The sequence below is a fragment of the Scyliorhinus torazame genome, chromosome 14 (assembly GCF_047496885.1).
Source record: "Scyliorhinus torazame isolate Kashiwa2021f chromosome 14, sScyTor2.1, whole genome shotgun sequence".
Lineage (NCBI taxonomy): Eukaryota > Metazoa > Chordata > Chondrichthyes > Carcharhiniformes > Scyliorhinidae > Scyliorhinus > Scyliorhinus torazame.
In genome coordinates, this window is record NC_092720.1 from 121,655,211 (window position 1) to 121,767,030 (window position 111,820).

The 111,820-nt window shown below is 50.4% G+C and overlaps 1 protein-coding gene across 1 annotated transcript; it reads left to right on the forward strand.

Moving 5' to 3' along the window:
- Positions 1-34,720: 34,720 nt before the first annotated feature.
- On the forward strand, positions 34,721-94,577 carry klhl30 (kelch-like family member 30). Its single transcript, XM_072474740.1, has 8 exons — positions 34,721-34,880; positions 42,717-43,560; positions 69,156-69,318; positions 72,551-72,637; positions 73,823-73,978; positions 74,930-75,118; positions 76,443-76,588; positions 89,645-94,577. The coding sequence occupies exons 2-8, from the start codon at positions 42,787-42,789 to the stop codon at positions 89,891-89,893; spliced, it is 1,764 nt and encodes a 587-aa protein (XP_072330841.1). The 5' UTR covers positions 34,721-34,880; positions 42,717-42,786; the 3' UTR covers positions 89,894-94,577.
- The last annotated feature ends 17,243 nt before the right edge of the window (positions 94,578-111,820 follow it).

A 111,820-nucleotide genomic window follows, 5' to 3' on the forward strand; every position in this document is an offset into this window, starting at 1 on the left:
GTCGGCCATCTTGCTAAAGGGTCTGCACTTGCACAGTTGCGCGAGAAGCGCACAGAACGGGAAGGTCCGTTTGCGCATGCCCCCAGCCCGGTTTGACCCTGGATCCTACCACCCTCGGCACGGTCCTTGCTACGCCCTTCCAAAATTCCTCCAGCGCTGGGCATGCCCAGAACATCTGGGTGTGGTTTGCTGGGCTCCCTGAGCACCTAACACACCTGTCCTCACCCCCAAAAAACCGGCTCATCCTTGTCCCGGTCATGTGTGCCCTGTGCAGCACCTTAAACTGTATGAAGCTGAGCCTCGCGCATGAAGAGGAAGAGTTCACCCTCCCTAGGGCATCGGCCCACATCCCCTCCTCGATCTCCTCCCCCAACCCCTCCTCCCAATTACCTTTCAGCTCCTCCAGCGAGGCCTCCTCCTCCTCCTGCATCACCTGGTATGTTGCCGAAATTTTCCCCTCTCCAAACCACACCCCCGAGAGCACCCTGTCCTGTACTGTGCGTGGCGGCAGCAGCCGCGGGAATTCCACCACCTGCCATCTGGCAAACGCCCTTACCTGTAGATACCTAAAGGTGTTCCCCGGGGGTAGCTCGTACGTCTCCTCCACCTCACCCAGGCTCACGAACTTCGCATCCACAAACAGGTCCCCAACCTTCTTATCCCTGCCCTGTGCCACCCCGAAAACCCTCCATCTATTCTCCCTGGGACAAACCAGTGGTTCCCCCGTATCGGGGTCCACACTGAGGCCCCCACTTCCCCCCTATGCCGCCTCCATTGCCCCCAAATTTTGAGGGTAGCCGCCACCACCGGGCTCGTGGTATACCTCCTTGGAGGGAGCGGCAGCGGCGCCGTTGCCAGCACCTCCAGACTCGTACCCACACAAGACGCCGTCTCCAGCCTCTTCCATGCCACCCCCTCCCCCTCCATCACCCACATGCGCACCATCGCCGCATTGGCGGCCCAGTAGTACCCACAGAGGTTGGGCAGCACCAGTCCCCCCCCACCCCTACTCCGCTCCAGGAACACCCTTCTCACCCTCGGAGTCCCTTGCGCCCACACAAACCCCGTTATGCTCCTGTTGACCAGCCTAAAGAAGGCCTTCGGGATAAGAATGGGGAGGCACTGGAACAGGAACAAAAACCTTGGGAGCACCGTCATCTTGACTGACTGCACCCTACGCGCGTCACACCTCTTAAACACCTCCTCCATTTGCTCCACCAGCCTCATGAAATTAAGTCTATGCAGGGCCCCCAGCTCCTGGACCCCCAAATACCTGAAGCTCCTCTCTGCCCTTTTTAATGGGAGCTCACCAATCCCCCTCTCCTGGTCCCCTGGGTGAACCACGAACAACTCGCTCTTCCCAATGTTGAGCTTGTACCCTGAGAAATCCCCGAATTCCCTGAGGATCCTCATTACCCCCGGCATTCCCCCCACCGGGTCCGCCACGTATAGCAGCAAGTCGTCCGCATAGAGCGACACCCTATGCTCCTCCCCACCCCACACCAACACCCTCCAGTTCCTCGACTCCCTCAGTGCCATAGCCAGGGTTCAATCGCCAGTGCGAAGAGCAGGGGGGACAGGGGACACCCCTGCCTTGTCCCTCAATACAACCAAAAGTACTCAGACCTCTTGTTCGTGGCCACACTCGCCATCAGGACCTCATAACAGCCTAACCCACCTGATGAACCCCTCCCCAAACCCGAACCTCTTCAGCACCTCCCACACGTGCCCCCACTCTACCCTATCGAAGGCCATCTCAGCGTCCATCGCCACCACTATCTCCGCCTCCCCCTCCCTCGCCGGCATCATCATAACGTTCAAGAGCCTCCGCACATTCGCGTTCAACTGTCTCCCCTTCACAAGTCTGGTCTTCGTGGATGACCTGCGGCACCCAATCCTCAATTCTCGCAGCTAAGACCTTCGCCAGCATCTTGGCATCTACATTTAACAATGAAATTGGCCTGTAAGACCCACACTGCAGGGGATCCTTGACCCGCTTCAGGATCAAAGAGATCAGTGCCGGGACATCGTCGGGGGCAAGGCCCCCCCCTCCCTTGCCTCATTGAAGGTCCTAACCAGCAACGGGCCCAACAGGTCCACATATTGTTTTGTAAAATTCGACCGGGAAACCATCCGGCCCCGGTGCCTTCTCCGCCTGCATGCTCCCTATCCCTTTGGCCAGTTCTTCCAGCCCAACCGGGGCCCCTAGTCCCGCCCCCAGTCCCTCCTCCACCTTCGGAAACCTCAATTGGTCCAGAAAGCGGCCTATCCCTCCTTCCAGTGGGGGCTCGGACCAATACAGTTCCTCATAAAAGTCCCTGAAGCCCCAATTGATGCCAACCCCACTCCGCACCACACTCCCTCCCCTATCCTTAACTCCCCCGATCTCCCTAGCTGCGTACCGCTTCCGAAGCTGATGCGCCATCATCCGTCTTGCCTTTTCCCCATATTCATAAACCATCCCCATGGCCTTCCTCCACTGCGCCTCCGCCTTCTTGGTGGTCACCAGGTCGAATTCGGCCTGGAGGCTACGCCTCTCCCTCAACAGTCCCTCCTCCGGCACCTCCGCATACCTCCTGTCTACCCTCACCATCTCCCCCACCAGCCTCTCACTCTCCCTCTGCTCTCTCCTCTCGGGCCCTAATGGAGATCAGCTCTCCCCTAACCACCGCCTCCAGCGCCTCCCAGACCATCCCCACTCGGACCTCCCCGTTATCGTTGGCCTCCAGGTATCTCTCTATACTTCCTCGGATCCGCTCGCTCACCTCCTCGTCCACCAACAGCCGCACATCCAAGCGCCATAATGGGCGCTGGTCCCTCTCCTGCCCCAGCTCTAGGTCTACCCAATGCGGGGCGTGATCCGAAATGGCTATCGCCGAGTACTCGGTATCCTCTACTCTCGCAATCAGCGCCCTGCTCACGACAAAAAAGTCGATCCGGGAATAGGCCTTATGAACGTGCGAGAAGAATGAAAATTCCCTAGCCCCCGGCCTTGCAAATCTCCAAGGGTCCACCACTTCCATCTGGTCCATAAATCCCCTCAGTACTTTAGCCGCCGCCGACCTCCTACCCGTCCTAGACCTGGGACGATCCAGTGCCGAATCCAACACCGTGTTAAAGTCCCCGCCCATTATCAGGCCCCTCACTTCCAAGTCCAGGATCCGACCCAACATGCGCCGCATAAAACCCGCATCATCCCAGTTCGGGGCGTACACGTTGACCAGCACCACCCTCTCCCCTTGCAGCTTACCACTTACCATTACATACCTGCCGCCATTGTCTGTCACAATGCTCGACGCCTCGAATGACACCCTCTTTCCCACCAAGATCGCCACCCCCCGATTTTTGGCATCCAGCCCCGAATGGAACACCTGACCTACCCACCCCTTCCTCAATCTCACCTGGTCTGCAACCTTCAGGTGTGTCTCCTGGAGCATGACCACATCCGCCTTCAGCCCCTTCAGGTGCGCGAACATCCGGGCCCGCTTAACTGGCCCGTTCAGCTCCCTTACGTTCCAGGTTATCAGCCGGATCAGGGGGCTACCTGCCCCCTCCCCCGCCGACTAGCCATAACCCCTCCTCAGCCAACCACGTGCCCGTTCCCCACGCCCAGCCCGTTCCCCACGGTGGCAGACCCCTGTCCCAACCACCTCTACTACTCGCTCCAGCTCCCCCTTGACCATACCAGCAGCAACCCGGTTCTCCGCCCCCCCACCCCAAAACCCCCCGCCTCAGCTAGGACCCCTCCTAGCTGCATTGCTCCCCCCATTGCACTCCTGCAAGTCAGCTGACTCCTGCTGACCACGGCCGCTGTCCTTCGACTCCTCTGATTGTGGGACTTCCCCTCCCCCTCCATTACCCTCCAGCAGACTCTCTGACTCCCCCTTCCATCCCAAGCGCGGGAAAAAACTTGCGCTTCCCCGCCCCGCCCCCGCCCCCTCCAGCCTTCAGCCCGGGAAAAAGCCCACGCCTTCCACCTGCCTGGCCCCGCCTCCTGTGGCGCAGCTCCTTTTACAGGCCCAGCCCCCTTACCCTCGACTCGGGCCTCACCCTCCCCCGCGGGGCCCCATTCCCCCTACCGGCCATCCACCCACTACTCCGTTTACTTGCCCACCTACAAGAGCCCACCCGACAGACCCAACCAAAACAGTGCCCAGCCCACCCTAACCACCCACACCGAACCAAAAATAAACAAGAACAAAGAACCCCCCCTCAAAATGTAACACAACAACTACAATCCCCGACCATCCCCACGCCCGACCCCCCATCCCGACCCTCAGTTTGTGTCCAGCTTCTCGGCCGGAACAAAGGCCCATGTCTCCTCCGGGGACTCATAATAATGGTGCCGGTCCTTGTAGGTGACCCACCGACGCGCCGGCTGCAGCATGCCAAACCTCACCCCCTTCCTGTGCAGCACTGCCTTCGCCCGGTTGCACCCGGCCCTCTTCTTCGCCACCTTCGCACTCCAGTCCTGATATATTCGAACCACCGCATTCTCCCACCTGCTGCTCCTCTCCTTCTTGGCCCACCTGAGTACGCACTCCCGATCAGCGAACCGATGAAACCGCACCAGCACCGCCCGCGGCGGCTCGTTAGCCCAGGGCCTCCTCGCCAGCACTCTATGGGCCCCTTCCAGCTCCAGGGGCCCCTGGAAGGACCCCGCTCCCATCAGCGAGTTTAACATGGTGACCACATAGGCCCCCATGTCCAACCCCTCCAGCCCCTCCGGGAGGCCCAGGATCCGTAGATTCTTCCTCCTCGACCGATTCTCCATCTCCTCGATCCGTTCCTGCCATTTCTTGTGGAGCGCCTCGTGCGTCTCCACCTTTACCGCAAGGCCCAAGATCTCATCATCGTTATCTGAGATCTTTTGTCGGACCTCGCGGATCGCCACCCCCTGGGCCGTCTGGGTCTCCAGCAGCTTATCAATAGAAGCCTTCTTCGGCTCCAGCAGGTCCGCTTTGAGCTCCCTGAAGCAGCGTTGGATAACCTCCTGAAGCTCCTGCGCCCACTGCATCCACGCTGCCTGGTCCCCACCCGCCGCCATCTTGCTCTTCTTCCCTCGCACTTTCTTTGGCTTCACCACCACTTTTTTAGTCGCCCCGCTCCTGGTCCAAGCCATACACTGTCGGGGGAATGTTGCAGTCTTCTTCCCACACCAGAAAATGTCAAAAAAATTCCGTTGGGAGCCCTGAAAAGAGCCCAAAAAGTCAGTTCCAAGCGGGAACTGCTGAACGTGCGATTTAGCTCTGCATAGCCGCAACCGGAAGTCGTCATTATATTTTAGTTAAGGGCTGGAGTTTACCCTCTCAAGTTATCTTGCCCTCATCTCCTGACCCACAATATCAATTCTCTATCCCCGACTTCTGTGAAATTCGATGCTCCAAACTGGTCAGTTGGGTCAGTGCTTCTTCAATAGGGAGAGATAAATCAGAGCCATACCCACTCAGGACAAGCTTGGCAGTCCACTGTTTTGACCCAGCTAATTGTCTCACAGCTCTGAGCGTCAGGAAGGATTTCTGCGCAGCCGCTTAAAGGTCGGCCATTGGCGTCATTCAAACTCAACCCCAAGGATTCCGGACATGGTGCTGAAGAAGGAACCCCAAAAGCTCATAAGCTTAGAACAAGACCAGAACGTGTGCGTATGATTCATCGGACCCTTAGAACACTGCTCACACCTATTATCTACTTCCGAGAAGAACCCACTCATCCTGGCCCTGGTCAGATGTTCCCTATGAACCACTTTAAACTGAATCAGGCTAGGCCTAGTGTATGAGGAGGTGGAGTTGACTGTGTAGAGCCTTGCTCCACACCCACCCTCAAACACCTGGCCCAGCTCCCTCTCCCACTTCTTCATGACCTAATCCAGTGGAATCAGTTTCATCGACACAAGCCGACTATAAATATCCTACATCTTCCCTTCCCCTACAACACCCACCACAAAATAACCCTATTCATCAATGAGAACAATGGTATCAAGGGGAAGGAAGAAGTCTCCTTGCGTACAAAGTCAAGCACCTGCTAATACCGAAACAGATTATCTGGTATTTGTCCAAACACTCCTCAAAATGAGCAACCTTCCCATCTATAAACAAATCCCAGAACCGCTCCAGCCCCTCATCCCTACATGCCCCAAATGACAAATCCAAGTTAAAAAATTATGATTTTCGTAGATTGGGGCCAACAATGACATAGCACCCAGCTTAAAATGCTGCCCAAACTGTCTCCATATTCTCACCGTGGCCACCACCACCGGACCGAATCAGAGTCGGCATTTGGTTGCTCCCCATCTGGAGTCTGGTCTGCTTTTTGTTGATGCTCCCCGTCCGGAGTCTTAGCAGGTTCACTGGAGTCAGATGAGATTTCTTGAAGCTGCACGTCTGGAGTCGGAACATGCAGGAATGCATTGACTTGTGGAGAGGTTCGAGTGAATGAGGGTGGAAGTATCACGGTGTCACCGGAGTCACCAGTGGTCTCACAGTGATTGTCGAGTGTCTCTGTACACACTAGCTGAGGTCTGTCACTTTGCACATCTTGCATAGGAAGTGTGATGCTGCCGTCACTCATCTCACATACCGCGGGTAGAGCCTCAGAAGCTGCTTGTTGTTCACTTGGGTTGGGCAAATTGTCAGAGTCTTCAACTGGTGGCGCAAACAATGTGGGTGGACTGTCATTGTCTTGCTGTTGTCCTTCATTTGGGCTTGGACCGTCATCGTCGCTTTGTTCTTCACTGTTGCATTATAGACCGCCATGGTCGTCCTGCTGTGCACTGGAACGTGATAGACTGTTATAGTCTTCTTGCTTTTTACTTGAGCATGGCAGACTTGCATCTTCTGCGCTAGTTGGTCAGAGGAGGTTGCTAGACCCTCATGGTCTAGTTCCTGCAAGGACTGCGCATCGGAGTCTTGCATTGCTTCTATTGTGGAGTCTGTCCACGAGCTCGCTGTGGAGGCTTGTGACACTGGAGTCACTTCTTGTTCATGCAAGGATTGCGGTGTGGAGTCTTCCGTGTCTTCTTTCGTAGAGTCGGGAACCCTGAACGGTGCGTGGACCACGCTCTGTGTGGCAGCAGGCCGCTCTCTGTGGGCTTGTACCACTCTCTGTCTCTTGGTTTCAGGCTGCAGCATCATCCTGCACTCACGAGTTGGGATGTCATGTCTGCTGGGCTGAAGATCCTCAAATCCGAAGAACGAATCCGCGTCTGCGTCGGATTCAATATGGGGATCTCCAATGTGCAACACGTCTAGTTGCGGTTCGGATTTGGTACTGGGGTAGCCTCCCAAGGTGAAAGGTTCATCCGAGTCGTAGTCTTCTAGGACCATATCATCAATATTTGCGTCGGAGCTGGCATTGGGCTTGCGAGGTCCAGAGAAAATGTAACGGTCAGTATCGAAGTATTCAAGGTCGGAATCATCGGTTTGGGCGTAGGTAACTGCTTGTTGCAGGGTTCTTCAGAGGTCTATTTCATTTCCTGCTTCAATTTGAGGCATTGTGCTGTCATTCCAGGTGAAGGAAGGTTGTTTTATGGCTTTACAAGATTTTTTTCTTTTATTTGGGATGTTTCCCCTTTAAAGGGCGTGGTCCGGGGCCTCTGACGTCATGACACATGTGACGTACTGCTTTAAAGTTACAAAGGGCTATTAAAAGACAGGACTCTTTAGATTGTGAAGAGAAATGGCTTCACAGCAATTCGCCTTTCGCTTCCTGGTGGTGCCACCATCTTGGCTGCTCGCTGCCAATCTTTCCAACAAGCTTGAGCCAAGTTTGGGGGAGGCGGTGGCATAGTGGTACTGTCACTGGACTGGTAAACCAGAGACCCAGGATAATGGTTTGGGAGCCCGGATTCGAATCCCACCACTGTAGATGGTGAAATCTGGAATTAAAAGTCTAATGATGATCATTGTCGATTGTCGGAAAACCCCATCTGGTTCATTAATGCCCTTTAGGGAAGGAAATCTGCCGTCCTTATCTGGTTTGGCCTACACGTGACTCCAGACCCACAACAATGTGGTTGACGTTTAACTGCACCCTCAAAGGAAATTATGGACGGGCAATAAATGCTGGCACAGCCTGCGACGCCCACATCCAATGACCGAATTTTTTTAAAAATCATAAGTACATGACTTTCATTATGGGATTAGCCTAATATGAACATTAGGGATCATGCATTTTTGAAGTTCAAAACGTGCAGTATCATTTTAACCACTCTAACTCGAACATGAATTTATGATATTACTTGAACTCCAGTGTCAATTTTCCAATGGATTAATAGTGAAATTATTGTTTTCTCTATGAAATGGCATGGTGGCACAGTGGTTAGCACTGCTGCCTCACAGCGCCAGCGATCTGGGATCGGGTGACTGTGTGGAGTTTGCACTTTCTTCGCATGTCTGCGTGAGTTTCCTTTGAGTGCTCCGGTTTCATTCCACAGTCCAAAGATGTGCACGTTAGGTGGACTGGCCATGCTACATTGCCCCTTAGCGTGAGGTTCCAGGAATAGGGCGGGCGATGGGGCTAGGTAGGGTGGTCTTTCGAAGGATCGGTGCAGACTTGGTGGGCTGAATGGCCTCCTTCGGCACTGTAGGGATTCTGTGATTCTATGAAACCATGGTCTGTGAAGGAGAGACTATTCAGTTAAAAATGGAATTAGATCATTCGGAGATAAATAGGTAATTCTGAAAATTAAAGTGTAAAATCAATTTGCACCTTTTTGCAGAAATGGCTGTTGGAATGTGAAGCTTGACGACAATCTTCTTTTTGACAATATTCGATACATTCTTTGGCTGATACCAATCATTGTGTCTACCCTTTGGCCTTAAAGTGAGCCAAGGTGTGTTCCAGCAGAAAGTAAATGGGACATACAAAAGATGTAATGAGCAATCGGCGTAGCTGATGGATATCCGGATCGATGCTACATGAAGCCCTGGAGAGAGCCAGACAAGCTGGGATCCGACTAAATGCAGACAAATGAGACTTCCGGGTGCGGCGATGACCAGCTGAGTCGCACGTTTCGGCAGCTCCCGGTGGAATGGACTTTTGGGCTCTGAATAAGAGCCCCAACGGCAATTTTAATGGCTAAAAGTACTGTGCGGTGAACCAGAAGGGAATCCCCCCTGGATACGGATGAAAAAAGGAGAGGAAGGTGGCCGGATTGCGGTGGATCCTTTAGAGCAGCGGCAAGGAAGGCAAGCAAAAACCAAGATGGCGTCGGAAGGTGGCAGTTTAATATGGGGCCCTGAGCAACACGAGTTTTTGAAACGCTGCGTGGAAGAACTCAAAAAGGAAATGAAGAAGGAGCTGTTGGCCTCGATATTACAGGCGACCGAAGGGCTAAAGGAGGAGCAAAAGACCCAGGAGCGAGAGCTTCGGGTCGTGAAGGCAAAGGCTGCCGAGAATAAGGACGACATACAGGGCCTGGTGGTGAAGACGGAGATGCACGAGGCACACCATAAACGATGTGTGGAAAGGCTGGAGGCGCTGGAGAACAACGCGAGGAGGAACAACCTAAGGATTCTTGGTCTTCCTGAAGGTGCGGAGGGAGCGGACGTCGGGGCATATGTGAGCACGATGCTGCACTCGTTAATGGGAGCGGAGGCCCCGGCGGGTCCGCTGGAGGTGGAGGGAGCATACCGAGTGATGGCGCGAGGACCGAGAGCAGGAGAAATTCCGAGAGCCATAGTGGTGAGATTCCTCCGTTTTAAGGACAAAGAGATGGTCCTTAGATGGGCAAAGAAAACTCGGAGCAGTAAGTGGGAGAACGCGGTGATCCGCGTATACCAAGACTGGAGTGCGGAGGTGGCGAGAAGGAGGGCGAGCTTTAATCGGGCCAAGGCGGTGCTTCACAAAAAGAAGATAAAATTCGGAATGCTGCAACCGGCAAGACTGTGGGTCACATATCAAGGGAGGCACCACTACTTTGAGACGGCGGATGAGGCGTGGACTTTTATCGTGGAAGAAAAATTGGAATGAGCGGGTTATTAAAAAAAGGAACGTTTGAAACAAAGTGGTGGGGCGAGTATGGGGGGCGAAGAGGGGGGTAAAAAGGGGGGAAAGAGGAGCTTTATGTTATTAATCCTGCGATGTGGTAACTTTTCTCTCTTCCACAGGAGGTGGTGGGGGGAGGAAAGGAGGTGAAGGAGATGGGGCGTTGGCCATTGGGGGCGGGGCCAAGGGGGAAGCGCGGGCTCGGTTCCCGCGCTATGATAATCATGGCGGGAATAGGGAAGCAGGAAGGAGGGGGCGTCGCACGGTGCGAGCCGAGGTCACGGGGGGAAGCCGAGGTCGGCCAGAGTTTGCTGACTTCTGGGAGCAACATGGGGGGTGTAACTACGCTAGTGGGGGATCTAGCGGGGGGGATGGGAGGAGGGAACTATTGGGCTGCTGCTGCTGGGGAGAGGGGGGAGCTGGTATGGGGTGGGATGGGCGGGGGGGGCACCACCTGGGGGGGACACAGCTGCGTGGGAACCGGGTGAGGAGCTGGAAAAAGGGGATGGCTAATCGACAAGGGGGGGGGGGTAAAAAGCCCCCCAACCCGGCTGATCACGTGGAACGTGAGAGGGCTGAACGGGCCGATAAAGAGGGCACGGGTACTCGCACACCTTAAGAAACTTAAGGCAGACGTGGTTATGTTACAGGAAACGCACTTGAAACTGATAGACCAGGTGAGACTACGCAAAGGTTGGGTGGGGCAGGTGTTCCATTCGGGGCTAGATGCGAAAAACAGGGGGGTGGCTATATTAGTGGGGAAGCGGGTAATGTTTGAGGCAAAGACTATAGTGGCGGATAGCGGGGGCAGATATGTGATGGTGAGTGGCAAACTACAGGGGGAGACGGTGGTTTTGGTAAACGTATATGCCCCGAACTGGGATGATGCCAATTTTATGAGGGGTATGCTAGGACGCATCCCGGACCTAGAGGTGGGAAAGTTGGTAATGGAGGGAGATTTCAATACGGTGTTGGAACCAGGGCTGGACAGGTCGAGGTCCAGGACTGGAAGGAGGCCGGCAGCAGCCAAGGTGCTTAAAGATTTTATGGAGCAGATGGGAGGAGTAGACCCGTGGAGATTTAGCAGACCTAGGAGTAAGGAGTTTTCGTTTTTCTCCTATGTCCACAAAGTATATTCGCGAATAGACTTTTTTGTTTTGGGAAGGGCGTTGATCCCGAAGGTGAGGGGAACGGATATACGGCTATAGCCATTTCGGATCACGCTCCACATTGGGTGGACTTGGAGATAGGGGAGGAAACAGAAGGGCGCCCACCCTGGAGAATGGACATGGGACTAATGGCAGATGAGGGTGTGTGTCTAAGGGTGAGGGGGTGCATTGAAAAGTACTTGGAACTCAATGATAATGGGGAGGTCCAGGTGGGAGTGGTCTGGGAGGCGCTGATGGCGGTGGTTAGAGGGGAGCTGATATCAATAAGGGCACATAAAGGAAAGCAGGAGAGTAGGGAACGGGAGCGGTTGCTGCAAGAACTTCTGAGGGTGGACAGGCACTATGCGGAGGCACCGGAGGAGGGACTGTACAGGGAAAGGCAAAGGCTACATGTAGAATTTGACTTGCTGACAACGGGTACTGCAGAGGCACAGTGGAGGAAGGCACAGGGTGTACAGTACGAATATGGGGAGAAGGCGAGCAGGTTGCTGGCCCACCAATTGAGGAAAAGGGGAGCAGTGAGGGAAATAGGGGGAGTGAGGGATGAGGAAGGAGAGATGGGGCGGGGAGCGGAGAGAGTGAATGGAGTGTTCAAGGCATTTTATTAAAAAATTATACGAAGCTCAACCCCTGGATGGGAGGGAGAGAATGATGGGCTTTCTGGACCGGCTGGAATTTCCCAAGGTGGAGGAGCAGGAAAGGGTGGGATTGGGAGCACAGATTGAAACAGAGGAAGTAGTGAAAGGAATTAGGAGCATGCAGGCGGGGAAGGCTCCGGGACCGGATGGATTCCCAGTTGAATTTTACAGGAAATATGTGGACTTGCTCGCCCCGCTACTGATGAGGACCTTTAATGAGGCAAAGGAAAGGGGACAGCTGCCCCCGACTATGTCTGAGGCAACGATATCGCTTCTCCTAAAGAAGGAAAAGGACCCGCTGCAATGCGGGTCCTATAGACCTATTTCCCTCCTAAATGTAGACGCTAAGATTCTGGCCAAGGTAATGGCAATGAGGATAGAGGATTGTGTCCCGAGGGTGGTCCATGAGGACCAAACTGGGTTCGTGAAGGGGAGACAGCTGAATACGAATATACGGAGGCTGCTAGGGGTAATGATGATGTCCCCACCAGAGGGGGAAGCGGAGATAGTGGTGGCGATGGATGCCGAGAAAGCATTTGATAGAGTGGAGTGGGACTATCTGTGAGAGGTGCTGAGGAGATTTGGTTTTGGAGATGAGTATGTTGGATGGGTGCAGCTGTTGTATAGGGCCCCAGTGGCGAGTGTGGTCACGAATGGACGGGGATCTGCATACTTTCGGCTCCATAGAGGGACAAGGCAGGGATGCCCTCTGTCCCCATCACTGTTTGCACTGGCGATTGAGCCCCTGGCAATAGCATTGAGGGGTTCCAAGAAGTGGAGGGGAGTACTTAGAGGAGGAGAAGAACACCGGGTATCTCTGTATGCGGATGATTTGTTGTTATATATAGCGGACCCGGCGGAGGGGATGCCAGAGATAATGCGGACACTTCGGGAGTTTGGAGAATTCTCAGGATATAAACTGAACATGGGGAAAAGTGAGTTGTTTGTGGTGCATCCAGGGGAGCAGAGCAGAGAAATAGAGGACTTTCCGCTGAGGAAGGTAACAAGGGACTTTCGTTACTTGGGGATCCAGATAGCCAAGAATTGGGGTACATTGCATAGGTTAAATTTAACGCGATTGGTGGAACAAATGGAGGAGGACTTCAAGAGATGGGACATGGTATCCCTGTCACTGGCAGGGAGGGTGCAGGCGGTTAAAATGGTAGTCCTCCCGAGATTCCTATTTGTGTTTCAGTGCCTCCCGGTGGTGATCACGAAGGCTTTTTTCAAAAGGATCGAAAAGAGCATCATGAGTTTTGTGTGGGCCGGGAAGACCCCGAGAGTGAGGAAGGGATTCTTACAGCGTAGTAGGGATAGGGGGGGGGGCTGGCACTACCGAGCCTAAGTGAGTACTACTGGGCCGCCAATATCTCAATGGTGAGTAAGTGGATGGGAGAAGAGGAGGGAGCGGCGTGGAAGAGATTGGAGAGGGCGTCCTGTAGGGGGACTAGCCTACAAGCTATGGTGACAGCCCCATTGCCGTTCTCACCGAAGAAATACACCACAAGCCCGGTGGTGGTGGCGACTTTGAAAATTTGGGGTCAGTGGAGACGGCATAGGGGAAAGACGGGAGCCTTGGTGGGGTCCCCGATAAGAAATAACCATAGGTTTGCCCCGGGGAGAATGGATGGGGGATTTGGAATATGGCAAAGAGCAGGAGTAATGCAACTGAAAGATCTGTTTGTGGATGGGAAGTTCGCAAGTCTGGGAGCGCTGACCGAGAAATATGGGTTGCCCCAAGGGAATGCATTCCGGTATATGCAACTGAGGGCTTTTGCGAGGCAACAGGTGAGGGAATTCCCGCAGTTCCCGACGCATGAGGTGCAGGACAGAGTGATCTCAAAGACATGGGTGGGGGACGGTAAGGTGTCAGATATATATAGGGAAATGAGGGACGAGGGGGAGATTATGGTAGATGAGCTGAAAGGGAAATGGGAAGAAGAGCTGGGGGAGGAGATTGAGGAGGGGCTGTGGGCGGATGCCCTAAGTAGGGTAAACTCATCGTTCTCGTGTGCCAGGCTAAGCCTGATTCAATTTAAGGTGTTACACAGGGCGCATATGACTGGAGCACGGCTCAGTAAATTTTTTGGGGTAGAGGATAGGTGTGCGAGATGCTCGAGAAGCCCAGCGAATCACACCCACATGTTCTGGTCATGTCCGGCACTACAGGGGTTTTGGGTTGGGGTGACAAAGGTGCTTTCGAAAGTAGTGGGGGTCCAGGTCGAACCAAGCTGGGGGTTGGCTATATTTGGGGTTGCACAAGAGCCGGGAGTACAGGAGGCGAGAGAGGCCGATGTTTTGGCCTTTGCGTCCCTAGTAGCCCGGCGCAGGATACTGTTGATGTGGAAGGAAGCCAAGCCCCCGGGGGTGGAGACCTGGATAAATGACATGGCAGGGTTTATAAAGCTGGAACGAATTAAGTTCGTCCTAAGGGGATCGGCTCAAGGGTTCACCAGGCGGTGGCAACCGTTCGTCGAATACCTCACAGAAAGATAGAGGGAATGGAAAAGAAGAAGGTAGCAGCAGCAGCCCGGGGGGGGGGGGGGGGCGGGGGGGGGGGGGAGGAGGAACCAGAAGGACTCTCAGGGTTGTTAATATATATGTATAATATGTATAGGTCGTTGCTATAAATAATTGTATATTGGACTGTTAAATCATATTTTTAGAGAGTGTTTATCTGAGACAAGGCAGTTGCCATTTAGTTTTAGTTTTTCGTTTTTGTTATATATTATTTATTCTTTGTTTATAAAACAGGTCATTGTTATTTATACGGTTATATTAGTGTGTACAGGATACATAATGTACTGTAATGGTTGACCAAAAATTTTCAATAAAATATTTTTAAAAAAATAAATAAATGCAGGCAAATACATTGGGCTAGGTTCTCCAGCCCCCAGCTGCGTGTATCACGATGGCGTGCCGTTCGCTCATGGTGGGATTCTGTTTTCTGCCGCTTGTCAATGGGATTTCCCATTGTAGCCACCCCATGCCCCTGGGAAACCTTTGCCGGGGTGCACTGTGGTAACAGAGAATCCCGCTGGCAGAGAATTCCTGCCATTATGAAGGTGGCAAAATGCCAGTTCTTCAGAATGCTGCCGGAGTCAAGCTGAGGCATATGAACATACAAATTAAGGACATTCTACCCCGTGAGCCTGCCCCGCCATTCGGTAAGATCGTGGCTGATCTTAAACGGTCACACCACCATCTCCGGGATGGAGCTCCAAGAGACAAAAGCGTTGAGAGGTCTCCTTGGTTTGATCAAGTACTTGAGTTCTTTCATACACTGGGAGATGGGTTTCTCGGTGGTCGACCATTTGCTGGCAGCGGGATTCTCTCCTCCTGCCATTTGTCAATGAGATTTCCATTGAAGCCAACCCAGGCCGCCGGTGTAAACTGTAGGTGGGGGTACACTGCCAGCGGGAGCAGAGAATCCCAACAACCAGAGAATTCTGGCCCACATGTCAAAACGCACAGCATATAACTCTAATAGAACTCTGTGTATAACTCTAATAGAAGTATTCTAGTAGAAGTTACTCTTGAGGCTACAGAGTTATAATTTTACTCTGAAACACAATCCAGGAAGAGAAATGGTCCCTAATTGCCCTTGAGGGGGTAGCATTGCTGTGGGTCTGGAATCACATGTAGGCCAAATGACAGATTTCCTTCCCTAAAGAACTTTACTGAACCAGATGGATTTATATGTCAATCAATAATGGTTTCATAGTCATCATTAGACTTTTAGTTCCAGATATTTTATTGAATTCAGATTTCACCATCTACGCCACCACCTCCCCTTCCACAGGAGAACATGAAAGAGAACATCAAGGTAGAAAGATCCACCACCAAGTGAATATAGCACCATTCAAAACTGGTCAAATTAGAGATGGGACCAGCAAAGATGTGAAGGTACAGATTATATGAAAGGGGCTGGTTTAGCACAGTGGGCTAAATAGCTGACTTGTAATGCAGAACAAGGCCAGCAGCACAGGTTCAATTCCTGTACCGGCCTCCCCAAACAGGCGCTGGAATGTGGCGACTAGGGACTTTTCACAGTAATTTCATTGAAGCCTACTTGTGACAATAAGCGATTATTATTATTAATATGTGATCCAGTTATGGCCTGATAAGATACAGCAAACACAGCCAGCATACGGCAGTCCTGGTCCACCAGAGATGCCATCTCATCAGAAGATGTTCTGTCAGCAGGATCTAGAATAATAATTCCCAAAATGATGCAGGGCGAACTTCTTCAGAAGGTACATGAAGGCCGCATGGAAATGAAGAAGTGTAAGCTCAGAGCCAGATCAGCTGTGTACTGGATAGACATTGACAAAGACATTGAAAGAATGGTGTCCATGTGCAACATATGCCAAAAGTACAGAAATTCACCACAGAAAGAGGAGGTGATAGCGACTGAAGTACCCCCCGCCCTCCCCCCGACTGTGGCAACTGTGGGAGCTGTTTTATTCTCACACAATCAAGAATGGTATCCTATTGTTACAAGCGACTACTCAAAGTTGCCTTTTGTCCAAAAGGTGAAGGATTTGAGTGCTACACAAACGACTCAGCACTATGAGTTCTGTTCGCTGAGCAAGGGAATCCTGAAAGAAGAATGCACAATGGAACCCAATTCATCTCCAGAGGATCTAAGGAATTTGTTAAACAGTAATGCTTCATCATCATCACCTGAGCACTACATTCCCCAAAGGGACACAGGTTCATAGAAAAGCAAATCGGATGGTCAACAGAACACCCATGAAATGCTGAGAGACAAAGGCAGACCCAAGGTTTGTCATATTGTCACTTCAGTCTACACCTCTCAAAGCTGATGGGAAATCGCGTGCAGGCCTGTTGAATGGAAGAAAGTACGAAACAACTCTGCCAAGCAAGATATACCAGAAGGAAGTGACCAGAAAGGAAGAATAACTCACTGATACACAAGTGAGAGGCTCAGTTTAGAGGCACATCATTCTACACAAGGATACGGACCAAGTGCCAGAAAATGGAATTAGAGCATTTAGATGCTTGATGGCAGGCCCAAACCCAATGGGTCGAAGGACCTTGTTTTGTGCTGTGAAACTCTATGACTATTCTGCTACCCAAGCAATGAAGTAAACAATATTTTTATAGAAGAAAACAAGCTACAAAGGGCACTGAGGTTGTACAGTTTAAATATAAAAGTCATCAGCACGGTGGTGTAGTGATCTGTACATCTGTACATACATCTGCACATACACCAGGGACTGCAGCACAGCACAGATGTAACAGCCACAGCATCACTAGAGAGCAGCATCATAGATGGGTATAAAGGGTCGAGCCCAAGGCAGGATCAGCCTCTTTCAGAAGCACAGGGCTAGGGAGCAGCAGCACACAGAGACAGCTCAGCATAGGCAGTTTACCTTAGCTTCACTGGTCGTACCTCTTGACTGTATTATATCTAGTTAAGCTCTGGAAACAGAACAAACCCATTGAATAAAGTATTTGTGTTAACTAGAAGTCTACAATCGTTATTCAGACTTAGAGAATAACATAGGTGGCACAGTAGTTAGCACTGTTGCCTGACAGGGAGCCTGGACCGATTCTGGCCTTGGGTCACTGTCTGCGGTTTTTGCATATTCTCCCAGTGCCTGTGTGGGTTTCCTCCAGGGGCTCCAGTTTTCTCCCACTGCCCAAAGATGTGCATGTTATGTGGATTGGTCATGATCAATGCGTGAGGTTACGGGGATAGGGTAGGCATTGGGCCTTGGGGTGCTCTTTCGGAAGGTCAGTGCAGACTCGATGGCCCGAATAGCCTCCTTCTGCACTGAGGGATGCTATGGGTTCTAGATTTTAAAGGAAGAGGGAGGTTATATTGTTATGTTGTTTGTAAAGAGCTAGGAACTACTGGTTATGTGAATAGATATCCCGATAAGTGACATTTTATCGCTGCACTGGACTAATGTGCCAAGCAACAATTTATCAGTCTATCCATCCACCAGCCACATGGAGAGTAAACACACTCAATGAAGCTCCAGCATTTTGAGACTAAAAGTGTGATTATTTTGAACTCTGGGAACCAAAAGACGTAACAATTACATTGAATGGGGCAGGGTCTAGTTGCCATGGCAGGCTGACACTCTGAACTTTCATCTCCGGAGCATGCAGGTATTTTCATGCTATTTTTGTGCCTGCCCCATTAAAAATACACTGGCCGTTAGGATCCTGAAGGGTATTTTCACCTCTTGGCTCTGCCCGCAACCTCAGCTGACCATTATCCATGTCTGTCTGCAGGCTATGTAAGCAGGTGGCCATTACAGTGAAACCTGACCCTGTGCTCTGTCAGCATCCTCACTGACACATCTTCCCTCAAGAGCCACTGATTACTGGACAGGATTGTAAACCTTAGTTGACTTTTAACCCTTCAAAGCCCAGTGGAGGCTGAGACAATTGCAATGTCCATATCAGCAGCTGAGTTACTCGCAAACCTGGGACTTCTACTGACTGATTTGACCCAAGGCAGGGATGGACCCCCTAGCATTGGCCGACGGTGGAGCTGGCTTCAAGGAGGACACTGACTGTCAGTTTGACAGTCCACGCGTTGAATCTGGAGGATGTGGCAGAGACATCGCTGATGGAATTTCTCACACAAAAGTTTAGTAAACAAAATTAGAGCAATTGGGATGAGGGGAATATACTGGCATGGATTGAGGATTGGCTAACTGACAGAAAACTGAGAGTAGGAATAAATGGGTCATTTTGAGTTTGGCAGGCTAATGGGGTCCTGCAAGGATCTTGTCCTGCAGCTATTCACAATCTACAAACTATTTGGCAAAGAAAATTCAATTAGGTTTGGAGAGGTTAAGTGGGCATAACCTTGGCAAATGGAATACAATGTGGAGAGATGCAAAGTTATCCACTTTGGTAGGAAAAACAGAAATAGAATATTTCTTAAATGGGGAGAGGCTAGACAATGTTGAACTGTTTCTTATGTTCTTATGAAGCTGTCCTCGAAGTGCGGAAGCATTGATGTCTGTGAGGAACTTGTCACCAGTTGTTCAGAAAGGGGACAATTTACCCATCAAGCTGCATCATGCCCTGAATCACAACATTTTAATGGTGAGGCAGCGTGACGGCAGAGAAGGGAAGAGGAGATCCCACTGCCTCGTGGGATATCCTGCCCCATGTGTCCAAAGATCTGTGGATCAGGAATCAGTCTGTTCAGTTACATGAAGATCCACAGCAGATGCCCGTGACCATGAGTAGATATTAATGTTGAATTGAGGGACAGCTGACAATGCTAGATTAGTCCAGCTGGGTCCTTACCCAGCATCCACATGCTTCTAATTTGTAGTAGGAGTCACATTGAGGGCGGCATGGTGGCACAGTGGTTAGAACTGTTGCTTCACAGTGCCAGGGACCCGGGTTCGATTCCTGGCTTGCGTCACTGTCTGTGCGGAGTCTGCACGTTCTCCCCGTGTCTGCGTGGGTTTCCTCCGGGTGCTCCCACAAGCCCCAAAAGATGTGCTTGCTAGGTGAATTGGACGTTCTGGCCGCGCTCTTCCAATCTCGTTACACTCGCTCTCAAGCGTAACGAGGCCGGTGAATAGTGATAGATGCCAAAAACGAGATCCACACTGGGCGCCAAACAGTTTGCGTCGCAACCGGCCCACTCCCGTAGGCGAAATCGGGATCTCACAGTGGCGTGGCGAGGAAGCATTATCACCACTTAAGCCCCATTTCCATACAATGAACGATAGCGAACCCATATCCACCGGCCTCCCATCATTCATCGGCCTCCCCAGCAAGTGCTCACGCAAACGCCGATTAATAATCCTTTTGAAAAACATGAACGTGGCGGAAGAGCTTCTGTGGGGAGCCGAGGAGGTGGGTAGCTGTCTTTGCTCACAGGCAAAGAGCCTGGGTGTGCTGGGCTTTCAACCGCAGTGCACGGTGGGGGATGGGGGACCCTCTGCAGGGGTAGGCTGCCATGGGAGAGTGGGGAGGAGGTGCTTGGGGAGCAGTTGTGGGGGAGGGGGCAATCGTTCGCGGCACCACCATGCCAACCCCTGGATCTCAGCCCCATTCCGGGGGCAACCCTTGTCCCTACTCGCCTGCCCCATGATCACCCATAACCCCCACCGACCACTGAGGACTCTGGCTGCACGGCTGAAGGCTATCGCTAATAGGGAATTGGCAATCGTGGTTAAGTGAGCACTTGACACATGCCAAGTGGATTCCTGTGGGTAGGCGGGCCATGCAGCATGTGGAAGACATTGTCTAGCATTCCAATCACACCTAGATGCCTGGACATTGTCCCTGAACACTGCGGGAGGCAACACCACACACGCAACAACCGAACATCCAGGGGACATGTCACCTCCCCAGGTCAGCATCCCCGAATCTTGGGGCCGGTCTCCTCGGCGCCATTGTTGCGAGCTGGTTGGGGTTGGCTGAGCAAGTGCAGTTTAAGTGCTTTGCGACCTTGTTAGCGGAGGGCTGGCGAGAGCGATCCCGGCGAATCAGCTGGTGAGGAGTTATTTGTGGCGAGAAGCCCGTGAGGCCTCGTGTAGTGGACCAATTAACATTGAATTGCATTGCTGGTTTCGCTGGCGGAGCGCCGGGAATTCCCACTCGCTCCAACACTTGGAAATGTTTCAAGAAGATCCCACCCTCTGAATTCTCCCTCTGTGTACCCGAACAGGCACTGGAGTGTGGAGACTAGGGGATTTTCACAATACCTTCATTGCAGTGTGAATGTGAGCCTACTTGTGACACTAATAAAGATTATTATTATTGTTAGATCGTGATTCAAACACTGGATTATGGGCGTGATTCAACTCAATATTTTCTATGTCCGGTTTTGGGTGTGTTTGGCAGTGTGTTTCTTGGCGGTTGCAGTGTCGAGATTGACCCGGCTATTCAATGGCACTTTGCCATTTTGTTTGGGTCTTGGGGAGTTTCTCCCTGATGAGGCCACATTTAGCCAGTTTTCCTGCACTGGGGAACTGAGCTCGCCAGCAGGACCGGCTCCTCACAGATCGGGGCGCCATTTTGAACGGCTACCCCATCTCTTCAACACCTCCTTTCAGGATCCCCCCTCCACACTTTCAGGATCCCCCCTTCGCCCCCAACTTTTGTTTGTCCCCTCAAACCCCCCGAGGTGTCATCACACTTGCTCCATGTTTGTGGAAACCAGTGCTAACTGGCGCCAGGTTGAGGCCTTCTAGGCGCGGCCATTGAATCCCGGGCACCTGCCGCAAATGGCATCCGGGTTTTTAAATGATTATCTGGATCACTCACAGTGGTGTGATCTAGACCGCACCGGGCATAACGAGTCGGGTGACTTGCAGTCAGCCCAGCACGAAGCGCAATCTGGGTCTGTCTCAGGATTCACCTGCTCGCTGAACCGTGCCCGATGTTTCTGTAGCACAGGAGCACTAAGTCACATTTTAACCTCTTTCATTATCCCGACTAAGCTCAACTTACTCAGTGCAGGCCAGGGATTGCTGCTGCGATGTCAGAACCAAACTGAGGGAGTGAGGGGAATCTACCGATTGAAGGACTTGCCAGTTAAAGCAGGGTTTTGCAAACGGGGGGTCGCGACCTGTGGGTGGGTCGCAGGTGGCTGTTGGTAAAGTCGCGGAATGATCGATTTTAAGAATGCCGGCCGTGGGCAGTTCCCGATTGGCTGAACAATTCATTAAGAAGAAACTAGGACAAAATCAGGAATAAAGCAGGGTAAAGATGATTTCTTGAGGGATGGCTTTGTTAATTGTGTCAATGCAGATCAGGATGCAAAGCCCTAGTGTGTTATTTGCAGGGAAGTACTGGCAAGTGAAAGTTTAAAACTCTCAAAACTTCAAAGGCATTTGAAGACTAAGCATGGCAAGTTTGAGGACAAACCTCTTGATTTTTTTCAATGGACGCAGCGAGAACTTAAATTGTCAGCTTAAGTCCTTAGCAGAAATGGAACATTGAATAACAAAGCAAGTAAGATTGTGAGGACCAACCAGGCTCATCTGTCGCATTAAAGGTAAGCAATATGGTGTGTCTCAATGGTCAGCCAACATTGGGCGGGAAGGTCGGTGGCGTGGGTAGCGAAGGTCAGCCAGCATGAGTCGCAAAGGTCAGCCGGCATGGTTCCCGTGTGGTTGGTAAAAGTGCGTCCCGGGAAAGAAAGTTTGAAAAACATTGGTTTAATGTACCTGCTTCTCATCTCCCTCTTGGCCTATTGCTAGCAAGAACAATGGGTTAAACATTCCCTTGTGTGGAACCACTGGCAGCATTACAGAAGCTTATTGTTACTTTCCAGAGGCCCACAGCACCACTAACGGTTTAATAATAATCCTTTATTGTCACAAGTATGAAGTTACTGTGAAAAGCCCCGAGTCGCCACATTCCGGCACTTGTTCGGGGAGGCTAGTACGGGAATTGAACCCACGCTGCTGGCCTTGTTCTGCATTGCATACCAGCTGTCTAGCCCGCTGAACTAAACCAGCCCGGTTTCCAGCAAGACCTGCACAGCCTCACCGGCTGATACGATACTAGGATCCCTAATTTAAGCAATGCTGCTCCAGGCCTCAAATTAGTAGATCGCTCAGTAACAACCAACATTTTGCTGCTGGTTAGACCCTTTGAAAGGCCAGGCCCCTCCAGGAAAGATGATTTTTTTACAGAACAAAAAGTTCTTTGTTGTAAATGGTCTTTGTTGCAAAATGTCTGCAAGCACTATGGAGTGCCTTTGTGACGTGTTCTGGTGCCCTCCAGAGATGTTCTCAGGGATGCTACAGATGCTTTTGCAGGTGGCCCCATGATATGGGAAACCAGCTCCTCCATAAGATTCAGTGCAAAGTGGCAGATTTGGAGCATGGTCATAGGCGGAGAGGGGGGCCATCTTGGATGGGCCCGGTTCAGAGTGGGATTGGACGAGGCAGAACTGAAGGGGGATGATGGCATGTATTTCCCTTGGGGTTTGATTTGATGTCGAAGGGGGTGTGGCCAATTTTCTGAGCAAGAAAACAGGATTTGATGAGACCAGAGAGGTGCGAGTTCCAGGGGGGAGGTTTGTGATAGTGAGTGGGGTGTTAAAGGGGACGCTGGTAGTGTTAGTCAACGTGTACATGCGGACAATGTGCGGTTTGTAAAGAGGTTACTGGGGGCAAATCCGGACTTCGATATGCACCAGCTGATCATGGGAGGGGATTTAAACTATGTAAAGGAGCCAAAGGTGGACAGGCCGAGCACCAAGCCAATGGAAAGGTCGGGAATGGCGAAGGAGCTGGGAGGGTTTATGAAGCACATGGGGATGGTGGATCCATGAGTTTTAGGACCCCGGGAGGGAGGATTCCTTCTTTTCGCACATGTATAAAGTGTGCTCCAGAGTGGTGAGTCTGGCGGTGCTGATGGGTGTGGTAGCAGCGGAATATGCGGGAATTGCGATTTCGGGCAACGTGACACATTGGCTAAATGTTAGGCTTAGTTCGGGGCGGGTGCAGAGGCCGTGGTGGAGGTTGGATTCAGGGCTTCTGGCGGATAAAGCATTTTGTGAGGAGGTGTGACTGGCAATTATGAATTATATGGAGCTTAATCAGAATGGGGAGATGCCGGCTGCCAGGTTTTGGAAAGCTTTGAAGGCGGTTGTTCGAGATGAGATTATTTTGTTGAAGGCTCATAGGGAGAGGAGCAGGGGGGAGGAGCACAGGCTGTGGACGAGATTGTTGAGGTGGGTAGGAGATACTCGGGGACCCCCACGAAGGAGTTGCTGGCGAAGAGGAAGAGGTTGCAGGGGCAGTTTGACAGGTTGACGACGAGCAAGGCGGTGGGGCAGCTGCGGAGGGCGAGGGGAGTGCAGTATGAGTCTGGAGAGAAGGCGAGTCGAATGTTGGTCTACCAATTGCAGCGGCAGATGGCTTCTAGGGAGATTTTTTTAAGGTGAGGGCGGCAAAGGGGGAGGTGGTGTCTGAGACGGAAAAGATAAATGAGGTGTTCAAGGGGTATTAGGAGAAGTTGTATATGGCCGAGCCAGGTGGAGAGGTGGGGGGGGTGGGACAGTTCCTGGATGGGTTGGAGTTCCCAGAGCTGGAGGAGGGGAAGAGGCAGGTATCAGAGGAGCCACTGGGGCTGAGAGAGGTGATGGATAGTATCAGGGAAATACAGTCAGGGAAGGCCCCGGGGCCAGACGGATTTCCAGCTGAGTTTTATAAGAAGTTTGTGACAGAGTTGCCCCCACCCCACTTTTGGGGCTATTCAGTGAGGTGCTGGAGAGGGGGAAGTTCCCAGCAACATTAATACTGGCGTCGATTTTGTTGATCCGGCCCATCTCTTTATTAAACATGGATGTAAAAGTGCTGCCGTTGGTGTGTAGCTTGGAGGGGTGTGTGCTAGAGGTGGTCTCCAAGAATCAAACAGGTTTTGTGAAGGGCAGGCAGTTCTCCAGCAACATTCGGAGTCTGTTGAATGTAGTTATGACTCCGTCAGGGGGGTGGGCACCGGAGGCCATTGTATCCATGGATGTGGAGAAGGGATTTGATCGGGTAGAATGAAGGTACCTGTGAAATTCTGAGCCGAAGTTACTGGTGTGGGTGTGTCTTTTGTTGCGTCCCCAGTGGCAAAAGTGCTTACGAACGAGATGAGTTCAGCGTATTTCGGGAAAGAGGCAGGGATGCCTGCTATCGCCATATTATTTGCGCTGGCAATCAAGCCCTTGGCAGTGACCCTTCGGGATCGGCCAAGTGGTGAGGGATTGTGAGGGGGGGGGGGGGGGGGGGGGGCAGGGAGCACCAGATGTTGTTGTACACATACGAGCTGCTGTTGTTTGTGTCGGATCCACTGGAGAGTATGGGCAGAATCATGAGCCTACTGGAAAGGTTCAGGGCCTTCTCCAGGTATAAGCTGAATGTAGGGAAGAGCGAGTTGTTTCCAGTGAATGCGGCGGAGGGGCCAGTTTGGGGGCAATACCGTTTAAGGTGGCAAGAGAGCGGTTTAGGTATTTGGGGATTCAGGTGACGCATGAGTGGGCCAAGATGCAGAGGTGGAACTTGACAGTGTTAGTAGAGGAGATGAAGAGGTGGGACACTTTCCACTTGGTGTTGGCAGGGAGGATGCAGGTGATAAAGATGAATGTATAGCCAAGGTTCCTGTTTGTATTTCAGGCCCTCCCGATCTTTCTCCCTAAGGCTTTCTTCCAGAGGGTGGAGGCACTGATCTCAGAGTTTATATGGGCGGGGAAGGCGCCGAGGGTGAAGAGGGCTATGTTGCAAAGGCAGAGACAGAAAGGGGGGTTGGCGCTCCCGAACCTGATGTATTATTACTGGGCAGCAAACATGAAGAAAGTGAGGTGTGGTGGGGCAGAGAGGGTGGATTGGATCAGGTTGGAGGAGGAGTCCTGTATGCGGTCTAGTCTGAAGGTCCTGATGATAGCCCAATTTGCTGTTAGCCTTGGGCAAGTATACGGGGAGTGGGGTGGTGCAGTCGACGATCAGGATATGAAACTAGTTGAGGAAGCATTTCAAGCTGGATAGAATGGCGGTGTTGACACCACTGTATGGGAAGCAGAGGTTTAAGCCAGGGGGAATGGATGGAATGTATGAGAAGTGGAGGGAGGCGGGGATGGAGCAGCTCAATGATATGTTCTCGGAGGGGAAGTTTGCGAGGCTGGATGAGTTGCGGAAGAGGTTTGAGCAGCTAAGAGGCAGTGAGTTTAGGTACATGCAGATGCGGGACTTTGCGCAAAATAAATGGCAGACATTCCTCAAGTTACCAAAGCACACATTGTTGGAGCAACGCTGTTCCCTGACGATTTGGGGAAGGGTGGGATTGGGGACATATACAGGTGGTTGGGTAGAGCAGGGAAAGGCACAGGTGGTGAGGATAAAGTGTAAGTGGGAGGAGGAGTTGAGGAGGGAAAAAGGTTAGGGACTATGGAGTGAGGCAATGCGGTGGATGAACTCAACCTCCTCCTGCGCGAGGATGAGCTTGATTCAGTTCAAGGTGGTGCATCGGATATACATGACTCGGGCGAGGATGAGTGGGTTCTTCCAGGGGGTAACTGACGAGTGTGAGAAGTGCGGGCCCTATTGTGGTGACCTTTGGTGTCTTGGAGGAGTCGGAGCTGCTGGAGGGGAAGGGGACCAATGTCAGTGCAGCTCCCCTTTAAGGCTGGGTTGTGAGCAATGCGGAGCACAACCCCTGCTGAGCACAGAGGCAGCCGGTACTGATAAGGAGGAATTGGCAGCGCCCGGAATCCACTCAGCCCAACACCACGCTCATACAAATAAGGTGCGTGTTATATTACTCTTTGTGGTAATATGTTGTGTTCTTTGTCTTTTCTTCCAGAATGATCCGATGTGTTGTCGACAAAGAATCTACCAATCAAAAGATTGAAACAAAACTAATTTATTATAAAACTATTGATTAAATGAAGTTCACACACTCTACAGTTAATAATGAAGTAATATTGAATCTGTCAAGCAGTACTCAATAATCTAAATAGTCACTAATTACATTATGACCTAACTTCGTGTTAACTCTGTCTCATCTAAACTCCTAATTGCTGTCACCATGCTTTCTCCTTCAGTTACTCCTTACACTATACCCAGAATTCCCTCAGCATCTGACTTATATACAGAGAAGTGGTGGTGCCTTTAATGTTTGAATCACACAGAGATGTAATAATCAACCCTTCATTAATCTGACTATATACATATCATTACAGTGCGTGCATCAAATTTACATGCTGCCCACCTAAATCTGAATGGGCATGGGCAGATCACAAATTGTGACCCTGTGCCCAGAAATTGGGGTAACCTACTTTCTAGCCTAATGAATCCTTTGAAGGCTAATCATCAGGGAAACAGCAGTTTTAGATTATACTGCTGAAATCTGACCCCATATTTTCTCTGCAGCGTCTCTGCCCCTGCCTCAGCCTATGCTGCATGGTTAAACTCCTGTTCACACCTTTGTCATCTCCAGGCCTGACTAATCCAATTCCCTCCAGGCTGGTTGCCCATCCCTGCCCTGAGTACATTTCATATCATCCTAAATCTGCTGCCCTTTATCTTATCCCAAATCAAAAACCCCTTGCCCATCAACCTGATTTTTACACTCAGCTCCTTATGATGCCCCCGGTTCTTCCAACTTAAAATTCTCAGCTTCATGATTAATTCTCTTGCCTCTTCCTCCTTCTGTAACCTCCTCCAGCCCGACACCTTGCAATGCACCGCGCCCGCCCCCGCCACCACCGCCACCCCAGCACATTGGATTTGGTACTGGGTAATGAACCGGGCCAAGTGTTTCATAGAATTTACAGTGCAGAAGGAGGCCATTCGGCCAATCAAGGCTTTTTACTCCTATGTGAGAAATAAAAGAATGACCAGGGTGAGGGTAGGGTCAGTGAAGGACAGTAGTGGGAACTTATGCATGGAGTCAGAAGAAATAGGAGAGGCATTGAATTAATACTTTTCTTCAGTGTTCACAAAGGAGAGGGGCCATGTTTTTGAGGATGAGATGATTTTGAGGTGATTCAGGCGGTTAGGCTGGAGGAAGTAGATGTTCTGAGGCAGGATGTATTAACAATTTTGAAAAACTTGAGGGTCGACAAGACCCCTGGGCCAGATGGGATATACCCAAGGATTCTTTGGGAGGCAAGAGATGAGATTGCAGAGCCTTTGGCTTTGATCTTTGGGTCCTCACTGTCCACGGGGATAGTGCCAGAGGACTGGAGAGTGGCGAATGTTGTTCCTCTGTTCAAGAAAGGGAATAGGAATGACCCTGGTAATTATAGGCCAGTTAGTCTTACTTCGGTGGTCGGGAAGATAATGGAAAAGGTCCTGAAGGATAGGATTTATGACCATTTGGAAAGATGCAGCTTAATCCAGGATAGTCAACACGGGTTCGAGAAGGGTAGGTCTTGCCTCACAAATTTGATTGAATTCTTTGAGGAGGTAACTAAGTGTGGAGATGAAGGTAGAGCAGTTGATGTCATATGCATGGATTTTAGTAAGGCGTTTGATAAGGTTCCCCATGGTTGGCTCATGAAGAAATTACGGAGGTTTCTTCGGATTACGGATACAGGGAAGTTTAGCCAATTGGATAAGTAACTGGCTATCACATAGAAGACAGAGGGTGGTGGTGGATGGAAAATTTTCAGACAGGAGACCAGTTACCAGCGGTGTACCACAGGGATCAGTGCTGGGTCCTCTGCTATTTGTGATTTTTATCAATGACTTGGAGGAGGGGGCTGAAGGGTGGGTCAGTAAATTTGCTGATGACACCAAGATTGGTGGAGTAGTGGATGAGGTGGAGGGCTGTTGTAGGCTGCAAAGAGACATTGATAGGATGCAGAGCTGGGCCAAAATATGGCAGATGGAGTTTAACCCTGATAAGTGCGAGGTGATTCATTTTGGTAGAAAAAAATTTGAATGCGGATTACAGGGTCAACTGCAGGATTCTGAGGAATGTGGAGGAACAGAGAGATCTTGGGGTTCATGTCCACAGATCTCTGAAGGTTGCCACTCAAGTGAATAGAGCCATGAAGAAAGCTTATAGTGTATTAGCGTTTATTAACAGGGGGCTTGAGTTTAAGAGCCGTGGGGTTTTGCTGCAACTATACATGACCCTGGTGAGACCACAATTGGAGTATTGTGTGCAGTTCTGGTCACCTCACTATAGGAAGGATGTGGAAGCATTGGAAAGGGTGCAAAGGAGATTTACCCGGATGCTGCCTGGTTTGCAGGATAGGTCTTATGACGAAAGGTTGAGGGAGCTAGGGCTTTTCTCATTGGAGTGGAGGAGGATGAGAGGCGACTTAATAGAGGTTTATAAGATAATGAGGGGGATAGATAGAGTGGATGTTCAGAGACTATTTCCTCGGGTGGATGTAGCTGTTACAAGGGGGCATAACTATAAGATTCAGGGTGGGAGATATAGGAGGGATGTCTGAGGTAGGTTCTTTACTCAGAGAGTAGTTAGGGTGTGGAATGAACTGCCTGCTGTGATAGTGAAGTCAGATACTTTACGAACTTTCAAGCGGTTATTGGATAGGGACATGGAGCACACCAGAATGACAGGGAGTGGGATAGCTTGATCTTGGTTTCGGACAATGCTCGGCACAACATCGAGGGCCGAAGGGCCTGTTCTGTGCTATACTGTTCTATGTTCTATGTTCTTTGAACAAGCCTTTGATTGTCCCACCTAACATCTCCTCCTTTGGTTGGGCGCCGTATGTTTCTGTATAGTGCCTGCACATTAAAGGTAACAGAAAAATGTTGGCTTATTGATGGTAGTCTGTCCTGCTTGTAGCGCACAAAGACTCCGAGACGAATAGAGTGAAGTCGATGAGGCTTTATTAAGCGTGACTGTTCCCCCGCAGTTCAGTAGTAGACTGCCTACGGGGGAGGACTTCTGATTCTTATACTCCGCCTAGAGGTCAACGGCCAACCAGGACCCGGGATCTGTCAGCCAATGACATCATGGCTTCACAGTCCCACATGACCCCTAATGCATACTACCACATTCACCCCTTGTTAAAAATGAACCCAGCGGGGTGATGCTTCGCATGGTGGTAAGGGTTTACAAGGCTGGTCCTGGGAGGAAAACTTTCGCATGTTATTACAGTATGTACAAGGTTTTGTTTTTTTCGAACTATTTACAGTAATCGTCAGGAGAAAAAGCCAAAATGTTCTCGTTAAAAGTCCACTTATTGTAGTGTTAGATCGACCCCACGAGTCGGTCGGGCGGTCTGGTCGTCCGTGTCGATCGCCTCGGCCCCAGTGGTGGTGGTGGTGCTTGTTTTGGTGTTGTCGTCTCCGGGAGCCTTACGGTTTCAGCTTGGGCTTCACTCCTGGTCGGGCCTGGGAGGAGGGCCGATCCTCCTGGGAAGGGGGCGGTCGCGGGGTGCGGCGGTGGCAGGAAGGGGGTGATTGGTGTCGGGGGGTGTGTGTGTTGCCGGCGGGCGCCAGATCTCGCAGGGAGACCGTGTCCTGTCGGCCGTCGGGGTACTCCACGTAAGCGTACTGCGGGTTCGCGTGAAGGAGGTGAACCCTTTCGACCAACGGGTCCGACTTGTGCGCCCGCACATGTTTTCGGAGCAAGATGGGTCCTGGGGCCGCCAGCCAGGTCGGCAGCGACGTTCCAGAGGAGGACTTCCAGGGGAAGACAAGGAGGCGCTCATGAGGCGTTTGGTTAGTGCTAGTACACGGTAGTGACCGGATGGAGTGGAGGGCGTCCGGGAGGACCTCCTGCCACCGTGAAACCGGGAGGTCCCTGGACCGTAGGGCCAGTAGGACGGTCTTCCAGACCGTGCCGTTCTCCCTCTCTACTTGCCCGTTCCCCCGGGGGTTGTAGCTGGCCGTCCTGCTCGAGGCTATACCGTTGCTGAGCAGGAACTGGCACAGCTCGTCACTCATGAAGGAGGACCCCCTGTCGCTGTGGACGTATGCGGGGCAACCGAACAGTGTGAATATGGTGTTCAGGGCTTTAATGACTGTGGCCGCGGTCATGTCAGGGCAGGGGATGGCGAATGGGAAGCGGGAGTACTCGTCCACCACATTAAGGAATTATGTGTTGCGGTCGGTGGAGGGGAGGGGTCCTTTGAAATCCAGACTAAGGCGTTCAAAGGGGCGGGAAGCCTTAATCACCATCCGGCCTGAAAAAATGCGGTTTGCACTCTGCGCAGATGTGGCAGTTCCTTGTGACTGTACGGACCTCCTCCAAAGAGTATGGGAGGTTGCGGGACTTAATAAAGTGGTAGAACCGAGTGACCCCCGGGTGGCAGAGGTCCTCGTGGAGGGTTTGGAGGCGGTTAATTTGTGCGTTGGCACATGTGCCGCGGGATAGGGCATCGGACGGCTCGTTCAGCTTTCCGGGACGATACAAGGTCTCGTAGTTGAAGGTGGAGAGCTCGATCCTCCATCTTAAGATCTTGTCGTTTTTGATTTTGCCCCGCTGTGCATTATCAAACATGAAGGCTACCGACCGTTGGTCCATGAGGAGAGTGAACCTCCTGCCGGCCAGGTAATGCCTCCAATGTCGCACCGCTTCCACTATGGCTTGGGCTTCCTTTTCCACTGAGGAGTGGTGGATTTCTGAAGCGTGGAGGGTTCGGGAGAAAAAGGCCACGGGTCTGCCCGCTTGGTTAAGGGTGGCCGCTAGAGCTACGTCGGAGGCGTCGCTCTCGACCTGGAAGGGGAGGGACTCGTCGATGGCGCGCATCGTGGCCTTTGCGATATCCGCTTTGATGCGGCTGAAGGCCTGGCAAGCCTCTGTCGACAGAGGGAATGTCGTGGTCTGTATTAGGGGGAGGGCCTTGTCTGCATACTGGGGGACCCACTGGGCGTAGTATGAAAAGAACCCCAGGCAGCGTTTTAGGGCTTTTGAGCAGTGCGGGAGGGGAAATTCCATGAGGGAGCGCATACGTTCGGGGTCGGGGCCTATTATCCCATTGCGCACTACGTAGCCCAGGATGGCTAGCCGGTTGGTGCTAAAAACGCACTTGTCCTCGTTGTACGTGAGGTTCAAGGCTTTAGCGGTCTGGAGGAATTTTTGGAGGTTGGCGTCGTGGTCCTGCTGATCGTGGCCGCAGATGGTTACATTGTCGAGATACGGGAACGTGGCCCGCAACCCGTGTTGATCAACCATTCGGTCCATCTCTCGTTGGAAGACCGAGACCCCGTTTGTGACGCCAAATGGGACCCTTAGGAAATGGTATAATCGCCCGTCTGCCTCGAAGGCTGTGTACTTGCGGTCACTTGGGCGGATGGGGAGCTGATGGTAGGTGGACTTGAGGTCCACGGTGGAGAAGACCTTATATTGGGCAATCCGATTGACCATGTCGGATATGCGGGGGAGAGGGTACGCGTCTAGTTGTGTGTACCTGTTGATGGTCTGGCTATAGTCTATGACCATCCTTTGCTTCTCCCCTGTCTTTACTACTACCACCTGTGCTCTCCAGGGACTATTGCTGGCCTGGATTATGCCTTCCTTCAGTAGCCGCTGGACTTCGGACCGAATGAAGGTCCGGTCCTGGGCGCTGTACCGTCTGCTCCTAGTGGCGACGGGTTTGCAATCCGGGGTGAGGTTTGCAAACAAGGATGGGGGCTGAACCTTGAGGGTTGCGAGGCCGCAGATAGTGAGTGGGGGTATTGGGCCGCCGAATTTGAAGGTTAGGCTCTGTAGATTGCACTGGAAGTCTAATCCCAGTAATGTGGGGGCGCAGAGTTGGGGAAGGACGTAGAGTCTGTAGTTTTTGAATTCCCTCCCTTGCACCGTTAGTGTAACTATGCAGAAGCCTTTGATCTGTACGGAGCGGGATCCTGCAGCTAGGGAAATCTTTTGTGCGCTGGGACGGATGGTCAAAGAACAGCGTCTTACCGTGTCGGGGTGGATAAAGCTCTCCGTGCTCCCGGAGTCGACCAGGCATGGTGTCTCGTGCCCGTTTATCAGCACCGTTGTCGTCGTCGTCTGGAGCGTCCGGGGCCGTGCTTGGTCCAGCGTCATTGAAGCCAGCCGTGGTTGTAATGGTTGAGCGTCTTCTTCGAACCCCGTGGAGCCGTCGATGCTGGGGTCCGTTGTTGCCGTCCAAGATGGCGTCGGGGGTGAACAAGATGGCTGCCCCCATGCATCGCACATGGCTGGGGGGTCACAAGATGGCGGCGTGGGTGGACAAAATGGCCACCCCCATGCGTCGTACAGGTCTGGGGTGGTCCAAGATGGCGGCGCCCCTCCTCCCCTCGTGGTGGCCGGGACCCAAAATGGCGGCACCTGCGGGTCGCACATGGGGTGCTGGGGGGGTTGGGGAGCGTTAGGAACACGCAGGACTCCCTCTTCTCTGGGGACAGCGGTGGCCGGGACCCAAAGTGGTAGTGCCGGCGGGTCATACATGGGGCGCGGGGGGGGTGGGGGGGGTTGGGGAGCGTAAAAGGCGTGCAGGGCTCCCTGTTCCCCTGGGACCGCGGCGACCTCCCGGGACCGGCACACAGCCGCGAAATGGCCCTTTTTCCCGCAGCTCTTACAGATCGCTGCGCGGGCCGGGCAGCGCTGCATGGGGTGTTTCGCCTGGCCGCAGAAATAGCAGCGGGCTCCCCCGGTGCGACTTGGCGTTTGAACCGCGCAAGCCTGTGGGGTGTCCGGGGGGGGGGGGGGTGGATTTGTCGCGACGGGTGCGTACGGAGCCCAATGGGCTGCAGCGCGGTCGGGGCCGCAGGTGAGGGTGTTTCGCGCGGCCACGTCTAGGGAGGCTGCTAGGGCCCGTGCCTCTGAGAGTCCTAGCGACTCTTTTTCTAAAAGTCTTTGGCGGATTTGGGAGGAGTTCATACCTGCCACAAAAGCATCGCGCATTAACATGTCCGTGTGTTCATTTGCGTTCACCGGCGGGCAGCTGCAGGCCCGTCCCAAAATTAGTAGCGCGGCGTAGAATTCACCTATCGATTCTCCGGGACTTTGCCGTCTCGTTGCGAGTTGATAGCGAGCGTAGATCTGGTTTACTGGGCAAACATAGAGACTTTTTAGTGCTGCGAACGCCGTCTGGAAATCCTCTGCGTCTTCGATGAGAGAGAAAATCTCCGTGCTTAACCTCGAGTGCAGGACCTGTAGTTTTTGGTCTTCTGTGACCCGTCCGGGGGCCGTTCTAAGGTAGGCCTCGAAACAACTCTGCCAGTGCTTGAAAGCTGCTGCTGCGTTCACTGCATGGGGGCTGATCCTCAGGCATTCCGGGATGATCCTGAGCTCCATAGTCCTTTAGTCACGCTTAATAAATTGTAGCGCACAAAGACTCCGAGAGACGAATAGAGTGAAGTCGATGAGGCTTTATTAAGCGTGACTGTTCCCCCGCAGTTCAGTAGTAGACTGCCTGCGGGGGAGGACTCCTGGTTCTTATACTCCGCCTTCAGGGCGGAGCTAGAGGTCAACGGCCAACCAGGACCCGGGATCTGTCAGCCAATGACATCACGGCTTCACAGTCCCACATGACCCCTAATGCATACTACCACACTGCATCAGTTTGTTTTCCAGGGCTCCTGCTCCTTATTGTCGTGTTAGGTACACTGGTCTAACACTGGCTGCAACTGAATGCAGCTTAGATCAGAAAGATGCTCCAGACCTTGAAGTTAGTTCAATCGAGTATATTGAATTAAAAGCACAGTTAGCACAGTTCTCTGTGAGTTCGACTCTCTGCTAACTTAAGTGTGGTTTCTCTGTCTGACTGAACCAGACTAGCTCTTAGCCACGTGGTGGAGGTGTGAGATTGTAACAACACCCTTGACTGACTCTCCAGATGTTCATCAGTGGAAAGAGGCGGAGTGTGAGTGCCTCGTGCCTTTATAGTGAGATACCACCCCTCTGTGTTCATTAGCTGCCTGTCTGTGCCTGTCTGTATCTCATTATCTGCATGTCTGCATATCATGATACTTATTGCTATCCAGTGGCATATATGTGGGTGTGAACTACACAGAGAATTAAGATTGACTGATTGTGATGAACGGTTATTGTATTACTGTACCCTTATCATCATGTAAGGTGATGTCCCCTTTAAGACCGAGCTTGGAACCCTGGGGGACTCTGCCTCTGGCTCCGCCCACCTGGGAGTCGTATATAAGGGGTCGCCTTGCAGGCGGCACCCAGTAAGCACCCGTCTCGGCACCAGACTAGTTTTTAGCTTATTAAAGCTTTCTTTACCATTTTACTCTCTAGCGTCGTTATTGAGGGTACAACACTGATTTCCCCAAACATTGAGTGGAATGAAGGGCAGTCAGTAGCCTACAGGACAAGAGGCGAATCTGGCAACGTAAGACTCCATTTGCCTCTATTTGCCACAGTATATGTCACAATAAGTGGCTCGAGGCTATCTGCCGGGGTTAAATGATATTCCTTGACTGCAGTGTTGCTTTAATAACAGGTGGCTGGACAAGAAGGCAGATAGCCAGGGCAGTGCTGTGTTCCCAGAGTGGATAAATATAGCTCCACGCAGGAGTATAACAGCTTATGTGAAGACACAAAACCCACACTAGAGCCCCGAGCTCTGTTCCTGTACCAGTCTTCTGCGTTATTTTAATTCAAGTCTTTAATTCGTTGGTGAATTGTGGTTTTTAAGATTAAAAGGAGCAAATTGAAGTGCTGGGTAAGTTTGAAGCTTGTGTTCAAATGGAGACAGGAAGATTTAGAAGGTTAAAGAGTCACCCTGGCCTCTGCCAACCGTGAGAGATAGCAAACTAAAATACAGCTGCTTGTTTATACAGCAGAATATTTCAGAAGTGTTGTTAGCCTTAACCATTGAGTGACTGAAGGTACTGAGTATGAGTATGACTTAGTTGGTCAAATACCAACTAGGCCTCAATGTTACGTTGGTATTTCCCCTCCCCCTGCCCTTCAGGATCTTGTTTCCATTGACTCTGTTCTCTTTGTGATTTGCTTTGAATCACATGCATATATGAAATTGGCTGCTGTGAGAGGGGCTGGGACAGGGCATACTATGTGTCAGGGCGCTCTGTGCTTTAGGACACTCTGTGTGTGACAGGGAACATGCTCTGTGTGTCAGGGAACATGCTCTGTGTGTCAGGGATCACGCTCTGTGTGTCAGGAATGCTGTGTGTGTGTCAGGATGCTCTGTGTGTCAGGGCACTCTGTATGTGTGAGGACACTGAGCGTGAGGACACTGTGCGTGAGGACACTCTGTATGTCAGGGGTCTCTGCATGTGAGTAAACTGTGTGTGTAAGGACACTGTGTGTGAGGACATTGTGCGTGTGAGGACACTGCGTGAGGACACTGTGTGTGGGGACGCTGTGTGTGAGGACACTGTGCATGAGGAAACTCTCTGTGAGTCAGGACACTGCGTGAGGAAACTATCTGTGTGTGAGGACACTGTGTGTGTAAGGACACTGTGTGTGAGGACATTGTGCGTGTGAGGACACTGCGTGAGGACACTCTGTGTGTGGGGACACTGTGCATGAGGAAACTCTCTGTGAGTCAGGACACTGCGTGAGGAAACTCTCTGTGTGTGAGGACACTGTGTGTGTGAGGACACTGTGCGTGAAGACACTGTGTGTGTCAGGGCACTCTGTGTGTCAGGACACTGCATGAGGACACTCTGTGTGTGTCAGGGCACTCTGTGTGTGAGGACATTGTGTGAGGACACTGTGCGTGAAGACACCCTGTGTGTGAGGACACTCTGTGTGTGAGGACATTCTGTGTGTGAGGATACTCTCTGCGTGAGGGGACTCTATATGTCAGGGCACTGTGTGTGTCAGGACATTCTGTGTGTCAGCACATTGTGTGAGGGAACTCTGTGTGTGAGGACACTCCATGTGTGAGGGAACTATGTGTGTGAGGGAACTCTGTGTGTGAGGACATAGTGTGTGAGGACACTGTGTGGGAGGACACTCTGTATGTGTCAGGGCACTCTCTGTGAGTCAGGACACTGTGTGTGACGACACTCTGTGTGTGAAGACACTGTGTGTGAAGACACTCTGTGTGTGAGGACACTGTGTGTGCGAGGACACTCTGTATGTGAGGACACTGTGTGTGAGGACACTGTGTATGAAGACATTGTGTGTGTGAGGACATTGTGTGAGGACACTGTGTGTGAGAACACTCTGTGTGAAGGCACTGTGTGTGTGAGGACACTGTGTGAAGACACTGTATGTGTGAGGACACTGTGTGTGAAGTCACTGTGTGTGTGAGGACACTGTGTGTGAAGACACTGTGTGTGTGAAGACACTGTGTGTGAGGACACTGTGTGTGAGGACACAGTGCATGAGGACATTGGGTGAGGACACTGTGTGTGAGGACACTGTGTGTGAAGACACTGTGTGTGTGAGGACACTGTGTGTGTGAGGACACTCTGTGTGAAGACACTGTGTGTGTGAAGACACTGTGTGAGGACACTGTGTGTGAGGACACTCTGTGTGTGAAGACACTGTGTGTGAGGACACTGTGCGTGAGGACATTGTGTGAGGACACTGTGCGTGAGGGCACTGTGTGTGAGGACACTGTGTGTGAAGACACTGTGTGTGAGGACACTGTGTGTGTGAGGACACTGTGTATGTGAGGACACTATGTATGAAGACACTGTGTGTGTGAAGACACTGTGTGTGACGACACTGTGTGTGAGGACACTGTGTGTGTGAGGACACTGTGTGTGTGAGGACACTCTGTGTGAGGACACTGTGTGTGAGGACACTGTGTGTGTGAGGACACTCTGTGTGAAGACACTGTGTGTGAGGACACTGTGTGTGAAGACACTGTGTGTGTGAGTACACTCTGTGTGAGGACACTGTGCATGAGGACACTGTGTGTGTCAGGACATTCTGTGTGTGTCAGGACACTGTGTGTGAGGGAACTCTGCGTGTGAGGACACTGTACGAAGTCTTACAACACCAGGTTAAAGTCCAACAGGTTTGTTTCGATGTCACTAGCTTTCGGAGCGCTGCTCCTTCCTCAGGTGAATGAAGAGGTCTGTTCCAGGACACTCTGTGTGAGGACACTGTGTGTGAGGACACTGTGTGTGAGGACACTGTGTGTGAAGTCACTGTGTGTGTGAAGTCACTGTGTGTGTGAGGACACTGTGCGTGAGGACATTGTGTGAGGACACTGTGTGTGAGGACACTGTGTGTGAAGTCACTGTGTGTGTGAGGACACTGTGTGTGAAGACACTGTGTGTGAAGTCACTGTGTGTGTGAGGACACTGTGTGTGAGGACACTGTGCGTGAGGACATTGTGTGAGGACACTGTGCACTGTGAGGACACTGAGGACACAGCGAAGTCACTGTGTGTGTGAAGTCACTGTGTGTGTGAGGACACTGTGTGTGAAGACACTGTGTGTGAGGACACTGTGTGTGAAGACACGGTGTGTGAAGACACTGTGTGTGAGGACACTATGTGTGACGTCACTGTGTGTGTGAGGACACTGTGTGTGAAGTCACTGTGTGTGTGAGGACACAGTGTGTGAAGACACTGTGTGTGTGAGGACACTGTGTGTGAAGACACTGTGTGTGTGAGGACACTGTGTGTGAAGACACTGTGTGTGAGGACACTGTGTGAAGACACTGTGTGTGAAGTCACTGTGTGTGTGAGGACACTGTGTGTGAAGTCACCGTGTGTGTGAAGTCACTGTGTGTGTGAGGACACTGTGTGTGAAGACACTGTGTGTGTGTGAGGACACTGTGTGTGAAGACACTGTGTGTGAGGACACTATGTGTGAGGACACTGTGCGTGAGGACATTGTGTGAGGACTCTGTGCGTGAGGACTCTGTGTGTGAGGACACTGTGTGTGAAGACACTCTGTGTGTGAGGACACTATGTGTGTGAGGACACTGTGTGTGTGAGGACACTGTGTATGAAGACACTGTGTGTGTGAAGACACTGTGTGTGTGAAGACACTGTGTGTGAGGACACTGTGTGTGAAGACACTGTGTGTGAAGACAATGTGTGTGTGAGGACACTGTGTGTGAAGACACTGTGTGTGTGAGGACACTGCGTGTGAAGACACTGTGTGTGAGGACACTCTGTGTGAGGACACTCTGTGTGAGGACACTGTGTGTGAGGACACTGTGTGTGAGGACACTGTGTGTGAGGACACTCTGTGTGAGGACACTGTGTGTGAAGACACTGTGTGTGTGTCAGGACATTCTGTGTGTGTCAGGACACTGTGTGTGTGAGGACATTGTGTGAGGACACTCTGTGTGTGAGGACACTCTGTGTGTGTCAGGACAATCTGTGTGTGTCAGGACACTGTCTGTGTGAGGACACTGTGTGTGAAGTCACCGTGTGTGAGGACACTGTGTGTGAAGTCACTGTGTGTGTGAGGACACTGTGTGTGAAGACACTGTGTGTGTGTGAGGACACTGTGTGTGAAGACACTGTGTGTGAGGACACTATGTGTGAGGACACTATGTGTGAGGACACTGTGCGTGAGGACATTGTGTGAGGACTCTGTGCGTGAGGACTCTGTGTGTGAGGACACTGTGTGTGAAGACACTCTGTGTGTGAGGACACTATGTGTGTGAGGACACTGTGTGTGTGAGGACACTGTGTATGAAGACACTGTGTGTGTGAAGACACTGTGTGTGTGAAGACACTGTGTGTGAGGACACTGTGTGTGAAGACACTGTGTGTGTGAGGACACTGTGTGTGAAGACACTGTGTGTGTGAGGACACTGCGTGTGAAGACACTGTGTGTGAGGACACTCTGTGTGAGGACACTCTGTGTGAGGACACTGTGTGTGAGGACACTGTGTGTGAGGACACTCTGTGTGTGTCAGGACAATCTGTGTGTGTCAGGACACTGTCTGTGTGAGGACACTGTGTGTGAAAACACTGTGTGTGAGGACATTGTGTGAGGACACTGTGTGTGAGGACACTCTGTGTGAAGACACTGTGTGTGTGTGAGGACATTGTGTGAGGACACTGTGCGTGAGGACACTCTGTGTATGTCAGGACATTCTGTGTGTGTCAGGACACTGTGTGTGTGAGGACACTGTGTGAAGACATTGTGTGTGTGAGGACACTGTGTGTGAGGACACTGTGTGAAGTCACTGTGTGTGTGAGGACACTGTGTGTGAAGACACTGTGCGTAAGGACACTGTGTGAGGACACTGCGTGAGGGCACTGTGTGTGAGGACACTGTGTGTGAGGGCACTGTGCGTGAGGACACTGTGTGTGTGAGGACACTGTGTGTGTGAGGACACTGTGTGTGTGAGGACACTGTGTGAGGACACTGTGTGTGAGGACACTGTGTGAAGACACTCTGTGTGTGTCAGGGCACTCTCTGTGTGCCAGGACACTGTGTGAGGGAACTGCGTGTGAGGACACTGTGTGATGACACTGTGTGTGTGAGGACACTGTGAAGACACTCTGTGTGCGTCAGGGCACTCTCTGTATGTCAGGACACTGTGTGATGACACTGTGTGTGTGAGGACACTGTGAAGACACTGTGTGCGTCAGGGCACTCTCTGTATGTCAGGACACTGTGAGGAAACTCTGTGTGTGAGGACTCTGTGTGTGAGAACACTGTGTGTGTGAGGACACTGTGTGTGAGGACACTGTGTGTGAGGATACTCTCTGCGTGAGGGGACTCTATATGTCAGGGCACTGTGTGTGTGAGGACACTGTGTGTGAGAACACTGTGTGTGTGAGGACACTGTGTGTGAGGACACTGTGTGTGAGGACACTCTGTGTGTGTGAGGACACTGTGTGTGAGGACACTGTGTGTGTGTGAGGACACTGTGTGTGAGGACACTGTGTGTGTCAGGGCACTCTCTGTGTGTGAGGACACTGTGTGTGAGAACACTGTGTGTGTGAGGACACTGTGTGTGAGAACACTGTGTGTGTGAGGACACTGTGTGTGAGGACACTCTGTGTGTGTGAGGACACTGTGTGTGAGGACACTGTGTGTGTCAGGGCACTCTCTGTGAGTGAGGACACTGTGTGATAGGGAACTCTGTATGTGAGGACACTCTGTGTGAGGACACTGTGTGTGTGAGGACACTCTGTGTGAGGACACTGTGTGTGAAGACACTGTGTGTGTGTCAGGACATTCTGTGTGTGTCAGGACACTGTGTGTGTGAGGACATTGTGTGAGGACACTCTGTGTGTGAGGACACTCTGTGTGTGTCAGGACATTCTGTGTGTGTCAGGACACTGTCTGTGTGAGGACACTGTGTGTGAAAACACTGTGTGTGAGGACATTGTGTGAGGACACTGTGTGTGAGGACACTCTGTGTGTGTCAGGGCACTCTCTGTGTGTCAGGACACTGTGTGATGACATTGTGTGTGTGAGGACACTGTGAAGACACTCTGTGTGTGTCAGGGCACTCTCTGTGTGCCAGGACACTGTGTGAGGGAACTGCGTGTGTGAGGACACTGTGAAGACACTCTGTGTGCGTCAGGGCACTCTCTGTATGTCAGGACACTGTGTGATGACACTGTGTGTGTGAGGACACTGTGAAGACACTCTTGTGCGTCAGGGCACTCTCTGTATGTCAGGACACTGTGAGGAAACTCTGCGTGTGAGGACACTGTGTGTGTGAGAACACTGTGTGTGTGAGGACACTGTGTGTGAGGACACTCTGTGTGTGTGAGGACACTGTGTGTGAGGACACTGTGTGTGTCAGGGCACTCTCTGTGAGTGAGGACACTGTGTGATAGGGAACTCTGTATGTGAGGACACTCTGTGTGAGGACACTCTGTGTGAGGACACTGTGTGTGTGAGGACACTGTGTGTGTGAGGACACTGTGCGTGTGAGGGAACTCTGTGTGTGAGGACACTGTGTGAGTACACTGTTTATGAGGACACTCTGTGTGAGGACATTGTGTGTGTGAGGACACTGTGTGCGAAGACACTGTGTGTGAGGGAACTCTGTGTGTCAGGGCACTCTGTGTGTGTCAGGACACTGTGTGTGAGGGAACTCTGCGTGTGAGGACACTGCGTGTGACGACTGTGTGTCAGGATGCTCTGTGTGTCAGGGAATACTCTCTGTGAGTCAGGACAGTCTCTGTGAGTCAGAACACTGGGTGTGAGTGAGGACTGTCATAATATCCACTCATGTACATAATGAGATGCAGACAGGCAGTGATTGACACACAGGATAACCAATGAACACACACGACACAGAATAACCAATCACCAGACAGGACACCACCACTATAAAGCCCACAGGGCATTAAGACTCTCCCTCTCTCTCACAGGACACAGCTACTGAGATAGTAAGAGTGCACAAGCCAGTGTGCACTATCACCATGTGGTAGAGAGTTAGTCTGGTCAAGCCAGTAGGAGGTTATCAGTTAGATTAATAGAGTGTCAACTCACAGCAGACTATGTACAGCAATCAGCAAGTTCAATAAAACAGTGTTGGACCATCTCCTGTGTCAGAAGCCTGTTTCTCGTCTTACTGCATCCAGTTGCAGTCAACGTTGAACCAACTCACTTAACACATCAAGGACACTCTCTGTGAGTCAGGACACTCTCTGTGAGTCAGGACAGTCTCTGTGCCAGGGAACATTCTCTGTGTGACTGGACACTCTCTGTGACGGGACACTCTGTGTGTGATAGGCCACTCTGTGTGCCTGAACACTGTTAGTTTATAATAGGCAATTTCTGAAGCAGCGTTCTGAAATTTGTCACTGTAACTGATCACCGTTGTGCCATCAGCCCTCTAGTGCATCATGTACATGCCCATTCTTTCGATGTGAACTCACACAGTGTGTTATTGCAGTTATTTAACCGTGAGAAGCATCAGAGTTGAGCCTGAATCTGTACTCACCCAACATGCCTTGTCTAATTGGGGCGACTTGACACTTATAAACAGGAACTCTGGCTGTTTTGTCGCTCTCTGGTCTGGGTCTAAATATAAAAGAAAAACTTGCAGTTATGCAGTACCTTTCATGACCAGTGGAGATCCTCAAACTACTTTACAGCCAATTAAGTATTTTTGAGGGGTAAGTCACTGTTATAATGGAGCATTGCCAGTTAAGTTGCCCACAGCCCGCACTCAAAAATACCAATGTGATAATGAGCAGGTAACTGTTCTATGTTGGTCAACGGATAAATATTGATGAGCACCCTGTGGACAACTCGTCTGCTGTTAGAAACATGGAAAATAGGAGTAGGCCACGTGAGCCTGTTCTACCATTCTCTATGATCATGGTTGATCATTAATTTAGTGCGATAGAATCTTTTAAATTCACCTGGGAGGGCAGGTGGGGCCTTGGTTTAAATGTCTCAACTGAAAGACAGCACCATCAGTATTGAAATCCCTGGAGTGGGACTCAAACCCAAATCCCTCTGACTCAGAGTAAAGAGTGCTTCCTGCTGAGCCATAGCTGTAGTGTCCTAAATGCTGCCCCGGCTGAAATTTAACTGAGTGCAGACAGAACTTGGGAGCTCTGCTCAGCTACCCAACAAATAGACAAAACTTGAGAAATTCAATCCGTAAAATCCACTTCTCTGCTTCTGTCCAGGGTCAACTTTGCAATCGATTGCTCCCATGAGCCTCTGAAAGGCAGCGGACTTCCCAAAACAGCCCGCACAATGGTGCGGAATGTGGATGACTTTGACTTCTGCCTCCCATCTCACCCTCAGAGTCTGCTGGAGGGTCTCCGAACCCTCCGCTCCATTCCCAAACTCTCCGATGTCACCCTGTTGGTGGACGGCCAGGAGTTTCCCTGTCACCGGAGCGTCCTGGCACTTTGCAGCGTCTACTTCCATGCCATGTTCACGGGGGACTTTGTCGAGAGCATCTCGGCGCGGGTGGAGGTGAAGGAGGTTGATCCTGCGGTGATGGAGACGCTGATTGACTTTGCCTACACGGGGAAGCTGACCATCAACCAGCAGAACGTGGAGATCCTCACTCAGACCGCCACCCTGCTGCAGTTCAGCACTGTCCAGAAGGTGTGCAGCCGCTATCTGCAGCAGCAGATTGACCCCACAAACTGCCTGGGGATCTACGAGTTCGGGGAGCTCCACGGCTGTCCAGAGGTCATAGCCAAAGCACGTTCCTTTCTCCTGGAAAATTTTGAGGCAGTGTCCCAAAGTGAAGAGTTCCTGTTGCTGGACAATGAGCGGCTCCTGGGCTACCTTGGTGCAGAGCTGCTGCAGGTCCAAGAGGAGCAGAGCCTGGTCCAGGCTCTCCTCAGGTGGATACGATACGATGAGGCGGAGAGGAGCTGCTTCCTTCCTGAGCTCTTTGAGCTGGTTCACCTTCCACTGTTGTCCGTGGAGTATCTGAGGGATCAGCTCTTGCCTGACAAACTCATTCAAGGATGTGAACACTGCAGAAAACAGATCGAGGGATTCCACAGCAAGGTATGGGATAGTGAGAACTGTGCTTATCCATCCAATTATCTGTTTAATGCTGATACTTCCTAATAAAGCCAGGAGGGCCAATAGTTTGAAGACATGCTGGTTTATATGTAGAATACTGGACTATTCCAAAGCTTTGATGCTTGAAATCCCGGCTTCCACCCCCCATAAATTCTAGCTTATCCAAAAGCCTGCTGCGCGAACCCTAACTCGCACCAAGTCCTGTGCACCGCTGTGCTGACTGACCTACATTGGCTCCCTGTCTAGGAGCACCTCGATCTTGAAACTCTCATTCTTGTTTCCGTAGCCCTCCATGGCCTGGCCCCTCCACATCTCTGCAAACACCCCCAGCTTTACCACCCTCTCAACATTCATCCAATTCTGGTCTGTTGACATCTCCGATTTTAATTGCTCCATCGTCGTTGGCTGCGCCGTCAGCTGCCAGAGTCGTAAACTCATGGATTCCTTCAGTTTATAAGGCCACGAAGGAGTCCACACCGAGTAATTCAAAGAAATGTAGTTTATTTACAATCACCATGACAGACATCACATGGTAGATCATAACTGGGTCTGCCTTGCCTAACAGGCCGACTTTATATACCCTACAACTGTACATTCTGTAGAAGTCCTCTGCCCCTTTACGCGGGAGCACGTATTCTGCAAGGCTCATGGGGAAGTTAATTGTTCCCACCCTGTAAGATACTTGCAGGTTGCAACACCTCACTCAACCTGTCTGACTCTCTTTTGTCCCCTAGTTTGCTGTTTAAAATATAGCCCCCTGACCAAGCTGTTGGCCACCTGCCTGACATCTCCTTTCACGACTTTGCATCAAGTTTTAATTCTGATAACACTCCCTCTGTACCACTGCTTTGCAAATGCAAGTTCTTAATGCATTGTCTCAAGAGAATGGCAAATTAAAATCTAATCGAGAGATTCGGATGATTTATAGAATAATGGATGCTCAGCAGTGTGTTATAGGCATTGTAATCAAACAGAGTGGTTCGGATGGTTTATATATGAATAAGGGATAACTGGGAATGAATTCCACACTGGAATCTGGATGGTTTTTGTGAGAAGAATGCACACCTGGGAATCTAATCAAGCTGCCTTGATAGGATTTACACCTGAGCATACGAATTAGCAGAAGTAGACCTCTCAGCCCCGCCCACTTTCTCCGCCATTCAATAAGATCAAAACTGATCCAATTTTAACATCTATTTCACATTCTTGCTTTCCCCCGATAGCCTTTCACCCTTTGCTTATAAAGAATCTATCTACCTCGGCCTGAAAATGTTTTAACATATTTTGAGAAAGACAATTCCAAAGTCTCACAGCCCTCTGGGAGAAAATTGTTTCCCTCAGCTCTGACCTAAATGGGCAACCCCCTATTTTGAAAACAGCGCCCCCCCCTAGTTTTAGATTCTCCGACAAGAGGAAACATTGGGGTGAATTCCTCATCCAGTCAAGTCTCCTTGGGATTTTAAATGTTGCAATCAAGTCGCCTCTTACTCTTCTAAACTCCAGTGTCTCTTACCCTAGCATGTTCAGCCTTTCCTCATAAGACAACCCACCCATCCCAGGTATTAGTCTGGTAAATCTTCATTGAACTGCTTTTAATGCATTTACATCCTTCCGCAAATAAGGAGACACAGCAGTCCAGATGTGGTCTCACAATGTATGTCCTGTACAACTGAAGCATAACCTCCCTACTGTTGGACGGGATTCTCCGTTGCGAACCCACCCCTCTGCTGTTGCTAGTGAGGGCAGATAGTTTGATGCTCAGCCTAATCTCTTATTCACTGCAGCAATACCGGAGAATCCCCCCATTGTATTCAATTCTTCGCAATAAATGATGATATTCTATTAGCTTTGCTAATTACTTGTTGCAACTTTTGCAATTCATGCACGAGGACACCCAGATCCCTTTGCATCTCAGAGCTCTGCAATCTCTCACCGTTTAGCTAATATGCCTCTTACTTTATTGTCACACATTACCACATGTTACTCCATTTGCCAAATCTTTGCCCAGTCACCTAACCTACTCTTGTAGCCTTCAATGTCCTTGTCACAACTTTCTTTCCTACCTAGCTTTGTGTCATCAGCAAATTTAGCAACCATACCTTCAGCCCCTTCATCCACCAAAACGTTTATGTATGTTGTAAGAGTTGACGCCCCAGCACGGAGCCATGTGACATCCTGCCAACCAGTAAATGAGAAATCTATGCCTACTCTCTGTTTCCTGTTCGCTGGCCAATATGTTACCCCATTTGATTTTCTGAAATAACCTTTAATAAGACACCTTATCAAATGCTTTCTGGAAATTTGGAGGGGGGGGGGTGATGGGAAGCGGCATGCCATCAATGCAAGGAGTTGGGGGGGGGGGAGTGTCCTAATGCCCCTGAGTTGGGGGAGGGGTCTTTAATTTTAATCTCTGTGAAGCCGGCCGCGCCGGTGTGTTTAGGCCCCGCCCCTCACAATGATGGTGCAAGACATGCCCTCCTGCAAAGAAATGGCAACGTATGGGAAGATCTTGTTGAGATACCTACCTGTTTCTCTGAAACAAGCCGGTTTTCCAACTGAACCTGACACATAGCCACTTTTTGGGACAATCCCACCCAGCGTCTTTAATAATAGTTTTTTACATTTTCCCTGTGGCAGATGTTCAGCTAGTTTCTTGCTTTCTGTCTCCCTCCCGTTTTGAATAAAGGAGTAACACTCACTATTTTCCAATCTAATGGAACCTTCCTTGAATCTAGGGAAGTTTGGAAAATTAAAACCAACGCATCAATTGTCTCACTAGCCACTTCTTTTAACACCCTCGGATGAAGTCCCATCAGGATCCAGGGATTAGTCAGCCCACACGCCGCTCCAGAAATTTTCTAAGTACCACTCCCCTGGTGACTGAAATTTTCCTGAGTTCCTCCCTCCCTTCCAGTTCCTGATTTACTGCTATTTCTGGGGCGTTACTTGTATCCTCTATAGTGAAAACCAATTCAAAATAAATTAATTCAATTTATCTGCTACTTGATTACCATTATTAATACCCCAGATCCACTTTCTCTAGGAGATTGAAATTTTGTTCTGAGAGCTTTGGATGACACCTTAACTGCAACATTTGATTTCTTCCTGTAGTTACTGTCTGCTTTTCAAAAAATATCATTATAGTGCTCTAGCTGGTGAGTAACCTTATACTGTGCTCAGTGAGAGGCAGGACAGAACAGTGTGTGCTATTAAAATACTGGGAATATTACATAACATGCTGGAAGTATCTTGAAATCATATATGTGCATTGACAACACATGACTAGTTGGATGTTTATATGGAAAATCATTAGGCTAAGAACAAAACTAAGAGAACAAGCAGAACACACATTTAACCAGCAGCCAGAGCAGATCTATGCAAAGACAGAAGTGTTTCTCTGTGTAAGATGGATTTACTACGACTATCACATTTTGGATAGGATACTGGAGGAAAAGAGACAAGATTGTGTGATGAGGCTCCCAACCACCTCACCCACATGACCTAAGATTTCCTTCACCAACTCCTGCTGGCTTCACCTACCTGCTAAATGCACATGTCTAGGGATGGGGACCAGTTACGGCTACAACTTTCACCTCTCTGCCATTGATTCCTTGTGCCTGGGACTGCTGTTTGGGCCCTGACAATAGACCTGGTGGAAATGGACCCACGAGTATCAATTGGAGGTAGAAGGTCCAGTGGAGGCCTCCTTACCTCTGATTGTTTATCTACTGAAGGCCTCAGTCTTGGCTGAGACCTCATTCATTGTCATGGGTCAATATTTAGGAGGCCTTGATGCGGATTATAATCCTCGTCCCTTGCTGGGACTATATCAGACCAGGCGTACTCCTTGGATGATCGCTCTCACTGAAGGTTGAGAAAGACAAGCCTCACAGATGCTTAAATAGCTCTGAAGAACTGATCTAACTTTTCTTTAATTTAAAATATTTTTATTCTCCTTTTTCACATTTTCTCCCAAATTTACACCCAACAATAAACAATAACCAGTAACAAATGCAATGTCAATCCCCATGTCAATAACAACAATCCCATCCTCCCACCAAACCCCAAACATTAGCCGGCATGGTAACATAAACAAATGACAAAAAGGAATCAGGAATCACCCATAGTCACCATTAACACATACAGTCCCCCTCCCCACAACCCTCCCAGCCCCCAACCCCCCTAATGTTCGATGTGATCCAATTCTCAAAAGTGAATAATGAATAACGCACATGAATTGTACAACCCCCCCCCCCATCCTTCCCTCAGTTCAAATTTGACCTTTCCAAGCGTCAAGAATTCCAGCAGGGCCCCCGCCACACCAGGGCACAGAGTGGAGAGGTTGATCTCCACCATAACTGTATCCGCCTTCGGGCGATCAACGAGGCGAAGGCTACAACATCTGCCTCCGCGCCCGTTTCCAACTCTGGCTGGTCTGACGTCCCGAATATGGCCTCCTGAGGGCCCGGGTCCAGTTTCACGTGCACCACTTTAGAGATTCTGATCTAACTCTTCTTGAATGAAAGGAAACACCAGAGAACATTGCCATCCTCCAGGTAGCCTTTTAAACACGTTTTAGCCAGATTACAACAATTTGGACATTATAAGGGTTTGGGAATCTCTCGAAAAGGACCTTAAAAGATCCCAATGAGTTTAGATTTGGTCCTTACTCCAGGTGACATTGAATCAGACAAAACAAAATATTCTGGTGAAACACTGTAATCCTCTTATTGATCACTCACAGATTTAGCAATACAACTGTGTTCTCATCCAAACCTTTTGAGTTTACCTTTGAGTAAGTGGAAGCAGGCTCTGTCGGTTGATCATTCTGCCGGTGTCCTGGCTCTCCACGTCTTCGAAGGTTGATTAGACACCTGTTCCTGACTGCAGTCTTGATCCCTGGGGCATCCTCCTCTTTTGGCAAACCTTCTGCTGTTTGCAGACCTCTCCTGATGCCTGCTTGTCTGGTGAGACAATTCCTATTTTCTCACTTGATTTAATATTCGAATTGACAGCTCAAGCTGAGTGCTGATGTTGAGATTCTCCAGATAACCGCCTTGGTTGGTTCTGAGTAGGTACAATCTGTTGGAACAATTCATTTTGAGATGCCTGAATTTTTTATTTTTTTTTCAAAAAATATACTTTATTCATAAAATCTATCATAAACATTACAGAACATTTCGAATTGTCTTGACTGTACATTTCCATCAGAGTTACACATTCCCTTGACTTTCCTCCATTCAATTTTGATAACATTACACACATAATCGCTCTTTACGTTACAATTCCTTCTTAAACATTTACATTGTCATGTTTCTTTTATACATTGGAGTGTTAATGACCCAGACCGAGGTGGGTTTACACTCTTACCCGCCCCTCGGTGTACATTTGCTGGTAGGACCTTACACAGTGGTCTTTCCCCATTGCGCCTTGGCGGCAGCTGCCCCAAGCTTGAGTGCGTCCCTCAGCACGTAGTCCTGGACCTTGGAATGTGCCAGTCTGCAACACTCGGTCGAGGACAGCTCTTTGCACTGGAAGATCAGCAAGTTTCGGGCAGACCAAAGAGCGCCTTTCACCGACTTGATGACCTTCCAGCAGCAGTTGATGTTTGTCTCGGTGTTTGTCCCTGGAAACAGTCCGTAGAGCACAGAGTCCTGTGTCACAGAGATGCCTGAATGTCTAGCAAAGTACCCCTTATCTTGGTCTCTGTTTTCCTGGCCTATGGCTTGTAATTGACTGCTCCCAGTTCAGACTGCCCCATTAGCCTCAGCCTGTGGGTTTATTTTTATGAATAAACAAGACAAGAGGGCAGAAAGTTCCCATTTTGAGACTCAGTGCTCTGGTGATGGCGGGGACGTGGCATGTTTCCCGCTGCAGAGGCCAACGGGAAGTCACGCAAAATCTTCCAGCACCCGACGACATTAATTATGCACCCGAGTGTTTCCCGCTGTATTCAGTGGCAGGGCAGGCCTGGACGGAGCGGAGTCGCCATTGGGTCCGGGTGCCGTATTGAAAAGGTGCCCAACATCTCTGAAGAAAGAAGGTAGACCTACTGAAAATGATGATAGATCACCAGGAGCACTCTGAAACCGGAAGATGGACCTCCTGAGAATGAAGGCGGGTCTCCTCGAACAGTGGGGCTGGAAGGGGGTTCCTCTCCAGGAATTTGAATTTGGAATGTCCAGCTGCTGATGTTCCCCTGACCCAATGCTGAGGTGTTCCGGGGTCCAAGGTTGCTGGCGGCCTCCATCCTAAACTCCGAAGGCAGCTGTAGGCATTGTTCAGATGAGTCCCGACATCTGCACGCCTCGTTGCTCCAGACATGTTTCCTTCCCGCCAGCATTATAGAGAATCTGGCTTTGGGGTCGGACCTCCATCTGTATCCCATTAACGGGATGGAAATGAGGTACACGCCGGCCTCTGGTGAGATTTCCAACCCACCGTAAAGTGCATCAGCAAAAGATCCAACTGTATATTCACGCCGGCATGAAACTGATTCCTGGTCCTCCTGCTATATTATTCCCCCCCCCCCCCCACATGCCCGCCATTGAACACGCTGGCAATGACTTGGGAGAATTCCACCCACATTACTCCGCTCATTTCTTAACAACAGAAAAATCTAATCAACATTCAATCCCTTCCAAATGGAATTGCAGCCTTTCTAAAATCCAATCTATCACCATTAGGCAATTAACTTATGCCATGAAAAAGTGTCCAATAAGAACATTCAGCCAATTGTAAAATATGAAAAGCAAACAGTAAGGTAACATTCCTGACATTTCTGTCTCATGGCACTTAGGACTCAGATTCGCTCCCGGCCCTGGGTCACTGTCCATGTGGAGTTTGCACATTCTCCCCGTGTCTGCGTGGGTTTCACCCCCACAACCCAAAGATGTGCGGATTAGTGGATTGGCCATACTAAATTGCCCTTTAATTGGAAAAAAAAAATTATTGGGTATTCTAAATTTAAAAAAATTCAACATTCCTGGCTCTGGTCTTTATCTCCACTGAAGAATGTCCAGAGGTGGGTTTTCAAGTTTGGACACAGAAAACTATAGGCTGGATTCTTCCGCCCCTCCCACCGTAAGATCGCCATGGGCGTGAAGTGGACCATATAAAGGTCCATTTATCTCGGGCAGGAAGTTCCGGTCGCCGGGCGGGCATGGCCGGAGAATCCCGTCCTCTATGAGACCTATTTTCTAAATTATATAAAAGTTTATTTGAAGAGCTGAGCATACATTTAATATTTGATGGTAATCGCAACATTGACAATCTAGGAGTGTAAAGTATATTCTTGTTTCGAATAGAGAATCCAGATTTAAACAATGTTTCCAAGAGATTCATTAAATTTAAAGGAGTATTTACCTTAAATCCCTGAGAAGAAAGCTACCGCTATGTAAAGAACTGCCTAGAGGATATGCCACAGGCCTTTGGTGTCCATGAGCACACAATTATGCCCAGGCATGTTCATAAACTCCTGGACTTTTGTCCAGCAGATGAACTCTGCTTTTAAATTTTCACCCCTACTTCACAGGAGAATCATTGGGTGGGAATTTCCACCCCCACACCGTCGCCCCACGGAATGTTTACCGATGGTAGAGGTAGCTCATCATTGGCCGACAACTGGATCTTCCTGTTCCGCTGATGTCAACAGCATTTTGATTTGTTCTCCGGCCACGTCTCTTTGATCCCAGTTTTGGTCACCTGTCTTCATGTCTCCTTCTTTACCTCACTGTGTAATTGTGTTTGAATATGCTCCTGTTAAACACCTTGGGCGTCATTCTCCGACCCCCCAGAGGGTCGGAGAATGGCCGTTGGCCGCCGTGAATCCCGCCCCCGCCGGTTGCCGAAGTCTCCGAAGGGAGAAAAGTCGGCGGGGCATTAATGTCGCCGCTGCCGTGGAGAATGTCACGGGTATGCGCAAGGCAGCCGATTTTCGGCCTGCCGATATTCTCCCTTCCGGATGGGCCGAAGTCCCGTCGACGTGATGACCGTTCACGTCGACGTGAATCAAACCTCCTTTTCATCGGCGTGACCCTGTGCTCCAGGTTCACGCCGACCAGCGTGGAGGTGAGTGACGGCCTGGGGGGTTGGCTCTGGGCAGGCAATGGCGTGGCCGCAGTCTGGATGCGTGAGGAGAGGTGTGTCTCGGGTTGTGTGTGTGTGTGTGTGCGGCGGGGGGGGGGGTGGTTAGAGTAGGCTGGGCTCCGGGGGAGTGCCGGGAGGGGGTCCGTGCCGGGGAGGTGGATGGGGGGTCCGTGCCGGGGTGGAGGTTGGGGGGGGGTCCGTGCCGGGGTGGAGGTTGGGGGGGGGGTGTCCGTGCCGGGGTGAGGTTGGGGGGGGGTCCGTGCTGGGGTGGAGGTTGGGGGGGGTCCGTGCCGGGGTGGAGGTTGGGGGGGGTCCGTGCCGGGGTGGAGGTTGGGGGGGGGGGTTCCGTGCCGGGGTGAGGTGGGGGGGGTCCGTGCTGGGGTGGAGGTTGGGCGGGGGTCCGTGCTGGGGTGGAGGTTGGGGGGGGTCCGTGCTGGGGTGGAGGTTGGGGGGGGGTCCGTGCCGGGGTGAGGTTGGGGGGGGATCCGTGCTGGGGTGGAGGTTGGGGGGGGGGTCCGTGCTGGGGTGGAGGTTGGGGGGGGGGGTCCGTGCCGGGGTGAGGTTGGGGGTGTCCGTGCTGGGGTGGAGGTTGGGGGGTGTGGGTCTGTGCCGGGGTGGAGGTTGGGGGGGGGTCCGTGCCGAGGAGGGGGATGGGGTGTCCGTGCCGGGGTGCAGGTTGGGGGGGGGGGTGTCCGTGCCGGGGTGAGGTTGGGGGGGGGGGTCCGTGCTGCGGTGGAGGTTGGGGGGGGTCCGTGCCGGGGTGAGGTTGGGGGGGGGGTCCGTGCTGGGGTGGAGGTTGGGGGGGGGGGGTCCGTGCCGGGGTGGAGGTTGGAGAGGGGGGTCCGTGCCGGGGAGGTGGATGGGGGGGTCCGTGCCAGGGTGGAGGTTGGGGGGTGTCCGTGCCGGGGTGGAGGTTGGGGAGGGAGGTGTCCGTGCCGGGGTGAGGTTGGGGGGGGTCCGTGCTGGGGTGGAGGTTGGGGGTGGGTCCGTGCCAGGGTGGAGGTTAGGGGGGGTCCGTGCCGGGGTGGAGGTTGGGGGGGGGGGGTCCGTGCCGGAGTGAGGTTGGGGGGGGGGGGTCACTGCTGGGGTGGAGGTTGGGGGGGGGTCCATGCTGGGGTGGAGGTTGGGGGGGGGGGGTCCGTGCTGGGGTGGAGGTTGGGGGGGGGTCCGTGCCGGGGTGGAGGTTGGGGGGGGGGTCCATGCTGGGGTGGAGGTTGGGGGGGGGTCCGTGCTGGGGTGGAGGTTGGGGGGGGGTCCGTGCTGGGGTGGAGGTTGGGGGGGGGTCCGAGCCGGGGTGAGGTTGGGGGGGGGTCCGTGCTGGGTGGAGGTTGGGGGGGGGGGGGTCCGTGCCGAGCAGGGGGATGGGAGGGCAAGTGAGTTGGTCCACCTGGCCAGGTGCCAGCCTCCAACAGTTGGACCCATGCGGTCCATGCCACCTGGCTTGGGGGGAGGAGGGGATATGGGCAATGATGACATGTCGTCGTTCCCCTCCCCCCCACCAGGCCGTCATGTTTTCAGATCATCCAGCGATGTTGGCCGCCGTGGTGGCAGCCGCTCATGTCTATGTTGCCCTGGATGAGGAGGAGGGAGGAGGAGGAGCGTGCCAGAGAGGCGGCGCAGGCTGCCGCAGAGGAGCAGGCGGCAGCCGCCCAGGCTGGAGGGACACCTGACCGACAGGACGAGGAGGGGGGAGGAGGACGTAACGGCCCCACGGCAACGGAGGCACCCGAGGGCGCCCCGTGTGTACCGGCCCCGGCAGTCATACCAGGACCTCACGGACCAGGAATGCAGGAGGAGACCTCCGGATGAGCCGGGAAACCGTGGCACACATCTGCCACCTGCTGGCACACCTGTCACCGCGTGGCACTGGCGGGGGACACCCTCTCCCCGTGTCCGTCAAGGTTACGGTGGCCCTGAACTTTTATGCAACGGGGTCATTCCAGGCACCGAGTGGGGACCTGTCCGGCATATCGCAGACATCGGTGCACCGGTGCATCCGGGCAGTGACAGATGCCCTATATGCCATGGCGCACCGCTACATCCGCTTCCCCGTGGACCGGGCCAGCCAAGATGCCCGGGCCGTGGGCTTCTCTGCCGTGGCCGGGTTCCCCATGGTCCAGGGCGCGATCGATGGGATGCACGTCGCCGTGCGGCCACCTGCAGATAACAGGGCCGTGTTCACTAATAGGAAGGGGACCTATTCGATGAACGTACAGGTGGTCTGCGACCACCGCATGATGATCCTGCACGTCTGCGCCCGTCACCCAGGCAGTGTACACGACTCATTTGTGTTGTCGCGGTCATCCATCCCCGGCATGTACGAGGGACGCCATCCCCGGCTGAGGGGCTGGTTGCTGGGCGACAGGGGCTACCCATTGCGATCGTGGCTGATGACGCCTATACGGAGGCCACGCAATGAGGCGGTGAACCGCTACAATGATGCCCATGTAGCGACAAGGGGAGTGATCGAGAGGTGCTTTGGCGTGCTGAAGATGCGTTTCAGGTGCCTGGACCTCTCTGGGGGGCGCCCTCCAGTATCGGTCAGATAGGGTCGGCCGCATCATTGTGGTGTGCTGCGTCCTGCACAACATAGCCCAGCAGAGGGGCGATGTGCCGCAGGCAGAGGAGGGCGGAGTGGAGGAGCAGCAGGAAGAGGCCCAGTCCTCCCCAGATGAGGGGGATGGGGGCAATGGTCAGGGCAGACGGGGTAGACACAGGCGGGTGGCTGTCCACCGTTACCGGCTGACCCAGCGGGCACGGGACAGACTGATAGACGCCCGCTTCACTGACTAGATGGGCGTGGGAATCGGGTAGTATGGCCACAGACCGCACACCATGGCAACAGCCGACCACCCACACACCCCCACCCATCCACCCACCCAGCACCCTCACCCCCCTCCCCAACCCCACCCACCCCACCCGCATGCACACCACCCCCTCCCATTGCCGATCCACCTGCGGCACAACGGGCCGGGCTCACACAGTTGCGGGTGGACGCGTGTCTATAGCAGGCCATGGAGGATGATGACAACCCGCCCTGCGATGAGCTCCTGGCTCTACATCGTTGGACTATGTCTGACCCATGGCCACAGTACCACCATCCACCCGGACCATCCCTGCATGCGGCTGTGACACTGCAGCGCACGGTCCCGTCCTCTGCCCGGGGGATGTTGATGGCGGCCCAGGGGGAAGGGGGCAGACTCACCTGGGGCTGAGGTAAGACCACCCCTCACACACACACTTGCGCTCAACGTACATGACACCCCCGCACACTTTGGACAGAGCACAAAGGCAGCTTCGGTAGGTGTAACATTGACTTTAATAACCAAAGGAGTTCATGCACGTGCCCTAGCCCCTAAAACTCATCTGTGCCCTGCACCCGTGCCAACTTACTCAGTGTCTAATTGTTTGGCCTTACGGGCCCTTTGACTACGTCTACGTGGTTCCCCAGACGGTACAGCAGAACTGGAGGTGGACTCCTGTGATTCCTGCCCTCTGACACTGGATCCCTTTGGCGGCCGTTTCCTGGGGCGTCCTGGCCTAGATGGGCCAGGCTGCGGCCCGGGCGACTGGGATGGCGAGCTGCCAGCCTGTCCTGCCCGTTGCCCACCCGATGCACCTGGGACGGAATGGGGGGAGTCCGAGGTGTCGCGGTGTACCGGGACCCCCCTACAGAGGGAGCCGGGACGGACCACACCACCTCCTCCTCCCTCGGGGTGCCCGATGGCCCCCAGGCCTCTACATGGGTGGGGGATGCGAACGGACTGGCCATCCGACGCCCCCCCCGACATCTGGCGCTGCCAGTCCTGGAGGCCCGTGCTGGTATCGATAGGGGTCTGCAGGTTTGCAGCCATGGAGCACAGGAGGTTGGCAAACCCTGCCTGTGACAGTGCGACGCCGGCTCGTACATGGCCACTGGCGCCGATGCCCTCAGCGATGGCCTGCAGAGATTGGGCCATGGCCTGCTGAGACTGGGCCATGGCCTGCAGAGACTGGGCCATGGCCTGCTGAGACTGGGCTATGGCGTTGAGCGCCTCTGCCATCTGGCGCAGGCACTGGCTCATGGCCTCCTGTGAGAGGGCAGCCATTTCCTGGGCCACAGACGCCGCCTGCACGGAAGGCCCCAGGCCTCGCAAACCGTTCCCCATGTCTGACACCGTCGCACCCATTGCCTCCACCGCGGACGCCACCCGTGCGGTGTCGGCCTGGGTGGCACGCATCACCGGCACCACTCCCAGCTCCTGGACGCGGGTGGACTCCTCCCTCAGCCGCCCGTCACCCTCTTCGCTCGTCTCCGGGTCGGTGGTTGCATCGGATCTATGTGTGGGTGTGGTAACTGCAGGAACTGCAGGAACCCGGGATCCATCTGGGCGGCAGATGTTCGCTTGGGCTGGGCTGCCCTCCGACCGCCCGGTCCCTCTGCTGCTCCTACCTCCACCTGCTGTACCGGGACGGCTGTGTTGTGCGCACCAGTGATTGTACCAGACGCCTCATCACTAAAGTGCCCAACCGTGGTGAGTGTTTCTGCGATGGTGGAGGGTGTTGGTGACAGCAGTGGCGTTGTGTCGTGCTCTTCGTCCCACTCTGAGTCCATGGCACTTTGGGGTGGGGGTTCGTCTCTACCCATCCACTCTCAGTCACTGTCCGGTATTTCGTCTTCCTGGGTAGTGCTGTCCCGGGTAGGGGTGTCCTGGGTAGTGGTGCCCTGGGTAGTGGTGTCCTGGGTAGTGGTGTCCTGGGTAGAGGTGTCCTGGGTCGTGGTGTCCTGGCTCGGATGTGACGGGGGCCTGTGGCTGCCCCCCTCGTCGCTGGGTGGTCGCTCCCGCACGTGACGGGGGTGTCGTCTCCCTGTTGCTCCAGGTCTCTCCGTCTCCCGTGGTGTGCGAGGGGCATCCTGCGGGCGTCGCATGCTGGAGGGTCCGGGTCTCTCCGTCTCCCGTGGTCTCCGAGGGGCATCCTGCGGGCGTCGCATGCTGGAGGGTGCGGGTCTCTCCGTCTCCTGTGGTCTCCGAGGGGCATCCTGCGGGCGGTCTGCATCTGCGGGGATGGGTGCCTGGACGTTTGGTCCTGCGATACACAATGAAGCATGCATGGTTAGACATCAGGCAGTGATCAGGTGATACGGGGGAGGGGGATATAGGGGAGGGGGGATATGGGGACGGGCTGTCGGTGGCTCACTTGCTAGTACGCCCCCGACCTCTGCATCAGCAACCTCCCGGTCCTCAGGTCCGCCAGCCAGTTCCAGGGCCCTTTCCTGGTGTTCGGTCAGTGGCCTCTCATCAGCGGGCCCTCCTCCAGTCCTCACATGCTCCCTATTGTTGTGTGCGTGCTTCTCCTGTGGGGGGGGGGCAGGGGTAAAAGGCAACAGTGTTAGGCAGGTATATGAATGCACGCCATCGGTTGCGCGTGCATCGCAGAGGTTAAGGTTAGGGCTGGATTCACTTGGGGATATGGGGGATATGGGGGAGGGGGGATATGGGGGAGGAGGGATATGGGGAGGGGGGATATGGGGGATATGGGGGAGGGGGTATATGGGGGAGGGGGGATATGGGGGAGGGGGGATATGGGGGGGATATGGGGGAGGGTGGGTATGGGGGATATGGGGAGGGGGGATATGGGGATGGGGGGATATGGGGGAGGGGGATATGGGGGAGGGGGGATATGGGGGAGGGGGAGATATGGGGGATATGGGGGAGGGGGGATATGGGGGAGGGGGGATATGGGGGAGGGGGGATATGGGGGAGGGAGCGATATGGGGGAGGGGGGATATGGGGAGGGGGGATATGGGGGAGGGGGGATATGGGGGAGGGGGGATATGGGGAGGGGGGATATGGGGAGGGGTGGATATGGGGGAGGGGGGATATGGGGGAGGGGGGATATGGGGGAGGGGAGATATGGGGGATATGGGGAGGGGATATGGGGAGGGGGGATATGGGGGATATGGGGGAGGGGAGATATGGGGGAGGGGGGATATGGGGAGGGGGGATATGGGGAGGGGGGATATGGGGAGGGGGGGATATGGGGGAGGGGGGATATGCGGGAGGGGGGATATGGGGGATATGGGGAGGGGGGATATGGGGGAGGGGGATATGGGGGATATGGGGAGGGGGGATATGGGGGAGGGGGAATATGGGGGAGGGGGGTATGGGGAGGGGGGATATGGGGGGAGATATGGGGGATATGGGGAGGGGGAATATGGGGAGGGGGATATGGGGGATATGGGGGAGGGGGGATATGGGGAGGGGGGTATGGGGGAGAGGGATATGGGGGATATGGGGAGGGGGGGATATGGGGTAGGGGGGATATGCGGGAGGGGGGATATGGGGGATATGGGGAGGGGGGATATGGGGGAGGGGGGATATGGGGGATATGGGGAGGAGGGATATGGGGGAGGGGGAATATGGGGAGGGGGATATGGGGAGGGGGATATGGGGGAGATATGGGGGATATGGGGAGGGGGAATATGGGGAGGGGGGATATGGGGGATATGGGGGAGGGGGGATATGGGGAGGGGGGTATGGGGGAGGGGGATATGGGGAGGGGGGATTTGGGGAGGGGGAATATGGGGAGGGGGGATATGGGGGAGGGTGGGATATGGGGGAGGGGGATATGGGGAGGGGGGATATGGGGGAGGGGGGATATGGGGAGGGGGGATATGGGGGAGGGGGAATATGGGGAGGGGGATATGGGGGAGGGGGGTATATGGGGGGGAGATATGGGGGATATGGGGGAGGGGGAATATGGGGAGGGGGGATATGGGGATATGGGGGAGGGGGATATGGGGAGGGGGATATGGGGGAGGGGGGATATGGGGGAGGGGGGATATGGGGATATGGGGGAGGGGGGATATGGGGAAGGGGGATATGGGGGAGGGGGGATATGGGGGGTGTGGGGGAGGGGGGATATGGGGGATATGGGAGAGGGGGGTATGGGGGAGGGGGTATATGGGGGAGGGGGGATATGGGGGAGGAGGGATATGGGGGATATGGGGGAGGGGGGATATGGGGAGGGGGATATGGGGGAGGGGGATATGGGGAGGGGGGATATGGGGGAGGGGGGATATGGGGGGGGATATGGGAGGGGGGATATGGGGGAGGGGGGATATGGGGGAGGGGGGATATGGGGAGGGGGGATATGGGGGATATGGGGGAGGGGGATATGGATATTGGGCAGGGGGAGGCTCACCCTGTCTGCCCTGACGAGGTCGTTCACATTCTTGTGTCACTGGGTGCCTGACCGTGGTGTCAGGGCCACAGCGGTGACGGCCTCTGCCACTTCCCTCCACAGACTCTGACTGTGGCGTGGGGCAACTCTGCGGCCGTGCCCGGGATACAGGGCGTCCCTCCTCTGCTCCACTGCGTCCAGGAGCGCCTCCACATCGCGTGACTCGAACCTCGGGGCTGAGCGACGGCCAGCCATCCAGTCGAGTGTTGCGGTCGGGTGTTCCGGTCGGGTGGGAGGGAGCAGCGGCCTTATGAGCCGTCACGCCGTGCAGCGCGTATGACGCTGCACGGCGTGAACCACTGCGCAAGCGCGGATCCCGTTACGTCGCTGCTAGCCCATTTCGGGCCGGAGACTATCGACCCATTTTTCCGACGTGACGCAAGTCGGATTTGCGCCGTTTTTTTGCGCCGATCAGCGGACTTTCCGCCGATAACGGAGAATTTCGCCCCTTGTGTTATATTTATTAATGTGCTTTATTAATGTAAGCATTCTGAAGGATATTTGATCATCATGGAATAACCATTAAACGCACGATTGTTTAGGACCGAAAGTGAGTGGACTATGATCCTTAAGTTTATAAAGGAGGACAAAATTGATGACACTAAGAGATAGACTGATGCAATGACTGTTCCTGAATAACATTATAATCATGGATTGAGAAAGAAGACAATACCTGTATCAGTCGTCCACAAATAGACGGTGGAATTCTCAGAAAATAACTGAGGATAGTTTATATCCCAGAGTGCGAATAAAACTAAATGTCACAGGAATATCTTGGAATTTTCTCCGATAGAAAATAATTCTTAGTATCAACTTGATTAGACATTACAGAAAAAAAGTTGGGAGTTTCCTGAGAATAATTCCTGCTTTGCACTAAGTGCAGCAGAATCCCCCTTATGTGTTCGACTAGAACCTTTGGTGAAGCCATGATGGGAAAGTGGGAGAAATTCCAAGGAAAGTTCTGGTAAAAGTGTATTTGTGAGAATCTTAGGCCCTGCTATAAAAGGGAAGGTGCGAAGGGAGTGGGAGATCATGTTTGAGGAGGGGGGATCCTGGGCCAGCAGAGGTCTGAATTGAATGATATGACTTCATTATCATGTTTTAAATTTCATTTTCCATCCAGCAGGCAATCAGTGTGTAATGTCAGCGGGTAGAAGGCCATATCCGGGACTGTTGGAATGATCCCCCGGCAACCCGGAAAGTTCAGGGGTCAGACTGGCAATTAGAAAGAAGGGGGTCTGGGAGAGATTGTGGGTTTAGAGTGAGGGGGAGAGCACCTGACTGTGACAAAAGATCTTCTCGCGGAGATGAGGGGAAATCTCCTTATTCTCTTGACCCCCAAGCAGTGCCATGAAATAGCTTACCTACTAGATCTGACTGCCCCCACCCCTCTTTAGCTGCTGGATTGCCCTCACCCTGGGAAATCCATGCATGAGACATTAATTTCAGAATATAAGGAAAGAGTCGGCATTTAAATATCCTAATTCTGGACGTTGCTTCTCCGGAGTGAGTTCGTGGGCTGTCCCAATATCTACCACAGTTAAAATGGAAAAAGTTGCATGCACAGTGGGTTTTGGTCAGTTTTGAAAATGTAGCAATTTAACATCCCCTCCCACTGCCCCGTAACTTTCCAACCATCTGCCATTTGTTAAAGATCCCCAAGCTAGCCAGTGTTCAGAGGTGAGAGGAACAATTGAACCGATCACCAACTAAATGTGAGCATTTTAAGTGATATAATTGATTTTGAAAGTCACATTGCACCCAGCGAAAGAATATTCATGTTGGAGACTGGTTCTGTGGATATCGGTGGTTTTTCAGTACCTCATTCAAATGCCTATCCAGATGCTGTGAGGCCAGACAGCAAATATCACATTGTGACAGCTTGTGTAAAAGAGTGTGTTCTTCTCTTGATGTCCAATAATGTACACTTTCATTATTAGCCACTTAATATAATTCTGGCTGCTGCTTTGCGACCTTTGAAAGGACCTCACCTCACAGACTTGAGATATAGCTCATGTAGACCATGTCATAGTGGGCCTAGGACTACACTGTTCACATAAAAAGTTGGTTGCGTTCTGTGACCTTGCTATTGCAATGATGCACACAGAACCGCTGGTGACTCAATTAGAAAGATGATTTATTGATGAACACGTGGAATACTATGCAGATGAAGTTACTATTTGAGTTTTGTGAACTCTCCTGGAACTGCCCTATGTGTGACTGTCCTGTTGTACGCCTTACTATCAACTGGCGAAAGTCGGATGTCACATGACTGATGTCTGACGCCACCAGCTGGTTGGAGGTCACATTGCTATACAATGTTTCACAGGCATATTACCACATCCCCTTTCCTTTGGAAACGTTAACATTTATATACAAAACATGATTATTTTTTAACACATGTAGCATGTATATACAGATTTAACTGCCTGCTACTTGTGTCACTTGTGCACAGCTCATTGTGCACCTCCAACAGGGTCACCCCACTGATCGTCTGGGCTCTTGTCAGCTTTCTGGAGGACTGGTTTCCGTGCCGGTCTTTTGTGCCTTAGCCTTTTGACGGGATGCGTCCTGAAGGCCGGTGTCTTTGCTGGCCATCCTGTGTCACCAGCTTCTTTCGTGTCTTTACGCAATGTTTTTTTCTACTGCGTCGTTGCGTACTCTCTTGCGTCACCAGCTTCTTTCGTGTTGTTACGCGATGCTTTTTTCTGCTGCTGTGTTGTGTATTCAGTGGCCTGTCAGCCACATAGCTCACATCTTATTGCTTGGTGTCATCAGTGGGACTCACAGTATCCCCCATTCTCCTTCTCTTCCTCTTTCTTGTTTTGAGAACGATTTTGTGACTGATTTTGTGACTGCTCCTCTTTATCACTTGGGTTTGGCAGCTCCTGTCTTGCCGCTGACCTGCGCCATGGGAGCAGCAGTTTGTGGATCGTCTGCTGAGCCGTCTCATGTTGGTGTGCTTCCGAGTGACTGTACAGTCGTGGTCAAGTCTGCATTTTCAATGGGTGGCTGCAGAGCCTCACACACTGGTGTCTGGATTGGATCCACATCCTCAACGTTGGGTGCTGTCCCTACGTCCTGTGTGTGAGTCCCAAGTGATGGCTCCTTGTCTCTTGAAATTTCAATGCATAAGTCATCTGTTCTTAAAGAACCAAGTGGTGATTCATCCTTGTCTTGTAAAACGATATATAATGGCTCACCCTCGTTCTGTAATACGATATACGCATCATCCATCGTCGTAGAACTGCATATTGAAACAGCCATCTACTCCTCTAACTCATCTGTCGGCGGAGTGGCCTTGAGTATTGGGGAGTCCACTACGGGAACCATTTCATAGGCCTATATGTCTCTGGAGCCAGTTTCTCCAGAATGGGTTTTGTGTCTTCTGTTATTAGTTTGTTCGCAGCTGAGTCATTTTCATCCGAAGTGCCTGCTTCTGCAATTTCACTTTCAGTCTTTGCATACGCCATTTTAGAGCTTTTACGCTTCTCAGTGTCCTGCGCAGACTGGGCGTCCGTTGTGATCACCTCATCACTCCCGTGAAACTATCTTCCGAGCGTTTCATCATCGTCCTCATCTGGCTCACCCTCTGAGCCTTCACTTTCTTCATCGTATTCATAGTCTTCGTAAATATCCTCATAGTCCTCATCGTCGGAGTCAATATCATGTTCCTCATCATCGTCGTCTTCCGTAAGGTATAACACTGCTCGTGGAATTATGTGTTCATGCAGAAATTGACCTATTTTCAAACCAGCAGCCAGTCTTGCTGCAGAGTTTCCATCCAACACTCCATGCTCTGGAACCTCAGGGGGAGTGAAGAAGTTGATAAATTAGTCATTTGGTACAGCTTTCGTAATTGTTTTACGAGTAGGCCGACCCTTATGCGACTGCTTCATTCTAGGTTTTCATTGTGACATTCTTTCCTTTCTTCCAGTTGATGTGGTAGCCTGTGCACCCCGTGATTGTAAATACGAAGAAACCTGTCCCATCAGGCCGCGACTCCATCTGGTATGTTTTTGCGAGTGCTTCATTTGTGAAATACTCATTCGATTCAAACTTGAACTCCAGAGTGAACCTCATTGGCTGTCCGGGACCCGAGAAGTTTACGGTAGATGCTGCAGGAAGGGCTCATCATGCTCCTGTATCATGTGACTGAGATTATCCTCATTCTCGAAGACCGCTAACCAGAACTCTGCAGTGTCCTTTCGATCCTCCATCTCTGCCTCTGGTTGATCTTCCTCCACTTTCACTATCGCTCGTATCTCATCGGATAATTGCGCCACTGTATCGAGTTGCAAGTCACAGTAATCTTTTGTCGCCTCGCTGACTGGGACGTACAGCTGCTCCACTAGGTCTAGGGCCTCACACGCATCCGCCCCGAGGATAGACTTATGTTTCATGTCCACAATCAAAACTGGTACGATGTCTTTTGTTGTGTATCCATGCTTCGAGTTCACATTCCCCCAGCATTTCAAACTCATTCCCACTGGAGTCTACCAGCAATCTTGGTTGATTTACCGACTTTCGGCGGAACCCACAGCCCTTGCAAATCGCACAGACTGAGGAGGTTTGCCATCGCTCCCGTGTCGAGCTTGCATTTTATCAGTGTGCCATTTAGCATCATTGGAATGGTCCATCTGTTTTCGACGGTGTCAGCTGGATCATCACTGTTGTTCCAACTGGTCATTAAGACTTCTCCCTGTTTTGTATTTGGACTCATCGTGTCCTTGGTTGAAATTAAATCAACAAAAAATAATTCAAGGGATATCTCATCAATTGCATTGATTGACCCAGTTTGGTCCACTGTAGGACATAAAAACATTGTTTCGCCAAATGATCTATACGGCCACACCTGGAACATACTTTTCCATACACTGGATATTGCCGAGGACCATGTCGTTTGCCACATTTTTGGCATAAGATGGAGGCTCCTGTCAGCTGCTTAAAATGGCTGCTCACACTGAGACCACGGGCGGGATTATCCTCGAACCGGCGGGGCGGGCAACTCTGGCGTGAAGGAGTGGCGTGAACCACTCCAGCGTCGGGCCATCCCGAAGGTGCAAAATTCTCCGCACCTTCAGGGGCTAGGCCGGCACTGGAGTGGTTTGCGCCGCGCCGGCCGGCGTGGAATGGGCTTGGCGCCACGCCAACCGGCGGCGAAGGGCCTCCGCCAGCCGGCGTGAGTTTGCGCATGTGCGGGAGCGCCAGCGTGTACTGGCGTCATCCCAGCGCATCTGCAGGGGGGTTCATCTCTGCATCGGCTATCGCAGACTGTTACAGTGGCCGATACGGAGGAATAGAGTGCCCCCACGGCGCAGGCCCACCCGCGGATCGTTGGGGTCCGATCGCGCGCCAGGCCACCGTGGGGGCATCTCCCGGTGCCAGATACCCCCCGAGGACCCGGAGGCTGCCTGCGGAGCCAGGTCCCGCCGGTAAGTACCTGTTGTAATTTACGCCGGCGGGACCGGCCGAAAGCGGGCGGCCACTCAGCCCATCGCGGGCCGGAGAATCGCCGGGGGGGCTGCTGCCAGCGGCCGCCAACCAGCGCATGTTGAGTCCCACTCCCGTCAAATCCCCGGAGCCGAATTTGGCAGCCGGCGGGGGCGGGATTCACGCCGCCCCCCCCGGCGATTCTCCGATCTGGCGGGAGGTCGGAGAATCCTGCCCCAAGTTTCTAATTAAACTGTGTCACAGTGCTGACGGCGCTGACGTCTTTTTCCATATCAGCGCCAAAATGTTTCAAACAGAGTTTACTGATTTGCTGTGCAGCCAACTCACTCGCTTGGTAAATCTTAATCGCATTTTCCAATTTCAGGTCTTCTTCCCGTAACAATCTCTCACAGGGCTTATCATTCGATATGCCAAATACTATATGGTTGCGGATCATCGATGATTTTAGATCACTTAAATTGCAGCTCTGGGCCTTCAGCCTCAAGTCGGTTACAAAACTGCCGAAAGATTTGCTTGCCTGGTTTCTGGGTACGTGTGCGAAAAATATATCTTTCAAATGTTTCATTTTTTTAGGAGAGCAATACAGATCAAAGTACTTTATCACCTCATCGTAGCTCTTGTTTTACTCTACGTGATCAAAAGCAAAGGTATTGTAGATTTTGATTGCTTGTGAACCTGCCACCATAAGCAGCAAAGCAATGAGCCTTTCGTCAGCCTGTGCCTGCAGGCCAAGGGCTGAGACATAGAGTTTCAATTGCTGTTTGAAAACAGGCCGGTTTTCGTCTATGTTACCCGAGACTTGAAGCCGGTGGGGTGCTTTAAACCTTCCATCTCGAACTTCACCGTTTGTTGCATTGAGTCACCAATGACCGTAATTCACCAGGTCATTGGAAGAATCTTCTCTTTTTCGTTATTCGTCTTTTCTACTGTTATCTTTAAACGTTCAACACACCTGGTACCATGTTGTGTTCTGTGACCTTGCCATTGCAATGATGCACACAGAACTGCTGGTGACTTAATAAGAATGATGATTTATTGATCAACACATGGAAAGATAACAAACAGAATACTATACAGACAAAGTTACTACTTGAATTTTGTGAACTCTCCTGGACTACCCTATGTGTGACTGTCCTGTTGTACGCCTTAGTACCAACTGCCGAGATTCGGATGTCACATGACCGATGTCTGACGGCACCAGCTGGTTGGAGATCGCATTGCCGAAAAGCCCCTAGTCGCCACATTCCGGCGCCTGTTCGGGGAGGCTGGAACGGGAATCAAACCGTGCTGCTGGCCTGCCTTGGTCTGCTTTCAAAGCCAGCGATTTAGCCCAGTGTGCTAAACCAGCCCGTGTCAGGGATTCTCCCACCACATCCCCTGCTATCCCTTAAAGGACAAAAAAACAGTGTGGGTGTGAAGATACACAAAAACATTCTATTGTTCTGATGAGGTTTTAAAGATGGCTTCATAGAGTCATCGAGCTTTACAGCACAGAAAGACCCTTCAATCCATTGTGTCAGTGCCAGCCATCAAGCACCTATCTATTCTCATCCCATTTTCCAGCACTTGGTCCAGAGCCCATCCACAAACATTCACTGATACATTTAAAATTAATAAACGTAATTTCACATTTTAATTTTTTTGTGTGATGTGAGAGCGTCACTAGCAAGGTCGGCATTTATTACCCACCCCTAAATGTCCCAGAAAAGATGGTGATGATCCACCTTCTTGAACTGCTGCAGTTTGTATGGCATAGGTACACCCACAATGCTGATGGGAAGGGAGATCCAGGATTTTGACCCAGCGACAGTGAAGGAACGGCGATATAGTTCCAAGTCAGGATGGTGTGTTGCTTGGAGGGAGATTTGCAGGTGGAGGTGGGTGCCCTTGTTTTTAGGTGGTAGAGGTTTGGGGGCTTGGAAGGTACTGTCAAATTGGCAAGTTGTTGCATCTTGTCTATGGTACAAACTGCCACCATGTGTCGGTGATGGAAGGAGTGAATGCTTAAGGTAATGGATAAAGTGCCAATCAAGTCGGTGCCAAAAGCCATTCAATGGCATTACGATCGTTGAATCCCCCATTGTCAACATCCTGAGGTTACGATTGACCAGAAACTGAACTGTGCTAGTGATATAAATCCTGAGGAAACAAGAGCAGGTCAGAAGCTAGGAATCCTGTGGTGGGGAACTCACCTCCTGACTCCCCGAAGCCTGTACACCACGTACAAGGCACAACTCAGCAACATGATGGAATACTCCCCACTTGCCTGAATGAGCACAGCTCCAACAACACCCAAGAAGCTTCATGCCATCCAGGGCAAAGCAACCAGCTTGATTGCCACCCCACTCACAAACATTCACTCCCTTTACCATCAACATACAATGGCAGCAGTGTGTACCATCTACAAGGTGCACTACAGGAAGTAACCAAGCCTCCTTGGCAGAATCTTCCAAACCCACAACCATGGTCATCAAGAAGGACAAGGGCAGAAGACGCATGGGAACACTGCCACCTGGGTCCTTGGGTCACCCCCCCTCCTCTCTCTCCCCCCTCCCAACCCCCAACCCCAAGCCACACACCATCCTGATTTGGAACTATATATTGTCATTCCTTCAATATCGCCGCGTCAAAATCCTGAAACTCCCTCCCTAACAGCACTGTGGGTGTACCAGCAACTTGAGTACTGTGGGCAGTTCTGGCCACTTCATTACTGAAAGGACGTAATTACATTAGAGAGGGTACAGAGAAGATTTACGAGGATGGGGCAACTGGAAAATTGCAGCCATGAGGAAAAATTGGAAAGGGTGGGGTGTTCTCCTTGGAGGAGGCTGAAGGGAGATTCGATTTAGATGTACAAAATTGGGAAGGGCCTAAATAAAGTGGATGGGTAGGGCCTATTTACTTCAGCAGAGAGGTCAGTGGCTGGGGCCATAGATTTACTTATTAGTAGAAAGATCAGAAGAGAGGTGAGGAAAACATTTTCAGTCAAAGGGTTCTGGGAGTCTGGAACTCGCTGCCTGAAAGGATGGTAGAGGCAGAGACCCTCAACTCATTTCAAAGATGTCTGGATATGCACCTTAAGTTTAACTATCATTTTTAAAAAAATTTAGATTACCCAATTGTGTTTTTTCCAATTAAAGGGCAATTTAGCGTGGCCAGTCCACCTATCCTGCACATCTTTTGAATTGTGGGGACGAAACCCACGTGGACACAGGGAGAACGTGCAAACTCCACATGGCCAGTGACCCAGGGCCGGGATTTGGACCTGGGTCCTCAGGTCCGTAGGCAGCAATGCTAACCACTATGCCACCATGCTGCCCACCTTAAGTATCCTGGCCTGCAGGGCATTGAACCACATACTGGAAAGTGGGATTAGGCTGGGGAGGTCATCTTTTGGCCGGCGGAAACACGATCGGCCAAGTGGCTTATTTCTGTGCCATACGAAATAGCATCAAAAGTAGGTCATTCAGCCCCTCGAGCAATCCAGTACAATAATAGCTGATCTGTTTGTGCTTCGAGTTCCACATTCCCATCTACTCCTCATAACTTTTGATTCCCTTGCCTAATAAGAATCTATCTACCCCCACCTTCAAAATATACAGTGGCCGAGCCTCCACCACCTTCTGAGGAAGAGAATTCCAAAGTTGCACAACTCTTTGAGAGAAATAATTTCTCCTCACTCCTCATCCCTGTTCAGTCAGGGTGTCGCCTAATTTCAAATCAGTGGCCGTTGTTCTGTTCTCACCCACAAGAGGAAACATTCTTTCCACATCCTCCTTGTGAAATGAAAATGAAAATCGCTTATTGTCACAAGTAGGCTTCAAATGAAGTTACTGTGAAAAGCCCCTAGTCGCCACATTCCGGCGCCTGTTCGGGGAGGCTGGTACGGGAATTGTCAAGACCATTCAGGATCTTATGTACTTCAATCAAGTCACCCCTCACTCTTCTAAACTCCAGTGGAAACAAGCCCAGCCTGTCCAACCTACCCTCATAAGATAACCCACTCATTCCGAGTATCAATTTAGTAAACCTCCACTGAATCACCTCCAATGTATTTAGACCCTTCCTTAAATAAGGAGACCGAAACTGCACACAATATATGAAATGCAGTCTCACCAATGCCATTTATAACTGAAGCATAACATTTTTTATGTTCAATTCCTGTCATAAGAATGGATAGCATTTGTGGTAGTACCAGGTATTGCGGTACCTAAGAAGCTGATGACCATTGGTTAAACCCAGGAGTTTACCATTGGATGTTGTTACGTAGCTCCGCCCTGACAGGCAGAGTATAAGAAACGGTGCCGTCCCAGCAGCCTTCACTTCCTGTACCGAAGCTGCTGGGGAACAAGTTCTAGTCGATTAAAGCCTTCAGTTATGAAATCACTTCATCTTGAGTGTAATTGATCACGCATCAGCATTCCATTAGCTTTCATGATTATATGCTGTACCTGCATACTAACCTTTTAGCGTACAAGTTCATCTGGATCCCTCTGCACCTCGGAAATCTGCAGTCATTCTCTGTTTAATACTCTGTTTTTTAAAATTCTTCCTGCCAAAGTGAACAACTTCACATTTTCCCACATCAAACTCCATCTGCCAGATTTTTGCTCACTCACTCAACCTGTCAATATCTCTCTGCAACCTCCATATGGCTTCTTTACAACATACTTCCCTACCTTTCTTTGTGTCATTCTATAATTCTACGATTCTAAGAAAGGTGAGGGGATAATTCTCCAAACTTTAAAACCTGCTGTGAGTGAAATTGTCTTTGTTTTTCATCCCTGACTTTTCCTGTGCTCTGCTTTAAGACTGAGACGGAAGAAACGATTCGGCAAAGACATGACCCTGGTCTCAAGAAACTGCAGGAGGTCCTGGTGGTCATTGGAGGTCGGGCAATGGACGACTCTGATGATGAAGATGACGATAACCAGATCTTATCAAGAAACGGTGCATTCTACAACATCAGAACCAGTGAGTTATACTATGATGAACATGGGCCATGTAGAGTGTGTGAGAAGATGGGACGCTATCATGTGGTGTGTGTTAGTCACTGGGACTGGGTCCTCTGGTATATTTTGGAGTCTATTTGAACTATGTAGTATGGTGTGTTCAAACATTGAGGTCAGCTAATGTGTTGTGTTCTGGACACCGGGCTTTCATTTTTATGAGCTGATCTAAGGTAGCCAAAAGATCTCCAAGGCAGGCCTTTCTCCCGACGGAGGGGCAGAAGTCCAGCGTTATGCCAATCAATGCTCTTTAGAACATAAAATGGTAGCAGGGCTCTCAGACTGGACGAGGACGTGTTCCCTGAACACATGGGCCCGAACCTCCACTATCTTAAAAATTCAGGCCATCTATTCAATTCCCTCTGGAAAGTTACTCCTGAATCTGCATCCACCAACCTTTCAGTAAATACATTCCTGATCGTAACAACTTACTGTGTAAAAAGATTCATCCTCACCTTTCCCCTGGTTACAAATCTGCCTATCGGGTTTTCAATGAAACATCAACTGGCTGTGTGTAAGTTTGCTAAATTTAATAATAACTTATTGTCACAAGTACGCTTCAATTAAGTTACTGTGAAAAGCCCCTAGTCGCCACATTCCAGCGCCTCTTCGGGGAGGCCGGTACAGGAATTGCAATACAAGCCAGCTGTTTAGCCCACTGTGCTAGTGTTTTCTGAGGATTGGAATGAGCTCATAAAATCTCATTGTTTACTGAAGGTTCAGAGGCAAAACGAAAGATCAATAAAATTGATCTCTTTAGAGGAATTCTTTAAAGTGCTTTTGAGAAACCCATCGAGTGAACAATTCAAAAAGTGTTCAGGTCACCAGGGAGCAGTGCAAAAGGGTCCCCAGTCAAGGTTCAGGTAACCTGCATTAATCCTCATGTTTCTGTTTTCACAGGGCGGCATGTGGCGCAGAGGACCCAGGTTCGAATCCCGGCCCTGTCCACATTCTCCCCATGTCTGCGTGGGTTTCACCCCCACAACCCAAAGATGTGCTGCTTAGGTGGCTTGGACATGCTAAATTGCCCCTTAATTGGCAAAAGAAAAATAATTGGCTACTCTAAATTTATAAAAAATAAAAAAATAAATAAAATGTTTCTGTTTTCACCCTACCAGGAAAGGGGACTAACTTGGGTGTGAGGGGAGGGTTGCCATTTCGGGTGGCAGCCACCCATTTCAGGTATCTGCGGTGCAGGTGGCTCAGGATTGGGCCCTGCTCCATAAATTAAACTTCATGAGCCTGGTGGATAGGGTCAAGACGTACTTGCAGAGGTGGGGTAGCCTTCCCCTGTTGCTTGCAGGCCGAGTGCAATCGGTGAAAATTAATATCTTGATACGGTTCCTATTTTTATTCCAGTGTCTCCCGGCCTTCCTCCAAAGGCATTTCTCGTGGGAGTCAAGCAACTGATCTCATAATTTATTTGGGCTAGGAAGGTCGCCAGGATTCGTAACACAGAACTGGAGAACCTTAGTTATCAGGGAAGGTTGGAGTTGTTTTCTTTTGAACATTGAAGGCTGAGGGGAAACTTAATTGAAACTATAAAATTGAGGGGGTTGAGACAGAATGGATGGGAAGACCTGATTCCTCTGGATTGAAGCCTTCATAACCCAGGGCCATAGATTTAGGGTAAGAGGTAGGAGGACGAGGGGCGATTTGAGGGAAAACTTGGATCACTGATAGATCTACCATGCGGAACTAGCAGCACTTTGCGATTACTAGAACTCAGTAGAAATTTAAGTTAAAACTTCTCAGTGCAAATAAGAATTGTTTATTTGTCTTCTATTGATTACAATTGAAAGTCATTTAAAAGGCAATTCATAGACAATTTGAAGCTTTCAAAGAATCACAGAAATGATCTTCTTGCTTAGGCAAACAGCTCGCAATAACTTTAGAAGTTAAAGTCTGAAAATGAAATATGAAGACAGCAAATAGTTCAGTCAAAGTATAGATTGATTCCGGAAAGAGAGAGAGAGAGAGAAAGAAATCCAGCTAATGGTCCAGCTCCAGCTCCAGCTCCAGCTAAAAATGGCCGAACGAAACTTCACAGCTGTACTGTTTCATATCTGTGTTAAGCCATCTAATTACACCCCAATATAATCCTAATTGGTTTGGATTAGACTCAAACACATCTGATTTGACGGCAAGCCGTTCTTCTTTAATATGCAACATTAGTTCTAATTGTTTCGTGTCTGCATACTTGTGTATGTTAAAGAATGCAATATTGTGCTGTTATCAAGACCAGTTTGAACTGGTCTTTTGCTGACTTAGCTGTTATAACAATAGAGCCTTCATGTTACTGTGTCATTGCCATGCTGTTGCTATAGAGTATGCCCTGTCCTTGGACACTGTCTTGAAAAAATGTATTCATTAGTTCAGTTAAAGTGTTTGTTTTAATCTCTACTGCTTTTGCATGTATTAGGTTCTTTTGTGTAGTAAAGTGAATTATGCTGTGTTATACTGTTTTGTAAGCTGTATGTTTTGAGATGACCTGAGGTTATGAGAGTGTTGAAATCCTTAATTTAAAATGGGTAAAACTGGGGCTTAATATTTATCCTAAATAACTATCTTTTACCTATTAGGTGTGTTAGGAAATAGTTGACTTCTACAATCACCCAGAGGGTGGAGATCTGGAACTCTACTGCATGAAAGAGTGGTCAAGCCTGAAACCCTCATCACATTTAAAATGTACCTGAATGAGCACTTGTCAGGAGCAATTAATCGTTCCACCTCTTCGAGCCAATTACCAAACAGTTTCTCAGCCATTCTAGGAGGTATGATTAGGAAGTTTGCAGACTGTCCAAAAGTTGGCCTTTTTGGTGCTAGTAAAGAAGGGGAACACTGTAGACTGCAGGAAGATATCAGTGGACTAGTCAGGTGATGGAACAGTGGCAAATGGAGTTCAATCCAGAAAAGTGTGAGGTTATGCATTTGGGGAAGGCTAACAAGACAAGAAAATACGCAATAAATAGTAGGATGCTGAGAAATGTGAAGAGTTGGAAAGTGGGATCAGGTTGGATTGCTCCTTGTCAGCCGACATGGACACAATGGGCCAAATTGCCTTCTTCCATGTTATAACTTTCTGTGACTCTAATTCTAATGACTGGGAGCTGCCCTTGACTTGAATTAACGATCTTCAGCAACCTCGTTGGTGCCGATGATGGTGGTTCTGATAATGTGTTACCTTGTCTCCACAGAGCACTGGTCCATTCTTCCAGACTTCCCGGATCACAACAAGTGGGGATTCTCAGTCACTGCCTTAAACAATGACGTCTATGTTACTGGTGAGAAATCTGCCACCAGAAAGATTCAGGAGAAAGAAAGAAGGAATTTGCATTTGTATATCACCATCCACATCCACGGGATGTCCCATGTTGTTTCACAGCAAATGTAGTCACTCTATTTTTTTTGTCAGTCACTACAGAAGCTAATTAATGCAGACAACCAGTAAATGGGGTTTCCTGGCAACGAGGCGGCGGTAAACCCCGCTGGCAGTCGTCTCTGCCGCTGAAAAACACACAGCACCAGGTTGGTCGGTAAATCCCGCCCATTGCTTCAAACAATGCCCTGGAAGGATTTTGCAACCACCATCCCCCTGAGCCTGAACAGACCATCCACGGGTTGCAGGAATACAATTCTTTCATTCCTTTTCAATGGCAATTCAAAAACGGATCGAAGAGGAGTTTTTTTTTTAACCTTAAATGGTGGTCGATGCGATTATGTTAATGCTCAGAGCAATTCCAATGCCCCCCCCCCCCCCCCCCCCCCCCTCCCCACCTGCTTCCCTGGCTGCCATCAGCCAACTCTGTGAATCAAATCTAGAACATTCCACAGCTTTCAGCACGTTTCTTCAATGGCTCTCGGGAGATTTTTTTGTTTCAAGCCCAATGTAGGAGAATGGTGTCTTATTGTAATAATAATAATAGGATTTAATGGATTTAATTGTAGGATTTAATGCCAGTTTTACCCATCACCGATCAATCCTATCAGGGCCTTGCGATTCCATTGATTTTTCTCAGTAATAATTTGACAAGAATCAGAATATCTGGTGTAATTTTAAAGATAACTTTCATCCGGGGTGGCGTGTGGTGCAGTGGTTAGCACTGGGACTGCGGCGCTGAGGAAGCGTTTCCTGTGTTATCCTGCATGATGAGTAGAGCAGCAAGCAGGTACTAAGGGAATCTGGGATAGGCTAATGGTTAGATCGTGCAAATGGCCTCTGGGGGTTTGCGACACAATCTGGCCAAGCTGTCTGAATCTGGATGTAGAAAATTCTTTAGGTACCCTTGTCAATCATTCAACCTCATCACAGCTAATAATCTCTGTCTTGGACACCTCCCTCTCCCAGTAAACATGTTACATATTAGCAATAAAAAGCTCAGGTTTAAAAAAATATACATGGCAGTGAGTTTCCTGAAGAAATGTTTTTCCAAGATTACTTGACAAGCATTTCAATCTTGCCTTTCCAGGAGGATCCAGGGGCAGCAATACGGACACATGGTCGACAACCCAGGCCTGGAAGTTCCATTCCAAAGAAGGGATCTGGAAGCCCATTGCTCCAATGTTAAAACCCAGAACCAACCATTCTACGGCAGCATTAAATGGAGAAATCTACGCCATCGGAGGTAGCAGGCGAGATGTTGAAGTGTGAATCTAGTGCAAAGTCATGGGGTGGAGTGCAGATTCTAAATGCAGCATTGCAGCCAAGCTGATTTCTTTCCCATTTGATGTGCTAGTTAGGTCATCACAGAGCATCAATTAGTTTCTCTATGTCAGCAAAGTTTCTTCTGGTAATGAAATGTTGATGTTCAATTTCCAAAAGGCTTAAAGAACCCAAGAAAGAGGAGCAAGTGTTGGCCATTCGGCCCCTTGAGCCTGCTCTGTCATTCGATAAGGTCAAGGGAACTCTGACTGTAGCCCTAACCCACTTTCCTGCCTGTTCCCCAGTAACGCGTGACTCACTTGTCAATCAAAAGTCTGCCCAGTTCATCCTTGCATGTGGCATTGAATATTCAGTAGTCTCCGCTACTTGCTGGGGGAGAGAATGCCAAAAACGAATGATCCTCTTAGAGAAGAAATTCCTCCTCCTCTCTGTCTTAAGTAGGGGACTCCTTATTTTGAAACTGTGGACTCCTGCTCTTAGATTCCCCAAATGATTGGTGGTTGAGTATTGGTATCCCATTCAGAAGCTCTGCTCAGCCTTGGAAAGGCAACTCAAGTTTCTCCATCTGTCCACTATAATTCAAACTGACGGCAATTGCAGATACTGTCCAGGGTAACCATAGGTGAAAGAAGTGACTCCGGTTAGATTTGGCCAAGCTCAGTTTTCACAAACTGCTGGGGGCCCCTGCGCTATACGAGAAAAGTTCCTGGAATGTACATTATAAGAAGTGGCCTGTGGGAAATAAGAGGATGGAAGTGGTGATCATTCCTCAGTTGACAAGAGAGCGAGGAAAGAATAGAGGGAATGCAGGAAGCCACTGCAGCCTTTGATAGGGATGTAAAATGACCTGATGTAGTAGAAGGGAGCAGGCCATGCTGTCCTGTAGTAAAGTCTGACATTTTCTGAATTACAGGTACCACTTTAGATGTTGTGGAAGTGGAACATTACGACCCGTACAATGATAGCTGGGCCCTGATTGGTCCCACGGTGAAGTACGTCACTAACTTCACTGTCACAGGATGTGTGGGAAAGCTCTACGTGATTGGTTCGTGTGCAGCCAAGTACAATGTTCTCACTCTGCAGTGTTACAATCCTGTAATAGGTAGGTGCCAGCTTTACTCACAGGAAAGGAAGGAGACTGCAGTTCAAGTTTCAATTCATGGCTGTCGTTAACCAAAACGCCCCATTTAATGATGTGCTGCTTTATCTGATCTGTATGTATACTGCACCATTGTACTTAAGCCATTTCCTATCCATTCCTACTTTCTCCATTTGTTCTCTCTCCTTTCCTTGCTTCCTTTCCCATTGCTCTTCCCTTCCACTTACCCCACCCCATTCCTCACTCTTTCCCTCATTTCTTTCCTTTACTCTAGTTTTTCTTTTTTTAAACCTCACTCTGTTTCTCTTATGCTGTTTCTCAGACTTCGTTCTTTCTGTTGTCCCTTGAGGATTTGCCTTCTTGCTGTTCCCCTCATTCACTTAGGAATTGACATCTGCCCCACAGGAAGCCAATGTCAAATGTATTGACTCCTCTATGAATTTGTTCGGAACTGATTTAACAAAGTGGTTATTGCCCATAGATCAGACCCTGGAGGAGGGATAAGTTGGGAAAGAAGTGCCCAATATTGCCTTGTCTCTCACCAGTGCTCCAGGAAGCATAGAGAGAGGAGCAAATGAAGGAGCACCATTTCCACACTTGTCCTGGTGGCCGATGGACTGCACCAAAGCTGAAGGCTACGCGAGTATTGGCACCCAAGTGGGATATGCCAGAGAAACAGAACCTTATTCTAAAGTTATTGTTTTTAATTTAGTGTCAAGATTGTGTAAGCTTATTGGGAACTACTGTTTGCACAATACACTTGAGGCATTTAAGAGCAAAATACCAATAAGACAGCCAGTCTGATTGCTGGATTCACAATCCATGCTGTAAAGCTGGGATAATATCTTCAGGAGTCCTGAGAGGGTTAAATCATGAAGGTTTATTTAGACAAACAAAAGTAAATGCCGCAATGCAGCATACAGCACATAGGATCCAGTCGAGACTACCGATCTGGCCGATCCCAATCCGGGTCAGTTTTAAAATACAAGCTGCTAGGCCTCTGCTCTCAGCGGAGGAGCTCGGATTCCACAAGCCCCATTGGGAGATCAATTGGATCATTCCTGTGGGTTTTGTGAGGGTTATTACAGTTGGGTACAACTAAACTGTATTCTCTTGTACAGGACCGAGCATCTTACATCCCTGTTACCAAGGTTGTGCTCCCATTATTCTGTGTTGCTCACAGATCAAGGCACAGCCCCCTAACCTTCCTTCCAAGACAATGTTCAATCTGACACCACACTTCAAACTTTTACAGTTTAGATCCAGATGATCAGAATGGCAGATCCTTTTCTCTGACCCTCTTCTCTTTTTCACTTTGTCTCTGCAGATCACTGGAGTGTCATTGCCTCTCCCTTCATTCCCAAATACCTCTCCGCTCCCCGTTGCGTCTCTGTCGATGGAGTGATTTATTTAATTGGAGACAACACAAAGAAGGTTTACGCGTATGATTCGGAGGCCAACATGTGGCAGAAGGTAGGAGTGGGGAAGCTGGTACTGACATTACTCTTAACTTACCCATCACATTCCACTGACCCTTAACTGAGCAATGGCTCTACATGAACACTTAATAGAAACCATAAACATTTACAACACAGGACAAAGTATTATAGATCCTTATGTCTATGCCAGGCCTTTACTAGGCCGAACCAAAACAAATCTGAATTCCCTGCTCTCTCCTCAGAGCCCCTTTATCGTCCCATGCTCAAATAGTTTATCTATTCATTCTTTAACAGGTGGAACAGATTCACCTGAGTCACTCCACATGCCAAAAACCATTGAACAACTCTTTGTGTGCAGAAACTTCTCTCTTAGTGATGATTGTAATCTGATGAGTAAGAGTTATGCGGAGAGGTTGGGATGACCGCTATGGAAATTTCGAGCAGTAATTAGGAATGTCTGCACTGGTGCATCAAAGCGATTTACTTGTTAATTCTACTTTACCTCCCATAAATACAAGTAAATAGTTCCCTATTCCTCCTTTTAGTGGCTCAATCATGACAACTTGTATTTTTTTAAGCATGTTTAACGTAGTAAATCATCCCAATATATGTGAGCGCAATCAGACAAAATTCAACATTGACCCACAGATATTAGGAAGGGGTGGTATTAGGAACCAGTAATCAAAGTTGTGGTCAGAAATGCAGGTTTTAAGGAGAGTCTTAAAAGAGGAGGAGGTTCAGAGAGGGAATTCTAGAATTTGGAGTCTAAATGGCTGAAGTCAAGGCTGCCGATGGTGGAAGGATTAAAATCGGGATGCTCAAGGGGCCAGAATTGGAAGAGTGCAGATATATCCAGAGGGTTATGCAAGGCTGGAGGAGACTACAGAGTTGGGGAGGGCCAAGGCAATGGAGAGATTTAAAAACAAAAATTATAGTTTAAAAATTGAGACACCAGTGGAGGTCAGTGAAAACAGGGTGAACAGAATTTAGTGAAGGTTAGGAGACAGGTAGGAGGGTTTTAGTTGAGCTTAAACAGGGCAGAAGAAAAGCATTGGAATTGTTCATTATTCCTACATATAAATCAATCTGTCTTGGAGCTGTTATTTTTTTCAGGTTTGGGCAACAATTATTCAGCATTGTCAATAGATAACTGGATCAATTGGTACATTTGAGGAGGCTGTGCAGTGCTAATATCACTGGACTAGTAATCCATAGGCCCAGGCTAATGCCTTGGGGACACGTCAGCAGGTAGAATTTAAATTCAATGAATTTAACCCTTGAGTTAAAAGCTAGTCTCGGTCATGGTGACGATTCTCCGGCCTCGAAGTTGCGCGTTTCTCGGCAGTCCACCGTTCACCGATGGCGGGATTCTCTGCCCCTGCCGCTGTCAATGGCTATTCCCATTGCATCCACCCACTCCGCCAGGAAACCGGGGGGCTGCTGGCGGTGGGACCAGAGAATCCCGCCACCAGCGATTGGCCAGAGAATTCCAGCTCATGAAACCATCGTCGATTGTCATAAAAACCCATCTGCCACCCTTACGTGGTCTGGCCTATATATGACTCCAGACCCACAGCAATGTGGCTGACTCTTAACTGACCCCTCTGAAATGGCCTAGCAAGCCACTCAGTTGCTATAAAGTCTAAAAAGAAGAAATGGCATCAACGCAGGCACCAGAAATGACAACGGCAAACCCAGCCCTGTCCACCTTGCAAAGTCCTCCTTACCAACATCTGGGACAGCTGTCTCCTAGACTAGGAAAGCCTGATATAGTCATGCTCATGGAATCATACTTTACATACAATGTCCCAGACACCACCATCACCATCCCTAGGTATGCCCTGTGCCACCGACAGGGCAGATTCAGCAGAGGTGGTGGCTCAGTAGAATACAGTCAGGAGGGAATAGCACTGGGAATCCCTCGACATTGACACTGGATCCCAGTGAATCTCATGGCATCAGGTCAAACATGGGCAAGAAAACTCTATGTTGGTTACCACTGTGGTGATACACCACTGTACTTCCCTACCATTGTACATAGTATATAATAGTTGTGTGTAACATGGCCCTGTCATACTGTGTATTGTACTGTAGCTCTGCAGAGGTTCGGTCACTGGTAGGTAACCCGACCTGGCCACGGAGAGCTCCGCCTTAGCCACTCCCCCGGGAGTTAGTATAAGAACCCTCTTCTGGGACCGGCCCCATTCTGTCTGGGGTCGTCTGTGTCGGGTAAGCCTCCCATGTAGTATATTAAAGCCTGAGTTAAAGTCTCACATGTCTTTGTGGTTCTTGACGCTTAGCGCATCAACCACCTACCATTTTTTAAAAAAAAATTTATTCTCCTCCTTTTTCACGTTTTCTCCCACATTTACACCCATCAACAATAAACAATAATCAACAAGATATGTCAATCCCCATAATAACAATGATCCCATCCGCCCATCAACACCCAAACCTCAACCCGCCTGTTTACATAAACAAATGACAAAAAGGAATCAGGGATTACCCGTAGTCACCCTTAATCTACACGGCTCTCCACCCCCCCCCCCCAGCCACCCCCCCAACCAACGCCATCCAGCCTCTAAGAGAGTACCGTACATAATACCACAAAGTTGTACCCCCCCCCCCCCAAGTCTCCAGCTCCTCCCGTCCAATGCCTCTTGTAAAACTCCTCCTCCCAATCTTGGTTCCCTCTCCCAACCTCGGTTCCCTCCCCCCAACTTTCCACCCCGGCTAGACCACTCAGACCCCGTTCTGTCAGGCTCCGATGGACGCAGCCCCTCCCCCCACCTCACTCCCGTTCACTGGCCGGCACACACCGGCCAGCGTGGAGGCCCCCGCCCGGGTCCCTTTCCCCCTTGCCCGGCCCTAGGAAAGCCCAAAGATCCCCTTTTAGCACACAAACCCCGCATATCCACCTACACCCCAAAGAGCCCTCCTTTCAAGTGAAAGTCCCGTCCCTTCCCTTGTCCAAATATATGCAACATTGGCTCCTTTAACCTCTACACCCGCGCGCAGTGGTACAAAAAAAAAGAAGAAAATACAGTCATGAGGTTACATCGGCACATGACCATTCCTCAATTTGTCAGTTCTGCCACAGTCCTTCTGCCTTCGCAAACTCCTCCGCTGCTTCCGCCGTTCCAAAATAAAAGTCCCTGAGCTTGTAAGTCACCCTCAGCTTCGCTGGATATACAATGCCACACTGCACCTTGCCAATGTACAGTGCCCTCTTCACCCGGTTGAAGGCAGCCCGCCTCTTCACCAGCTCCACCGTAAAGTCCTGGTATACACGTTTACCAGCTCCAGCCCACTGCACCACCCGCTTCTGTTTGGCCCAGCTCAGGACCTTCTCCTTCACACTGTACCTACGGAAGCACAGAGTCACTGCCCTTGGCGGCTCACTCGCCTTTGGTATAGGCCTCCACGACCGATGAGCCCGATCCAGTTCATATCGGGAGGGGTCCTCCCCCTCCCCCAGTAGTTTTGCCAGCATCGCGGCAAAATACTCAGTCGGCTTCGGTCCTTCAACTCCTTTGGGCAGCCCCATGACCCTCAAATTCTGTCGACTGGATCTGTTTTCCAGATCTTCCATTTTTCCTCTCAGATTCTTGTTAGTGTCCATCACCTTCCGCATCTCCTTCCCCATCGAGGCAAGTTGATCACCGTGCTGCAATACCATCTCCTCCACTTCCTTCAGCACCTCCCCTTGCTCTCGCACCTCCGCCACTGCGCTCGCCACCGCTGTCTTCACCGGGGAAACCGCCTCCTCCACCAGCACATTCAAAACCTCCCTCATCTCCTTCCTCACCATCTCCATACATTTCTCAATCTGCGCCAACTGCTTTTGGAATTCCGCAGCCATCACCTTAGTTAGTTCTTCAGCCGTAAGCACTGCGGCCTCCCCTGGTGCTCCAGCCTCCATTTTCTTTGTTGACCCCGCGGTGACCTTTCCCCTCTCCAACGGACTTTCAGCCGCTTTTTTCCCGGCCGTTTCTTTGGTGATTTTCGACATCATTCTTCTCCTTGCGCTATCCCCCGACTTTTACTGCCGTCGCTGGCCCTAGGACTGGGCGTTACTCCGCGAAAATGCTGTTCCCGAACGGGAGCCTTCCAATGTGCGGCTGCCTCCCGCCGTCACCGGAAGTCCCGGTTACCACCTACCATGACCCACCCACCACCCCCTGCCCTCCTCTGTCACCGCTACCCAGCCCCCCTCAGCTGATGAATCTATACTCTTCCATGTTCCTTACTTGGAGAAAACACTGAGGGTGGCTTAGGTGCAGAATGTACTCAAGGAGGAGGACTTTAATGTCAGTCGCAAGAGTGTCTCAGTAGCACCACTGCTGACCAAGTTGGCCGAGTCCTAAAGGACACAGCAGCTAGACTGAGTCTTCAAGAGGTGACGACAGACCAACAAGAGGCAAAAACCTCCTTTGAACTCATCCTCAATGTAATATCCAGCACGGGACCTACAGAGTGAGAATGCCTGTCTGTCCCTTCTCTTTGCAGAGTCCAAGCTCGCCCACTAGGGGAGTGGTGTCTCAATTATCCAGAGTACATAAGGTTGGTCAGTAAGGCACCGTCAGCAGGAACCCGGTAGGGACCGACCAGGAAGTGTACGTATCTCATTTGTAAATAACACTTTGCTCTTATTTTTACTCGGTGTGCAATCCCCATGTCCTTATTAAACACACCAACCTACCTGCTGCAGATGCACCTGTCCATGGCAGTACAGGTAGAGGTGACCACAGCACTGTCCTTGTGGAGACAAAGTCCCAACTTCACATTGAGGATACCCTCCATTGTGTTGTGTGACATGAGGTGAGGTGAGAGTGCCTGCTGCTGACATCAAGAAAGCATTTTACCAAGTATAGCATCCCATGAAAGAATGCAAAACATTCACTAACCCACACATTGCTATGTCAGGTTTTGGGGAAGGAACTCCAAATTTTAGGGCTTCAATTGAGAGTTGAAGCAGTCAAAACCATGGATGTGCAAGGGGCCAAAACTGGATGTGTGCAGAGATCTCGGAGGGTTGTTGGTTTGGAGGAGATGACAAAGATAGTGAATGATGGTGAGATTTGAAAACAAGCATGATAATTTTAAAATTGCATTGGCAAAAGCAGTATGTGACAAACCCTAATAGGCCTGCAGTTTCCCATATCTGGGCTCAGATTGCTGATCAGTTTTGGGTGGCATTAGAGAAAAGTGTGCACCTGATGTGAATTTATGTGGAATTTTCATAGGCTGGTTTTTCATATGACCTTGAGTTGAATACCCTGGCTACATTAGCTGTCTAGGCCAGGCACTTGTATGTGGTCGCAGAGATGGAACGTACCTGTGGAACTTGCATCCCGCAGTGGGAGCTGGGGTTTTCATGGGAAAACCCCAGCTGTGGCCTGTTTGGGCTGTGAAGCCTGTGCTGGCTCTCTGCATGAGCAAAAGATGGTGAAACTGGAGAGAAAAAACAGAATGAGGTTTTATTTGATAGGGAGACCTGTCAGCGAGGAAGCACATGAAATAGATGCCAGATCTGGAACTGCCCTGAGTTAAATGCAGATCAGGTTACTCTGAATTAAAAGTCTAGTGGGTGGCTCTTGAGTCACTTTGAAATGATTTCCTCTGAACCCCAACAGTTAAAGTTAGACTGGCCGGTAATGTGATTAATTCCCACCTCTGGATTTTCTTTGGGTAGTCTCTGTGGCACTGGCATTCAAGTTGACACATTTTGACAATCTGATGATTACTCTGGCATTGCGACATGCCAAGACTTGGGATAGTTGCATCAAAGTGTGGTCAATGATTTCACCTGCTTTCATGTTTTATATTATTTTTCAACATATATACACCCACAAACACAAACTCCCAGGCCGGAATTCCCAAGCCATTCCCACCGGAGGGTGTCGTGTTAATCACCCTGGAGTAACACGGACTGCAACTGGATGCAGTTGTACTTGAAAGTAGACTCCAAACTTCGGTGTTGGTTCAATACGCTTTATTGAACTTGTTAAGCAGTGCACACAGTTCGCTGTGGGTTTGACACTCTATGAACCTAAGCATGCTTACCATAACTAACTAGACCAGACTAGCTCTGAGCCATGTGTAGAAGGTGCTAACTGATATATGCACCCTGACTGTCACTACAGTTGTCACCAGTGGAAAGAGGCAGAGTGTTGATGCCTCGTGTGTTTTATAGTGGGAGACCACCTTCTAGTGTTCTGTCTGGTGATTGGTTGTGTTCTGTCCTGTGTGTTGATTGGCTGTACTGGGTGTTGGGTGTCTGTCGCTGCCTGTCTGTATCTCATTATGTGCATGAGTGCACATCATGACATCACCCCTTTTTAAAAAAAAAAATGTTGGTTGCTTGGAGTATATGCGACCGTATTTGTAGAACTATTTACATTAAATGGCGAGTGGATGAAAGCGAGTGGGTGAATATATAAATGAAAGGTGTCTAGCGTGCAGATACAGAACAATATTTACAAGAGAAATGTCTATAAGTCCAATCTTTGGGGCTTGCGTCTGATCCTTGTCGACCACCTGAGAGGTGGAAGTGGGGACAACGGCGCCTTGACAGGCGGGATTGCAGCCAGATTGGTGGCCTCATGGTGCGAGGTGTCTGGAGGAGGAATAACAACATATGGAATAGTAGGGTCTGGTGGCGGGCAGGCAACTTTGCGCAGTGCCCTTCTGTTGCGCCTGACAATGGAGCCATCAGCCATATGAACTACAAACGATCTGGGAGCAGCCTGTCGAACAACAACAGCTGGAGTTGACCAGCCTCCATCAGGTAGCTTGATCCGAACAGCATCTTCTGGAGATAGCACAAGCAAATCGCTAGCATGAGCATCGTACGTCAGCTTTTGCCGGTTCCTGAGTTGCTGCACCTATTGCAGCACTGGGAGGTGATCCAGGTCTGGTAAGTGTATGGCCGGAACAATCGTTCGCAGGTCTCTATTCATAAGGAGTTGAGCCGGAGACATACCGGTGGACAGAGGGGATGCCCTGTACGCCAACAGCGCAAGGTTGAAGTCAGAAGCAGAATCCGCAGCCTTGCAGAGCAGTTGCTTCACTATATGGACCCCTTTCTCAACCTTCCCGCTGGACTGATGGTAGTGTGGACTTGAGGTGATGTGGTTGAATTGGTACGACTTGGCAAAATTGGACCACTCTTGGCTCACTCATGACAGTGAGCGGAATACCATGCCTGGCAAATGTCTCCTTGCAGGCCTTGATGACTGTCCTTGATGTGAGGTCTGACAGCTTCACAACTTTTGGGTAATTTGAGAAGTTATCTATGATGAGCACATAGTCACGCCCGTTGGCGTGAAAAAGGTCGATTCCCACCTTGGACCACGGAGAGGTCACAATCTCGTGTTGCTGGAGTGTTTCTTTCGCCTGAGCAGTCTGGAAACGCTGGCAGGTCGCACAATTGAGGACCATGTTGGATATGTCCTGGCTGATTCCAGGCCAATAGACCGCCTGCCGGGCCCTGCGCCTACACGAGGTGTCCCTCGTGGATTTGTTTGAGCACTAAGGTCTGCAGACTGTGAGGAATAACGATACGATCTAGCGTGAGGAGGATCCCCTCGACAATTGTCAGGTCGTCCTTCACATTAAAGAACTGAGGGCATTGCCCTTTTTGCCAGCCATTTGCAAGGTGGTGCATGACACACTGCAAAAGAGGGTCTTTGGCAGTCTCTTCACAAATGCTGATCACTCTTTCATCTGAGGCCGGGAGGTTGCTGGCACACAGCTGCACATGTGCCTCAATCTGGCGGATGAAGTCAACCTGTTCACAGGACGAGGTGATGGAGCGGGACAGGGCATCCGCAATTATCAGCTCCTTGCCTGGTGTGTATAGTAACTCAAAATCGTACCTTCGGAGTCGAAGGAGAATGTGCTGAAGCCTGGGTGTCATGTCATTCAAGTCCTTATAAATGATATGGACCAAGGGTCTGTGGTCAGTCTCCACTGTGAATGCAGGTAGACCGTAGATGTAACCATGGAACTTTACAATGCCGGTTAGGAGGCCCAGGCACTCTTTTTCTATTTGGGCGTACCTCTCTTCAGTAGGAATCATGGCCCTTGACGCATAAGCAACTGGAGCCCAGGACCAGGAGTCATTCCTCTGGAGGAGCACCGCACCAATGCCGTCCTGGCTTGCATCCGTGGAGATTTTTGTTTCCCTGTTCGGGTCAAAAAACACTAGTACCGGAGCTGTGTGAGCTTTGCTTTGTGCTCGAGCCACTCTGGTTGATGTGGGTAGCCACTGGAATGCAGTGGACCTCTTCACCAGATGCCTGAGAGCCGTGGTGTGTGAGGCCAAGTTGGGAAAGAATATTCCCAAGAAGTTCACCATTCCGAGGAAGCGTAGAACCGCCTTCTTGTCTTCCGGGGTCTTCATGGCATTAATGGCCTTGACCTTGTCTGAATCCGGTCACACACCCTGCTGGGATATCTGGTCGCCCAAGAACTTGATGGTTGACATGCCAAAGGAGCACTTGGTCTTGTTTAGCTTGAGGCCGTTTGCATGGACACGTCGAAAGTCTTGTGTGAGATGGGATATGTGTTCCTCGGGGGTCATGGACCATATGATTGCATCAGCTATGTAGACACGCACACCCTCAATGTCCTCCATCTTCTGCTCGACGATCCTGTGGAAGATTTCAGAGGCTGAGACAATGCCGAACGGCATACGGTTATAACAGTACCTGCCAAATGGTGTGTTGAACGTGCACGGCTTCCTGCTGGACTCGTCCAGTTGTATCTGCCAGAAACCACGCGATGCATCTAGCTTTGTGAAGAATTTGGCATGTGCCATCTCACTGGTCAGTTCCTCCCACTTCAGGATCGGGTAGTGTTCCCGCATTATGTTCTGGTTAAGATCTTTGGGATCTATGCATATCCGCAACTCTCCTGAGGGCTTCTTCACACAGACCATCGAGCTGACCCAGTCAGTCGGTTCCATCACTTTGGAGATGCCCTGGTCTTGGAGCTCCTGAGCTGTGCCTTTAAACGTTCCTTCAGAGGAGCCGGCAACCGGCGTGGTGCATGGATTACAGGCCTGAGTAGGATCTTGTAGCAGTATGGCAGAGTGCCCATTCCATCAAACACATCCGGATATTGAGCAAGGATGTCATCAATGTCAGCCTGAAGATCCACATTGGAAGAAGACATGGCATGGATTCGCTGTATGAGGTTGAGTAGCTGGCATGCATGGGCACCTAGCAGAGATGCCTTATCAGGCTTGACGATTTCGAATCGCAGTGTGACATTGATGGTCTTGTTGGAGACGAATAGATGACAAGATCCTAGCGCAGTTATGGCATTGCCATTATAATCGTGGAGCTGGCAGGCTGGCGGAAGAATTTCAGTTGCTTTTTGATGCAGTCAAAATCAGCTTGAGAGATGAGATTGGCAGAAGCACCAGTGTCCAGTTTAAACTGGATGCTGCATTGATTAACTTGTATGACAGCACGCCATTCGTCCGCGGAATCCACATCGAGGGTAGATAGGCGTCTTGCTGAATTTAAAGAGGCATACTCACATGTAGTGATGATGCCCACACAATAGGGGGACTCCAGGCAGTCGTCCTCTGGATCCGTAGTGCTACCAGGATCAGAATCTAATAAACCTTGCTGTACACATCGAACGCACTTGCGTTGGAATTGGGATCGCTGGTCCTTGACTGGTGGTGCAGACCTGCACAAGGCTGCATAATGTCCAGGCTTCCCGCAATTTAAACATCGCCTGCCTTTTGCAGGGCATTGCTGCTTTAAGTGGGCGGTGCCGCAGTTCGGGCACGTCATGACGTTGACGTTGTTACGCTCCGTGTGTCATCACACATGCGCAGTGCGGTCAGCTGACGTTCGCACCTGCGCAGTTTGGTTTTTGGCCGCTTCGTTCTCCCATGTGTGGGGCCCTGGGAAAAGCATGCAAAATGGCCGCTTTCATCGATACTGAGGCGCTGCATCCGGGCGATGGCCTGTACACTCTCTGCCTCGTGGGAGGCAAGTTTTTCATATTCTGCTGATTTGAAACGGGAGTACCAATTTCTTGCATACATGTCTCGATTGCGACTGGCAGGGTCATGTGCTTAATTTTGAGGAGTTGCTCCCGCAAGGAATCGGAGTTCACCCCAAACACGATCTGATCCCTGATCATGGAATCATCAGTTGCACCATATTTGCAGGACTGCGCTAATATATGGAGATGAGTTAGAAAGGATTGGAACGGTTCATCCTTACCCTGAAGGCGTTGCTGGAAGATATAGCGCTCAAAGGTCTTGTTTGTTTCGACTTCACAGTGACTGTCGAACTTCTCGAAAACGGTCTTGAATTTGGTCTTGTCCTGGCCATCGGTAAAATTAAGCGAGTTGAAAATCTGGATGGCTTGGTCCCCCACAGCTGATAGGAGCAACGCAATCTTTCTGGCATCGGACACATCCTCGGGGTCAGAGGCCTCAATGTAGAGAAGGAACCTTTGCTTGAAGACCCACCAGTTGGCGCCGAGATTGCCGAAGATCCATAGCGGTGGAGGGACCTGGATCTTCTCCATGCCGCTGAAAGTCACTTGCTGGTCGTCACAGAATCACTCGAGGTAAACCACTTAGAGATAGTAGACTATTGGTACCATGTTGTGTTAATCACCCTGGGGTAACACAGACTGCAACTGGATGCAGTTGTACTTGAAAGTAGGCTCCAAACTTTGATGTTCGTTCAATACGCTTTATTGAACTTGTTAAGCAGTGCACACAGTTCGCTGTGGGGTTGACACTCTACTAATCTAAGCGTGCTTACTATAACTAACTAGACCAGATTAGCTCTGAGCCACGTGTAGAAGGTGCTAACCGATATATACACCCTGACTGTCACTCCAGTTGTCACCAGTGGAAAGAGGCAGAGTGTTGATGCCTCGTGTATTTTATAGTGGGAGACTACCTTCTAGTGTTCTGCCTGGTGATTGGTTCTGTTCTGTCCTGTGTGTTGATTGGCTATACTGGGTGTCTGTCACTGCCTGTCTCTATCTCATTATGTGCATGAGTGCATATCATGACAGAGGGATCTTGCAGTCCTGCCGATGGTGAACCCTTGTCAGGGGTTTCCCGGTGGCGGTAGGTGCAGACAACGGGAATCCCGTTAACAGCGGCGGGATCAGAAGATCCCGTCACCGGCCAATGGCGGGCCACCTCCGCTGCTGCAAAACACACGGCGGGAAGGGGGGGTGGGGGGGGGGGGGGGCACGGAACATCCTGGCCCCAGCCTCTGGAATCTGTTGGACACTGTTATATGGAAGGACCTTTTCTAAATAGACACTGGTTGCTGGGAAAGCCCACCCTCCCATTAAATCTTATCGAAACATAATAAGGTCCTGAGGGGAACGGACTGGCTGGATGTTGAAAGGACCTTTTCCCTCGTGGAAGAGACTAGAACTGTGGAATAAAGTTTAAAAATAAGGCTCCCATTTAAGATGGAGAGAAGAAATGTTTTCTCTGATAGGGCAGTGAATGTTTGGAACTTTCTTCCCCTGAGAGTGGCGGAGGCAGGGTCAGTGCATACTTTTTATTTTTAAGATAGAGGTTGAGAGATTCTTGACTAACAAGGGAGTCAAAGGTTATCGGGAGTAGGTGGAAAGTGGAGTTGAGGCCACAATCAGACCAACCAGGATCTTATTGAATGTTGGAGCAGGCTCGAGGTACTAAATGGCCAACTCCCGCTCCTAATTCATATGTTTGTGTGTAGATTTTGCGATCTGCACCAGCAGTAAGTAAGATTCTTCACAATCGGCATGTGCTTGGAAATCGGAGCTTTGACATCTACCTACACAGAATACTAACCTCCTTCCTCCTGCTCCTCTGTGCTTTCGTTGCAGCAGGTTTAATTTAACTTAATTTTCAACTAATTCACACATTCACACACTTCATCTTTCCTCCATTTGTAAATTCAGACATTAAACAGGCTTGTTAATCTTTCTGCTGCATTGCTCTCAACTTCCATTTTCAAGGCAGAAAAACTTTTTTTGGTTAACGGGTTTTCATTGGCTGCAAAACTGTTCTGGAGACCTGTCTTCCAACCAGTCAAACCAGTTCTGCAGATTGACATTTAAAAAAAAATTGTTCCTGGGATGTGTGCACCGTTGCAAGGTTATTGCCCTTGAGAAGGACGAGATGAGCTGCTTTCTGGAGCTGCAGCAGTCCATACAATGTAGGCACATTCACAAAGCTGTTTGGGAGGGAATTCCAGGATTTTGACCCAGCGACAGTGAAGGAGAGGTGATATATTTCCAAGTCGGGGTGGTGTGTGGCTTGGAGGGGAACTTGCAGGTGGTGGTGTTCCCAAGAATCTGCTTCCCTTGTTGCGCCGTGTGGGTTTATCTATGAAAATGTTTGCGAATGTAGAAAGCCCACGATAAATGCATTTGGTGTTATATTCCTTGTCTTGTTCTCCAAGGGAGCCAGACATGTAGTTTGACAAAGAAGATAAAACTAAGAAGTTTAAATTAAAACAAATTTATTTTACACTACTAAACTTGATTAGGTTTACTGAGTAACAGATAATAAAATAATAATCCTGAATCTGTAGTACAGTAATCAACATTCTCTCCAACTATTAAACTACACTATAACTCAACCTCATGCTGAATTTCCACAATGAAATCTCCCTCAGCTTTCTCTCTTTCTCATCAGCTTCTCATCACCTACTCCCAGAATTCCTAGAGATGCAGCCTTATATATGATCACTGAGTAACGCCATCTAGTGTTGAATTACATGTAGTGTCTCCTGTTAATCCTTTACTACACATGTACTATACATATCATTACATATGGGTCAGCCTATAATCTGACTGAATGAACTAATATTCACTTTATTGATCGACCATCACCCCACCTCCTAACATTACTAATAAATGAGTGAGGCACAAGCATGATTCGGAGACCAGCACAAACCCTGATTCACTGTACTGATATCCCATAGTTCATTCTGCTGCTACAGTTCATTCTCGCATTCCCGCGTGATCAATTGCACTGATGTTTCACAATCCATTGCACAGATGCCTTATGACGCATTGTTTGCTTCTCGTCTCTCAGGTCCAGCTACTCCATAAGTTGCATGAGAATGGGGGCATGGTGGTGATTGCTGGGAAGATTTACGTTACTGGCGGTCACTGGAAGGGAATGGAAGGAGACTACAGTGTGGAGTTGGAGGTATATGATTGTGCCAAGGACGTGTGGACTATCGAAGGCTTCCTGCCGCGCCCCTGGCTTTATCATGGGTCCTGCTCCATTTTCATTGACACATCCAGATGGACGGAACTGTTTCCAGATGGCGACACCTAGAGAAATACCCTGGAACTGTTCCTCATCTGCGAGTCCTTCTGAGGACACTGCCTGCACAGCACAGCACAGTTCACACAGTGAGCAGTTAGTTGAAAAGGAGGGGATCGAACCCACTGGCCAAAGCAGGACTATGGCTGTACATGCTTGTTTTTAGCAGCTTCATCTTCTTTAGTGTGAGAGGTTTTTATTTCTGGAGAGGCTCCCAAGAGGCCTGGTATTCAATGAAGCGAAAGGGCTGTAGTTACAGGGTCTTGCTCACCACTCAGCACGTCGGCCATCTAACATAACTCAGATCAAACTCAGTCATAAGTTGTGTTTATTAAATTTGATTTCAGTGCTCAGCTAGGACATGAGAAGGGAATGAGTTATTCAATATAAATGGCCCCTTGGCAACCTGGAAAGAAACCAATCGTGTTGCCTGGAGTGAAGGTGCAGGCCGCTATCTCTGTGCTACCGTGCCCACCACTGTATTGTATGTTCTTTTACCTTCAAGAAAATAACCTCATTCCTTCCATAGTGCCAGCACATGAACCTGAATTAAAGGTTTCCTCCCAACCACTTTAACAGCAGAGTCAAGGGTCCACCTTGAAATAGAAATCCCCTTTTGAACCTCAGCAAAAAATAGTGGGAGACTGGACAAATATTGTTTGAAAGCAGTACAACACAATGGTACTTTTTTCAAGGGAGAATTAGATCAAATTAACACTTGGAGTTGAGGTGATTTAATATTGGGCTGTTCCCCATTTTTAAAAATTGATCTTCAAAGTAGTAGAACATTTTTGCCCCGTGGTAACGAGGCATTGAAAACCAGCACCATCTCCTGACTGAACTTGGAACTGCAGCAACAAAAAAAGAAATAAATCATGGGCTTTGAAAAATGCCCTTGAGAATCTTGAAGCTACACTGCATTTAGGCTGACTGGGAGACTCTTTTGTGGGATGGGAGCCAGATGCACCAAGTGGGGACAGAGTAAGAGCGAGGCGGGGAGGGGGACGGAGGGATAGGAACTTCTTGCATCCACCCTTCTGCCGACTCTTGCTTCAGCTGCTGGCTGACCCTGGGGATTACGATGGGGCCTGACACACAAGCGTGCGGAGTCCCTCTCCACCTCGGTTACAGTGGGGTAGCCAACCTTTGTTGTAAAAAAAGGGAATTGGATAATTACCTGAAGGGAAAAGCTTTACACTGCTCCAGGGGAAGGGTGACGAAGTGGAACTAGCTGAATAACTCTTACACCGGGTCAGCAGGGACACGACGGGCTGAATGACCCCTGCCTGTACTGTAACCGTTCTGTGATTCTACCAACGTGTATTGTTGCACAACCTCTTGGCTCCAACATCTCTGCCCAGGCAACCAGACGTTTGTCCCAAACCTTCAATATTTTTAAAGGCACTTAATGACAGTGTTCAAAGGGACATGGAAAAACCTTCTGTAAAAAAAAAACGCTTGTGTGATTTTTGTTCCGCCTGGTTGCTGGCAACAGTGGCCTATATTAATCTTTCTTCCGTTGACAATCCTGGAGGGCTGGCTTCACAAGGTTACAGTGGCTGAATGGCTGTTAAGGCCTCAATTTTTTTGACTACAACCAGCAAGAGTTGAGGTTGAGTTAGCACCTTCAGAGATGGTCATATGGATAAATATCTGTGACTGCGATTGAATTTACCGATAACAATAGACTGAGATGGTTAAACACTGTACGGGCAAGAAAAGGCCAACAATCTGGAGGGCAGCAGCGGTAGGCTTGGTTATGAAAGGAAATCAAGAAATGAAGTTTTATATAATCGCCTTTGGGGATTGGAGAATATTTCTATCAAACTAACCCTCAAGAGATGTGATAGGATAGTATGCACAGGGACTGTGACGAAAGATTATAATAATAATCTTTATTATTGTCACAAGTAGGATTACATTAACAATGCAATGAAGTTACTGTGAAAAGCCCCTAGTCGCCACATTCCGGCGCCTGTTCGGGTCCACGGAGGGAGAATTCAGAACATACAATTCACCTAACAGCACGTCTTTCAGGACTTGTGGGAGGAAACCGGAGCACCCGGAGGAAATCAATGCAGACACAGGGAGAACGTGCAGATTCCGCACAGACAGTGACCCAATCTGGGACCCTGGTGCTGTGAAGCAACAGTGCTAACCACTGTGCTACCGTGCTGCCCCTTGAATGAGTAGGGTCGAGTCCTGGGAACTTTTTACTCCTGCTCCTGCGCTGCAATCTTGCTGGAGGTTCCCAGTTTCTGTGCATTAACGGGTTTCCACCGCACTGCCACTTACAGCCATTGAGCGGGAGGAGCTCAAGGGAAATATAAACGGAAAATGCTGGAAAGCCTCAGCAGGTCTGGCAGCATCAGAAGAGAGAAAAGGAGTCAATGCTTCAGGCCAAAGACCTTTCATTAAAACTAACGAATGTTACAGATGCAACAGGCTTTAAGCAAGGACAGAGGCAGGGAAAGGGGTGGCAGGAAGGAAAGGTTAAGATACCTCCTGCCAAACTCTTTCATTCTCCCAGTTTTTTTTGTCTCCATTGCACCTGTTCTGCCGATGTCATCATCTGACTGTAACAGTTGCTAGTTTCCTGACACTGTCTCCTTTACACCATGAATTGCCAAACCCTTGACATCTCTATTCCCCCATCGGGATGGTCTGTAGGCCCTCTGCTTCTTCCTGGAATGGAGGACCTCATGCGCCATCACCCTTTTCTGCCTGGCTGAACATTGAACAACTTCTACTTTCCTTTTACTCACTTCCTTCAAATAGAAGGTGTTGCTATGGGAACCCGTTGGGTCTCTAACTATTCATGGTACCTGTGGAATATTCCTTGTTCCCATCCCACTCACCACCGCCTTCTCAAGGGAAATTAGGGATGGGCAGCAAATGCCGGCTGAGCCAGTGACGTCCATAATCCCATGAATTAATAAAAAGAAAACTTGGACCTCCTGCAGCGTCACCTTTTTCAGTACATTGATGGCTGTATTGGTGCCAATTTCTTCCCTTGCCCTGAACTTCTGGAAAGCTTGATCAACTTTGCTTCCAGTTCCCATCCTCCTCTCACCTTCACATGGTCCATGTTTGACTCTTCCCTCCCCTTCCCTAACTTCTCTGTCACCATTCATGAGGATAGGCTGTCGGCCAACATTCACGGTATGTGTGCTCACCCTCACAGCCACCTTTATTACATTTCCTCACACTTTGCTTCCTGGAGGGACTCCATTCCATTTTCCCAGTTTCATCACCTCAGTTGCATCCATTCTGATGATGCCATCTTCTACACCTGTGCTTCTGTCATGTTTACCCTTTACCTCAAGAAGAATTCCTTCCTCACTTTCTGCACTTCTGTTCTCAGCCCTTCCCCTCCGACCCGAAACCGTGACAGGATTTCTCCTTCTCCACCTTCCATCACACCAGCCTCCTTATTCAGCAGATTATTTCTGGCAACATCAAAATTCTACATTCTCAGATCGCATTGAATCATAGTTTCATAGAATGGTTACAGCGCTAAAGAGGGCCATTTGGCCCATCGTGGAAAAGCAGTTCATCTTGAGCAACTCCCCCAAGTTTCTACACAGCCCGGCAAACTGTCTCTCTTCAGAATATGATCCAATTATCCTATTTTTCTGTTGGCACGGGAAGCCATGAGTAAAGACTGCTTTCAATTGCACCTCCTCTGGGTACATTGATTGTTCTTTTATTTGCCCCCATACCATCTCCTTTGGCCTTGAACCATCGTCTCCTTTGTCATTTGGTAGTTCAGAACTTGGGTATTGCTGAAAAAAAAATGTCAAAGTTTTTTGTCTTGTACTCATCAGGACACTTCACAAGACTACCAATTTAAGGGGAAAACAACAACTTATACAATATGAGAAGAGAGTGCTGATTGGTTGGCAACCAGTATAAATTGCTGTTTTCGCCTTAAGTTAGTGTTCTTGCGAAGTGTCCTGATGAGTACTAGATGAAAAGCTTCAACATGTCTCTTTTTTTCAGCAATATCTCTTTTGTAATTTAATCACTCCTTCCTTCCACCCTGTCATTAGCTTTCCCTTTTGTTTCCTTCCTCCTCCTCCTCCCTCTTTCTCTGCCCTCTGTCCAGTACTTACTTAACATATGTTACCTCTGTAACATTTTGCGTTCTGAAAGAGGATCACTGACCTGGAACATTCACTCCATTTCAGATTTCAATTATCCACTGTATTTTAATATTTGTATTAGCTCCGAGGCTGCTCCAGGCCCAAGGGTTTGGGCTGCGGAGGAGATTAACTCGGAGAAAACCATTCCTTTCCTGCTGGATCCCAGATTCTGGTTCCTTTTGTAGCCCCACTGCCCTCCTTTTGTCACTTCTATCCAATGCCTAGTTCCTTGTTGCCTTTTTCCATCTTTATTATTAAACAGTCAGTCACTGTCTTCGACGCTTGTCAGGGAGCTGTTAGAACAATGAACAACACCAAAGACTCTGCTCTGAGTGTACATCTCCTGTGAGGTGCAGCTCCATCGCCCGATACCTCAGGTTCCGGGGTAACTCCAGTCATTCTTCGCTCAACTCAGCAACTAACACGAAACACTGACAAAAGCATAGCCAATTAAAGGAAACATAAAGACATCCTAATGTACGCAACGACACCTCCCCAGCACGGAATAAAAACAGAAAGTTCTAGAAATGCTCAGCAGGTCAGACAACAAGTGGGGGGGGGGGGGGGCGAGGGCGGGGAGAAAAACAGAGTTCACATTGCAGGTGATGATCCTTCATCAGAACAGGAAAATGTCAGTTCTTAAACAAAGGCAGATGTGGGAAAATAAGAAGGTGGGCTTGGTGTGGGGGTGGGGGGGGGGGGGGAAGAAAGAAACAAAAGGAGTATAGGCAGGAGCGCAGAAATATAAAACGACAGAAGCCAAGTGGAGATGGTCATGGGACAAGCTGGAAACAAAAGACGGGTGCAGAGGAGGTTGTGGTATTATCAGGTATTACTGTACCCAAGAGTCTGAAGACCATTGGTTTAACCTAGGCGTTTACCATTGGCTGTTGGTACGTAGCTCCGCCTTGACGGGCGGGGTATAAGAACCGGTGCCGTCCCAGCAGCCCTCACTTTCTGTACCGAAGCTGCTGGGGAACAATTCTAGTCGATTAAAGCCTTCAGTTATGTTACAATCTCGTCTTTGAGTTTAATTGATCGTGCATCAATTTCATCGACTACACTTAAGCTGAAAGAATGGATCTCCGAATCAAGCCGGAGTGTTTACAACTCAGCCCCCACGCGGAGAACTCGGCGGCAATATTTAAGCACTGGCTGGCGTGCTTTAAAGGCTACCTCGAGACGGCCGGAGGCACCCCCTCAGGAGAACAGAAACTGCATCTTCTGCACTCGAGTGTAAGCCCTGGAATCTTCACCCTTATCGAGGAGGCGGAGGACTATGATGCCGCGATCGAACTGTTAAAAGGACATTATATCCGCCCTGTAAACCAGGTCTACGCACGTCACCTGCTCGCAACTAGACGGGGAATCGCTGGAGGACTCCTACCGTGAGCTACTGGTGCTGGGCAGAAACTGTGACTGCCCGCAAGTTTCGGGCAACGAGCACACGGAACCTCTAATCCGGGATGCCTTCGTAGCAGGTATGAGCTCCTCAGAGATCTGCCAAAGACTCTTAGAAAAGGACACCCTGGGACTGAGAGAGGCACGGGCCCTGGCAGGGTCCATGGATGTTGCCTCCAGAAACACGCAGTCCGATGCGCCTGACCGCACGGTGGCCCTTTGGGCTGCGTGGCATCCCACAGCGGCAGCCCCACTGACCTTCCCCGTGTCCCCGCAGGCCTGCGCTGTAAGACGGCCCTCTAACTCCGTCGGGCCCCGCTGTTTCTTCTGTGGGCAGGCGAAGCATCCACGCACGCGCTGCCCGGCCCGCACCTCCACCTGCAAAGGGTGCGGCAAGAAGGGCCATTTCGTGGGGATCTGCCAAGCCTGAGCCGTGGCCGCGGTCACCAGCGACTTTGGACCGCCGCGGCAATTTTCCCCTCGTGCCCCAGGCGGCCAGCACTCACCACCATCCCCCTATCCTAGGGCCACGTCCGATCCACGGGCGTGGCCATCCTGCCCCTCAGACACCACGCTGGATGGATGGGCGCCGCCATTTTGTCCATCCCCGCCGCCATTCTGTCCATCCCCGACCACCATGTGCGATCCATGGGCGACGCCATCTTGGATGTGGCCCCAGGCTCCCAGCACGGCCGACTACACGCTGCCCGATCACAACCCGCAACTGCTCCATCTGGCCTCGGTAACGCTGGACCAAAATCGACCTCGGACACTCGCGACTGCAACGATGACGGTGTTCATCAACGGCCACGAGATGTTTTGCCTGATCGACTCTGGGAGCACGGAGAGCTTTATACACCCCGACACGGTAAGGCGCTGTTCACTTGTTACCCACCCTGTAAACCAAAGAATCTCCCTGGCCTCCGGGTCACACTCAGTTGAGATAAAGGGGTTCTGCCTAGCAGACCTCACTGTCCAAGGCAGGAAATTCAACAATTTCCGCCTTTATGTCCTGCCGCACCTCTGCGCGGCTACACTCCTGGGGTTGGACTTCCAATGTAACTTGCAAAGCCTGACCTTTAAATTCGGCGGCCCTATACCCCCCCCCCCTTACTGTCTGCGGCCTCGCGACCCTTAAGGTCGACCCGCCTTCCCTGTTTGTGAACCTCACCCCGGAAAACCCATCGCCACCAGGAGCAGACGGTACAGTGCCCAGGACTGGACCTTCATCAGGTCAGAGGTCCAAAGGCTACTGAGGGAAGGGGTCATGGAAGCTAGCAACAGTCCCTGGAGAACTCAAGTAGTGATGAAGACCGGGGAGAAACATAGGATGGTCATTGACTACAGTCAGACCATCAACAGGTTTACGCAGCTGGATGCGTACCCTCTCCCCCGCATATCCGACCTGGTGAATAGGATCGCGCAATACAAGGTCTTCTCCATGGTGGATCTCAAGTCCGCTTACCATCAGCTACCCTCCGCACTAGTGACCGCAAGTACACTGCCTTCGAAGCAGATGGGCGGCTCTACCAATTTTTAAGGTTCCCTTTGGTGTCACTAATGGGGTCTCGGTCTTCCAACACGAGATGGACCGAATGGTTGACTGATACGGCTTACGCGCAACGTTCCCGTATCTGGATAACGTCACCATCTGCGGCCATGAGCAGCAGGACCACGACACCAACCTCCGGAAATTTCTCCAGACTGCGAAAATCCTTAACTTAACGTATAATAAGGATAAATGCGTATTTAGCACCGACCGCCTAGCCATTCTCGGCTACGTAGTGCAAAATGGAGTTATAGGCCCCGACCCTGAATGCATGCGCCCCCTTATGGAGTTCCCCCTCCCTCACTGTCCCAAGGCCCTGAAGTGCTGCCTTCGGGTTATTACGCACAGTGGGTCCCCAACTACGCAGACAAAGCCCGACCCCTAATCCAGTCCACAACCTTCCCCTTGTCGGCAGAGGTCCGCCAGGCCTTCTGCCGCATCAAAGCAGACATTGCAAAGGCCACGATGCGTGCCATCGACGAGTCCCTCCCCTTCCAGGTCGAGAGCGATGCGTCCGACGTAGCTCTGGCCGCCACCACTCAATCAAGCGGGCAGACCCGTGGCCTTCTTCTCCCGTACCCTCCATACTTCCGAAATTCGCCATTCCTCGGTCGAAAAAGAGGCGCAAGCCATAGTAGAAGCTGCGCGACATTGGCGGCATTACCTGGCCGACAGGAGATTCACTCTCCTCATTGACCAACGGTCGGTGGCGTTCATGTTCGATAATGCGCAGCGGGGCAAGTTAAAGAACGACAAGATCTTACGGTGGAGGATAGAACTCTCCACCTACAACTACGAGACCTTGTACCGTCCTGGGAAGCTAAATGAGCCTTCCGATGCCCTGTCCCGTGGCACGTGTGCCACCGCACAAGTGGACCACCTCCGAGCCCTCCACGAGGACCTCTGCCACTCAAGGGTCACTCGTTTTTTCAACTTCATTAAGACCCGCAACCTGCCCTACTCCATCGAGGAGGTCAGGACAGTCACCAGGGACTACCAAATCTGCACGGAGTCCAAACCACACTTCTACCAGCCAGAGAGGGCGCACCTGATAAAGGCTTCCCGCCCCTTTGAACGCCTCAGCATGGACTTCAAAGGCCCCCTCCCCTCCACCGACCGCAACACGTACTTCCTGAACGTGATTGACGAGTACTCCCAGTTCCCATTCGCTATCCCCTGCCCCGACATGACCGCAAACACCGTCATCAAGGCCCTCCAGGGTATCTTTACACTGTTCGGGTTCCCCGCGTACATACACAGTGATAGGGGGCCCTCCTTTATGAGCGACGAACTGCGTCAATTCCTGCTCAGCAAGGGCACCGCCTCAAGCAGGCCGACCAGTTACAACCCCTGGGGAAACGGGCAGATAGAGAGGGAGAACGGAACGGTCTGGAAGACCGTTCTACTGGCCCTGCGGTCCAGGACTCTCCCCATCTCCCGCTGGCAGGAAGTCCTCCCGGAGGCCCTCCATGCCATCCGGTCGCTGCTCTGTACAACTACCAATCAGACACCTCATGAACGTCTCCTTGTCTTCCCCAGGAAGTCCTCCTCCGGGACCTCGCTCCCAACCTGGCTAGCGACACCCGGACCCATCCTGCTTCGGAAGCATGTGCAGGCGCACAAGTCGGACCCGTTGGTCGAGAGGGTCCACCTGCTGCACGCTAACCCCCAGTACGCCTATGTGGCGTTCCCTGACGGCCGGCAAGATACAGTCTCCCTCCGGGACCTGGCGCCCGCCGGAACCCCACGCGCAACTGAACCATTACCCCCACCCCCTCCCCCCCCACAGCACCTCACTCGAGGGTCGGTCCTCCCGCCGCTCTTACCTAGGCCATCCCACCCACCGACGCCCCCTACAGGCGCCCCCCTCTCGGTCCAACCGTTGGCCCCACCAGCGCCACCTAGGGGTGACGAAGCTGCCATGGAGACCGACGCCATGCTCCCGGAGTCGCAGACGGCCAGAACCCCACCAGAATCACCACCGAAGCCCAGACGATCGAGGACGACGACCAGGCCACCCGACCGACTAATTGTTTCACTGTAACTGTAAATGAACACTGAATGTATCTATCTTGTAAAATATTCTCGACAACTCTGTAAAGAGGTATCACGGTACCTCCATATCTGATCATACCATGTAGATGCAATTGTAACCACTCGCCACCGCCCCCGCTGGACTCTTTTTTAACATTTTTTTTTGAATGTTGTATTATCAGGTATTACAGTACCCAAGAGGCTGAAGACCATTGGTTTAACCTAGGCGTTTACCATTGGCTGTTGGTACGTAGCTCCGCCTTGACGGGCGGGGTATAAGAACCGGTGCCGTCCCAGCAGCCATCACTTTCTGTACCGAAGCTGCTGGGGAACAAGTTCTAGTCGATTAAAGCCTTCAGTTATGTTACAACCTCATCTTTGAGTTTAATTGATCGCGCATCAGAGGTGTCAATGGTCACAGAAATATAGGAGAGGGAAAGGGAAGTTTGCAAAATCTGACAAGGAGGAGAAACCTCCATCGACATTACCCTGTACAATTTGTTAGATATCGGTTCCTACTGGAAAACATTACGTGAATTGAATATTTGCCGATATTTTAAAGTGTGATATTTTATTCTCTTTTCTTATTTAAAGCCTTGATCTGTCAAGAATATCTAAATAAATAAATTAGTAAATCGAAATCCTGCTTAACCTTCTTCTCCTGCAGTTAAATTATTTTGTAGGAATGTTTGTTAAATCCATTGATAAAATCACAAAGTCGTTGAAATTCATATAATTTACAGTGCAGAAGGAGGCCATTCGGCCCATCGAGTCTGCACCGGCTCTTGAAAGCGCACCCTACCCAAGGTCAACACCTCCACCCTATCCCCATAACCCAGTAACCCCACCCAACACTAAGGGCAATTTTGGACACTAAGGGCAATTTATCATGGCCAATCCACCTAACCTGCACATCTTTGGACTGTGGGAGGAAACACAATATTGTGGATAACACAATTGCTTCACAGCTCCAGGGTCCCAGGTTCGATTCCGGCTTGGGTCACTGTCTGTGCAGAGTCTGCACATCCTCCCCGTGTGTGTGTGAGTTTCTTCCATGTGCTCTGGTTTCCTCCCACAGTCCAAAGATGTGCAGGTTAGGTGGATTGGCCATGATAAATTGCCCCTTAGTGTCCAAAATTGCCCTTAGTGTTGGGTGGGGTTACTGGGCTATGGGGATAGGGTGGAGGTGTGGGCTTGGGTAGGGTGCTCTTTCCAAGAGCCGGTGCAGACTCGATGGACCGAATGGCCTCCTTCTGCACTGTAAATTCTATGAAATAAGAACTAAATGAGTCCCAGTCAATATAGGGGATGTTAAAATCCCTAACCACAACAACCCTGTTACTTTTATACCTATCCAAAATCTCTACCTATCTGCTCCTCTATCTCTCGCTGGCTGTTGGGGAGTCTGTAATAAATGCCCAACATTGTAATTGCCCCCTTCCTGTTCCTAAGCTCTACCCAGATTGCCTCATTGTAAGAGCCCATGAGGTGTCCTCCCGCAGTACGGCTATAATATTCTCCTTAACCAGTAATGTTACTCCCCAACCCCTCTTACATCCCCCCTATCTCTCCTGAAGCATCTATATATGCTCCAAAGTTCAGCTGCTAATCCTGTCCTTCCTTTCCATTTCCGCGATAGCCGCAACATCATAGTTCCAAGTACCAATAAGTGCTCGACGTTCATCTGCTGTACCTGCTATACCTCTGGCATGGAAACAAATACACTTCAGACCACTGCGTTTGAGCAGATACGTTGATGTTGTTGTTCTCTTATTTTTGTTCTCTATTTCCCCTTCAGTTGTTACACGCTAACGCTCTGGTTCCTACCCCTCCTGCCATACTACTTTAAATCCTCCTAAGTGACTCTAGCAAACCTCCCAGCCAGGATATTGGTGTTCCTCCAGTTTAGATGCAACCCGCCTTCTTGTACAGGTCCCACCTGCCCTGGAAGAGATCCCAATGATCCAGAAATCTGAAACCCTCCCTCCTACACCACCAGTTTTGCCAAGTAATTAGCTGCACTATCCTTCTATTTCTAGCCTCACTGGCACATGGCAGAGGGAGTAATCCTGAGCTTACAACCCTAGAGGTTCTGCCTTTTAGCTTATTGCCTAACTCCCTGAACTCCTTCTGCAAGACCTCTTCACTCTTCCTGCCTATTTGGTTAGTACCTTAGTGTCCCATGATCTCTGGCTTTTCACCCTCCCCCTTCAGTATGTCCTGTGTTCATTCAAAGACATCCTTGACCCTGGTACCAGGGAGGCACCATACCATCCTTGAGTCTCTTTCATGTCCACAGAAGCGCCTATCTGTGCCCCTTACTATAGAGTCCCCTGTAACTATCGCACTCCCGCACTTTGCCCTCCCCTGCTGAGCAACAGAGCCAGTTATGGTGCCACTGTTCTGGCTGCTGTTGTTTCCCCCTGATACACTATTCCGCCAAACAGTATCCAAAATGGCATACTTGTTAGAGAGGGGGACAGCCACAGAGATTCCTGCACTGACTGCCTGCCCTTTCTAGCGGTCATCCATCTGTTTGCATGCACCTTGGGTGTGACCATGTCTCTATAATTCCTATCTGTGATGCTTTCTGCCACCTGCATTTTCCTAAGTGCATCCAACTGCTGCTCCAACCGAACCACGTGGCCTGAGAGGAGCTGCCATTAGTTACACTTGCTGCAGACATAGTCGACCGGAACGCTGGAAGCATCATGTATCTCCTTCATCTCACAGTTAGAGCACTACACCCCGCTTGGTGACATTTAAGTATTAGTTAATTCATTTAAAATAAATATTTATTAAATTATTATTAGATTAAGTTACAATTAACTACATGGTTCCTGATGCGAGATATCTACTGTAAAATTAAATGCTAAATACTAATCTCCGCCTTCAGGTTTAGTTGCTCCTTTACCTCGTTAATCAATTAGTTTTAATTTGGTTTTTTCAATGTTTCTTTTCAAATTTAACACAGGTTCCCTACCAGCCAATCAAGTCACAGCTTTACTGTGCTGTCCCTTCTCAGTTTTTTTCCTCCGCACAATTTGAAAACACAGAGAGAGAGACACAGACACAAATACCATTTACCTTCCCAGATTGCACTCCGGATTTCTCCCGCTCAGCTCCGCTCCTGAAGTGAAGGACTTATCTGCCTTACCTGTTACTCACCAATCGTCTTTCTCCCTTGCAGTCACCTGCAGCAGGGCATGACCACGAACTGGAAATTTGAGAGTAACAAATCATGAGATAAAAAGCACCTCCTCCCACCCCAGCCTCGAATTCCCACCTAGCTTCAAATTCCTAGCTCCCAAACTCACTCTTCGATGTGTCTCACTCTGGATGTGTCCTCGCTGTGGGGGGAGACCCGTTGAGATTTATAAAATTATGAGGGGCATAGATAGAGTAGACAGGAAGAAACCTTTCCCATTGGTAGAGGGATCAATGGCCAGGGCCATAGATTTAAGCTAAGGGGCAGGAGGTTTAGAGGGATGTGAGGAAAAACGTTTTCACCCAGAGGTTGTTGGGAGTCTGGAAGTCACTGCCTGAAAGGGTGGTGGAGGCAGAGGCCCTCATAACATTTAAGAAGTATTTAGAAGTGCACTTGCAATGCCAAGCGATACAAGGTTATGGGCCAAGATCTGGAAAATGGAATTAGAATACTTAGGTGGTTGGTTTTGACCAGGGCAGACACAATTGGTCGAAGGGCTGTGCTGTAGACCTCTATGACTCCATGACTTGTTACAACACCTTGGGTTAATGCACAGTCAATTCCAGCCCCACGGATCCCCGGAGCCCCAACACAAATGAATTAACCAAAAATAGGGTGGCACGGTGATGCAGTAGTTAGCACTGCTGCCTCTTGGCACCGAGGACCTGGGTTTCATCCCTGTCCCGGGTCACACTCTGTATTGAGTTTTCACAGTCTCCCTGTGTCTGCATGGGTCACACCCCCACAACCCAAAGATGTTGAGGGTAGGTGGATTGGCCACTCTAAATTGCCCCTTAACTGGAAAAAAAAGAATTAACCAATAATCCGTATAAGGCTTCTGAGATGTTTGTTCCCCGACTGCTCCAATGGCTTACAGGCACCTGATTTGAAAATGAAACACAACAACTGTTATTTATACCAAAAATAGAGATAAGACATGCAGCTAATCTAGTGCTCCATCCTTTTACCATCCCACCCTCTACCCAAACATACACACACAGAGGAAGGGGAAAGGTGAAAATAACACTGATTAAAATGGAAAAAGAGAGATGAGTGTCCTTGTTTCTGATATTGAAGTTGTTGGAGCCAGCTATCGCCCCAGGATGCAGAGTGTTGAAACCATAAGTTGGATTGTTAACGGGGATCTTCTGGCAGTAGCATTCAGCCAGAACTCCCAGGGTGTAGGATTACCTCTGGGGAGTTACTTTTGCATTTATTAAGTATTGCCTTAACTCACACAAACAGCCTCAAGCCTGTGTAATCCTTCTTTGTTTCCAACTCCACCAGAATGACCAACAGCTTGTGTGAGGTAAGAGCAGAGTTCTCCACACAGGATTTAAAACGGTTTTCAAACAACTGACCCTGCCTGCAGCTGGTGGCTGGACTGGACTTTCTACAGTTCAATCTGGCTGTAGAGAGAGAAAGATCTTTATTTTGACCCTTTAGACAGAATCCATCAGGAAAGAGAGAGAGATCATGGCTTTGACCCTCCAGCTTCTTGATCAAACCAAAACTAAAAGCCAGATGAAGCCTTCCTGCCCTCTGCAGAACCTTCCAGAGTGGTCAGCACCAATCAGCATAGATTGTCAGCTTAAAACCCAGCAATGTAAACAGCTCATCGGCTGACAGCCAAGTCCATCAAGATGAGTCATCACTGATGTTGGACCAAACAGTACTTGTTGCTGTAGATTCCTTTTTGTTTAAATTAAAGGTGAAGTCCAACTTAAAGGCACAGGTACCATTAATTGTCCAAGTGCAGAAGTTGAAAAAGCATAAGAACAGAAATTAAAAGGAAAAATCAAGGGACAGACAATGATTAACAGGAGGATCTTTAAAGACTCTATTGACCTTAGAGCAAAGGTGCTGTGTCCCCTCAAACATCAACAGAATTGCTCATACAATATGATAATATTAATTTGCATATAACTTCCATGGAAAACCATATGTTGTTCCAACCAGCAGAAGCTGATGCCATCTATATGGACTTTGCGTGGAATCAACTAACAATGTTTACTACCAAACAGCAGGAACAGCGGGAAATATATTTCACGATGTCTAAGTTAAATTATTATGAAAGCAGAACAAATCGGAGTGTCTTTGATGCAGTTGGAAGAAAAGTCAAGGATGGTGAAGGCTGATCAGGCTCAGTCTGGGCTGGTCAGGCTTAGTCTGGGCTGGTCAGGGCTGGTCAGGCCTAATCAGGGCTGATCAGGGCTGGTCAAGCTTGGTCAGGCCTGGTCAGGGCTGGTCACCTTGTCTCCGAACCTACAATCAACACCGGGCAGAACAGCCATGATGGGGATTCTAAATGGTTGCAGCCAAATTGTAGTGATATTGGTCTGACGATGATTTTGTGAGGCTTTGCAGCCATTAACGCAGTGATTTCCTTGGTCATTTGTCATTTGTTTTGTGGTGATACGGTCCTAGGGTTTTCGTACAGTTTCCAGATAAGACGCGGTGTTTTGCCTGTGGTTTTGTAAGATTAAACCGAACCACCGTGTCTGTGTGTTGGATTCACTGAGAATTGGGATGTATTGGCAGAGTAATTTACATGTAAAAAAAAGGTTTACCCTTAGCAACAGTGTGTGAAAATTCTCTATCTCTGTGTTGGATTTCAAATTGTAATAGAGCTGGGGCCTTGAAGTTGTGAGACAGAGAGATGGGAGAGAGAAATTATATTACTTTCCCAATGGCAAATGTCTTCTAGGCTTCTGTAGTAACTTGGGTGTTATAATAAAAAGACGGGTTGTATTGCATTTGGGATCTTTTTCTGTGTTATTTTAGGAAACCACAGAAGTATCTGTTTCAGGACCAAAATGGGGGTTTAGGCTGTAATGAGACAGGGTTCCAGGGAGCGTAATTGTAATTGTATTTCCTGTTGTTCATGTTGTTTGGTAGTTAACACTGCCAATACCAGTCATAAATATTGTGGTTTTGATTACAGTAAAAACAAGCACACAGCCCAACCTGTTAAACTTTGTACTCTGTGAATTTATGTACATGTACCATTTCACATTATACGTTTTTTTCAAGTGGCAAGCAAGTGTAGTATATTGCAAGATCTGAGCATTTTGTGTTATTGATCAATCTGATTGTCCCCGCTAAAGGGGAGGTGTAAATAAAGTTAGTTCAATTATGGCTGCCTGCAGTTGAGTATGTGTTAGTCTCACTCAGAGCAATGCACAACATTGAGAAAATTTGCTCGGTACTTACACGGTCAGTTAGGGTTGCCAACTGTGATTAAATGCATTCCTGGAGGTTTCATCACACTCCCCAGCCATTTTTCAGCCAGAGCCTCCATTCCTGTGACATCCGACCTTCCTACACCAATTGGAAAGCAAAAAGACTCATTACGCAATTGGATGATGCTTCACCATCAGCCAAACAACCTTTCCCCCGCTATTTTCAATCTTCTTACATCTGGTAAAGAGAAATGTACAATGAAAATGAGAAAAAAGAACCCAATCATTTTTAATGTCTTGCTTTTTCTCCAGGGCAGCACATCCTGGAGATTGATCTTCAATTCCTGGAGGGTCCAGGTCAAATCCTGGCAGTTTGTCAACCTTACAGAGAGCCAGTGTTTTGAACAAAAGGTGAAACAAGATCTGATGTGCAAAGGAGAAGAAAGTGTCAGAGAAGGGGACAATCCAAGACGAGATACTGCCTGACCTGCTGAGTATTTCCAGTATTTCCTATTTGCATGTATTACGGTACTGCCCCTGTATTACAGGTACAACAGTAAATCCCCGCCTGCTGGCTCCTCCCAGCAGGCGACTTACAAAAGTGTCTGCTCTCCTGGTTCCAGCTGCAGGAGGCACAACATCTTGTGCAATAAAGCCTCGATTGTTTCACCATTCTCATCTCGTGGTAATTGAAGGTTCATCAATTTATTGCACAAGATTTTAAAAGATAAACATCTTAATCAAGCCTGATCACCTGGAGCTGAGCCCTCACGCAGCCAACGCCACGTCCACCTTCGACCACTGGCTAGCCTGCTTCGAAGGCTACCTCAGAGCAGCCACTGAAGAACTCTCGGACCCACAGAAGCTCCAAGTCTTCTACTCACGGGTGAGCCCTGAAAATTTTCCCCTAATCCGGGATGCGCCCACCTACACAGAAGTGATGACGCTACTAAAGGGACATTACATTAAGTCGGTGAATCAAGTGTACGCCAGGCACCTCCTGGCCACGAGGCTGCAACTCCCAGGAGAGACTCTGGACGATTTCTTGCAGGCCCTACAGATTCTCGGTAGGAACTGTGACTGCCAGGCAGTTTCGCCAGTCCAACACACACCAAATTATTAATCAGAGAAGCGTATGGACCAACGCCCGTTGTGGCGGCTGGATGTGGGACTGCTGGCGGACGAGGTGGTGTGTGGGAAGGTGAGGGGGTGTATCGAAAGGTACTTGGAGGCCAACGACAACGGGGAGGTGCGGGTGGAGGTGGTATGGGAGGCGTTGAAGGCGGTGATCAGGGGAGAGCTAATTTCCATTAGGGCTCATAGGGAGAAGACAGAGGGTATGGAAAGGGAGGGGTTAGTGGGGGAGATTTTGAGAGTGGACAGGAGATACGCAGAGGCCCCCGGAGGAAAGATTACTTGGGGAAAGACGACGGCTCCAGACGGAGTTTGACCTGTTGACCACAGGGAAGGCGGAGGCACAGTGGAGGAAAGCGCAGGGGGCGACCTACGAGTATGGGGAAAAGGCTAGTCGGATGCTGGTACACCAGCTCCGTAAGAGGATGGCAGTGAGGGAAATAGGGGAGTCAAAGATGGAAGGGGAGCCACGGTTCGGAATGCGACGAAAATAAACGAGGTATTCAAGGCTTTTTATGAAGAGCTGTACAGATCCCAGCCCCCAGCGGGGGAAGAGGGGATGAGACGATTCCTAGATCAGCTGAGATTCCCGAGGGTGGAGGAGCAAGAGGTGGCTGGTTTGGGGGCACCAATTGGGTTGGAGGAGCTGAGCAAGGGTTTGGGGAGCATGCAGGCGGGGAAGGCCCTGGGACCGGACGGATTCCCGGTGGAGTTCTACAGGAAGTACGCAGACCTGTTGGTCCCGCTACTGGTGAGGACCTTTAATGAGGCAAGAGAGGACGGGACCCTGCCCCCGACAATGTCGGAAGCCACAATCAGCAGGACCAAGACGCAAACCTCCAAAAATTCCTCCATACCGCCAAACTCCTTAACCTCACCTACAATAAGGAGAAATGCGTGTTCCGCACCAACCGCTTAGCCATCCTTGGCTACGTAGTGGAAAATGGAGTCCTAGGGCCCGACCCCGACCTCATGCGCCCCCTCCTGGAACTCCCTCTCCCCCACTGCCCCAAGGCCCTGAAACGATGCCTGGGGTTTTTCTCGTATTACACCCAGTGGGTCCCGAATTATGCGGACAAGGCCCACCCACTCATCAAGTCCACAGTTTTCACCCTGACGGCTGAGGCCCGCCAGGCCTTCAACCACATCAAAGCGGACAGCGCCAAGGCCACAATGCACGCGGTCGACGAGACCCTCCCCTTTCAGGTGGAGAGCGATGCATCAGGCGTAGCTCTGGCCGCCACCCTCAGCCAGGCGGGCAGACCCGTGACTTTCTTTTCCTGAACCCGCCATGCCTCCGAAATTCGGCATTCCTCTGTCGAAAAGGAGGCCCAAGCCATTGTGGAAGCTGTGTGACATTGGAGGCATTACCTGGCCGGCAGGAGATTCACTCTCTTCACTGACCAACGGTCGGTTGCCTTCATGTTTAACAATGCGCAAGATCAAAAATGACAAGATCTTGAGGTGGAGGATCGAGCTCCCCACCTATAACTATGAAATCCTGTATCGCCCGGGGAAGCTCAATGAGCCCCCTGATGCCCTATCCCATGGTGCATGTGCCAGCGCACAAGTGGACCGACTCCGGGCTCTCCACTATGACCTCTGCCACCCGGGGGTCACCCGGTTCTTCCATTTTGTCAAGGCCTGCAACCTGCCCTACTCCATTGAGGAGGTCAGGATCGTAACCAGGGACTGCCAGGTCTGCGCAGAGTGCAAGCCGCACTTCTACCGGCCAGATGGAGCGTACCTGGTGAATGCCTCCCGCCCCTTTGAGCGCCTCAGCATGGACTTCAAAGGGCCCCTCCCCTCCACCGACCGCAACGTGTACTTCCTCAACATAATTGATGAGTACTCCCGGTTCCCTTTCCCCATTCCATGCCCCGACATGACTTCTGCCACGGTCATTAAAGCCCAGCACAGCATCTTCGCCCTGGTCGGTTTCCCCACCTACATCCACAGCGATCGGGGATCCTCCTTTAAGAGCGATGAGCTGCGCCAGTTCCTGCTCAGCAAGGGCATCGCCTCGAGCAGGATGACCAGCTACAACCCCCGGGGAAACGGGCAGGTGGAGAGGGAGAACGGGACAGTCTGGAAGGTCGTCCAGCTGGCCCTTCGGTCTAGAAATCTCCCGGTCTCCCGCTGGCAGGAGGTCTTCCCCGACGCATTCCACTCCATCCGGTTGCTTCTGTGCACTGCCACTAATGAGACCCCTCACGGAAGTGTGTTTGCCTTCTCCAGGAAATCCACCTCCGGGGTTTCGCTCCCAACATGGCTGACAGTTCCTGGGCCCGTTCTCCTCCGGAAGTATGTGCGGAGCCATAAATCGGATCCCTTGGTTGAGAAAGTCCTCCTCCTCCATGCAAACCCGCAGTACGCCTACGTGGCACACCCCCAACGGGCGACAGGATACAGTCTCCCTCCGGGACCTGGCAACCGCTGGGTCCCCACCCACAACCCCTGACCTGATACCGCTCCCCCCCGGTTGCCTTGTTCACCCTTGCACCACCCACCCACCCACCAGCGAACCTCACCGCAGCCCCCACCCCAGCAGGATCCGTCCCCTCACTGGATCCACTAAGGGGTGACGAAGGAGAGGACAACATGCTCCCGGAGTCGCAGGTGACCACGTCAGTACCCACACCACCACCAGGACTGAGGCGATCGCAGCGGAGGGTCAGTGCCCCCGACGGACTCAATCTGTAATGTTTTTCTTCACCCCCGCCGGACTCTTTTTTAAACAGGGGGTGAATATGGTAAACACCACTAGTAACATTGCATGTATTATGGTACTGCAATACAGGTACAACAGTAAATCCCCACCTGCTGGCTCCTCCCAGCAGGCGGCGTATAAAAGTGTCTGCTCTCCTGGCTGCTTCCATTCTGGTTCCAGCTGCAGGAGGCGCAACATCTTGTTCAATAAAGCCTCAATAGTTTCACCATTCCCGTCCCGTGGTAATTGACGGTACATCAAATGTCTTGATTTTTCTCCAGGGCTGCACATCCTGGAGATTGATCTTCAATTCCTGGAGTTCCAGGTCAAATCCTGGCAGTTTGTCAACCTTACAGAGAGCCAGTGCTTTGAACGAAAGGTGAAACAAGGTCTGATGTGCAAAGGAAAAGAAAGTGCCAGGGAAGGGGACAAACCAAGACAAGATACTGCCTGACCTGCTGAGTATTTCCAGCATTTCCTATTTTTGGTTGAAGATTTCCAGTTGCTCTTGTTTCACTTCCTTGTGTTTCGTACTCAGTGCCACCAGGTGGCAACAGCGCAGCACCATGCCCAAATTCTCAGGTTCTGATGGAGACTGTCCTGCACCTTGCTTTCCCTGGCTCACTTTTACCGAATCTGACATTAGCAAGCACTGCGTAAACACATATCACAATGATTTTTTTTAAATCGCAGAGGAGATGAGACAAAGGGACAAAGTACTGGTCCCTGTGTGCGTGCAGGATTGCCAAGTTGAAGGTTTGATCTCATGGCACATTGTCACATGATATTCAATCACATGATCAAATCTGTCAGCACCTTGTTGAAGATCATGTCCAGAATTCTCCACCCATTGCGATTCACTTTTCCCACTGGCGGCATACCCATGCCAGTGGGTTTCCCGGCAGCGTGGGGTGGTTACAATGGGAAATCGCATTGACAAGCAGTGGGAAGATAGAACCCTGCCACCAGAGCATGGCACGCCGTTGGGAAACACGTGGCTGGGAAACCGGAAAATCCCGCCCAATGACTTGGTTAAATTGCTGTGAACTCAAATTAGGGGTGATCAGTATCACAGCCAGGCAGAACGAGATGGTGAAAACTTTGATTTGCCCTGTTTGCCCAACTCACCCAGTGACAACAAAAGGGGCACAACAATTAGCCTCAAAAAATCGTCAGCTAGTGTTCCCGGTCCTGATCACGAGCTAATGTCATTACAAATTGAGGGATAAAGGCAAGCTGCTATGATTGTTGCACTTTATCATGTAACTGTCTTATTAATCTTTATGTGGAGATGCTGCCATTGGACTGGGGTGAGCACAGTAAGAAGTCTTACAACACCAGGTTATAGTCAGGAGCAGTGCTCCGAAAGCTAGTGATTTGAAACAAACCTGTTGGACTTTAACCTGGTGTTGTAAAACTTCTTATTAATCTTTGTCAGGGGTAATACTAATTCTAATAAGAGAGTAATGTTATGTGTACTCTGTATCACTGTAGAGACCCCTTGTTGAGTCGCTGCAGTGCATCTTGTAGATGGTGAATTTATGCATTTGCACTCTACCAAAAGTGATTTTTTTTCCCCAGCTGCTGTCTGCAGCAGGATAAACCCAATGCAGGATCCAAAATGGATCAGGAATCTACAATCCAGCCATTGTGGCTGGAAACTCACAAGGTTCCCAGTGACTCCTGAATCCACGAGCAAACTTCACTCGAGGGGTCTTTAGAATCTTAACCCCGCCTCGAGTTCTTAAAGTTGGCTGAATCCATCACATGCATGTAGTCATTCAGATGCCGAGGTGAGGCTTCTGTCCAAATGGAAAGGGGAAGGCCTTGTGCATGATTGAGGGAATCTATTCAGAGGAAAGTGGGCTCTGTGCAGGACAGGAGTGGTTGGCTGTAGTGGGGAGAGTAAGCCCTGGAGAGGGGAGAGGAGAATATTGTATGGGGAGGAAGAGCTTTTGTCCAGATGAAATGATCTATGTACAGATAGATGGTGGCCTACTTAACGAGATCGGTATATGTGTGGGGTAAGGGATCCCTGCATGGAGATATGGATGAGGGCCTTTGTTCAGGGAGCCACCAAGCACCCAATTATTTTCCTAGCCCATTGTGTGAGCCGATACTCTCAATGATATCCTCTCCTCAGAAATTATCTCTTATCAATCTAAAATCACCTTTATAATCTTCCTGAAAACACCCTGCCCTTTGTCCTCACCACCCATCTCTAAGCTCTCCCTGCACACTGAGCTCCTTGAAAGTTTTAACCATGCAAATTCCATGATTATCCCTCCAATCTGACTTCTCTCTTTCTCACAACTTTCAAACAGCCTTGTCCAGGGTTACGAATGACATGTGTGGTAACGGGCCACTTGAATAGGCGAGGCGTCAAGTGGTCATGTGACCCGATCGGCCAGTTGGCCAGTAGCGCATGGATTCTGGGGAGGGAGCGCAGGCTTTCCTGGAAGAATCGATCCTGGAGGTGTAGAAGTTGGTAGCACATCCTAGCACTCTGTGTACAGTTGTAGTTATTTGAATAAATAGTTTGTTGGTGTTCAAACCTGATAGTTGCCAACCACACA

Excerpts from the sequence above, each read along its gene's own strand:
- klhl30 (XM_072474740.1), top strand. The coding sequence starts at position 42,787 with ATGGTGCGGAATGTGGATGACTTTGACTTCTGCCTCCCATCTCACCCT. Across the intron at positions 73,979-74,929 it reads AGAAATCTACGCCATCGGAG|GTACCACTTTAGATGTTGTG; the intron begins GTAGCAGGCGAG and ends TCTGAATTACAG. Across the intron at positions 76,589-89,644 it reads AGGCCAACATGTGGCAGAAG|GTCCAGCTACTCCATAAGTT; the intron begins GTAGGAGTGGGG and ends CTCGTCTCTCAG.